General features: G+C 40.0%; 2 protein-coding genes and 2 long non-coding RNA genes across 7 annotated transcripts; 3 read left to right on the top strand and 1 right to left on the bottom strand.

The window, feature by feature from the left end:
- The first annotated feature begins 6,058 nt into the window (after positions 1-6,058).
- LOC116965687 lies at positions 6,059-7,424 on the top strand. Its single transcript, XR_004409563.2, has 2 exons — positions 6,059-6,098; positions 7,131-7,424. It is a non-coding gene; the product is annotated as an uncharacterized LOC116965687 (long non-coding RNA).
- A 22,239-nt stretch (positions 7,425-29,663) lies between these two features.
- LOC116965686 lies at positions 29,664-52,644 on the top strand. 2 transcript variants are annotated; one of them, XR_004409561.2, is made up of 3 exons: positions 29,664-29,801; positions 33,224-33,383; positions 50,344-52,644. It is a non-coding gene; the product is annotated as an uncharacterized LOC116965686 (long non-coding RNA). The 2 variants fall into 2 exon arrangements; XR_004409562.2 differs by having other exon boundaries at positions 51,224-52,644.
- TASL (TLR adaptor interacting with endolysosomal SLC15A4) lies at positions 31,314-40,561 on the bottom strand. Its single transcript, XM_009970022.3, has 2 exons — positions 40,376-40,561; positions 31,314-33,420 (listed from the first exon to the last, which is right to left on the bottom strand). Exon 2 carries the CDS (start codon positions 33,417-33,419, stop codon positions 32,544-32,546), a length of 876 nt encoding a protein of 291 aa, XP_009968324.2. The 5' UTR covers position 33,420; positions 40,376-40,561; the 3' UTR covers positions 31,314-32,543.
- A 10,982-nt stretch (positions 52,645-63,626) lies between the features above and the next one.
- On the top strand, positions 63,627-100,680 carry GK (glycerol kinase). 3 transcript variants are annotated; one of them, XM_033010105.2, is made up of 21 exons: positions 63,627-63,858; positions 71,572-71,645; positions 72,301-72,407; positions 72,974-73,051; positions 74,004-74,083; positions 75,104-75,241; positions 75,699-75,808; positions 76,409-76,475; positions 77,596-77,613; positions 78,623-78,658; positions 79,283-79,350; positions 80,904-80,946; positions 81,608-81,688; positions 83,136-83,214; positions 85,094-85,190; positions 86,864-86,948; positions 90,299-90,419; positions 92,188-92,331; positions 93,327-93,407; positions 94,939-95,025; positions 98,182-100,680. In XM_033010105.2, the coding sequence occupies exons 1-21, from the start codon at positions 63,781-63,783 to the stop codon at positions 98,193-98,195; spliced, it is 1,686 nt and encodes a 561-aa protein (XP_032865996.2). In that variant the 5' UTR covers positions 63,627-63,780; the 3' UTR covers positions 98,196-100,680. The 3 variants fall into 3 exon arrangements, with proteins under 3 accessions (XP_032865996.2, XP_032865998.2, XP_032865997.2); XM_033010107.2 differs by lacking the exon at positions 94,939-95,025 and having other exon boundaries at positions 63,654-63,858; XM_033010106.2 differs by lacking the exon at positions 77,596-77,613 and having other exon boundaries at positions 63,654-63,858.
- The last annotated feature ends 36,239 nt before the right edge of the window (positions 100,681-136,919 follow it).

Genomic DNA, 136,919 nt, shown 5'->3' on the forward strand with positions numbered 1-136,919 from the left:
AGCATTTATTTTCCTAAATTTTACTTAGCTTTACAATCAAACATTTTTGAACTTCAGAAATATCCAGGTATGGGTCTGAATATATGCTGTGCATGCGTGTATGCAGGAATTGAAACTAAGATGAAGAACATCTTACTAAAATAGGTATGACAAAGACTCCCTGGCTATACCTGAAGACAGTGATCCCTAAGGAAATGGAGAATTAAAGTTTCTCTTTTCATATTAAAAGGGAAAAATATAAGCTTGTTCTGTGCTCAACTGGAAGACCAGCCATGATATGATGATGCTTGAAAACACCAGAAGGAAGCATGAAACATCAGGCAATTCTTGCGTTTGCAAGTATTGGGCTGAATTATAGGGCTAAGACTATCATCAAGGTAGCGCTGAATTGGATAAATAGAAAATTTAAGAAAGGCTTTGGAAAGACACTACCTCAATGATTTGAGGTCCATAAAGATGTCCATTACAGAAAAAAGGAATGGTGTGATATTTAATGTGTTATGAAAAAACCTCTGGAAGCCTGTGTACTGTTTCTATGTAATTCACAGAAGGGAGCAAGCTCAGAAATTCTTTAACCATCTGCATACGGGAAATTTCTAAAAGGTTGTACATGTGTGCTGAAAAATTATTATAGGTCCACACACTGAAAAATGTTGAGCCATGGATTACTAGATTCTACAATGCTTACCCATGTAAAAGGAAGGAATAGTCCTTTCTTTTGCAGAAATGTCTTGTGGAGTGACAGAAAGAAAAATTCAGTTGTCATAGCGATCCATTCCACCTACTTTTTCAATCTGTTAGCCGTCATTTACTTTGTCAAAGTAGGATCAATAACTATTGTTATACCAAGTCTTCAACCATTTGTGGAATGTAGATAATTTTCATATGTCTCCAGAAATCAGATAACATTACAATTCTTTAATTTACGCGACTCATTAGAAATATCTTCAAGATTTTCCTGTCTTTACACACCATCTCCACATACTCTTATGAAGAATGGACTTTGGATATGTACACTGTCTTCCAGCATTGTTCCTATAGATGCTATTGTAAGTATTTTCTTCTACTCTTTTAGTATGTCCCTCTTTTGTCATCCAAATATAATGCTAGTCCTTTTTACCATTATTCTACATTAATTCTTTTAAGTATTGCTGCTTTCCAGGATAACCTCATAAACATTGTCCTATATTCTTTGCTTCTGTGCTCTAGCAGTACTAAGACGTTCCTTCTTTGGTCATGAGCAGCTTAAGCAATCCAGGCAGCTTTGTACGAATGATCTACCTCTACTTATTTAAGCACCACTTTCATCTTTGTGACATTGACAACCAATATCAGAAAAGGTTTATATTTTTTTCCTGATAAAAGCACAGAAGAACACAGGGACAAGCAGTCATCATAGTGGGAAGACTTGAGACAGACTGCTATTCTGTGATCATCTCCCGTGGACAAGGGCAGCTGGACAGCCAGGCATGGTTTGTTCCATTTCATGTGGACCCACACTGGTATTATGTGACATGATACCAAACTCTGTTCCTCACTTTGTAAAGATATTGTTTTCCTTCCCTTTCAGAAAGCAAGAAGCCTATTAAGCCCTACCTAATATTAGCTGGCTTGAGACAGAACATAAAATTGAACCGTAATGTAAGGCCAAGAAAAGCAGTATCTTTAAGGTCACATTACTGTGTATTATCTGTCTATATTGCAGCCTTATAACCTACCTGTCCAAATATTATGAAAAAAAATCTTTCTTATTGTACTTTTATGAAGTTGGGAATCTTTCATTAAGAAGGCTCATCTTAAGGCCATAACCCTTTGTTATATTACTTCCGCAGGTACCCTGCTACTGTGTCTAAAGGGAGGAATAATGTAGACATTGCTATAGTTATTGTAGTTACAATGTTATCCAATCCAAACACAACTGGAGTATTAAAATGTATGCTACTTGTGTGAAGGACAGTCTGTACCTTAGGATTTTTTTAAGAACTGGTAATAGTCAGGCTGTTTAAAAAAAAGATTAAAATTAAATGTGTATTTTTCTCTATTGTGCTGCATCTGTTTTCTGTCAGAATGAATCCTGCTGATCTTGGTTTCAAGGTTTCCATTCTGTGTGCTTTTAAACCAAGGTCAAGCAGTAGGCAGCAGAGAGACCTTGAAGGTGTCATTGGCTAGAAATACATAAGCTTTATAGCTACACCACTAATTATTTATCATTCATAGAAAGAAATACAGATGGGCAAAATGATATAGATACTGATACTTCTGTAGCTGTATGCACACCAGAATGACAAAAGACAGATGCTTATAATTATTTGGCAGTGCATGTAAGTATACATGTATGTTTATGAGTGAGTACAAATGTCTATATGGTGATATGTGTTCCTACCTCTTTTTCTATGTCCATCCTGAAATTGTTTTCAGTATGTGCTATATTGCTCACACATACAGTCTAAGAAGCCTGAGAAATCTATGAAGGGAAAAATCATTTAACAAAGCTGTCTGTCTAGTACGATTATATACTACTATGTGTTTTTTCAAGGCTAACCTTGAAGTGGTTTCTTTTCATTAAAAATAAAGCCCTTGGAATGAGGCCTTACACCTGAGAAGGCAGACTTTTTTTTGAGTGAAAAAGAGAAAATATTATTTTAGTAAATTGAGGCCTTCCCTGTATTCCGTGTTGTGTTTTTCCTTAATTTTGTGATTGCCTTGAAGAAGGTACAGCATTCTTATACACATTAACAGTAACTTATGGCTTTTCATACATTATCTGTTTAATTTGAATTTAAAGCAGACTTTATAGGAATGGTTAATGTATGTTCAGAACAGATACCCTATTTGTCTAAGGCATCTGTGACTTCTGAAAAGCAGTGGGCACAGAACTTTACATTTGTCAGACAGAAAGCATGCAGAATGACACATGGGACTCTCTGGAGAAAAATTTTCACATAAAGACAAACCTTCTGGCTCCAAATAACTCATCCTCTGTGTCTCCAACTCAGCATAGGAGCAGTTATTTCTCGTCACTGCAGCTGCACTTCTGGACAGGTGGTCTCTATTAGCATAGTATACCCCACCGTCTGGACTCCTGAGTTTTCCAACCCAGGTGCTTGCTCAGGTATACCACACTTCAGCCCCTGGCCGTGGGTCCAGATCTCCCTGCAACGCTGCACACTGAGGTCTCACCATGACACACAGACCAAACAGGACCAGGGTGGGCATCCAGAGCTGGGAACTGGGAAATGCACTTTAGCCCCATGGGTCAGATGTTCCCTCGAGCACACGGTGCTGGCACTTTTAAGCTATGTCTACATTAGCAAGTAAAGCAAACCATTGGGAGCAGATCTGCTGACTGAAGCTGTAGACACCAAGCACCTCGCATACGTACCCCAAGCAGTTCAGAGGGGGTTATGACAGACTAGCTTGACTCTGGCTTTGTGGATTAATTGCTCATTAGCAGCTGAAGTGCCTTATGTAGACACCTGGACAGTATCTGCCAGTTCACTTTCATCAAGGAATCTAGTTTGAGTTCTCCAAGACAATTCTCTGGTGTGAGGTACAATAAACAGAGACAAAAATGCAATCCTGGTTCAAACTAAAATACTGAAGTAGAAACATGGTCATTTCATGAGTGTGGCATGCTGATATACTGGATCTGTATGGCTTTCTGCATTTGCTGTAGTCAAAGTATGGAAAAGTATTCAGGCTTCACAGATATAGATACTTTTCATAAGAAAACCCCTCAGCATTTGAAAGAGAACATGAGTTTGATTCAGACAGTATATGGCTTTTTTATTCAAACTGACACAAAACATTGAATTTATGTCTACTAAGTAAAAGAGTTGGAGGAAAAATTCCTTTAGTACACTTCTTTTCCTTCTTTAATGTATGACTGAAAAGTTTTCAGTCCATCTATTAAAATAATCACTGAGCTTGGCAAATTCATATTTCATGGATTTGCCAGGGAACCATGACATTCCCTGATTAGGAAATAAAAATTCAGAAATACCCTTTCTTAAATAAAACAAACAAAAAAAAGATACCCAGTTTAGGCCACATTACAGCACAGTGCTTTTCATTCCTTTATTGCCTTGTCTCCTTTAAATAACTTTATGAGACAAAAGTCACCTTTCAGTGTTTTCCCTTCTGTAGGAGAAACACCTGCATCTGCATTTGCCCACCATTAGTGCTGTGTCATGCTTTAGTACCTTTCTCAGTTTCTCCAGGTTCTTCTCAGATGACCCTGACATGACATTTCCTCTCCACCCCTCCAACCCCCTCACCCTTTGTTTTCATGGTTACTTCCCATTTTTTTCTGCTTTACCTGTTTGCTTTCCTCCTGCTTTTCCAGAGCGGTGAGACCATGGAGTAGCGTTCCCATCGTTGATAAGGATAAAACCCCCTCATTACTGTTAAGATTGATATATGATGCCTGCCTGAAGGTGACAAAGGACACTTTTTTTGCAGACAGGTATGTTGCCACTTTGCCCTTTTTTTGTCACGAGCCCAAAGCTGTATCCTCTGTCACCTTCATGCATCCACCATTGTGGCAGTGACCCTTCCAGCAGGCAGGCTTGTTAGTTTAAGGGTGCTGGTGGACCTACTGTAGCCACACAGTTCCCAGATTACAGAGAGCATTTTCAGAGCACCTTTATGTCTACCTGTAGAAGGCCATGATGTGTTATCTGCAAAAACATAGGCATTAAAAGGCCCCATTATTTCTATTGCTAGCCTTTGAAGGGGTTTAAAACAGTTCATCACCAATACTATTTGTTCTTTCCTTTCTCTGTTTCATATCAGAGGTAAAAGGCAGAGTTTCCTGTCTTCCTTCAGCCTCTTTCTATTTCTCTAGTTACAAAGCAGTTCTGAAGTGCATCATCTTCTCTACCAGATAACAGGAGGCGGATATGGCAGAACAGCTATAATCAGTCCCAGTCCTGCCCAAATTTGAAGACTGCACATGAAGTGATGCTGTGCTCCCCACATCTTCTGTATCATGGGATTTGGAAAGAAGGAGCAGTTCTTGTCTAGTGTCATGGGAGGAAATTAATATTTCTTTACAGACACTACACAAGATAAAAGACAAGTTTTACCAGTCATACTGTCCTGCACTAGCCATGGCAAAGCAAATAGGACACTAGTTTCTGGTTGGAACTCTAAAAATAAAATACTTTAAATCATGGTAAAGAAATAAAGAATGGGAAAAAATTAGATTTGGGTGACCCTAAAGAAATATTTTTCAGTGTTATTCCTAAAGTAAGGAAGACTGTATTTGAGATGAAACATTTTCTTTCATTTTCAGGGTATTTACCTGGGGTGTATATGGCGGGGGTGGTGAGAGGGAAAGACCCACTTAATCTCAAAACATCATTTGACACGTAAAAGTTGGGAAGTCTTATTTAGCTTCTAGTTCCATGAGGACTGGAACTAATGAAATTTGGTTTCCAAAGGATTAATTCCTTATAGTTGAGTCTCTGATGACTAAGGTGATGAGGCATTAACTCCCCCTGAAATGCTTCCCTCCTTTGGGGTATACATCCTGTTTGTGTATGGAGCCTCAGATACTTTACACAAACTGAATATTTACTTCAACATTTTTTCAAAGTGAGCCTGTAGAGAATTTTCCTTCTCTTTCCCAGCTCCCTAATATGTTGCAGTATAACAACTGATATTTCCACAGCACAGTCAATCTGAAATCTGCAAACAGATAGAGGCTTATGGTGGCTGAAGAAACAGGTAAAAATAGGTTTAAAAAAATTACAATTTGGAGTACTATTTGGGGAGGAGGGGATGTGTGGAAGGCTAAACTACTTCTGAAATCCAGCACACTGTCCTGGTTGGGGCTGGCCTAGAGCTCCCGTTGGTCTGGCAGCGGGAGGAGCTGCAGCACCCTGAGACCCCAGGGGCTCCCCAGGTCCCAGTGCCCTCACCTGTGTGCGGGGGCGGGGGGAGCACAGCTGGAGGGCTGGGCCCGGATTGGCCGATAGTCCATGTCATGTGACATTGTGCTCACCATATAAAGGCAGGAGTGGGCCAGGAGGGGCTGCCATTTCTGGGAGTGTGGCTGTGGGGCCTTTGTGTTTGGGATCACCAGCTGGGAGCAGGTGGGTGTTGGTTGGTCGGTGGGTGGTGAGCAGCTGTATGGTACGTTACCTGTTGATATTGCTGTCAGTGTATTGTTCTGTTACTGTTATTAAACTGTTTTTATCTCCACCTGCGAGTCTCCCTTTGCCCCTCTGATTCCCTCCCCTTCCCAAGTGGGGGGAAGGTGGGTGAGCGGCTGTGTGGTGTTTAGCTGCTGACCAGACTCAGATGATGACACATGCATTGACAAATTATTTTGATTTATCTAAAGATACATTTTAAGAGAGTGATTTATTCATTTAAAAAATTCCACATAGCTCTATCTGAGATTGTTCAGTTTCCTGGGTGGACCTCGTACTTGGGCCTCTACCCAGCACTGCTGTAGCTTCTCTAAGTATGCCAAGTGTTGGGCACCACAGACCTTGTACCCTGTGACCAAACTGCAGCACAGTTTTGCATAAGATTCTTTACAAAGGAAAAATAACTCAAATAGCATATTTTATCAGAAATTAGTTTTGAGCACTCCCCAGGGTGCACGCCTAATTCGGAGTTTTCTCCACAAGCACTCTCCTTTTATGTAGCATCTGTAATGGAAATGAGACTCCTAAATTGCTACTCTTAGGTGGAGAAAATGGGAGGGGAGAATGAACCCACAAGGTCATTTCATTAGTCAAAAGGCAAATGGATGTATATAGTCTTTATAGAACTTTTTTAAAGTGATCAGTGAGCTTGTTAATGTCTTGTACTTCTAACTGGGAGTAGACATGACATCTGTGTTCTGGGAGTTTCTGATTATCAGTTCTACCATTGTTAACACTGCCAGCAAATTGTTACTGGCGTGAGGTCATCATAATCCTGGATATAAATGTCAATACTTCAGATTAATTGGATTTGTTGGGAATAGCACCACCTGGACAATCCTTCAAGTGGGCCTGTCCCCTGACAATCTTTAACTCACAAAAATTTATTTGGTTTTTCTTTGTTAATTTTTTCCCCTGACAATTAGAGTGAATGCATTCCTTTCTTTTATTGTCTTTCATATCATCCCACAGACTAGCAGCATGTCAAGGTTGCTGCGTCCTGCAAAGAGAGCAAGAAGTTAATCTATTTCTTGTCAGGAGAACTGTGGTAGCTGTGAGGGATCCCAGCTTCTATCCCCTTCGTGGGCACCAGTGCTGGCATTCCCGCTGGACTTCCCTCCTTCTTCCCTCCTGCAGACTCCTCTCTTCCTGGGGTCGCTTCCTCCCCCCTGCAGCAAGTACCTCCTTGTTCGCTCTGTTTCTCTACTGATAAATTAAATTATGCTTGTTGATTAAGTGTAAAATTAAATAGTGTGTAGTAAATAATTCCTCTGTTGCTATCTCATTTGTGGTTTTTTTTTTTCCCAGTCGTACTGAAATAAGTAGCAGTTTGGCCACTGAAATTGGTGAGGGCCCCTTACGTCTAGCTTTGTGTTATTATTTCTATTGCAGGAGCTGTAATTTCTGTAACATTTCACTCTATAAAGCAGATTTCTGGATTTTTCCAATACAGGGGAACCAATGAATGACTGAACTATGAACCACAGACCCAGCTAGGCTGGTATCTGACTGCTGCAGGTGTGTGTTGGAAAATTATTTCAGCTGAGTTGAGCCAGGCAAAGGTTCATATATTTTAGTCCATGGTGATTAAATAAATATTTTTCCAGTGACATTTTACATTGCACAGGCAATCTGGTCTATTCAAAGTTCCGAGAAACACTAATCATAAAGGGGCTGTAAGAGTCTTTATTAACAATTTAATTTCTCTAGGGTATTTAATTCAGAGCCCTTTAATACTGTCTTTGACCTTTCCTTTCCTTTCCTGCAAGTTATTTAGTACGGCTCCTAAAACTGATTTTTGGGACACTGCACTTTTAACCTTTTTTTTCTGACCATGAAAGGCAGTTTATTCTCATTCTTTGTTTCCAGAAGCCATCTTTGAGTTCACAGACAAGAGCCTCAAATCTTCAGAAGTAATTCTCTCCAGCTTACTAATGTATATACTTAAGCCCCAGTCTGCCCAGAGAAATATAGTCAGGGTGAACTAAAACACATAAATGAAATTACCTACCATTTGATATTCCCTTGCCTGGTGTTTAAATGAGGCCATGTGAAATTTAAGCTGTAGTAAAATGTCTATTTATATATCAAATAGACAAAAAATTACATTTCCTCCAGATTTATTTCCAATACATTTAATGTTTTTATAAAATCTTGCAAAAATTGTAGTTAAGCAGCAAAAACATATGCATTTTATACCACCCTGTGTTGATCTTAGTGCGAAGTATTGCTTTAGCAAATGAGCCTCTGTTTCCTCTTACATTATCACATACTGTTGTGAGGGGAAAAAAAAGAAAAAAAAAAAGTTAATATTTAAATAGACAGTGAAATGCTAAAAAAGTCTTTCAGTTTTCATATGTTAAATTGTGCTGTCACTATTTTACCCCACCTGTATTTTATCATGAGTTCTGCCCCCTGGTTCACTCTCCAGGCAAGTAAAAAGCTGGACACCCACAAATCCAGGACCAGGTCCCAAGCCAGGAGCCAGGTCAGGAGCTAAATCCAACAGCTTATCAGAGCATCGAGGCATCCCCTCCCACCCCCTGCTCCTCCCTATCCCTCCCCACCTCTAAAGTAAAGTGTGATCCCCTAGTCTTCTTTTGAAGCACAGTACTCCAGGGAGCCACAGCCTGACCTCTAGGGCAATCCCCAGCTTCCAGTTCTATTTTCTTTCTGCTGCACTGCTGTATCACACTCTGCAGGGCCTGGGTCCTTGAGGTCCAATTATTATTTCTTAACCCTTCAAGCAGCAAATCTCTGGAATCATCATAATTTCCAAATGCAGACAAGCATCTTTCTACTTATCTCCTTCCTTTCATACAGTGAAATGTATCCCTTTTATTACAAATAAATGCAAATATTTATTAGCAATGTATGCAGCCATTATTACCGTTCTCCTGATTACAGCTGTCTTGGAGGCAATGGCATGTGAAATATTGCTTATAGCATCCCCAAGTAGAAACAAAACAGCTCTTAAAATGTTCTTTGCAGAGTTTAATACAAAGAGTGAAAATAAATAATGTCAGGTCCTTGCCAGGATCTGCCCATTTTAAACTTTTCAATGGCACAAATCATCATTAATGAAGCACTTAACATTACACTCCTGACAGCACCATATAAAAATTACTGCAGTCATCCAAAGGATAAGAAGAAACATGGCAGATAACTTCTGGAGGGGAAAGATTTACACTCTTTTAATGAAATTTTATGGGTTCAAGTTTACATTAGAATAAAGGAGGGGGGAAATGTTTATCTCTTAAAAGCTTTTGGGGGAGACATTTGGAAGGAAATTGTATTTTTTTTTTTTTTTCCCCCAAATAAATGGAAGAAAGATCATAAAGCAAGGTCTCAGCAGTAGTGAAATCTGGTTTGCATCATCAGCTATTTTGATATAAAATACTGTGCCTGGAGTCATAGGACATAGAGATTTACATTATAATGCAGAGTAGAGTAAATTCTATAATGCAAGTCCCCTTGTTACATAGTTTTAGTCACACTTCGTTCCAAAAATAGCTGACAGTAAGCTCAACAGCTGGTATCTAATGCTTAATTTCTTTCCTGTTTATTTGTAAAAGCAGAATACTGTGCTCTATGTATTAAATTACACTTAGGAAGTAATCTCAAGTTCCTATGCCTGCAAGACATGGATCATAACAAAGATTCCTCTTTGTGATATAGGATATGAGAGTCTGGGTGAGACCCTGTGAGAAACCAGAGGTTTCAGCCATCTCTACCCAGACTTATGGCAGTATTTCTATGGAGTCGGGATGGCGGCTGAGCAATTCCTGGAGATGAAGTGGGATGTGCCTTGTGGCACCAGATACTCAGAGCCATAAAAGAAAAAAAAAAAAAAAAACAAACAAAAAAACACAAATCAAACCCATTCTTTGAAAATGCTTCACACTATTCAGTCCAGTGAATGCAGAAGCAGCTACCGTATCAGAAATGAGAAACGCTACAGAGGGCATTTGGTTGTGTTCTCCCATGGGAACCATTTTGAGGAAAACCAAAGCAATATACCATATAGAGAGAAGAGTTTTGCTCTCCTGAGCTTATAAAGAGAGCATCTATGCTCTAAAATTCAATTTGTCAGCTTATCAAGTGGAACATTTACTCCCCTCATCGAATCCAATAGATTGTGATTAACTCCTACTCAAAATGCGGTGGCATTGTCAAACGTATATTTTCTCAAGCTTGATCTACTTGACTGAAAATTTGGGGTTTTGTCTTGATTTATTAACCAAATTATTTCTAAATTTAGTCCTACTTTATTTTCTGTCCAGGCGCCTGATCTATTTAAACCCTGTTTGTTTTGTTTCACACTTCCTCAAGTTAGCATCATTCGCTAACATATTTAGCTTATCCTTTGCAAAGAACAGATTGTCTTTGGGGAAGGACCATAAGGATCTTAAAAAAATCTTCTCTGCTCTCTGTATTCTATACAGTAGTCCTCTAGAGCATCACAGATTCTCCCAAATGCTTCTGTGATGAAATAACAAGTAGCAGCAAGAAAAACAATAGAAAACTGTAAGGTATTCACATGTTGCTAAGCAAGGATAGTGTTAAAGAAAGCTGGCCTAAACTTAAATTCCTAACGTTCCTAGAACAATATTTTGCTGTTATCTGCACCATAGATTGTTTTAGCTGTCAAATTTTTAATCTTCATGACAATGTGCCAGTCAAGAAAATCAGAATTAGTTTGTGCATGTTTCAAGAAAATGCATCACTGAAATGCCTTGCAGAAGTGAAAGTACATGCTGCTTTCCTCTGACCCATTAATTTTGCTCTCTGTCCAAAATGGGTCAAATGTTCCTACAGTATGAATTTTTCTTTAAAATTAGAATAATTCAGAGGAATTGGTGTGTAAAACACATCCCATCTTAACAACTGTGCAGCCATCTTCCACAAATAAGACTATGGTACTTCTGCCTATTTTGCCATATAATGTTTTCATTTGACCCATTTTCTTCCAGGATTCCTGATGGTTGCTGTGGGAAACCAAGACAATCCTGAGATTCTGTTAAGTTGAAATGTGTCCCTGCGGTTATTAATTTTTTGAAATATCAGGCTATCATTTGTCAGTACAGAAGCTGGAAAAGACAGGGATTACTGGGTATGTGATAAATGCTGAGCATGAAGGACTGTTGGAAAAGTATTAGGTATCATGGGGGGGAGATTTTCTGAGGCAAAAATAGGAGTTAAGTGACTTTGAACATTAGTGAGAAGTTGGTTGATGAGCATCTGTATCCCTTTTGATTAACATAATGACAATGGGAAAGAATGAAAAAATAATCTGGTCACTAGACACCTGTTTTTTAAGTGGTCTTCTGTATCAGCCTCTTTATACTGAGATGAGTCATTCTAAGAGGTGACATCATTTTCTCTTTATATTTTCCACAGATTAAAATCATCCACTTGACTCACCTGGCCAGATAATCAATACAGTCCGGTTAGAGCTGCAAAAGCAGGTTAAACCTAGTAAGTGCAAAATTTTACTATTAGGGCAGTCCCCTCTAATCTCACTGACTTTCTCTTCCCTATGTTGAAGTTAACTTGTATTCCACCTGTTTCTGCATTCAGTGTACACACAGTGCACACAGCTCTCTTCTAATGTATTGCATGGTGCTGATGAAGGGAGTACCAAAACTGGGCAGGCTGACTGCCTCAATATTTCTGTCATGGTGTCACCGTGACTCATGTCAGCCCTTTCCATGTTCAGTGGTAATTATATATGGATACATATTTCAAGAGCAAGATCTGACTGAGCATTGAGTGTTGTCGTCATGTGCTACTGGGGGCAGCCGGTTTAGCCTGGAAGGACTCTGAAAAGACAAATAATACTTTGATATTTTGTCCCTCTCTTTGATGCATGACAGCTTGACTTTACTCAGTGAATCAACTGGATACCCACTGTGTAAAAAGCAAGCTATACAAACCAACTACATGATAACACACTGCCTGGAAGGTATTCAGGGACCAAGCTGCACCTCCATAAACAGCTCCTGATCAGCTACTGTAAATCTGGCAAATGCAAAAAGCCTTTATGAAATGAGGCTTGTCAAGCCCTGAAACGAATATGAGTGTTTCTTTGCCTTGATGCTCTGGATGCCAGAGAAATGTTTCCAGTGAAGCTGAGGCAGCACTTGGGCTCTTGGACTGTTCTCCCCAGGGTTGCAAAGAAGGGTCGTGCTGTGACCTTCATCCAGCAGCCGCCGGCGTCACCGGGAAGGGTGCGACTGTGCGGCTCTCTGAGGTCCCACGCCACAAATCCCCACCACGCTGCCACAGCCAGAGCTGCAAATGAGCCACCACTGCTGCATCCGCACTGGCACACGAGGAGCCAAAAGAGAAGGATGAAGTTTCACCTCTTCCTAGGCTGAACAAATAAAATGCACAGTAAAAGCTCCCAGTTTGGTAGGGTTTTACGTAATGGATGAGACAATATCTTTGTAACTATTACACGGCATTTTGAGCCCTTCTGTGGAAGGCAGTTTCCATCAGAAATGTTATTGCTATTTATTATTTTCCATTTGGTTTGAGGTGCAGTTTATACACAAAGCAAGCTAGCTATCTCATGGGACATAGATAGCCATGGCTTACATTTTGAGCTAAAAAGAGATCATTAACACAGTGACATTTGGGGAATCATTAGCAAAGGTGATAGGCACACTTGAAAGCCTGGGGAAAAGATTTTATACAGCTCATAAAGAACATATGTTACACTAACACAGTGACATTTGGGGAATCATTAGCAAAGGTGATAGGCACCCTTGACAGCCTGGGGAAAAGATTTTACACATCTCATAAAGATCCTACCTTACCTTCCCTCCCAGAGACATGAGTCATGCTCTGTCTGCCAGTACGAGATTTAACTATCGCTACTGTAAACACTGGTTTTGTGAAGACAGATTTTCAGTTTAAATACTTCAAATTAGACATACGTTGGCTAGCAAAACCTAATGAAAACAAAACTAAAAGCAGGGTGAAATAGGGAAACCTGCCTGAGAAGATGTGCACCCCTGTAAGCTGAAAGCAGGACTGGGTGAGACACCAGCACATAATGCAGTGGATGCCACACTGCTTGACACTGCTGCCAGCAAATGCTGCGTGACAGCACCTGCAAAAGCTGCTGGTAAGTGACATCGCATAGAGAAGTGTGGTTTGTTGTGTGTGTGAAAATCAAAGACAAAAAATATGTTTGGTACATTCACTGCTTAAAAGAGAAAAGCAGGAGACTTGGAGAGAAGAATCTGTGTGCTTTTTTACTATTGACTTTTTTAATATCAATACTGAATCACAGAAAGGATCCTCAGTAAGAGCTTAGCTATCTGGCTGCTCAGAAAAGGTATCTCTAACCAGTGCTAAAATTCACAAGAAAAGTTGAGGCAACAGTTGATATTTTCCTCTCCCTATGGCAATCCAACTGCTATCAAGTACATAGCCTAATGTCTTTGTATAACCCAGCAAACACTTGTGGATAAATTCCCTCTTTTCTATACTTGAATGCTCTTCAGACAGTGTCACTATTTATGCACAAAAAAAAGGCAATAATTTAGACAGCAATTTCCAGCAAGCTTTTCACATGCCATTCTGTCAGTAATCTTCATACCAGGATGAAGAAACATTTCCAATGGTTTTGAAGTTTTAGAAGCTCCACTGAAATTTCCAAGGCAGATTACAAAATGAAGGATCTACCCACCATCTTTAGCATCTATTTTCAGCTGACAGTGATATGATTTAATGCCTAGAATATCTGTTTCATTATTTTATTTTATTACAGCAATAGGTTGCTAGCTTTATGACCTATGGATACACATGGGATGGCTGTATCTGGCCGCCTTAACTCAGAGCTCATCATCTTTGGTCTCAACAGCAAATGCTTGTGTAATATACCAACAGGTTACTATTAACACATCAAAATCTCCTATTCAACCATATCGTATTAGGAAACTTAAATGTCTTCTTCAAGGTCATAAGTACCTGGGCTGAAAATCCCAAGCAGTATCTCCTCATCTGCTGCACAACATTCTTTGCTACATCTCTTTTCCCAGCGCTTATTCCAGCCTTGAAAGCAAATGCCACATCTCTCCTGCTGCATCTGTGAGCCAACTCGTCTTGCTCCCTCCTTTTCCCTCTCTCTTTCCCTAGCTTTTCTGAAGGTTTTTGCATAATGAACTCATTTTGAAATAGTGTTTCTGGCTGCCCTGAGCACAGAGAAAACGGCACAATGGCTGAGCAGCTCCCTTTCTGGTTCCCATTCAGAACAGAGGGGAAATCCTGGCTGAGCAGCCAGCTCCCAGCAGAGCATCAGACGAGCCCTGTAGAAGTGATGGATGCCCCCCCCCACACACACACCTCCCCGACTCCTCCCCAGGCTTTCTCTGAAAAAATTATCCATGTTTTTCCAAATATCTGGAAAACCTCTTGAATGGATAAATATTCTCGGGGTTTTATTTGGCTGAAGCAGTTGCAGAAAATATTGTAGTACTAATGCTCCAGCCCATTTGTTTCCTATATGTGCTTAACAGTAGAATTTCTTCTTTCCAGTATCCTACCTGATGTCTGCGTAACAGGCTCGGTGTCATACGAAGCGCTACATTAATAATACCAGTGCATCTGCACCGGCCCTGGTGTCCAGCAATCGGGGGGGCCCTCCCAGGGCCAGCAGCCAGGCCTGGGGTACGGCTGCTGGGAGCCTGGCCTTCACCTGGGGGGGACAGAAACCCAGGTTTGTCAAAATGCCACATGTCACCCTCCAAGCCATCAAAATAGAATTAAAATAAAATCCCCTTTGAGGTAAGGGGATCAAATGGCCTTTACACGGGGAAGGAAAAAACAAACCAGCCTGAAGATCTTGGAAGCTTGTTGGTACATTAATAGGTGTCAAGGAGATCTTTCTGATTTAGTCTTTGACAGGTTGCCATTTTCTACATTCCCCAAGCAGCTAAAAACTAGATAATTATCTGTGTATGTTTCCAAGTTCTTAAAACGCCAGGAGAAGGAATTTTTGCCTATTTTCCTGTACTGTGGATTTTAAAACTTTTGTTGGTAGAACAATGACACCTTGTGGCACAGAAGAGTAATCAAACCCATACAGCCACACGGTTTTAGATAGAGCTTTGCCAACAAACAGATTACATTCCCCAGAACTATTTTGAATTATTGATGAGCTAAGTTTTCAGCTACTAGTTTTTTCTTAGATCTTTAACATAAAATTGTTCTTGATGCTTACAACTTTTGTAAGCATTTTTCCAGTAATGGGAATAAGTTAGACAATCTTTCAGGAATATAGCAAATCTCCAAGTTAGTTCTGTAATTATTCTTGCAATGAAAAAAAAATAAATGTTTTCACTCACGTAATATATTCTATTATTGAAAAATCACACAGCATAATTGTTCATCTTTTCAATGTTTCTGACTACTTCAGGCAACCAGGTGCTTTAAGTTGCACTGGCAGGAGAAATATTATGCAGAATTGCTAACAGGAGATACGTGATGCCTGCTAGTTTTACACAGGTTAAAGGGAAGATTCCAGCTGTCCAGAGTTTTCTCAGCAAGGAGGTATTTCTATTGTAATTATTTTAAACAGGCATAACTAAATGGAACAGCTGTGGTGCAATGTCATATTAGAGCTCTGATCAGAATTTAGAAGGTTTGAAAACAGTGACTTTATATCAACTGTATTAACTTAAAAAGACTGAAGAGCTAATGAATGGAAGACAGCTCTTCCTTCAATTTGTGGATCTGTTCAAATCAGAAAGCATTAGCAAGTGTAAGAGGATAAGAATTCACAGGAACCAAAAAGACCCCAACGTTGTAGCAGCCTCTCATGTAAAATATTTCAAGTTTTATATAGTTCGTAATTACTGTCCCATCTACTGAGTGCCAGATTTCAGTACCAGCACTAATTGCTGACCTTATCAGTGTCTTCTCCGACTTCCATTTAGGCAAGGTATACTGTGAAACATTGTGATTTTGAGTGAATGATGATCTGATTAAGATGACTGGTGAGCTATTCCTGGTATTACATTATGCAACTAAAACCTTATGCCCGCATTCATATATTTTATAACTGTCTAAAAGTTAAAATCTTTTTGTCAGCATAATAACATTGCTGGGACAGCACTCCTTAGTTCCAAGGGTATTCTGGGGACAAGAATGAAACCCACAATGTTATATAAAAAGCAAATCATAGTCAAAGAAGTGATATACAGGAACAGGGTATATTTGGTGCCTCTGTCATTTATCACTAGGAAGTTTCAATTCTTGACACCCTTTTTGCATCAAGAGGTAATTTTTTTCCAATCTGATGGCAACAAACTGTATGTTATACATTGCTATAGTGAAAATTACAAAATAAATCTTAAATAGTATTCACCTCAAACATTAGACAACAAACAAGTCAAATATACCAGCAATGGCATATGACTAATAGCGCACTTATATAAAATATGATGCCAGGAAAATCACTTCTCTTGTAAAGGAGCCCATACTAGCCAATTATTGCAAAAATCTAATGATGCATTAAGTGATTGCTGCTGTGGGAGGTTCACATCCAAAAAAATCAGAGAGCTTGTCTAACACACATTAAACCAGAAATACCACCTTTGCAGAGTGCTCAAGACCACAGTAGAGGCCTTGGTATGTGCTCAGCCACGTCTCCCGCCTTTCAGACTTCGTAGCCTAATCAACAACAGGGGACCAGCAGGTAGAGTGTAGCTGGGAGATTTGTTGTCTGATAGAAGTGATACTGCTGGTCAGTGGGGCAAAGACGTGACAATTTACACCTCCCATTTTGAGTCCCTGTAGACTTGATCCACAGATAGAGACTAAACCAGTCCTCAGTTATATCTCTGCTTTGCTGGCTCTCATGTAGACGCAGAAGAGCCAAGGGTAAGTTCATCACAGCCAAGCCTCTTCTCACCTCCTTATTTACAGCCACTGTTGCCCCACCTGCATCCCAGCCTGCCCGGGTGCTGGAATATTTCTTGCATCCAGCAGTGCTACAAAGCTCAAAGGCAGGAGAGTTTTTCCACAACCATGGTACACGTATTTTATCACCATCTTGTAGCACTCTGTACCTTGGGTCTTTTAGTTGTGTATGTTCTGTATTCATCTTGGTTTATACCAGGTCACTGACTTCGGTGGAGATTTCTGGGTTTGCACTCACAGTAGAAATGACTGAACTCAACTGCCTGAATGCCTGTGTTTAAGAGAACACAATAATGCTAGAAAATGACAGAAAATAACAGTTATTATGCTTATGCACAGTAAAACATCCAGGCAACTCCAAAAAAAGAGATGTGTAATGTGTCTTTCTTACAATGGCATGGAGAGAGATTTATGTCCTGATCTGCAGAGCAAATGAGATGCTTTTACCTCCTTGCTGTCTCAGTGAGTCATTAGACAAAGTGAGTTGATGAACATTAATTTCTACATCAGAAAAAAACACAAGTGAGTCTTCCATTCTTCCTTTGTTCTCACCTTTTGTTTGTAAAATCCTAGGAATTAATAAAACCTGGCACTTTCACAGCTCACAAATGAGAATTAACCGTCCCTGTTGTGAGTTTGGAGATTAATTTAACCTCCCTTTGGCCCTGCTGTGAACTACATCTGTAGCATTTTTAATGTTTTACCATCTTAAAAACAAGAGCAAATAAATAAAACCTGAATCTGCTAAAACCCCTTAAATATATTTTTTCCCATTTCTGAGAAGTACAGAAATATCTCTGTTTCTTCTGACCTCTTACTTCCTTGGGTCCCTATATTTTGATTTGCAGACACTTTAGTCCTAAGGGTAGTGCTCCACCGCATAAACCGGGTGTTCAGGAAAGTCTGGTTTTGGAAATATCTGCAAGCTGCAAGCTTCAGGCATCAGTGAGACTATGTGTCATCTGCTCAGAAAGCCTCTAAAACCTGTCTGCCTAATAAAACCCCTTTGAGAAGTAACGGCATTTTAACATAAGCAATGTATGAACTGCGTGTCAGAATGATGATGTACCCTTTTACCTGCCTTTTAGAATTAATTTGCTACAGCTCCTGCCAAATGTGGAATCCTAAAGAAAAATAACGAGGTTTTTCCTCTCCGTGGGCTGCCTGGCACTAGCATTTGAACTAGAATTAAGAGCTGCTAGAACTCAGAAATCCTCACATCAAAATACAGCCAGAGAAAAAGCTCCAGAATGTTGTCCTGGGTGAAATTAGCATCTGGCATGTAACAAGATGGCATGGGCTCAGATTTCCCATCTTGAAGTGGAACAGAGAAATTGTCCAAAATATAATGAGTACTTTATTTTTCTCTTCCATTTCCATGCCTTTACATCCATCCTGTATCCCTGTTTACGCACTTGCCTTGCCTGCCGCACCAAGACCACAGAGCACGTGCAACCAGAGGAACACCCTTTTGCTGGTGGTGATATAAGCAGTGTTGTGAGTCACTCGGCCCTTGTCCAGGTGAAACCAGTAAGAAACGAAGGCGGGTACGCTGCTGAAGACATTGGAAATGTGAACTAGGGCAGCAGGCTGAACCCCCCACGTGGCATCTGCAGCATTAAAGCTGGGCTGGCTTCCCCATTTTGAAACAGCAACAGAGGAGATTTTGTTTTGCTGGCCTCTTTCTTCCTCTCTTTTTCTGTTCTACATATCAAAAACAAGTTTTGAAAATGGCTTACCCTTGGCAAGTTCAACACTGGCTTCTTTGCTCAGGGACGATGTTTCAGACTCTCTGCAACTGATAGCCATCTGTCTCAGATAGATAAGAAAATAAAGAAAATACTGGTTATGATCACAACCAGTTTGAAACTTTCCTTCTCAATCATTTTGCACAAAAAATTACTTTTTTCAATTAGCTAGCTGTAATTCTTGAATGGTCACATCAGAGGCTAAGACATGTTCATTTGTCTCTAGCTTTATGTTCATTTCAGCGACTCACTGCTCATTTTCAAACATCTGTTTTAGCCTCAGTCAAACTTGCACATTAATCGATAAATAAATCATAGCAGCATGCCCATTTCTGTACTTTACAAACTTGTGCATAATGAAAAGATATGTCAAATTCACGTGGCTCTTTGGGAGGACGAGAGGTTTGTTTTAAAACTGTGATCCATCTGAGACTAAGGCTCCCAAAGGAAATTGCTTTGAATCAGATCTTACAATTAGGATATATCTAAGCCAAGAAACATTTCATCTTTAAAACCATGTTATGCAGTGCGTTTCAATTACAGGAGCTGTGGACTAACATTACCACTGCACAGGTCAATTTAGTTAACATGTTCCTAAACGCATTATGGCTTAAACCTTATAAAAAGAATTTAAAACCAAATTGCTTGAACCATGAAAACTAATACAGTTTTAGCTTTGCATTGAGATATATTTTCACGACCCTAAAAATAACCACAATATTAAATCAGATTGTTAATGTGAGGAAGACTATTTACATATTTCCTAAGAATTAGTCATTTCACTCTCAAATTCAGTCGTGGCTGATGCATATATTAACGGTAAAATCCCTTAAATATATTTTTTCCATTTCTGAGAAGTACCCTGCTTCTTATTAATATCAATACCTTTTGTTCAAGGTGTTCACCAGGCACAAAAATTTAAAGATCAAATATAGAAATCCCCCAAACCTGAATAAAACCAAACTGTTTTACATACTCTGATTAAAAGACTTCATTTTGCTTTGCTCAGTCTTCAATCTATCACAGACTAAATGCTCACTATCTCTCCAGTTACTCTTAAAATTGAAAAGATTTGGTAGTTTTTCTGGAAAACAAGTTTTATGTTCCATGTTCAACAATTCCCATAGAAAGAACACAACTGGTATGATATGGGACACTGCTTAGGACAGTTTTGAAACCCCCGAAGCCTTGGATATTTAAATCGCACTCCATTTATCCCAGCCTTGCGTGCCTGTATCGCTGAAGATGTTGAGTAGGTTCACTCAGTTTAAGGTGCTGTTGAAGCTGGAGAGCCCAGAGAGGGAAGCATCTGCTCCTGGAGCAGCCCAGCCATGGCTACAGGGAATCCTTTCCTTCAGGTGGAAGGGGCAGGTGAAAATTAATCCTAAACTCTGCGTCCACCCAATAAATCCTGACTCTAATTTGTTTCTTTCTAGGAAAGATGCTTCACACAAGGCCTGTGTGGCCTGAAGAGGTTTTCTAAATTTGCTAAAAGTAGAAATTGTCTAAACTTGCCTAATCCAACCTAGCTGTCACCTCTTTCTGAGAGATTTGATGTCCTGGTGTCTTATGAAAAGCCTCTAATCAGGGCAAGGAATGGATGCTATCCGTCTGACTCCATTTATATGGCCAATCGCCATGCAGAGCTTGAATTTCCACTGAGTACTCACAGTGAGCTGTTCAGAGTCAATTCACAGAGGAATAAAAGGCCAAGAGGAATTAATTAAGATATATTTTCAAAGGAAGAAATGCGAGAAATTAACATTATCCTCCCTGGATTTTCTGCATGCATAAACAGAAACAGGAATAGTACAGTTAATTATTTATGGTAATTACAGGATACATTTTTGTTGGTTTGGGTACTGAATACTGTCAAAGAAAATGTGTCCATACTTCTCTAAAAACTCTTTACTCAAATAATACAATTTAAAGGTCTAATCTTCACGCATTATTTTACAGGCATTGCTTGTACACTTGCAGTAGAAATAAAATTCAGCTTCTGTCTCTCATTTCACTTGCAACATTTGTTTCAAAATTCACCTGGGTCTGAATCAAAAGCTATGGAAGGTATGCACACAACTTATTGTACAGACTCATCTGTGATTAAACAATTATAATCAAATAAAATATTTCTCATGCTTTCAAGCATCACTTACACATCAGCTTAACAATTAGTCTAGCTGTTAGTAAATAATGGTAGAGTCTATATTTTCCCTCTTAATAATGGAAAATAAATCCAACATGTAGGATTGGAAAGTTCAAGAGATTTTTTTGCTTCATCTTCTTGTGGAGAGGTTCTAATGGCAACTTGCTAGGGATTTTTTTCCAAATGTGTTTCCTTTGCATGACTTAAATATCATTCACTTTTAGTTTCATTTGAGAATTTGAGCCTGTTTTCATTTCTGTGATTAGGCACAAAAAATGCTTAGTGGTCATTGCCCACCCACAATCTTCACCCTATAATAATTTTTTCAGATTGTTGTTCCTCCAAGTCTTTTTATTCCCAAGGTGCTATGGATCAGTCTGAGTTCCCATTTGTTTCTATAGACACTCTAACAGTTCATCTGTTTCTAGAGAGTATTTTTGAACAGTTAACTCCACTTTGAAGAAACTAGAAGCTTTCCAGCTGACATTTTACATTCATCAAAATATGTCATGCTAGATGTGGTAGGCCTTTCTTCTGTTAATTTACAGACAAACCGAATGAGGATACAAAACTGATACAAATTATAAAAAACTGATACAAATTAATTCTAACAATGTGCATCAGAAAGACTTCAAAATTAAGCCTTAGGTCAAGACATGGAGAAGGAACAGTTCTAAATATGGCTTCAAAATACTATTGATATTATACAGCTTCGCTGGAGTTTATATAAAGATGTATCCAGCTACAAATTCAGATTAGGGAGAAAAAAAAAGGCAAGATTCAGTAACCTCTACATGTTTTCTGCCTATAGTGCTGCCTACCTATTATTTTCCTTTAGAGTTCATAGCCTAAAGGCAATGAACTATCTTGTTTTCCTGCCTCAGTATCTATATAAGGTATTTGTCAAGGTAGGGAGCAACCATGGCTTCTAGTTTTGTTAAAAATCAGAAGAACTCAGCAGAATATCTGTTCCCCTTACAAAACTTCCCATACAAGGAACACCAAAATTATGACCTTTCTTTCTGTCAAAGATACTGATCTTTATTTATCTAGTGCTGTGAAATCTCAAAATTAGGTTAATTCATCACTCAGTCTGAACAATGAAAGAATATAGTGTCAAAGAGTCTTCAGTTCTCTCCAGCTTACAAGCAAATTCAATTCTTCCTTTTGCAAATGGATCTGGACATAATTTTGCTGCCTCCAGACTGCATTGCCACAGCTGTCTATGATGTAGAAATTAAGATAAATACAAAATCTATGCTTTGAATAAATCTTGTTCCTTCAAAGGCTGTAAAACAGCATGCAGTCACAGTACGCTGTAAGGACCATGTGTGTGCTGGATCAGGTTCCATGAAATTGGATACCAAGGCCTCTGCAGTAGCATGTTTTAAGCAGGACAAGATGCTCTGAAGCATTTTGCTTGTTTGTTTGTTTGTTTGTTTGTTTCTCCATGTCTCACCCCCACAGCCAGCTGAAATGTAGAGGCTTGATTTTCAAAAGCATTCATATTTCTGGCTCCCACTACAGCAGATGCAAGCAATACTACAGCTGTGTTCTTGTGGGACAAGTCAGGTCAACCAGGCCAGAGTGAGATAATTGAGAAGCAGAGAAGTCAGGTGTGGTATGTAGTACACGTAAAAGAAATTTAACTAATTTCAAGTTGTTAAAAATAGTCTCCAGGGCATTCTGCCTAGGAAAAGCTTCCCCATCAGTGTGACTCCCCTTTTAAGTGCAAGTAAGGAATCAGAAATGACTAGCTATTTCTGTTCTCTTCTCCATCTTCGTTTTCAAAAGGAAGAGGAGAAGAGACCCAGGAAAAGAAGGCTGGCAGGAAAGTTTCTAGCTCTCCCTGTCCACAGGGGAGCTAGGAGTCAGCTATCAGGGCTAGGCACATTTCCATCACCAAACCATTGCTCAGATCCAAAAATCCATTTAGACTTTGCAGAAAATCCCCATCCCAGAATACCAAGTTTTTTCCACATAATATTAGTATACTTCTCAACTGCATTCCTTTCTCTTTATTAATATTTCACTCAGTGAAATAAGCTTATATTTCCTCACAGCCTAACCCCACCCCATCTAGAAAAAGCAAATTAAATAAATAAATTATTATTAATAATAACAACAACAGATGCACGGAAACACACTACCTACAAAATTATCAGATTTAGATGTATCATTCTGAGAACTTCAAAGTTAGTAGGAACACCTAAACACATAGATTCTCTCCAAGTTACTATCACATCACTGAAGTTACTGGTCATATATTTTGAAGAAATTTTCTTTCTTTGTCTATTAAAGGCTTGCATCTAATGCCCTTACTTAAACTCAATAATGCTTTGTTTCACAACTCAGTCCATTGAGCTAATCACTTGCAAAGTGCTATTTAATTGGAGTAAAGATGATTCAACTCGCCTATAACAAGACTTGTGTTTTAAATATTTTTTTTAAATTTATGTTTGAAAGATTACACATTATTTTTCCTCTTCTTTTGCTTTACTGTAATTTAAAATATGTTGGTCACAGCTAATAGACAAGGATCAGAGGCTGTATTACTTCATTAGATAAAAGAATATGTATCATGAATTTTTCCAATATTCTGTTGATCATGTTGTGAGCAGAATAAAGAAACAGGTCACCAATGAACTTCATTTCACAGTTTACAACAACTGGCATGCAAACTGAATGTAAACTGAAACTGGTTTATCTTCTTACAACTGTCTTTGATCTTTAAATGCAATAGAATATTTTGTATATATGAATGGTTCAATAACCCTTATAGTGTATGTAATGACAATTGACATCAGATTAATTCACTTTTACACAAGTACCTTAGATATACGATGAAATCATTAGGAAATAATTGTGTTCCTGCCTGAAAGGTAATGTAATATTTTACAAAAGGGTGAATCTATTATTTTAATCAATTCAAGTTGATTTAATGAATAAAATTTTAACAGGTACCATTCTCCTTCACTACAATCTTCAGAAGTATATTTATTACTAGACCTTCTGTCTTCCATATGGGTCCTCTGAACTATGTGTCCAGTCTGGAAATTTTTTTTTGCAATAGACCACAGGCTAACAGAAATAAAGAAACTTTATTTTACCATACTTATTCTAAGAACCGTATGTTGTTCTAATTGATTCACTTTTATTGGTTTTCCAATTACTAAATCTCTAGCTTCTTTTCAAAGTTTAACTGGTCAAGACCTGAATTAAAAGAAAGAAGAAGGAAAAAAAAGCTACCTTAGCGCTACTCAGTATATCATCATTGATTCGGTTGTCTAATGTACTTGTGATATCCTTATTTCAAAGAAGAGCACATTAAAAATTGCCAAGGCCAAAGCGGTATATCCAAAGGGCAAAGTAAAAGAAGAAAATGGCAAGACCGGAGGAAATAAAATTAAATTTAATAAGTGCTCACGGATCAAGGCTGCTAAGAGAAGTTGATAAATTAAATGTTTATTAAGAGCTGGTAGCCTCGCTGGATTTAAAAGGATAAACTTGTCGCTATGGGTTATAGAACATAGTCTGAAGCAAAACACAAGTAGTTGTTTGAATTAAAAATAACCTCCCCTATTTCTTTTTAATACCTCGCTAGCATTCCATCCAATCTTAGTGTCATAGCTCTCTGTTATGAACTGTGCAGCTTCATATGAAATTGAATGTCCAGCAATTTGAGTTGCATACTTCCAAATAATTTGCATATGGCATTGAGTGTACAGTTTTTGTGACGTCGGCTGGAATAGTCTGGATAAAATTTGGCTACTGTGAGACTGAAGCTGGGGAGGTCCATATTCACTGCAGAATCAAGGTGAAGCATTTCTGATACATGCATGAAGTAGCAAGGATAAGGGGATGTAGCAGTGATACGTGCAGTATTTGGTAAATGTGAGCTATGAATATTAGAGAGAAGTTGTCCTAAGACATGGTTATGTCAAGTAGGCAAATTTCTCCTTGAGTTTTGGAGATGCTCAGATGTCTAGAAGATGGATAAATGACATCGGGGATGAGGCACTGGAAGCAGGAATCTGGAATTTCACTAGGATCATGGACCTAATTATAAAGAAGAGGATTTGGGGACACTGGATGTCTATCCAAAAAACAGGATAGTAAGAGAGTCAGAATATGCTGGAGAGAATGTAGAAATAATGCTGATTAAGTCCACATGAGTTTTTCTCTCAACAGCTGTTTGCATCTGCTAGCTCATCCTGACTCTCAGCTGCTGCCGCCTGTTCCTTCCCTATTTATCATTAAACACATCTCTCCGTTTGGGAGCCACAGCCAACGAGTGTGACGACTCTTCTCAGGAACACACCATGAATCTTGTGGCAACTGACGTTGGTTTTTGTTTGGGCTGTTTTTGTTTGGTTTTTTTTTTTTTTTTTTTTTTTTTCAGAAAGGTTCAGGATTGCTGTGACTAAGAACCGCAGCCATCAGTATTTCCCAACAACCGGAACGGCTGAGGCGGCAAAGGGGGCTGTGTGCAGGGGCAGGGTAGCCAGGACTAAGGGCAGTGCATGGGGGAAGCATGCATGGAGCAAGGGGGTCTCCCTCCACGGGGACTTCCAGTGACACAGACAAGGGACGACACAGCATCTCAGGAGGCCTCTCTACTAGGTGTGCTTCAGTGAGCCAGGAGCACGGGGGCTCAGTACCAAAATCTGGCTGTGGCCTGTGAACACCAAAGGGATGTTAGCTGCCACACGCTGCCGTAAGAAGGAATCTTCGGTTCATTTCATAAAGCAGTTAGAAGTTAGGGATGGATGCTTCTAGATGTGCAGTTTAAATGTTTCTCATCTGTGAAGCAGCAAAAATTAATCTTTGAGGCACAGTAAGAGCTGTTAGCCCCTCCACCAGCTCCTGATTTGCTCTTCTTTCCCAAGGATGATTGCAAAAGCAGGGACCACTTTTGAAACTATGCTAAGTACATTCCGATTATAAACAATTAATTCACATTCATATGTGATTGCCTAGATCCTCTCAGATCAGTTGCTGGTCTTTTCTGGGCTGATATTTGGAAAATATCTTTTGATAGACTAGCCTTTCTCTAACTGTTAGATTATACTTCTTTAAAATAATAAATTCAAAGTGCATATAATCAAATAATCAATTTTCTGCTTGATTTCTCCAGACTTTAAAGAACATGGCTGTGCATTTTTAATCTGACCTTATTAATGAAAAAACTGACTTCTTAGTAGATTTTTTTTTTTAACCTCTCAGCTGTACCTCTTTAGTCAAACACTGTGCTTCTGAAGTGACACTTCAGACAGTGTTTGCTAAATAGGTCAGTAACACCTTGAGATTAACTGGTTTAAAGTGCTGGAAGCGACAACCTCTAACCTCTCTTTCTTAAAACTGGTGATCCTACTGCTGCTAAGCCTATCTATCTCTAACATGTTCAATATGTTTCTTTCCTTTGATAAATAGTTCCTATGTAGAAATGCATTGGAATTTGTCACCTGTGTTAGAATGGTGCTATTCAAATTATTACTGGTTTTTTTTTTTTTGTTCTACCGGTGCCCTTCAAGGAGGATCCACTTCTAGGCAAAGGAGTTTCCATGCAAAGTTGAAAACTGGAGAATTTCATTAATGAAAATGCCAAAATACCAAAGTCAACTCTGCCATCTATGATTTTATTCTCATAGTTCTAGCCCTGGTTACACAAAAATTAACCTGGGAAAAAGCCGCTGCGTGGCCTGGCTCTGTGCTTCATGCCTTTCCCATTCCCACTGTTTGCTCTTAAGCGAGCTCTCCTATTCCACTTAGTGGTTCGCAAGCAAAGTTCAGCAAAGGAGCGAAACGTGTGGGGGTCAGCGCTGAGCCAGGCAGCATGGGGGTCCAGAGGAGGGTTGTGGTGTGGCTGGGCAGCTGCTGCTCGGGCTGCGGTGGCGGCAGCTCCCCTGGCCACCGGTCCCTGCTGCCACCCCCGGGGAGCGGAGCCCGTGCGGGGCTGTCCGGTGCAGCTGGCAGGGCACAGGCCTGGCCATCCGTCCCTCGCGTCTCCCGGTCAGCTGTGGCTGCAGAGGGAGTGAATGAAACCCGGCATCGGATGCTTGCAGCTCTTTAAGCTTGAAAAATGCCATGGGTGGAGCTGGCAAGATGATTGCTGGCTTCTAAATACGGAGGTGCTCCTTCCAGCCAGGGAGTGGCTGGAAATGCTGACAGCCCTCAAACTTGTCTTCACCGGGGAAAATTGTGAAACCTCTTTCCTCAGCTCCCCACCGTCTCCCAGCACATTTCACAAGCCCTGCTCAACAAGGGCTTCCCTTGCCTCCACAGGGATCCCTTGCCTCTGCCACGGGAACTCTACAACCACCTCCAGCCTTCCTGAAGTCTCCCCACCACCCTGGCCCTTCGCCAGTGCTTCCCTCCAGATGCTCAGGATCTGGATGTGCCATCTTAGTGGTCCTTCCCCTGGTTGTCAGGGGAGCCAGGGTCATCTTCTACTGGGGGGATTACAAGGGCAAGGGAAGATTAGACAGCACAGGAGCAGACCAAGTGCAGTGTGTAAAACCACCAAACAGGGGGTACCATGGCAGGAGGAGGGAGGGAAACCTTGGGGGAGTCCTGGAGATTTTGAGATGGCAGAAGTGAAGGAGCCCAAAGTGACCAGCTTTCAGAAAAGATAAAGCAGGAGGGTAATACTGGGGGGGAAAGGCAGCATGGAGTTCAGTAATAATCATATGTTAACTCAAAATGAGGCACTGCTAATATTCCCTGAGGGGATTTGCACTTCAAGCAAGGTAGTTCATCCAACATTTGCATTGACAGAGATGTAAGAAGGTCTGAGAATGAGCCTCAGGAACATTGTTCCCTTCAGCCCTTAGAAAGCCTGCTTAATATTCTGAAAAGTCACCCTAATCCTGGCAGCATTAATGCAGGGGAGACAGCAAGCCAACTCTTCCCAGTACATTAGGGAAGCAGAAGTAACACTACAGTGCACTGAATAATTCTGTTTTGACCTAAAATTCTGTTCCTTTACATGTTATTCATTTTTTGCTCTACATTTCTAAACTGTAAATGGCCTTCTAAGACCGCGATGGTTTTACTCAGCACAACAGAGCTTGGGAGCCAGGTCTCGGTCCATGTTAGTTGCCATGGCTGCACTAACCAGACGCTAGCCCTGCTGATTTGCACAGGCAATACACTGATTTGAGCCACCTGTTGTGTCCATGCTGTGCGTAATTAATGCAGCTGGAGAAATTCCTGCCCCTTCTGTCCTATCAGTCTGCCAGAAACAGGTTGCCTCTGTGAACACAGAGACACCAAGGGGACATGCACCAGCTGTTATAGACATACAGGCTGCATTTAACTAGGTGTGTGGCAAGTTACTAACCTCATCGATTAGCAAAAGCGCAGCAGGCCTTGCATATCTCGATATTGGTTTAAAATCTGTAGTAAGTCATCACTCGAACGTGATCTCCCTAAATCGGTAATTATCCCTCCTGAATCTGGGAGAACAAGGGATGCTTTCCCTGTCTGAACCAGGAACAAAGATATTTTACAGCAATTCTGATAAACCCGGTAACAAAACCTGCAGTCCCTTTAACCCTCTCCTGCCCAAGCCATTTATGCTGGCAGCTGGTTACATTCTCAGCAGGTCCTATCTCTGAGAGAAACCCATGGTAGAAAGAAGCTTAGGGAAGGGACAGTCCTAAATAACTGCCCATTGCTCCATTGCTGTCCTTGAAAGGACAGTAGAAAGGGAATGAGCTGAACCTCAGGGTACTCCACCGAACCCACTGGTGCTGGGAGGCCCCAGCCTGCTCCTGCCCTGCAGCACCTTCCCCCAGGTAAAACCCCAGCAATATGCCTGGCTGGAGTCAGAGCTTCGTTGCATTCAGTTTTAGGTGCCTAGCTTTTTGTCTTCACCTGAACACAGCAACTGGAGCATGAAATGCTCACTTTCACATTCAGCACAAATCCCAGCCTGTGCTTTATACCCCTTTTCCTTCCTCCCACCACTTTTTGGTATAGGACAAGAAATTGGAGCCAGCAAAGGGTTAACCCAAATGCAGAAGCTACAGGTTGCAACCAATCTGGCAACCTCCTTTTCCCTCTCTTTTCTCCCCCCTGCCAAGGATTTTTCTGTCACACTGCACACCCAGCCTTCCTGGAGCCACGCAGGCAGTGTTCCTCTGCCACGGTGATGAGCTCGGACTCTTGGGGGCACAATCACACTACATACAAACAATAAAACTCCTAGCTGCTATAATCACGTTATCAGCAATGAGTGATATGTTCTGTAAAAAATGCCTAAGGAAGCTGTTAGAGTATGCTGCAGGTGGTTATAAACTATCCTTCTGAGATCAATTTCTTGACAGTTGGTGAAAATATCAACCAAACAGTTACTGAAATATTTATTACCATTTTCATTGCCTTGTTAGGTGATCTTAGTCACCTAAGAAATAGCCATATTATTAGGAAGTATTTTGAGGGCAGAATTCAGACTCTCCTCTCCAACACGCACTCCCCAGCCACCCGGGATTCCATCAGCATTTTGATAAGCTCGTGTCAAGAAACGCTGCGCCCCTGGCTAAAAATTAGTTATTTAACGGAGCTACTAGAAAAATGGGATCTCTCTCTTTAAAGGTTTGACCCTGAGGCAAAAGAGGAGGGAAGGGAAGGAGAGAGAAGATGATAATCGCTTTAGATAACAACCTGACTCATGGTAATAGCAGCCTAATTGCTATCCAAGTGCTTTTAGCAGGAAACAGCCACACCTAGAGAGGCACCTGTGCAGAGGAAGATTAGTTTCAAGCGGAGGAAGGACAGAGATGGAAATGCACTTTCAGCTGAGCACAGTGGAAAGTAAGAAATAGTTCTTTGTTTATGTAGAAACTGCCTTAAATCCAAGGGCTACTTCTACTGCTTCAGATAATGGGATGTGACTGGTGTGTAATTTATGTGAGAAGCACGTACACTGCAGGGCTCAAAATGAAAGGGGGATTTATATTTAGGCAGGGAAAGTAAAATAACCATATGTGGGGAAGAAGTGGTTGATGCTGTCTTTCCGGAATAAATCAGCTTCTGCAATGATTATGACTCTTCCATGAATAAAATTTGTGTTAATCTGACAATATAAAATAAGACCATTACTTGAAAGTAGGTATGATTATATTAAGTGATCTGCTGGGAAGAAAGCTGCACGAGAATAGAATGATTTGTAGTTGACTGATTAATCAAATGTAAGTATCAAATATGCCCTCTATATGCATGAGCAATGCTTTTGCACATTTAAGATCCGTCTGTCTTCTCTGCTGCTCTGCAGGGCACTGTTATACCAGCGCATCCCCCGAGGGCCAAGCCCCCCATTCCCCTTGCACCCCTCTGACACAGCACCCCTGGAGTTAGCCCAGAGAAATGGAGGACGTTTTCCGCGGGTTTGGGCGGGCTCTTGGCCCCCGTTCCCTGGCTGTCCTTGCTGTTTCCCTCTGGTTGTCCATCACAGCCCTGCCGGCTGCGGGAAAATCGAGATATGGGTTTCTGAGTAACGGACGATAAAGTGCTGTTTTGTTTCTGCAGGACATGGTCTGTGGAGTGGGTAAAGTTGACTGTAAGAATCGATTGTGATTTCTGATGAAGGTGACAGATCTTTCAGCAAGGGTATTGATTTATGCATTCAACTCTGCAAGCTGCTTTCTACTACATCTTTTGCTACTCAAATTCAGTGATGTGAATGTCAATAGGCATGAACAAAGCCCCCATGTTTTGAAAACCCTGAATCTGTATCTGTAGGACATAAAAAACACTGTATTTTCTCAATTTTGCTGTCCTCTGCAAGCCATTTTAATAGATTCTAGTGTATCCTTTTATTCTGGGAGGGTTTCAAGAGATTTGAGAGATCCATTGGTAATGGATTTTTCATGCAGAACACACAAGTGTACCTATGCATTACCATGAATGTTATTTTCTCTTAAAAATAGAATTTTTTTCTATTTGTAAATTGCATTTGATCACAGTCTAGAAATCCTGTATGCCAGAAATTATCTATCTTGAATTGCTGAATAATAGTATTTGTGTAGGCTGCTATGGCAACAGATGTACAATCTCTGGATTCACACATCAAAGGTTCTTATGGCAACTGCTTTTTGGATACCCCTTCATTGCACAAACAGGAAAATATGCTGAGCTATCCCAGCAATCTCTGGAAAGACAGCAGCAATAGAGTAAACTGACATGTTTACTACCTTATATTTGGTTTTGAAATATACATAAAGGCATGCCTTACATTTAAAAAAAAAAAAAAAAACAAAAAAACAACAAAAAAACACACAAAAACCCACAAAGTCCAAAATGACACAGTGGAACCAATAACATGAAAACATTTTACAAATATTTATTATAAATTAGTATTTATATTATACTGATACTTAGAAACTCAACCAGTGATGGATTGGCATTGACAATATGTTACACATTATACAGACTCAAAGTAGGTAACCATCCTTGCCACAAGGCAGCTCTTTTTTGTCTTAAGATTTGGTGAAATTTTACAAAAAAGGACCTTCCTATTAGAAATACATATCAGGTTCAAATGACCTTGACCTATGATACATAGATCGTAGCAAAAGAAGTGGTTAGCCATGCCACTGAGCGTTCCATTTCAGCTTTCCTTCTGCATTCAAATGAACTGTTTGCATTTATCATGGGCTTTGGATTAGCCCTTATTTTTCCATGTGCAATTCTCTCAGCAAAGGTGAATTCTTCCTCCTCTTGCCCCTTTATGATCCTCGCTGTCCCTACACGACCACCTCGCAGCTGCGGGTCTGTAAGTAGCTGGCAAAGGTGGTGTCTGTCTGTGCTCACGGATCACCAGCGTCCCTTGTAACAGTTCAGTTCAGTGCAAAGCACACGGGTACACACGCACGCTCCTACTGATGAAGTCTGTTTGGAAACAGAGTTTGTGCTTTGCAAGAAGGGGTGGTAAATTCTGAACAGGAAGACACCAATTAAATAATTAGGGTTAGTATAGAAGAAACCATAAAGTGTCTATCCCCTTAGTATCTTTAAGAATAAATTATAAAAGCTTCTGTGAGGGATGTCATATGTAAAGCCATGTGGAGCAGGCAGATGAACTAGCTGACATTCTCAATTCTGTGTTTCTGTGGCTCTGCCATCACTGTGCTGGCACTTGCGTGGGTGTAAGCCTTCACACAGACCCAGGGGTAGGATGGCAGACTCCAGACAGAGGAAAGTTGAAGTGATATGTCAAGCACGTGGGGAAGAAAGCAAACATGTGAGCACCGGGAAAAGTGTCATGGGCTCTTAGTCATTTTTCTGCAAAATGTTTTTAATGTCTGATGCTTACTAAAATAAGCCTGCAGGGAAAAACTTTTTTTTTTTAAAAAAAAAAAAACAACAAACACTAAATCATCTGGTCCACAATAGGGGCTACACAGTTCAGATATTTTTACTTATTTAATATGTACTGGAAGGCTTAATTCAAGTGGTAGATGGTAAATGCATTTTTATGAAGCAGAAAAATGTCTTAAGAAACTAAAAATTGACTTTGCAGAACATAAAAGTTTTCTAACAGCAGGCTTTCAAATACTATGCATTAGTGTGGCTGTATTGGGAAATATGCAGGCTGGGTGTGCTAATTTCTGAGGATATTTTTTCACTGGCTATTTGTAAGAAACGGCTAATGACAATGTCTTTGGCCTTGGTGGTCTCCATATTCCTCTCCCGTGATATCTGCATGCTGATTTGATCTACGTTAGTCATGATAAGCTCCGAGGCCAGGATCTGAGTGGGGGATGCCCTGTTTGCTGTGCTATCCATGATATATTGCTTATACAGTTCCACCAGCTTCTGTTCGAGGTAGTCGTTCAGGGCTGAGTCGGAGAGGGGCTGCTGGTGGGGCACTAAGCTCGCCAGCCGCCAGCATGAGGAGTAGCCTTGGGCCGGCTTACGGCTCGTGTCGCTGGAGGGGGGGACCCTCACGGACTCCATGGGGGGAGGAATCTCTGAGGACTCCAAGAAGGGCCCTATGCCGCTGTCGCAGGTAAAATCTGTCGTGACTGAGCTAATCGGCACCACGTAGTCCCCGGCTATATGCAAATCGTTGTAGTTCTTGCAAATGCTTTTGCAGGAAGATGGAACCAGGTAGGTGTCTTTTCTTGTCGGCCCTTCGCAGACATGCACAGCTGGAGATGGCTGCCCGGAGGGCACGGGGTGGTCTATAGGCTGTAGATTATCCTTCTGCTTTCTGCTGTGTTTGCTACCTCTAGGGCAGACTGAGGAAATGCACTTGCCAGAAGATCTGCACCTCTGAAGGAGACTTTTTCCTTGCCCTTCATCCATGGAAGAATAATTAATGGACCTCATTTCACACACCACTTCCTCAGCTGAACTCTTGCTGTAGAGCTCAGGGTTCAGGTCTTCACAAAGGTAGGCGATTCCATAAAGGTAACCTTCTGACAGCATCCTTCACCAAAGGAAGGGAACCACCAGCAGACAGAAAAAATGACAAGAAGAAACCATTAGTTCATTACAAAGTCACTGAGTGGTGATTACACTCACAAGTCTGTTACTAGCTATGGAGAGGTGTTTCTGATTTGGACATGAACAAGAGTGTCTCTGTCTTTCTAGAGGGCTTGAGCCATTGAGTAATTAGCTAGCCTCCCTGTTGGGCTGCTAATCACATCAAAGCATATTCTGTATAACATAATGTATGGCATGTCCAGTACATCCAATGACAAGTTAGTTGGGAAGAGAGGAACAAGAAGTGGTTTGTTGTGGTAATGGTTTCTGTAATAGCTTACACTTAAATGTGTGTATTTTTGCCTTTAGACTTCAAAGAAGCCAAGGGAGTTCCCCCTTTTTCTCATATCCTTTGAAGCAACATTTTTTGTGTGCGGCTTCTCACCTGCCTCTGAACTATGCTGATTTGAGATTCATATTGAGAGTATCACCCCTTCTGTTCCAGACTAATCAATGACTATAGATGTGGTTCCTTTCTCATTAAAATATCTCAGATCGTTAAACTAGCACTTTGCACTTCTGCATGCCAAGCAGGATGGAATTAACTGTCTCTAACTTTTAGACCAGAAAATGCCAGTGGCAAAAGCAAGGCTTTTTGGAGGCATGATTCATCTGGCCTGTTTTAGACACCTAAATCAAAATAAAATGAATTGTGCCCTGGATTTGCTTATCACTCTTTAGTTACTGTAAAAGGATCTTAAACTGACTACCTTAGATGTAGACATCTGAAGCGTACTTTTGAAGAGACGTATTTCAGTGCAATGCAGAGGAAAGTACACATTTCAGAAGTACCCCAGCTCCTTCAGTGTTGGATTATTCATGAATAGCACCAGCTCTGAAATCAGTTTCCATCGTGTTTCTACAAAGGCACAATCAGGTTCCAGCAGTCACTAACTCTCCCCACTCTCTGAGCAGGCAGCTCAGTCTCAAAAGCTGCATAGACATGTTAGTCATGAAAGACAGGACTCACACATGCATCTGCACCTCAGTAAATGTTCTGCCCAAGCTTTAGCAGCACCACTACCACAGAATTACTCTTAAGTCCACCTCTGTGTCTTTATTTTTAGCAGATGTCAAGGAGACAATGAATGGGAAAAACGTCCTAAAGAAATCGTGCGGTCCCGCAAGGAGAAAGTAAATCTTAAGTAAAAATAAATTTAAATTGTTTTTGTCTCTCCATAGTACAAAACAACATGTGAGATAGAGGAACAAATTACTTGTCTTTGTTTTAACAGCGAGTACTTTTCTTCATTTACTACTTAATGCTATTATATCATCCTAATCCTTAACGGATACTGTCTGTGCAGACATGAATGTATGTCCCAGTTATGTGACAGTTTGCCGGTCTATTTCAAAACACCCACTGTGACAGAGCACCAGAACGGGAACATCTTCCCACAAGCTGTGAATGGGGAGGTGGCATCTCTCTGGCACACGCTGCACTACCCCATGCTGCTGTTGACTTATCTTTTCCAAGAGTGAAAGGTCTCTCATTTCTTAGTGAAGTATTTAATGTTTCAGAGTTGATAGTGCAAAATGCTGCACTAATAAGAAATATTGGCTAAATTCTGTCTAAGCACAGGTATAGACTTGGCGTAGATGTTAGGAAGGAGACAGCATGAGAAAAGACTTTCCTCAGAGTGGGGGGAAATTACTTCCACACTATGAAGAAGGTTGGAGGGAAAATAAACTTCCTTCAGAAGGAAATTTCCGTTAAATTACTAGAAATTAAATGTGCCCAAACACTTGGTTTGGTGCCACTGGATTCTTTCGGCTGCTGCCAGTTGTGTGAGATTTCCCACAGGCAGGTAACATTTAATGAAAAGCAATCTATTTACACAAGACAGAAAAAAAAAAATCATATTTGAGGCTTGGCATTTCTTGCAGTATGCTGCTGTTGTCTTGCTTTATGTTTTAGCTGTGATAAAGGTGCCACCACAGATACCTTAGCCAAATGCTAGAGATGCTCAGTTTATCAACTCTTCCCACTCTCTCTTCTGCTTCTGTTCCCCCCGTCTGCAGTGCAAAGGCTGTTCCCTTCCCCCTATCACCCACAGCCCAGATGGCTTTGGTGTGAAGTTACCACTGACTTTGGCTATCATGAATCTGGAATTGTGATACTCTCATTTGTAATGTGGATTCTGAGAAATGAGTGGAAATATAACATATGGCCTGTTCACTGCTCTACCAATGTATGCAAAGCCAGTTGTGTTCAGGTAGCATGTGACACTTCTGTCTTTCCTCTTACCCAGATGTATCTTGTTTCTGTCATAAGGTGATGCATTAGGGAAATGAAACCAACGGTTTCATTTCTTTGCACTGCATTCTGTGATACTTATTTTAAGAGTTTTGGAGCACACTGTCTGAGACAGGCGTGGAAGCAAAAGAACTGGCAAATTAAAAAAGATTAGGCTCCTGTTGGGCTGGGGAGCTGTGTGTTTTGCTGAATGAGTTACAACCTTACCCTCTAAAGTTAGCAAGGGCTGTCACACTAATCTGACTATTCCCAGCTCTGCAAGGAAATCTGGCTGAAGTTTTGACAGGCAGTGTTGAGAGTCTGAATGCAAAAGAGAGGTGCATATATCTCTGGTCCTAGTAGTTAGTATAATACATAATCTTGTTGAGTTGCTACTCCATCACTACCAAGCTGGTCACACAGTTGTGTTACCTTTAATTCTTGCATTTTACATCTGATAAGGACGACATTTTTCATTAATTCTACTTTCTCATGCCCCTTCTCTTAATTCCATGACACAGATGCACGTATACACCAGGATTCCAAGTGCACAGGGATTATATCTAATGTCTTTCAATATTTTGGTTCATGCTCCTTAAATTCAGATTTCACTTCCTGCTTCCTGAAAATAACTGCATGCCTTCTGTTGCACAAGGAAAACCAGTCCCTTTTACAGTTCTGATCTGATGCATTTTGCATGTGAGGTGAACAAAGAGATTTTTCCATGTGTGGCTACTATCCTGGCAGTGGGAGCTGACTACATTCTATCTAAGCCTAGTGGAGACAGAGGGAGAACACTGGTGTATGCTGTCTTTTTTATCTGACATAGTCTTTACTACTGTCAGATGATCTTAAAAACTCATATGTCTTGCCTGGGGGTTTTGTGCAGTTCTTCAGCAGCAGAAAGGCCTAAAGGCAGGATGAATGTTTAAAGCCACGTGGAGAATCCAGTGGTATTTCCAGTATTTTCTGAGTGGCAGCAAATTTGCTGGGTTATAATGCTTGGAGACGGTGCCAATGTTTGTATAAATACCTTGGATTAAAGTCTGAGGACAGGCAAACAGAATGGGAGTTCTTGGCTCAGGAGAAGGAAAATGCTTAAGGAAAGCCTGAGAAGTGTACACAAAGAGATATGATAAATTGTGTCCTATATAAAAACCTGAGCAAGATGAAAAGTTGCTAGGGAGAACAGGAAGAATCTGGTGCCAGCTGGGATCACAGCTCAGTGGGGAAAGGGACATTCTTTTGCATTGCAAAAGGAGGGGATGGAAACTCATAGAAGAGACAAGCTTGTTTTGAATATGTCTGGCTTTCAGATCCCTGAGCAGGGCTCTGAATGGCACTAAAGTTGTGCTGCTGGTAGTTGGAGTCCAAGTTTTATCACAGTGTATGCCTTAAATTCTAGCTGACTTACTAGATGAGACCCCAGATGACAAAGTCTCCCTGTCTTGAGGGAACTCAAATCCTGTGGATCCACCTATAGTATTTTTTCCCCATTTTAAGAGACACTTTTCCAGGCTGTGAAGATACAGACAGATCCCTTCAGTGAGATTTGGGATCTACCTCAGACTGCAGGACATGCATGCAGGAGTTCACCTGGCAAGCAGGATAGGCTGGAGAGCAAGCCTGCACATGTTTCAGGACCCATATCTCACCTTCCACTGGGGCTGGTGTGAAACAGCTCCCAGAAAGCCTCAGTACAGCCAAATCAGGAGAGTGGAGAAGGTGGTATAATGAGCTATGCATATGGATGAGTATAGCCTTTCCTTAATGCCTGAAACACCCAGATCTTTGGTATCTGAATCTCATGTGATAAGGGCTATCTCCAGTGCTCAGGGCTGGCTGGGCAAAGGTAATGCTGATGACACTAAACTGCATGGTGAGGTGGACACATCAGAAGGGAGAGCCATCTTACAGAGAGACCTGGACAGGCTGGAAGAGTGGGCTAGCAATAACAGTATGAGGTTTAACAAAGACAAGTGCAAGGCTCTGCACCTGGGGCAACATAACCAAAGACCCCAGCACAGGCTAGGATCTGTGTGACTGAGGGGCAGCCTTGCTGAAAGGGATCTGGGGGTCCTGGTGGACAACAAGCTGAACACAGCTCAGCAGTGTACCACCACAGTGCCCTGGGCTGCATCTGCAGGGGCACTGCTAGCAGAGACAGAGATGTGATCATCCCACTCTACTCAGCAGTTCTTAAGCAACACCTGGAGTGCCCAGTTCTGGTCCTCACAATTTAAGATGTGGACAGACTAGAGGGTCCAATGGAGGGCCATGAAGTTGATCAAAGGGCTGGAGAACCTGCCCTGTGAGGAAAGACTGAAGGAGTTAGGACTCCTCTCCCCGGAAAAAGAAGGTGGGGGGATACCTCATGAAAGTATTCCAGTACTTAAAGGGCAGCTACAAAAAGTACATAGACTCTCTCTTCACAAGGAGCCACATGGAGAAGAGAAGGGGCAAGTTGCATCAGGAGAGGTTTCATCTCAACATAAGAAAGACAGTTTTTACAATGAGAACAATCAATGACTGGAACAACCTCCCCAGGGATGTGGTGGAGGTCCCTGGGTAGCTGGTGGTTTTCAAGATGTGACTGGACAGGGTGCTAGATAGTCTTACCTAGGCTCCCTTTCCCATGAAAGGTTGGACCAGATGATCTTTTGAGGTCCTTTCCAACCTGGGCTGTTATATGACTCTATGATAACAGTGGCTGCTATCTGAGGTAGGAGTTGGCCCACTTTGCCCATGGCAGAAGGGAAGAGGACTAGCTAAGAGGTGTTTTTGCACAAGCATCCGAATGCTACCCACTGCATATGTAACTTCCTCTCCCTGCTGCTGCCCTTGAAGGTCTGGGACCTGTGGGACTGTGCCGTGAGGCTCTTTCAGCAGCTGTCATGAGCCAAACCCCTCTTGTCCCCTCCCCACAGCTCTCTGCTCTGATCTGTTTGTCTTCCCACAGAAGGGAATATGAGCCCGGCTCATCTTGTTTATTCAAATGTCAGCAGTTCAAGAGATGCAGGAAAGCTAGGAGTACCTCTCCCACAGAGGACTATGGGCTGTCTTGGGGGGATCAAGTAGAGCAGGTTCGAGAGGATAATAATCCTACATTTCAAGAGTATGAGGGAATCTCCTTGAAGGACAGGCTGAAGGAAACAAGTGAGAAGAAGCATCTTCCCCAAGAACACATTATGCTTTTATATGTCTATTATACTGTTGAATATTCTTGTTATACAAGTGTCTACCCATTTTTAATCATTCTAAATGAAGCATCTGGTTTCTTTCATTTAAAAAAAAATAATGATTAGTGTATGTTTGAGTGCAGTTGTATCTTTAAGTGGACCTTGTGGGGACAGGTTTACATGAAAAATACAGTGAAAACTGTATGTGGGTAAATATAACTTCTTGACGTCTCAAATAATTTCCCATTCAAGTTTGTTTTATCAGTTTAAGTTCCTTGAAACTTCATCCAGAGCAAGCCTGGTTCATCTTCCACACTTTTCTTAAACACCTATGCCCATACAAAGACTTTTTTAGGACACCATCAGTCTGGTATCATAAGCATTTTACATCCCATACCCACAGCTGTAAGCAACATGAAATGTGAGGCATGAAAGGATCAGGCTCCACATTCATGAAGATGACTTGACTATGTAATATTTCTACATCATGCTTTTATGTCTTTCTGGGGTGAAAATAATTTCATGTTTCTGGATTTCTGTGTTTATTTTAATGAGTTGTTAGTTGTTGTCATGACTGAAATATATGGACTATATTCTGTATCTAAGCGTTTGAAGTAAAGGGGAAATAAATTCATGTGCGGTCTTATAGACAAGAATACACTTTCTAGAAGTTAAAAGAATAAATGGTAAAGCAAGAAAGACAGAAAAGGCTGAAGGGGTTTCCCAGGAGGAGTAGGGAAATGGTGAACCAACAAGCATTGAAACATTAGTCACAGCTGCTGTAGAGTATAAAAAAGAGAAGGGAGGTTGCATGTTGTCTGTGTACACCCATGTCAAGCTGTGAATTTGCAGTGAACCAGGAAATTTTCTGTGAATCAGGAAAATACAGTGATAAAGCATCTTTGTTTATATTTTTTAACATTATCCTGTTTTCAGAGAAGTCTCAGCTTTTTTTCTATGAACTTTTTGTTTAAATATGACGCCTATGTTTATCTATTATGATGCCTATTTTTTATTTCTAATCTACAAATAGAGTACTCCACTTCGAAGACATTACTTAGTATAGTAACATGCACAGAAAGATCAATAAAAATACCATAACTATGATAAAAGCAACACACCTAATAAGACTCCATTTAAAAGTATTCTGAAAAACATTTTTAGTATGATTTTATGAAAGACTTTAGAAATATCAGAGGAACAATTTTTTTGCATTTTGAAGTTGCACTGCAATCACAGTCAGCCATGGTTGTGAAGATGGCACTTTTTAAATGTTCTCATCACTTCTAAAGGCAGCAGAAACTGCTTGTGGGCAGTGGCTGAGACTGCAAACATGCACATGCAATCAAAACAGAAAAAGTACATCTTCATTTTACCAGCTACCAGCTGTGATCCCACACAAACAGAACTGAGCCACTCTGATAAGCAAGAGCAACATTTTCATACATTTATATATATAATGCATAGTATATTTTAATTCTTACCTCCGAAGTTACAGCAACTGACCAGGTAGAGAAAATTTGTTGTCTTCTAACCAGTTTAAAGCTTCCTGTGATTCTGTCCTACCCCAAAATGCAATGTTCTGTTTTTATTTCCTTTTTTAAATACACCTGTAAGATGACGTGTTTTATTTCTAATCATCTATAGCACACAAGTATAGAAAGAAAGTCCCCTAGGAAATGAGGGGGTTTTATAACTGACTGAACTGCAACACGCTGAACTTACTTCCTCTTTTATGTCTAAATGAAACTTCATTGTGAAACTGTACTGTTAAAATAGCTGATTGCAACACACTCAGTCCAGGCAGATGGACTTCTCTTTATTAACTGTTATACAAAAAGAAAAACCTGGTGAGTTGAACAGCTGGAACAATCTTAGATAAACTTCTCATTTGTTGGCAACTTAGAGCGTACCCCATTTCAACCGCTAGCTATCTGTTCTCCTTTTAATTGACACAGCAAGACATCTAGACATGTCAAGGCTGTCATGCCAAATAGGTAGGAAGAGTGAGATGCCAAAGCAGACATGCATTTCACAGGAGGTCTACTTCATTGTCTGCAGACCCTCGTATATCTCAGCTTCCACCAAGCAGCACAGCTCAGCTGGTTTATCAGGTTTTGCTGGGTATCTATCTGCAAAACCTGTCACCAGGGAAGTTAGACTCGAGGTACACTCAGTATCACAGTGCCTGCCATACCCAGGCAGGCAGCTTGTCTTAGCAGGGGCAGTATATGAAAATATGTTGGGCAAGCAGGAGCTCACCCGCCAAGCTTGAGGCATATGGTCAGTGAACACGGCTTTGAGATCGGTGTTGGAGTACTCCTTAAAGGACAGAAGGCAAGTACTGTTTGGAGGATGTAACTGGAATGTTTGAATTGATCCCAACAGGATGTACAGAATGTGCTTAAAAAGGCATCATCAGGCATCCATACATTGCAATAATAAATTTATTTTCATTCTCAGTGTATTTCAGCTTTATTATTGAGGACCTATTTTTTAATGTTTTCTTCTCAGAAGCCTCCGGTTCTGCCAGCTAGAAAACACATTGTAATACAATGCTGCTATTAACATAATTTTGCTAAATATTCACTGTGATATGATACATGATCAGGACTGGTATTCAAAGTCTTCTTAGCCATAGGCATGAAAAAAGTACCTATGCCAGTCTGGCCCTACCTACATATCACTAGCTAATTCATACAACAGTTTGATCAAATAATATTGTACCCAGTCATATGCTGTGCTAGGATCAACGACATCTAAAAAGCACAAAAATTGGACAAAATTGGCAATTAATGCAAATATCAACATATATCTTTGCTGTAAAAGTGTTCCCTGTGGAAACAAGGCTCCTGTAGTGACAACTCTTTTATGCTTAACACTAACATTAACTTTATTGTATTTTTTTTGTCTGATCCTTCATCAGTACTATGGACAATCTCAGGCCTTTCCAGATTTATATGGGTCCAACACTTTTTTGGGTTTCCATATCTGGTTGAAATAGTATTGAGGGGAGCTAGAAATAAATCAACAGGAAGGTTTGCCTCTTCTGTAGATCCAGAGATCTCTATATACAGAGGAGCTCAGTATTCCTAGTTAGACTGTTGGGAAACAACTTTGGCAGTATAAAAAAGCATTTCTGTAAAGGTCCTCAGAGAGTTTTCAAAATATATTTTAAATCATCTAAATCCATGTAAAACCAGCAGATATAAATGGACAGATATTTGGAAGTAAAAAGTGCTTCCACAGCTAGAAAGGCACAGCTATCCAGAACCACTGAAAAAACAATCTACTTTCATAGAGATACCTAAATATGGATTTAAGACGTACCTTCAGTCACCTAGATTTGGAATAAAAACAAGTCGCCTTTTCTCTTCCCAGTCATGCACATGTAATGTTTTTAGTGCTCTAGAGGAAGTCAAACACTGTCTGTATTTCTGCACGGTAGCTATGTGTGCCTATGGAAGGAAGATGCAGAGCTGTCATTTCTTGTCATATAAATTGCTTATTAACATCCTGACAGTCTAGGCTTTGGACACACTCATTTATTCTAGTGACCTTCTCCATGTTCACTCATGACCTTGGAAGGGCTATCCTCACCTAAGCAGCATTGTCCTGTATGAATTTTGACGCTGTGGTTTATCAACTGCTCCGAGTGTAGCACTCTGAGGGCCAGATTCAGAGCTGAATGAGTTGGGAGACTAATACAACATAGCGGCACCTGACTCCTTTTGCAAAGATCCCTGCATGTGCTGCCCCTCCTGCACCCAGTGAATAGTTGTGAGAGGGAAAGCTTCTGCACCCTAGGGAGTCATTCAGTCAGTCTCTTCATCTGTAAAAGTTGCTCAGATTGTCTGAGGACACACCAACTTATTTTTGTCAGTGTGCTTTGCTACAGCAAGTCCAATGCATCAAGAATGTGTTATCCCCACCCCCCAAAAAATAAAAGAAAAACTTTTCAAGTTGCACAATTCCCTGTTTCCTTCTCTACCACATTCTTTATAGTCCCAGGGAGTTTCCTCTAGGAAACTGCTTTAATTTTGACCCTATCTTAGCTTTTTATTGCAGTTCAAGAATTTATTTTCAAAACAAATCTGCCAGTTGTATGCCCTCACTGTGCTTTGCTTTGCCTCTTGAAGCATGCGAAGCAGAATCCTTTCAGATGAAACTCAGCAGGAGGACACACCAGAACCATACTTGAAATTTGCCATGGGCAAGTTTCCTCATGGGCTTTCATGGGACCACAACAGAGCTAGTCCAAAATAACCTCGCCAGAACACACATACCATGGAGGTCGGGTTTCAGCACCAGCTGTTTCTCTGTCCGCATCTGCTCCGAATGTGGTGCACTATTGGCTGATATAAGCAGAACAGAAAAATGCTGTCAAGAGACTCATCTATAGGATAGTACTAGACAGTTTATCATTTCTACACTGAATAACCCTTTCCCACCAATTCCATTCAGATGGCATGTCTCAGTATGTTGTAACTGATAACGCCACACTGCCATAAACATGACAGAAAGCTGAAGTTCCTTCTGTATAGCTATAGGCTCTACCACAAAGGTTCAGTATAAATAAATCTCTGCTTAGCCTTGGCCTGTTTTGTTAAAAAGCGCAAAGGCTGCTGCCTCTCACTTGTAGGTGATATGTTTGTATTCTAGAAATTATAAATTGAGAGCCTCCGAGAGGACCAATATTCCATAGCTTTTTGTTAAAATTAATAGTAGGAATAAGTGCAGAAAATAAATCAACTTTCCTGAACATATATTCAAGCAGGTATGTACACAGTAAGCTCTATCAGGGTATCAAACAATTTTAGATCTTTGGTATGTCTATACCATTAATTAGGAATTTTGAAATTCAGGTTAAAGATAACACCTTAAGATTATCACGTAGTTTATAATTACTTTGTGCAATATGAAAAAAGGGATATTTTGAATCTTTCTGGTCTTTGGAAGTGAAGAGGTTATTGGAAGGAGATAAGCACATTATCCAGTACTTCATCATAAAGAACAATCATGAATGATTTATGTTCCTTACAGCAGCAAAATCAGTTATATTTCAAGCTTCCCAGTGTGCCACACTTGATTAGAGCCTGAAACTCAGTTTCCAATGCATTAATTACACCAGTATAATCGATTATTTGAGTAAAACATCAGTCTTTAAACAGGGAAGAAGCCTTGATTGTACACAGTATTTTCCTCTTTCTTCTTCATTGCTGGTAGCAGAAAATAGATCAATATAATTTTCTAGGTAAAATGTGAGGATTCCCATCTTCCAGATGAGTGCCAGGTAAGTATGGGTTTGAGGTATCCCAGGCTGAAGTGAATCTCCTGGATAAATTACTCCAGCCCTCCACCAGTTATGTGGAAGAAAGGTGGTTGTAGCACCATCCTCCTCTTGGCCACACACTTCCGAGGAGACAAAAAAGGGGAATGGATGCACAGAGAGCCTTGCTGCTCTGGAAAAGGCAGGAGAGTTTTGGTGCCCACCTGTATTTACTGCTTCCAGCTACCCATGGCCAGTGCCAGCCCAGGCAGCACCAAGGAGTCTGGCTGTGCTTGGGGCCCAGAGCCTTACCTCCAGGAACCCACATCAGGGAGCACAGCACCTTCCACATGGCTAAATCAATCCAGTTTTGCACCCAGAGTTTGAGACTTCACAATGAAATAGTCATTTCATCATACAAATGACCACCAAATCTTTTGATTATCTACAGAGGCAAAGGCCATGAACTTCCTGGTTTCTTGTTGCATTACAATATGCTTTTTGTACTTCAAGTGACAATATACTAGGGAACATCTGCTGCCTTAAATGTTCCTTCTAGTCAGTAAAATTTACAGTTTATTCTTGTGTTAAATTTTGTTTCTTTTTTGTGGGTCACATAAATATTTTAGTTATATCCAGTCATCTCTACAGGTTCGATGTATGTGAAAATCAAGAAAAAAAAAAAGCAAGGCCTTTAATATAAGAAAATTATAAGCAAGACCACAGCACCCTCTGATAAAATCTCAAAGGCCAAGGGGAGTTTTCTATGAGAAAAGACAGCAGTATTGGACATGGCATGTTGAAGCTGTTTGCTGTTCTACACTACGTTCTCAGCATTAGTCTTTTCTAGTAATGAATAGTCAGTTAATGAAGTCTTTTCAGTTCATGTTCTTTTCTCCTCTCACTAGTTTACATGAACTAAGAGACTGGTCTTGTCACAGTTCAGAAATCTTTCCCTTCAATCTCAACCTCTCTTCATTCATAATCCTTTATTTACCTTTAGTGGTCACTGTTTGGCCCATCTTTTTTTTAATGAAGGTTATAAATAATGCTGCATCAATGTATTCTGAACAAAGAAACTTACTGTACAAGTGACCCTGTTGATGGCACAGAGTATATTGTGGTTTCCGTGCATAACCACATATGGGCACATAAGCGTATAAGCACGGTTATTTAGTCTGCAGTGCATGAATCACAAGTGGCCTGTAAAGCATCAGAAGGTAGTGTGCTGGCAGGACTGCCCTCCTTCCATTGTCAATGTCTGGCCAAAAGCCAATAAACTTTTACTTGTTCCTCTTGTTTCTTTTTGTTTGTTTGTTTGTTTTTTTAACTTGTAGCATATTAACTTAGAAATTGATGGTTTTAAACAAACAAACAAGCAAATCTAAATGCCACCTACTTTTTAACACCCCTCTAGCCTCAAAAATAATGAAGAGAAAAGGTGGTCCACAATGTATAGATGCACAGATATATGTATTTACTGAAATACCGATGTACACCACAAATACTGTGTAGAGCTTGCTCTCTGCTGCTGACTGAAATACTTCAGGGTATGATGCATTCCAGCCAGCAGCAGAATGGAGCTTGAAACTGCAGTAGGCAGGGTAGAGTGCAAACCACAACTACTCTTTAAACAATGAAGCATATTCTCCCCATCTCACCAGCCAGCTCGGCTAGAGGGTTTATCAAGCAGCTATAACCCTACTTATGTTTGCACCTTCTGGATCTTTTTAGGGAGTCTTCTGGGGTCATTTTTTAAGCTTTCCCGGATGCAAAAACATCAGTTCTCCTCCTTTCATAGAATTTGTGGTAGGCCTCATCCATTTCTTTAAAAGTTCATTTTCAAAGAGGAAATTCAACAGTGACTTTTTGTTTCTGGATTTTTCCTCAAGATGCATCATTCCTGTGTAAGTATCTAAACTTTCAAAACATGTATATATAATCTGAACAGTTGGTGGCTTCCCCCAATTTTAGTTTTATTTAATGCTTTTCATACATTGAAAACTTCTTTAAATGCTTGAAAATCATATAAATAATTTCAGCAACCAATGTGAAAAACAATTCTTAATTATTATTTTTTATTTGTAAACCTGCGTGTGCATAGCAAGTAAGAATGATCAAAGCTAGTCTCAGGTGGCAAACAAATAAAACAGCCATCCCAGATCCCTGCGTTTCAAAGCGTGTCCTCCAGATTAAAATCGTGCATGAGCCCCTATGTCAGATCACTCCCTGCAGCAGGAATCCCCCAGGGATGTTATACTGCATCCTTTGCTTCAGGAGTCTGAAATGATTACTGACATGCTTCACTTAATTAAGTAGCAGCTAATTACATTCTATGTACCAGATAGAAAAGCACATCACTGGATTAGTGATAAGACTAAACAGTAGGTCTGGGATGAAATATTTTTGCTGCTTGGAATGTAGTTCCACCTTTTATCGAAGGAGTCTTTCTACAGATGCATGTCTAGAGCAGAGTGCAGCTGCCCACAACACCATCCTTGGAAGAGGGCAGCAGAGCCTGAAGTTGTTTTACCAATGTTGCCAGCACGGGGTGTAGCCTACTTTTCTCTCCTCCCCTTGGCTTTCTTCCCCCAAGCACCTTTTTCTGCTTTTTTGCCTCTGGGTGAGCTCTGGATTCCCCTCTCAGCAGGTCTTCAGATTTAATCATTTCTAAGCCTGAACAAATCCCAGCTGATAAGAGGAGGAGCTGCTTGTTTCACCTGCATGCTTCTTGAGAACAAAGAAGAATATTCATCTCTGCAGGACTAGCTCAGTACAATATTGGCAGTTTTCTTCCTGGCTTTCTGTCAGATTCCCACTGGGGCTATACAGACTCTCTGGATAAATCAGGATTTTCCGTGTAATTCCAGAGGAGGAACTAGTTAATTATATTATAAAAGTTTCAAATTATATTTCCAAAGGCAACGCAGATAGGCTGGAACGCTGCCTACCTGCATAAAATCCTGTCATATGATGCACACTCTTAATTCCAATGCTTGCATTGAGTCTTTGTTAAAAATAAATCATGCGTCATGCTGCTAATATACTTCTTGGTTCAGTGACAACTAGCCACTAGTGGTGAGACTTTAAGATCAGGCAAAGAGCTTTTAACTGGAAAACGGGATTGAGCAATAGATGGGTTTTTCTTCCTTTTTATTTTTTTTTTTTTTTAATATACTTCAGTGTAACATAATAAAATCTGAGGCAGTAGGGCTACTAAGAAGGGATTTTTTTGATAGTGTATCAAAATACCACAAAAATTACAGAAACCCAAGAGGTATTGCAGAGGTCTGGTTACATCAGGTATATTGGCATATGTCTGTAATTTCCAGGTAGAGCCATCCAGGGATAACTGACTGGATTTCATGTATCCTTTTCTCGAGTACTGGCTCTTAGTTTGACTCTGATTTCCACATCCCCCACTTCTTATTCCCCCATCTTTCCAGCAACCAAGCTTTTCAGCTATCCCAATTTCTTGGCCAATAACAATCCATTGAAGATGATGTTTGAACTCAGACACTGCCTTCAGGAGGTTTACAATGGAGATGATCAGGGAAATCTGGAAGCAGCAACAGAAAAATCAGTTGATCTGCTGAGTATTTTTAACAAAGTAATAGTAGAAAACCCTCCTGCACTTTGGTCCACAAACCAGGTGACAGCAAACCACTGTCTGTGGTTTTGTTTGAGTGAGGTATTCCTGGGCAACCATAGCATGAACAAACAATATAAGCAAAAGCACCAGATGTGACAGGCTGGAACAATCGTGGGCAAGACATTGGTTCTGTCTGCTAACTAAGAAATGATGCTCATCGCAGTTTGCTGCTGAAGGCATCCAGGGGTATGAGACCTGGCATGAGACCCAGAGGGGTTGAGAGGGAGGAATAGTACCACGAACAAGTTTCGGAAAAGCAGACTGAAAGCTAATTGTTGCTGAGTTGATTTTTTGAGAGAGATGGTTTCTGGTAAGGGACAGAAAAATATTAAGTTGAGCAATTATAAAGGCATAGAGAGCTGAGGAAATTTTTTTCAGATGGTGGCTGAAACTGAGATTTTGCAAGGAAAACTGATAGCAAACAATTATTTAGTTACATAAATAAGAGGAAAACAATTTAAGAAAAATGGTTCCAGTGTGGTTTCTGAAAACAACAAATGTATTTTTTTTAATGTAGAACTCAGTGAGTTAACGAAAAGTGTATGTTTGATACGGTGCTTCGAGGATTTACTGAAGATACATATATATATTCAGAAAGACTGAGGCAGAAACAATATGAAGATTTAGGAATGAGGCAGAACACTTTGAATTAAAAAATTGAAATTGTGAGCCACCAATGTGTCCTTGTAGAAGGAAGGCCAGTATCACCTTGTGCTGCCTTAGGCAGAGCATTCCCAGCAGATTGAGAAAGCTGATCTTTGCCCTCTGCTCACCCCTGGTGAGACACATCTGAAGGGCTGGGTCCAGTGCTGGGCTCCCCACTATGAGACACGGAAATACTGGAGGAAGCCCAGTGCTGGGCCACAAAGGTGATTAGGGGACTGGAGTACCTGATGTAAGAGGAAAGGCAGAGAGAGCCGGGACTGCTCAGCCTGGAGAAGAGGAGGCTCAGGGGGATTTATCCATGTGCATAAAGACCTGATGGGAGGAGTAAAGACAGCAGAGCCAGACTCTTCCCAGTGACAGGACAAGAGGTAATGGACACAAACTGAAGTACAAGAAATTTCATGTAAACTTATGATGCTTTTTTTGCTGTGAAGGTGGTCCAACACAGTAACGGGTTGCTCAGAGAGGCTGTGGAGTCTCCATCCTTGAAGATACTCAAAAGCCAACACAGCTATGACCAACCTGCTCTCGCTGACTCTGCTCTAAGCAGATGTTTGGAGCAGATGATCTTCACAGGTGCCCTCCTGTCTCAGCTGGTCTGTGATTGTGGTGGAAAATATAGTATTCCGTACAAAATGCAAGCAAGTATTTCTCTGCGAATGTTTGTTGCTACTGCAATATAAATTAACAGTAATGTGTGAAAACACATTGATACGATACAATACACAAATATGTGTGACTGGAAGCACCACACTATAGAAAAAAGCGGGGTATGAAACTAGACACAGAGGTAACAGAATAACCACAAAGGAGGAAAATGGAGACTAAAGGTAAAGAAAGATTTTTGTGCTCAAAGCAACTTTTGATATTTGATAATTTGGGCTACATTGTCAACATTGCCAACATCCTCTATGTTTCTGAATGAGATCTGTAAATATTACATAACTACTTTTCTCAACTTGTAAAATCATTCAGTAAGCAAGTACTAGTTTAGATAACACTTTCAGGAAAATAAGACAATCTCGTGGATTTAATTACACAAAAGGGAAACAAATTCAAGTGATTTCAGTAACCAATAAGCAAAATTGGAAACTAAGAGAAAGCTAATCAAAGCAGCTGGTCACAGGCCAAGTGATTACATACCCATAGTAAAAGATATTACTGGAACAAGTCTGAATGCTGGCATCAAGAATTCCAAAATTGCAGTGAGATTTCTGAAAATCAACAGAAGGTAAGAAACTTACAGTTCAGGACAGTGTGGATGACAGGTTTTTGTTTGTTTTAAAAAGCAAATATGAAACCAGGAAGAGTAGGAATAACACATACTAAACTGAAAAGTTTAACTCCTAAATCAGTATTAAGGAATGTTTATATCTTTCTAGGCATACTAGAAATAATGAAAAAATATTTCCTGTGCTGTCAGGCAAAGTTGGTTATTTAATTTTTTTTTAATTATTTCATTTTATTGGTTTTATTTTGCTGCTTTTTTTTTCCTTTAAAATGTTTATCTTTTATTTTGTGTTAGGTAGTTGGCATCTTTAATGAATTGATAAAGATATTTATTGGGAAAGAACTAGATAAATCAGAAGTGAGAGGTGTTTAGTATTTGTGCCATTTCTACTTTTTGTCTCGTACCACAGCAAGCTGCACAAACATCATTACTTATATGACAGAAACTGTAACTTAAAATTTACAGTGACCCTACAGATATCTGTATCATCTTCAAACTGAGGAGCCATTCATACTGTCAGCCAAGGCAAAATAAAATAATAGATGTAAAATAATTATACACACCCAGATGCTGTGATAATGAACATTTAGCATCAGAGCATAACTCACATTCTGCTATGGATTTACTGTTACAGGTAACCAGGAAATGTTTCACAACATCCCTGACTCACCCATGTGTGATACACAATGGAATCTATGGTCACAGAAATTTGTACCTCGCCTTGTACCAGAACGCGGTATTTTAAACCCTGCACTGTGATGTCCAGGCAAAACTCAGGATTAAGGCTGCTCGCTGCCCTTAAAGCAGGTTGTTTGCTTCCACTCACAGACTCTGGACTGCAGAGAAAGGTGGTCATATTATAGATAATGACCTCTCATAGCCCTAAGGAGCTCTAGAATATGACTGCTAAGGTCAACTGTATGAACAGAAGACCTGTTTTTTTAAACTGAAGTGTTTGAATCAGCTACATCACTCTAAAGGAAAGACTGGGAGGGGGCCATATCTCTGTATCTCCCCAGTTACATCCCACAACTTCTCCACAGACCCAGCTGTATCTCCAGCATGAAGCACGAGCTCTCCTGAAGAGCAGAAGCTGCTTGATCACCACCTTGCTGCCCTCCAGCTGTGGCTAAGGAGAGGACAGAGAAGAGAGATCTTCAGCAATTCTGTTGCTGGCTTTCCTGACAAAGCAATGTGACCTCTGGGAAGAACTAAGCAGGTCTGACACAGCAATTGAAGGGCACTCCCCACCCAATATGCAGCTCTTAGAGCAGCCCGAGAAAGAAGAAAAACTACCAGCACCCTCATTCACAACCCTGTCAGCTACATATTGATACAATCTGTGGTGGTAGGCTACGGTCCTCATGAAATAACGTGGAAGATGGAGGAGAGGGAGAGGGGACTTTGTCCTGTCATCAAAATATGATTGTTATAAAACCATTTAGGAATTGAGAACTTTTTTTACCTGCAGATTGGAAGAAATCATCCTTTTGCAATTTTTCTCACTTCTCCAGCCCTCAGGCCCACAACCACAGATGATGATTGGACCCGCCTGCTGCAGGTAGCATGGCTCATGTTTAAAGGCACAAAGGTGAGAGGAACAGTTTAGACCTCTTGATATTTGCATTAGTGAGGTAAGACATATGTTCTAAGATTTGCTCAGGAATGGACACCTCACCCTTGAACTGCTTCTTCGGCAGAGCACATTCCAGTTCCTCATTGCCTCCTGAGGTAAATGAACTCAGCATTGCTCATAAAATTGTAGAATGAACTTTCCCATGACCAGTGAAATTTGTTATAAACAAGATAGTCTCTGAACTCCAGTCAACAAAAGAGAGGCAGAGCGACTGTAACAAATACAGTATCCACACACCAGCCTCTCTACATGCAGAAGGACACAATACATTCAGGGAAAACAGCTTCTCACCTTTCTTCCACAACAGCCTTTTCTTCAATGAGTGATTGTGTATCAGATTCCTTTGGGAGGCTGGCTGTTTAAAGTTTACCTGACAAGGGATTTTTGCACAGCCAAAAGATAGTGTGCAGGGTGTTTCTTTCAGGAGATATTTTCTGTATAACAATATAAATCTGATCTTCAAATTTTATGGGACTGGCCTTGAGAAAACCTAATATTCCAAGCCAAAAATAACTTATCCGAGTTAATCCATTTTAATAAAAAAATCTTTCCTTTATTTGCCAAAATATATAGCTCTGAACTGATTTTAAAGCATCTGAAATGTTCAGTGCTTAATTGTTATGCAATTCTTAAATCCTTCCTCTCCTCCCCAGCAAGCTGTCATGAGAAATACTCTTTGTTAGCTGGGATCACCTGTTTCACATACGCTGTCTCAGTTGTCAAAATGATAAAAAGTAAAACCTTCTGCTGACATGTATAAGGAAAACGTAGCATTTCAGCCACAGAATAGCTCTTTGTTTTATATCAGCCTTCTAATTATTACAAAATTTTAAGAGGAAGAGTTAAAAAGAAAATAAAAATCAGTCCTTCCAGGAGAAGATATGGAAAAAAATCCTTTTATTTGGATGTTATGTCCTCTGGGAGCTTAAGGAATAGCATAAGTGAATCACCAGGGGAAAAAAAAGGTGGGTTTACTTAATCTTAGAAGAGGGTAATGAGGTGACCTTCTGAGTTCCCACCCAACCTTAAATTATTCTGTGAAAATTAATGGCTTTAAACTCTTAGAAAACCAGTTATTACTTTATGCTATTTGATATATATTGTGGTATTATTTTAATTATAATATCTGGAAATATTGTATTATTACATTAAACTTTATGTGGTTTTATATTATATATAATCATACACCTAGTAAATCATGTATTTATATATATAATTAAGAATTACAATTACTTAATATAATTTATTTTCAAAGTTCACCTCATGCTCTAAAATATTGTTGTGAATTAATTAGAACTGTACTTCCCTACATTTCAAATGTATCTGAGATTTCTAATATTCTCTGTCCTCTTTTGTTTTAGCAGACTCACATGCTCCACCATTAATCATCTGAGAACTTTGTACAAAACACACCACAGAAGTAGTTTTTTCTGTTTACTCATTGCTTATCTTGTTTACAAAAGTACAGCAAGCAAAGATAGTAAGCAAAGATATCCAAGAGAAATTCATTTTGATGTTAAAATTTTAATCTAATTTATTTCTCAAGCAAGCAGTGACAAAGCAAAGCAAAGCAAACGCACACAAACATCAAACACATTTTAGGGCATCCACGGGAGAAATGCCTGTGTCCTTTCCTTCTTAAATTCACTGCAAAAGCTTCCATTGACTGCAGGGGGAGCAAGAATTTTCCTAAAGTATTTCTGAAATATTCAGCCGTGGTGCACTGGCTGTGCAGTGTCTTGGTCATTAGCCAGACAATTACTTCTGCATAGAACAGAAATAATAAAGTACATCTATAGCATATGAAATCAAACTGAGCAGTGTGTTGCCTCAGGCTGACTCCCTGTCCCAAACAATATGCTAGAAATTAATGTATAAAAGAGCCTACAGTTAGCAATTACATTTCTTTGTATTATTATACCAAAAATATAATCTCATACAGAATGAACAGTCAGCTATTAATTTATCTTAGAATAGGAACCTTATAATATTATTATAAAGGTATTTTTTCTACTTTTGTAATAAGTAGATTAATTTTACCCCTGCTACATTGTTAATCATCTGAATGTCTAGCCTTATTATTTTATCTATGCTCCTATTATCTTTTGTCCTGATAGCCTCAATAAGGAGTATATACAGATAAATCACTCTTTTGTAGTCATTAGAATATTAAATTGCATAGAAGAATCAGCACAGCTTCTAGAAGTTCACATGCTCACAGGAATGACTCACAAACAAGGCAGCTGGAGCAGTTTCCACCCTAGCTCTCAACTCTGCCCCTAAGGATCTGCTCCTGCAGAAGTGTGTTGTAACCTGGAAAGAACCAAATGCCTATGAGCAGGGTGTTCTGATAATGGACTAAGAGCATTACTGGAATTAGACAGAAGTTAATAACAAGTAGCTGCAATATGACTATGTAAGTACCTTTTGTTAACGAACCACTGCTGGGTAGACTGAAATGTCAAAGGCCCTGGAATATGAGGGAGTAACATGACTACGGTGTGCTGCACTTACCAGGAACTTACCTCGGGGAATCGTGAGCAGGAAACTATGTTTTGAGGTATATTAAAGAAAAACAAGAACCTGCTGTTGGAAAACCAGTCAGTGTGTAAGATTCACATAATGTGACCGTATGCAGAACTACATAATAACCTACTGAAATACCCATAACTGATTGCATAGATGCAGCCACCTTTACGTTGCATATATAAGCCTGTAACAAACACCTGCTGCTGCACAAATGCCTGTGCTTCAGAATCCAGTACACAGATCTGACTGCTCTGGGTGCCTGCAGCACTACGGATGTGTTGCCTCATGGTCACTCCAGGGAAAGACACCCCTTACATTTGCCTCTGGCCCCCCACCCTGCCCTTCCAGCTTGGCTGTAACCCAGCTGGCTCTGACAGAAGCAGGTATTTACACTCGTATTACCCTGGGTTTCCTGGACTGCAGCAGGCTGGTTCCTGTGCTGGGTCAGGACTGTGTGGTGAGCAGTTCATCCTCGCCTTCCAGCAGAGGAGTAAGAATAGCTGAACCAGTCACTCTTTCAGACAAGTGATTTTCTTTTTGTGGGTCGTACTCCTCCACTACTGCACCATGAGAAAGCACGTTCTTTCGTTTAGCTGTCCTAAATAATGCTTAAGATATGTAATCTCAGCAGATGCTCAGAAAGCACACAATAAATTATCAAAATGTCAAATTCAGTCTTTCAAGATCAGTCCCCATGTCCACTTCCTCTTTGGGTGACTAGGCTTCTTGCTCTAATGATATTTACTAGACATATTTCAACTTTCTTATGCTCTCCTCTGGATATTCTCCAGGTTTTTCTACCTCACAACCTCAGTTATTTGCTGCTGCTGAAGAGCACTTTTCTCTTGGGCAGCTTCGTTGACAGCTTCATCACTAGCTTGGTTAGCTTCCTCCCTGTCTTTTTCTTGCAGTTTATTTTAGCAGATTCCATCTGAGAGTTGATTCCCTTTCTAGAGCTGGGTGGTTGTTTTTTTTCCCCCATAAACACAGCTTTGAGGTTCTGCTTTGGCAATTTCCAAAAGAAATATATGGAGTATCTTCCACATTAATATAAAATCCAATTCAATTCCCAATTCAAAGACAGCAAGTTTGAAAAGTTTGGTGTCCCCAGGTTACATAGAAAATGATTTTTCTGACTCATGAAGAAATTTGTACATTATACATGTCTGTCTCTATTCCTTTGAACCTAGAAAACTCCAAAATAGAGAGTGCAAGCTTCAGGAATAGCTCCTGCAGGTGCATGCCATCACATCAGTGTCAGACTTTGGTGTCAAAAAGGATCCACTACTGTGGATTAGTCCTTCATACCCTGGTCCCTGGAAGCATTGGTCAAACAGAGACCTCCTGATCTGACATCTCCTTCCACAATTTCTCCCAACTCCTGACTGCTGACTGAAGATGTCAAAGAACCTTTGGTTTCTTAATATCCAGTTGCCAATTCAGAAGGTTTCAGGCTAGGCTTCAAAGCCCTTCACCAATAACGACAAGGCCTTGAAGAAGATGTAAAAGAAGAAAAGAAGGTTCAAGTGCTTGGCTTGATTCAGCCACCAGAACTGTTTACAGCTCCTGCCACATCAGCTAGTACTGATGAAAGAAAGAAAGATATATATAAAAAAAAAAAAAAAAAAAAAAAAAAAGGGTTACTAAGAAGAAAACCTTCTAGGTTTTCTGCAGGACACAGTCTCCAGGATTCTTTTAGAATCACACTTAAAACTTTACATCTCTCAGTCCAGCTTTTTAGGCACATACTGACACTGCTCCCATCAGAAAGGAAAGGCTATGGGGCAGGGCTTCTTCTGACACCAAGGCTAGGACTGTCCGGGGCTCTCCTCTTCCTAGAACTCCAGCAGAGCAGAGATGCTTCTCACGCAAGTTTTTCAGCCTCTTCTGTCCTGGTAGTGGCGCTGATCAGTCCTGGATTCTGCAAAGCCCAGTCCTCTTCTGCACTTCTGAACACTGCTTTTTTTCCTGAAAATGGACCATTTATCCCCAGTATCAGTCAGAAAGGAGTTCTCACCCTACATCCAGAACCCCTAAATTCACAACATAAATTCAGGGTACTTTCGTAAACTCTAGTGAAAGTTATTCCCAAATGTTATGGTACTGCTGGAGTCAGCAACACTAAACAAGGTTTATAGGACAATATCCAACATCCAATCTCTTCAGAATGTCTATACCTATCAGTCAGGCTCTGCTAGACTCTTCTTACCTACTCAGTGATCTTCTGCAGAAGTAGTGGACTGTAAATATCAAGTCCTTACTGGGAGTACAGAGTTTTTGTTTAAACACTCACCCTCTTCTTTCATTTAGGGAAATAGCTAGAAAACTCAAATATACATTAAAAGATTAGAGCCATAAAAACAGGGGAAAAGTTTTAATCTGGCAGCAATTCTTAAATCTGGGTTATCCAGTTACGACATCAAACTTTGCTCCTAGGTCTTCATTCCTTTATTTTGAATCACCTGTGTAGTTTATACATCTGTTTAATTATTAATCAAGTAGCAATTTCTACCCATTCCTCAGCTGTTAAAAACTGACACAAAAGTTAAAAACTCAAGCAAAGACATGTCCTATGCTCCTCTCCTGGCAAGAAAATACTTAACACTGTGATATCTGAGGTTGGGATATGCATTACTTCTGAGTCCTTGATGACCTGGATATGGAAGTAACCATCACAGTTAGCAGCAGTTCCACTTGCAATGTAGGTGACAGGTACTTACGGAAGATCATTCTAACAAGCCCATTTTTCTTCTTTCCCTTCACATACATACCATGCTTCTGTGTAAGAATGTAGCCAAATTTACTAGCACATTGCTTGAAATTGTATGCTTTCCTAGCCCTCCAATATCTAAAATGGAAGAATCACTGTACTCCTTGCATGTCCGTGGGGCTTTGCCTTTTTTTATTTCAAAACTTTCAGATGCTCTCCAGTATCGTTAGTCCCTATTGCTAACAGCCAGCACCACAGAGGTATTTTTGATTTGGCTATTTAGGGCAAAGGTGACATCAGTGACTGACCATCTCAGAATGATCTTGGGAATGTCTCCATCTACAAAATCTATAGCTTCTTCATTAAACTATTGTAGGCACTGAAGAACTACACAACTGCTAGAGCATTTGGAAACGGTGCAGGTAGTGGCAGCAGTCCTGAGGTCATTGTTTGCTTGAAGTACTTTTATTGTTTCAGATTCTGCTTGGAGACATGTCACATGGAAACTGGCATGATGTTCCTTTCCAAAGAGGTTGTTTAGCCGCAGCTTAAGTTTCTCGAGAACTGTAACCCACTAGTACACTAGCTTCATGCTCTCCTCTGTCTCTGTTTCATATTCCAACTTGTCTCTGTTTAGATTACAAATGGAGAGGAACTGAAAGCATGTGTCTGATGTCTACCTAGACACTTGTCATGGAGTCAAAGGGAACAGAGCTGGAGCATGGCTACAGGTACTCAGTACTGAGTGCTTGTTACACTCACCCACCCTCAAAAAAAGTCACAGAACCACAGAATCATGTGTGCTGGAAGGAACAACTGGTCCTACCTCCTGTTCAAAGCAGGCCCAGTTACAGCAGGTCGGTCAGGCCCTGCCCAGCTGCATTTTGAGTATCCCGAAGGATGGAGAATTTACAGCCTCCCCGTGCATCTGTTCCACTGTTTGACAACTCTTGCCTGTGTGGGGAAAAAAGTTTTTTTTTAAAATTGCTTATTTCTAGCTATCCCTTATAGCTAAACAGAATTACATGTGTTCCAACTGGTGTCTCTTCCCTCCAGTCCTGTCACCATGGACCTCTGAGAAGAGACTAGATCCATCTCCTCTATACCCTCCCACTAGGTAGCTACAGGTAGCAATAAGATTTCTCCTAGGCCTTCTCTTCTTATGTCTGAGCAAACGTGGCTCTCAGACACTCTTCATACATTATCTACCAGTTCCCAACAACTCCAGCTGCTGGTAACGAACATCATTTTGCCTTATGATATAAGCAGAGCATAAAGCATCTCTAGAAGACTTCCGTATAGCTGAGCTCTCCCATCAGTTTTATGAGAGATACACTAGTTTTGTCATGTAAAATTGGAAACAGCAATATATAAAAGTTATTCTCAAAACCAGACAGTACAGTTCAGTCTTTATGACAATAGTGTAGCTATTAATATCTCCAGAATTTCCCAACGGATAGCTAACATTTCACTTGATGATATGGAGGCTGAAGGTCTGTTAGCAGCTGAGGCAATCTAAGAGGTTGCAGTTGCTGAATATTTCATACTGTCCCTCATCTCCTCCACATCATCTCCTACTTATTCCTAACCTTTCCCATGCTCCTAGCTGTGGAAAGCTCTGCTTTTGCACCAGCTCTGGCACTCATTACCGTAAGTGAGTCAATTCAGCTTCTTGGCAGAAAACAATCTGCTTTTATTTTTGTCTGGGTATGTTTTCTGCCATGTTAATGAGCTCAGACAATTCAAGAAAGGACCCAATGAAAACCAGACCCATTGCACAACAAGCAGAAACTGTACACAGCCAGGATCAGGATGGCAGTGGTTAAAATACCATCTTTGAGGACCGATATGAGGCTAGATCAACCTACCCTGTGGAATCCTGCCTCTGAGGGTTATTATTAGATTATTCAGTCCTGCTCTCTCTGAGGTCAACAGGAACGCAGTTACTGATTCCCGAGAAAGGCAGTGGCTAAGGAATGCTGTGCCTGTGGACCTGGGAGGAAGCTGCCCTTCACCTCTGCTCTACTAAGGAGTTGTTACATGACCACGGCCAGCAATTTTGTTGCTCTGAGCCTTTCTCCATATCTGTAAAAAAATGATAGAAGCATTATACTTCTGCAAGACGTTTTGTAGAGATAATGCATCAAAAGCTTTTGACGTTCATAGACAAAGAAATGCATGGATCTTGGGGTCATCTAATTACCTAGAGTAAAAGACTAGAGAACTACATAATAATAATCAGTGCCAAATTCTCAGTGCCCTTCCTGAGGATGTTGCACAGCAATTCAGCATGCAATAACCAAACTGAAACAGAAAACCGAAAGTATGGGAATATATTTTCTTAAGTACATTAAACATGTATTTTCCTTAATATAGTCAAATATATTTCTATAAAATGAACATGTATTTGATGGTGTATTTTAATAAACACTATCCCTCTGTACTCTCTGTGGACATATGGCACCTCTCACTTGAAACTATTTTTTTTCTGCTTTGCTTCAGTTCTTCTGCATGATGTAAGAGCTCAGGTTAGTGCAGGATTAACAGAATTTGTTTAAATCCAGTGTAGTCTCAGGGTTCTCATACAATTCCACTGCTGCTTCTTCATTTTAGTACCTTCACCACATATGGAAACCAGAGCCTGGAGTGTGTATCAGTGAATTTTCAATCCTGATCTTGGAGACAGAAGTGTCAAATATCAATATTTAGAGCAATTCACCTTTTTTCTAATCCTGCTATCATACATAGCAATTTCACTTAAGCTTCTTTTTTGAAATATCCACTATCCTGTGCAAAAAAAAAAAAAAAAAGATACATGTGAAAAGATGCCCTGTATGAGCAGCAGTTGCCTTGCCTCTGATAAATTGAAAACTAAAGAACAGAATGAGCCTATGAGAATTGGTCCTGTCATCTGCTTATGGAGCACAAACTAGATTAACTCATTTGATAAAAATAAGTTAAAAAAAAAAAAAGCTTGCTAAATACAGCTGCTACAACAACAGTAGAAAACTAACTCAGTTTTAAGGCTTCCCTTCAATGCAGTGTACATTCTCCTTCAGGAGTAGATTTTGCAGTAAGTTGCCATATTTTTGTATGGAAGCTAGAAGACCAAGTATCTCAGAGTTAAGGATTTTGAAGCATGGAGTATCTACTGTACCACTAATGAATATTTGTTTTTCTCTGAATTACTCATTTTAATTCCCAGGAATGCTTACCTTTATCTATATAAAATTCTTGGGCTTTTTTTTCCAATTTTCCCATTTTGATTTGAATCATAATTGCATAATATAATAATAATGCATGTAAAGATTTATTTGCTTGTTAACTGCTTTTCAAAGTACTTAGTATTAGTTGTCTTTAAATTGTGAATTTATTTCACCTGTTTTTGTCCACCAGAAAGACAGCAAATGCAACAATTGCTCAGGGTTTGAACAGTGTGAGAATGATTCTAAATATAAAATGTCATTCAGGGAAAACTATTGTCTAATATCAGGTCAGAAGCAAAACATATCCTGTGAGACTTTCATTGCATCACCGCAGTCATGGCTTCACAATAAAACTGTTCTTGCCAAATGGTGAGAGAGTATCGCACGTGGACACCTTCCAAAATAAACCTAGGAGACAGAACGCAGAGTTGTTCGCTCTGAACCCCCTCCTCTGGATCTATGAAAAGGCTCCCTGCATACGGTGCTGCAGACAATCTATGTAAGCATAAGGGCATTGGTGCCCAAGGTCATGATCCATTTGTGTTTGCTCCCTGAGCCAGTCAGAGAGGCTGAATTTATCCATGTGTGCAGGCATATGCATTCTCACACATACCACTCATCTTCCCAGTAGGCAAAAGGGTGTACGTGGCAGCGTGACTTGTTCTCCTGGCACACTGTACACGTTATACCTACACCTGTTCCAAGCTAGTTCAAAATATTTGCCTCCAGTTCTTCCTGGAGGAACACAAAGATCAGGCATCAGTAAGGAAGAGCAGGATTTGACTGCCAAGCCCTGTCAGCCGCTAAGAGGCAGAAGGGAAAGACACGTGGACCTCTGGCATCCACTCTTTAATTCACGCTCTGTCACATGCTTGGAGTAGCCTGACACAGTCACATTTTATCCTTAACTTGAGGTCAATAAAAAAGAATCAGACAGAAAGAGCAGAATGTAATTACCAACATCCCTCCATTCTGGTGAGATATAAAAAAAAAAAAAAAAAAAAAACCCAAACAAACCAAAACAAAACCAGAACCATAACCAAACAAAACCCAATAAACCCAAACATAAAACCAAACTACTAGGTTTATTTGCTATTTAAAATAGTTCTTTAGGAACCAAATTACCTTGTCTCTGAAAAATGCATTGTATTTATGTGCTTAATGAATGTGTTTCAAATGTGTTCACTACCTTAAAATATCCAAAAAAACTGTGGGGCTTCAGAGGTGGAAAATATTTCCGTTCAAGTTCAGTCTGCAGAACAAGAGGTCAAAAGGCTGCATGTGTAACAAGAGCACCATTTGCAGGAAACCACACTGCACTGGCAGTTGAAAACAAGAACCATCTTCACAAATGTAATATTTTGGGGAACTGAATTCAACTTTTTTGTAATTAAGTTTTCCACAATCAATGGAAGCCTTCGTTATTTCTTCCAGGCTCAAAAATGTTATGGTAAGTATATCTACCTTCAAAAATCTCTCCCTTTGTCATGAATAATATAGCAAGGCTCCCAACTAGCACTTGCTGGATATGAGCTTGATTATTTTTTTTTCCCCTATTTTTTATGTTCTTCGGTAGGGGAGTAGAATACCTAACAATTTAAGATCTGAAATCCGAGCCAGAATCAGAAGAAATTAGTCCTCAGAGATAGCCATGCTCCTTCCTGTAAAGGAAGCTAATTCCTTTAAAAACTGTCAGCAGCGTGCAGCCTCATACCATCTTTCCATAAAGGTACGGCCAGAGCTCCACCCTTCCTTCCCCTGCAGGCGGCTTCCCTGGTACAGTGCCCACTACCTGCACTAAAAATTCTGCAAACAATAATGCTCATGCACTGTATAACAAATACCACAGGAAAAAAAATGTTCTCTTCAAACACTGAATAGAAATGTAAAAGAAGGGGGAGTGTGCTGCTGAATGAGCTAGGAAGAATAAAGTATTCTCCCTGACTGTATATTCTGGTTTCAGAGAAAATTCTTCCCCCTTCTGTCTGTATTACTTGCGTGTCTGTTGCAGGTTAAAGAAATGGCACAGGTTATCGTTGCCTCTCCTCCTCTTCCTGGTCTATGAAAATACACAGGTATTGCTAAAGAATATCCAAGAAAATGGTAGACCTGCACCTCCTAGAAAACTTGTGTTAGTGATCTTTGTAAATTTTACATAGATGCAGTAGTAGTATTTCATGTTTTGCATAAATCAGTCACAATATTGCTTCCTTCCTTTTTGGATCCTGAGACACCTCAACCTTTGCTGAAAATAATAATGTCTTATCTTGAGTTAAAATACATTTGAAACACCATACAGCGGGTTTTAAAAGAAACAAAATAACACAAAGCCCACACTTTTCCTAGTAATTATACTAATGAATTCAGACTTAAGTAAGATCCCATGAGCTTAATTCCTTGAATCACTAATATACATGGAGATGCTGAAGTCTTCCATAAGCTTTTCAACAGCAGTTGTTGCCTGCAGTACACGCCATGACAACTGAAGGAAGTAGATGGAAGGTCTCTTGCAAAGCCAGGAGTCATCATTATGACCTTCTAGCATGACCTGCTATGGTTCCTTCTCTACGGGTTGCTGCACCATCCCTGAGCAAACTGACCTCTGAACTACAGTTTAAGTTCTAAGAAAAAATACCAGCCTTGGTTATAAAATTTTGGAACAATAGAGAATCCTTCATAATATTTGCTAAGTGGTTCCAGTGTTTTGTTACTCTCACTCCTGAAAATACAGCTCTTATTACTAAACTCTGTTTGTCTCATTTCAGATTTTGTAATTATGGGCTGCAACTAAATCCCTTGCTATCTATTATACATTAACAGATAAGCACTCTTCATATCCCAACCAAGGCTCCTAGATGCTAGCTGAAGTACTAACAAACAAAAAAAGGGTATGTCAGAAGCATTGGGTAAGATGTCACGCAAAACATTACCAAGCAGCCAGCAATCAGATTTTGCTTATCAGGCAGCAGTGCTGACAAAATATCATGAGTTTGGACAACTATCACTAATGGGAAGTTACAACAAAGCAAATCTATTTAATGGCGACTGTGGGGGCTGACTTACTGGCAACATGTGTCGCTAGGTAACTTCCCATGTGCTTTAGTCAGCGTTATTAGCTTTTGCAATTCTATCACGGGTCTTGCAACACTAGCAGTTTTTCTTGCAGCACTAGTTACCAACACTTAGTGAGGAAGGAGGATCAAGATCCCCTTTTTTAAAGGAGTGCTGTTGCTTGACGCAGGGTAACGCACTGAAAGATGAAGGAAGGACCTTATGGGGCTGATAACATTTTTTCCAGCCGATGCCACGGCTATGGTGACTCAGTTCTGAACGCCTCCTCAGCAGCAACTGCTCTCAAGAGAAAATTTCCAGCGGACACATTCCACCGTGGAGCCTCCCGAGCGCTCACCCTCCGCGGCTGGATCCCGCCTTGGAGCGGCGGCGCCGCCGGCCGCACCGAGGTAGCCGGCCGCGCCCGCGGGGGGCTTACTTTCCGTTCTCCCCCGATTAGAAGCGAAAAACAGGTTTCGCCCCCGGGGAACGCCGCCGCGGCGCACAAACGACCCCAAACTGGGGCGCCGGGCCCTTGTTCCGCAGGCTCTCCTGGGACCCTCGCCAGGCGGCACCGGCCGCCCTCAGGGAACGCCGCCGGCTTCCCGCGCTGCCCCCGCGGCCAACGGCCGCCCCCCTCACGCCAACAGCTGCCGGGCTGCGTGCCGCCCGTCACGTGACATCCCCCCCCCCCGCCCCTTGGCCCACTTCCTGCGGTCGCCGTGCCCCGCCCCCCGCCGCGCCCCGCGCGTTGGTTGGCTGTGGCGCTACAATGCGCGCGGCAGCGCCCCCCGCCCCGCCCCCCCGCCGGCTTCAGCCGGGCCGCCACGCGCCGCTGGCCGCGAGCTGCCCGGGCGGCGTTGGCGCGGCCGTTGCCCGCGCGCCGAGGGGTCGCTGAGGGATCGCTGAGGGGACCCGGCGGGCGGCGGAGGGGGGCTCATGGCCGCGTCGGATCGGATGGCGCTGGGGCCGCTGGTGGGCTCCATCGACCAGGGCACCAGCTCCACTCGCTTCCTGGTGAGCACATCGTGAGGCTTGGGGCGGCCCCGGGCGCTGAGGCGTGCGGGGGCAGGCGGCGGCCCCGCGGCCTGGGGCAGCCGCCGCTTCCACTCCTTCCCCGCATCTTCGCGGGGTCCCTCCGGCCTCTGCCGTGTCCTTGGGGAAGGGCAAGGGGGAGCGAGCCGTGCCGGGCCGTGCTGCCGCTGCCCCGGCTTCCGTCACCTGCCCGGGGCCGGCATCCCTCTGCTCCCCGGCCGGCCGGGTCTGCCGCGCCGCGAGGAGAAACGGGTGCCGGTGGACACGGGGGTGGCGGAGCCGCCGGCCGGCGGTGTCCCCGGACGATCAGACAGCTGTCGCCTTCCCGCTGGGCTGGGAGGGCGAGCAGCGCTGCTCGTCCCGCAGAGAAGGGCGGGGAGCAGGCCGGACCGAGGTGCCGGCAGTGCCTGCCTGGCCCCGGAGCAAGCCGGAGGCCAGAATTATTGGCTGCTGCTTGAGCGGGCGGCAAAATCCTGCAGCTTCGAGCTGTCTGCGCTTTAAATCTGTCGGGTATTGCGTCCTGTATGCAATCAAATGGACGTGATGCTCAGGCACTGGAGAAGTAGACAACGCAATGACTCTGCTGTGTTCCTCTCTAAAACCTCCTTGGGCCTGTTGGGAGTGACTGCTGCAGTTTTGGATGCTACAGCCCTAGTGTCAATGCTTCCCGTGCACTGTGGGTATTCAGGTGATGGAACTTGTACACCTTAAGAAAGACGGCCCTCTTTAAACACTATAAGAAGGCAGTTTGTTTAAGGTTGGAATGATTAACATAGTAATCATATATAGATATATATAACCCTTTAAAGATCTAGTGATTTCCATATTATGCAATAAACAGTAGCTAATGTTGTTATTATATATGAAACTTACTATAAAAACTTCCTGCTTGCAAATCTCTACAAATGTCCTGTCACCTAGTCAGTAAGTCATGGTAACTTGAATTAGATCCCAGTGATAATTTCCACCGTGGAAGTGGAATAGAGAGAATGACTAGATACAGAATGTTGTCAAGTGTGCACGATGTTGAATTAGGAAGATTAATGTTTTGGCTTGCCCTTGATTTTTTTTTTTTTTTTTAATGCTTCCCTCGTGGAATTTTCTTTCATGAAGCATTAGACAAGAATATCTTGACCTCTGTTACCATTATTACTCAATATCACGACCTTCATGGGACTGTCAAATGACAAAACACAGATCTGGGGCTGGAGAGAAACTCCAAAATGACAAATGCCACCAGCGGGCTATCTTGAATACCAGTCAGAAGTCCTTTTTGGAAAAGAATTTGAAAAAGTTCCCTGTAACACCTGAGGATAAATTTGATCTGCTTTACATGTTCACTGAGTTAACATTTTTCTTAGCCTAAAAGGATAACATTAGTAGAACTAAAAGAGACACTGCAAGCTTTAAATTTATACTCAAGCTCTTTTTGTAAGTTTTTTTACAAGTTATTCTAACAAGGAATTTCTTACACTAGATGCATTTGTCAGTAGTTTATATACAGTCGCATGTTTTTTCTGTCTACATGAGGTATGTTTCCTCTGGGGATTCAAGCACTCACACCAATAAATACGAGGCCATAATTCTTCCCTTAATGTTTTAAAAAAGTGTGATTGTCACTCTTTTCAATTCTTCTTGTATCTATCTCAGTTAATTTCAAAATACGGCATTGTCTTAAATTTGGCAGTGTGATCAAACTATTATGATAATAAAGTTGTGTGGATATGAGCAAAAAAGATACATCATCACTGAATTAAATCAGAACATGGGGTAGTGGGGAAAAAGAGAGCAAAGTGTGCAGGGATCTGCTACAAGCTGCATCAGTCATTCAGATAATAACATATGTATCTGGAGAATTCTGTGGTGGAAAGAGATTACTACAGTTAGAAGAGAGACTTTGCTTTGAAATATTTTAAGCCAAAATGTAACGTGGTGTTCTTTCTGCCTGAATTATTTCCTTGGCTCTCATTATCTCTCAGTTTTTTACTGTATTAATTGTTTTGCCTGCATTTCTTACTGATCTCTACATTTTTTTTTTCTCTAGTGTTTCCAACAGTTTTCATTTTCACCAAGCCACCAGTCAAAATCAAATTGTTGGTTTCCTTGCACATGTCTATTCAGTAGTATAGTGCAACTGTTACCTAGTTTTTTAAGAGTGAAGACATATGATTTTGACCAGGTTAAAGATCTCTGGATGAAGAACTGGGCAGCCTTTTGGGGCCAAGGGGTTGTGTCAACAGTTCAGAGTCTAAATTTACAATTACAGGTGGCCAATTTACAAGTGGTGTTCCACAGCAGTCAGTAGCAAGGGCTGATGCCCCATATGATTTTCATCAGCAGCCTGAGGGGTGGGTTAGAATGTCCTCTCAAGTTTGCAGATGATCACAGACCAGAGGGAGGAGTTGACTGGAATTCCAGTTGGAGAAGGGGACTGGCAAAAGCTTCACAAAGTTCAACAAAGTTCAGCACTTGGGACAGAAAGCGAAGAAGCAGCTTGGTAAAAAGGACCCGGATTCCTGCTGCACAGCAAGTTGAATATAAATGATCAGTGTGTCCTTGTTGTGGTGAAGATTAACCACATTAAGAAAAGTGCAGACCACGGATCAAAGGAAGTAATTATTGCCATCTGTGTGGCACTTAGGAGGCAGCATCCAGATACTGTGTTTGGTTTTGGTCCCCCCAGAGGAAGACAGAGTCTGGAGAATTGGATTTTGTCCAGCAGAGGGTCACTAACATGATCACTGTGCTGATGCAGCACAGGGTATGCAAGGAGAGGTTGGGAGATCAGGGTTGGTTCATCACAGGGAAGTCCTGGGGGTTGTCTTCAGCTGTCTAACCACAGTCTGTAGAGGTGACAGAATCAGCTTTTTCTCAGATGTGCATGGAGAAAGACAACAGGCAGTGAACACAAGATGCAGCAAGGGAATTTCAAATAGATGCAAGGAAGAAATGTTTCACTATGAGGGTCTCTGGATCAGGGGCACAGAAGCTTGTGGAATTTGCATCCTTGCAGATACCAGACACCTAGAAAAGGCCCTGAACAACCTGGTCTAACTCTAAGTTTAAGCTTACCTGGGCAGTGGGTTGGGCTATGCTACCTCCAGAGATTCCTTCCCGAATTAGTTATTCTGTGTATGGACACAAGTTTTGAGAGATTCCTGCTTCTGTGAATGAGGCTGTATAAGCATAGATGATAAAGAAGCACCAGAACTTAGGATGCATTTCTGTTATTGTCACTCTATTTATCTGTGCCTTTCACACAAAAAACATGTGCACTTTTAGCTTATGCTGCAGTTTTACCCTCCAGGGACACCGTAATGTGCATCTTTTTATTGATAGGCTACCTGCTTTTGAAAAATAAACTAATTATTTTTTAGATCTCAGATTTTCTGTTAAGTTGGGTCAAACCTGGATAACAGAGTCAGAGTTACCAGGGAAAGCACAGTTCTTTGAGTACCAGTGCAATTGCTGAAGGCTCATTTTCTTAAAGATATCAAGCAGGAAGATAAACAGAGTAGGCTAAACAAGTGTACCCAGATAACTAAATTCTGGTCTAGGTGCTTTGCCAAATATTTTCATCAAATACATCCATCTCTCATGTTCCATTTTATTTTATTCAAGAATCATATAATAAAAATCCTCTGTAACTTCTTTTGCTAAACATCTTGGGATCAGGAGCTGATGGCCAGCTGAACACTGCCTCATCTCTTGAAAGGTGTTTCCTGGGTAAAGTCTTCTAGCATTTTATCCGGGAACAGCAAGAATTGAAATATTCAGTGAAGTGCATGCACAGTGAAGTACATATACAGTACAAGTTCTAGGTTTGTCAGTCAGCCACAGATGATCTTTTTTTCTACCTCAGTGGAATAATTATTTCTTCCTTTACTTTATTTCCAGAAGAAATAATGAAATAAATCTATAGCACACTGTAACCATCATTTTCAGTAAAAAAAAAACAAAACCCTGGGTTTATATAAGGAAAAACTTAGTACCCATTGAGCTTACCTTTCAAAGGGGAATCCATTTCACCATCTACTGAAGTAAGATGACCTTCTGAGAGAAAGCAAAACTTGATTGTGTAGCTAACAAGAAGGGTTAAAAATATTGCAAATACTTTATTTTTTTCCCTAACTCTTAGCTTTATCACTTAAAATACATTGTGGTTTTGCTTTTTATTTCCATAATCATAAGCAGCTCCCTGAGTGGGGGGGGTGTGGGTGCGTGTGTGTGTGTCTGTTCATCAGGAGCCTTCCAAGCAACACAGTGTCTAGGACACTTGTTAAACTGTGCTTATTCATAAATTCTGACTGCCTGATAATCCTGGTTAAATGCTAAAAGTGGGATTATTGTTCATCTGTCATCCTTCCCCCAGCTGGGTTGATTTCAGTGCAATTTCAGAACTCCAGCTCTGAGCTTGTTTGCCTGCAAAGCCATGGCTGTCCCAGCCTAACAGAAACTCATGAAGATACAGCACAGGCTAACAGAAGTAGCTTTTCTGCAGGCGGTTACATGACAAAACTTGAGAGTCATGAAAAGTTACTTGTAAAATCTGTTTTCACTATTGTCTTTTCATCTGTGCAGCTTGCAGCACTTCCATGAGCCTCGTGCTTCTGTTTGTCTCATATTTCTTTTCATTCTTTGAAAATTGTTACAAATGATTGATCTGAATTCTTTTCCACTAAGATGATAAAGACTCAGTGCCACTGTTTGCACCCTTTCATGTGATGTCATGTATTATATTAGAGGCCCTGTAAAGAACTTGAATTAAGTGATCAGCCCTTGTACTTGTCTGCTTGCTTACATACATCATAGCCAAGTAGGATTTTCTTCTCTCCTTCACTGTGAGGTTCAAGGCTCAAGCTATAATTCTTTGTATGGTAATTTGTTGGGAGTGGAAAGAGGGTGTTATTCCTTTAATCTCTCACCAGAGAATTCAGTATGTATCTGATGGTTTTCACGGTCTTTCATCAAATCATCTCTGTTCAAGATAGCTCTACATGTCCAAATAGCCTAAACAATTCTTTTGTGACTACTGCTGATACAGTTAGGGCAAAACTGACTTTGACTTCCAACCCCACCCCCCCACCCCACACACACAAAGTAAGAGATCAGTATCATAAACTGGAACCAGATCTTAACAAATATGAAGGGAAGGAAAGCAGTGACAGAAACACACTTCAGACCTGTTTCAACAGAAATGTATTGACTTACCTGAATTACTGAGTTATTGTCACCTGTTTCTCCTATGTCACCTATTGACCACTGTCATGCATAAGGACTGTTTGGGGGGTCTTTTGACAACAGGGTTGTTTTGGGGGGAGTGGAGCAGGGAAGGAGAGGAGGTCCCATTTGTAATGAATCATTTGTGTTTGGCATCCTTTTGTGTATGAGTATTCTATTTATCATTGTAGAACATGGTATTGTTCTCAGTGAAACTTTTTAATCCCTTGCCCTGAGGTACAGGGAGTGCCTGCTGCTTTTGTTGAGGATGTCAGAAGCTTGCGGTTTTGTGTGATGGATTAGGAGAATGTGTTTACCTAGTTCTTCTCTATGGGCATGAAAAATCTATGCATTTGTAGTGTTATTGCTTCTGTTAAGAATTTATTGATGTTAGAACAGCTTGCTTAGAAGGCAGCAAAAGGCCTTGCTGTGCTGGAGCTTCCTTCTTTAATATTGCGGGTCACACACTCCAGGTTCAATGAATGACCTTGTCTAATCGAATTTGTATTTATTTCCTGCTAACAGTAGTATTCCTTAAGCACTGCCTTCTGTTTCCAGGAATACTGAATGATTAATGGTGAATGATTACTGAATGATATTTAACATTGTTAGTAGGTCAGATTCATACAGGTTCAATAAAAAGTCTTCTTTCTTTCTATCTTTATTATAAAATCTTAGTAAATGTTACTGTGATTTTGGAAAAAGGGCAATTTCAAGTAAAACAATCTTGCTGCGTACATGCAAAACTTAATCTCTCCTGTTATCTGTGTTGCACAGTTGTTTAAGACCCATATCCCATTATACTAGTCCCTTCCAAACATGTAGTACTGGCAGAGCTTACCCTTTTATTAGGATAGCTTCATGTCAAGCCTGAGCTGGTAGGTGAAGTACAGATAAGTAAATATGGTAAAAAGAATACAGTGGTGCTTTTTCTATGAAATCTTTCAAATTGATAACAGAAAAGAATGAACATGTGTCTTTTTAAAACTTATTTTCTGGTCAGTGGTGGATGAAAATTAGCTTTTAGTGTTTTCCAGAGAGGTTGTGCTGTTTCTATCCTTGGAGGTTTTCAAGACCTACCTACCAAAAGTCCTTGAGCAACCTGGTCTAATCTCATAGCTGACTCTGCTTTGAGCAGGAGATTGTACTAGAGATCTCTCACGGTCCCTTTCAGCCTGAATTATTCTATGATTCTAATTTATAACTAGAATGTTTCAGTCTAAATATACACTTTACGGTTTCAAAGAAACTGGAGAATTTGCAATTCATCTGCTCTTTGTCAGAATTGTTTTAATAGTTTCAGAGTAAACTACACTATCTAAATGAAATCAAGAATTTATGGATTAAAAGCTTTAAGAGAAATTCTTAAAATTTGTGGAATGAGAAGAGGGCATTACCAAGGAAGTCTAGAAAAGATTCAGTTGTACCCTAGGGAGTAGATGGATATAATAACTGAATTGTGTACCTTTATTCTTGCCCTAACAAGATAGGATGGTGTCCTACTGGCATTTTCTGAAATTCACCTGAGTCTGCTGTTAGATTTTACTTTCTAGGTCCCTGAATGTTCTTCAGGTGAAAGGTTCTGCATGGTGCTGGTGAGAAAGAGCCATTTTCACAGGAATGTTATCACTGCCCAGTCACAGTTAGTTGGATGTTTTACTGGGTGTCATTTTAGCTTGGCCACAGTAGATTACTTTTGGAAACAGGCCACTGATGGTTAATGAAGGTCGTTGTGTATCCTACCTGAGCATCCACTGCAAGGCTAACTTGTGATTCCTTAAGAATAACCATTAGTATAGTCCTCAGGATTCTCTGCTCTGCTGTTTTTTGTTGTAGTATATTCAAAACCTTTTTTTTTTTTTTTTTTTAATTTATGCACTTTCTTATCTTTTTTAATGTATTGTGTTGCTGCAGTGACATTCCTGTCAGATTGTTCATGAGTTCTGTATTTGTAGTTTGTTTTGAAACAAATTGGGTTCTGCCTAGGTGCTTTTTCTTTCTTCACAGTTTGGTCCCTTCTGTGATTTCTAAACTACATGTGATTGTCTATCTGTTAAAATGACTCTTCCTAAAAGTGAGCTAACCCAAGAAAAGGCATAGCTCTGGAATTAGAGTATCATAGAAGGAACTAAAGAAATGTTATTATAACTAGCAGAGTGGGTATTTTACTGAGAGTTATGTTCTAAAACGCATCATTAGTTTAATTTCTGCAATCTCCACAAGAAAAAATGCGGTTCTTTCCCAATCCGTCAAGAAAAAAAAAGCAAATATAATTCACAACAAAGTTTACCAAAATATTATTTGCTTACCTTAATTACAAAAATACATATATCTGAACCCAGGTATGGGTATGTGAGTTGATGATAGAAAATTACCATTAATTATCAAGGCACTGTATTTGTTCACAAGAATAAATGTCAATTTATTGTTAACTCCTGTGTTCATGGAAAATCCCACTGTGTAATTTATTTGCAGGTTTTTAATGCAAAAACAGCAGAGCTCTTGAGTCACCATCAAGTTGAGATACAGCAGAAATTCCCTAAGGAAGGGTATGAATTTTCTGTGTTTTTTTTATTTGTGTACATTTTGTTAGAACTTATGTATTTTTATGTATGAATGATCAAAACTGAAGTTGATTAATAGTTATTAGGAACATCGTGTCTGCTATAACAGACTGTGTGGTAGGAAAAATGGCATTAAAAAACTTAACATTGGGTGTGCAGTATGTGTTCTGAGTTACATAAAGTAAAAATATTTAGTGTTTTGCTCTGAGCACTCATTAACGTATTGAAATTTTAAGCTTTAAAGTTTTAAAACTAAAGTTTGAAAGTCTCATTTAAAGTGGTAAAGCTGGTTATTTTTACAGTTTAATCATAGTCTTCAGCTTAGTGCACAGAAATTGCTTAGTTTGTTCTCTGAGGTGTTTTTTTTGTTTGTTTGTTCTTAACTGACCTACTATTTGCTGCCAAAGCCCTCTGTATAGAATAAAGCAAAACAAAATTATTTGTTTTCTGCAGATGGTTTTGTTGTGAAAATACGGCTAACTGTTTAAAAAGGATTTGAAATTCCTTACACTTTTTCTAGATATGTAAAACATACTTTGTAGTTATGACTGTGTCAAAATGCTGTTTTTTCAGTCTAGAATTTCTTCCCTAAATGTAATTTTTTGACTTGTTATTAACTGATGTTTACTGTTTGTTAAAGGTGGGTGGAACAAGATCCAAAGGAAATATTAAAGTCTGTCCATGAATGTGTGGAAAGGACCTGTGAAAAGCTGCAACAATTGAACATAGACATCACTAACATAAAAGGTATTCCTAGCACTTAAGGGTAACTGAGGACTTTAACATAAACATGGTTGAGCAAGTCAGATTCTCTAGTTTTAAAGTCAATAAATAGAAAGTTGGCAGCATGTGCTCAAAGAAAATGTTAAATTGGAATTGAGAGCAGTTAGTTTGGGAGGAATAATGAGAAAATAAGCCCTTTGTGTATATTAGCAATGCAGAATCTACAAAGTAGACTTAACCTAATCTTGCAAAATCACAGACACAAGTGATGAATGAAGAAATTAGGAAATTTAAATTAGGACTTATTGGGAAAAGCTAGTTTCCCTGTCTGTTGTTGCCGTTTCAGTTTGCAGAAAAAAAAAAAATATCTAGAGCACATAGGTTAAACAGCAAAAGTTGAATGATGAGTTATTATAAGTAATATTTCTAGATTATGACATGAAAAAGTTGGAAGCTTTTTATTTCCCATTTACTTTCCTTTTCTCCTTACCTGCTCCTCCCTCCTCTCCACCTATCCCTTCCGTCCCTCCCCCCAAAAAGGGGAAAACAAAACTTCTGAAAAGGATACTTCTTTCTATTTTGTCCTGAAGCCATTGGAGTCAGCAATCAGAGAGAAACAACAGTGGTTTGGGACAAGACAACTGGAGAACCTCTTTATAATGCTATTGGTAACTACTATACTTTCTGAATATGTAATATGTAATAAAATTAGTGTATTGTAAAAAAATGCTTTCCTAGTTTCCTGTGCGTATCTCATTGTGGCCTAGCCTACTAACTTCTTTGATTTTTTGATATGTGTCATGTATGTTTGTATACACCAGTATAATTAAAAAACTCTATTCAAATTTTTACATAATAAATCGCTTTATGGGCTTTTAACAGAAAACAGTGATCAAGAAGGGTTTTGTACATCACTGCCATGTAATGAAGCTCTGACTTATGCACAGTCACTTCCTTTTAAATTAAGGAGCTTACTCAATTTTCAAGGATGTTTTTGATTTAACTTTAAAGGAAAAATGTGTTAAGTAGGTTTAATGAATACTTATTGATTTGGGGCTGTATTTTTAATTCACATTAGCTTTTTAGATTATGCCAGCTAAGAAATGGTAATTGTCTAGATTTGTTCTTTCAGTCCATGTCAAGTGCCAGATTTAGTTTAGCATAGTATCACTGAAAAAACAGGACTCTTCTATTTTAAAATATGTGTTGTTAACAGCTTTATCTTGTGCCCAGCTGTACCTTGATAACTCTGATATAGCGCTTTAGTTCAAAGTTTTCATTGGAATAGTAAATAATGAACCTGCTATTTGTTTTAACCTCTTAGTTTAATGAGTCATCTGCTGTAAACAACATAGTATTAGTCATTTGCTTATGTTCTGATAAAGTGTATAACCTATTATGTGGAAAATCCTGTGTGATTTCTCATTATCTAATAATTTTTAATTTTTACAACAGTGCATTTAAAATACAACAGTAATACAATATACTTTCAGCTACATGAAAAGCTAAAATGAAAGACAGGAACTTACTGTCAAGAGCTCTAGTTTTGTAGAATAAACTCGTACATGTCACTTTTCATGTGTTAAATCAGTTATCGGTTAATTTTATTCATGTTTTTAGTGTGGCTTGACCTGAGAACCCAGTCAACAGTTGAACGGCTTCTTAAAAGAATTCCAGGAAAAAACAAATCCTTTTTTAAGGTAAAAGATATTCCAGAACATTTAAATAGCTATTGCTACACTATAATGTTTTGGAGATGTGTGCTTAAAATTCCCCAAAATAAAGTAAGTCAGCTGTAGCTTCTAGTCGCTTCTTAGCTTGTCAAATAATAAAAAATGTGCATAATACTGTACACTGATCTGAGACTGGAAAATGTTCATTTTCCTCAATATAAGTGGTTAACACTCCTTACATATCTCACTGGAGAAGTTAAATGAGTAGTCGCTAGTGAGACTTAATCATGTGCTACTGATCCAATGATCAGTATATATCACACGCAAAAATTAAGAGCAAGTAGAGAAAAACGGTATGGAAAATAATTTATTGATGTGAAATATATTATCCTTCCTCATCTTACGCCTTAATATTGAAATTAGTTGCAACCATGCTGAGAACTGGGAAGATAGTTTATAAAGAGCAGATTTTTATTTTTTTTTTTTAACATGGGTATATATATGTAACAGTTTGGAAAACAAATGACTGCAAAAAGTTGTCATAATTCTTTGATTTATACATTCCTTGATTGATTATATAAATATTATATATTTTGTATATTATATGCTTTACTCTAGGCATAAAATAGATGCCAAAAAGCATATAAACTTATTTGATTTTTAAGTTCTAGTAGAATACAAATTCCATCTTTCCTGTGTTGTGCAGTTCATTTTTGGTTGTCGTTACTTTCTGTCTAGTTATATGGAGTTATCCTAGATAAGACAGGACTTTTGCAAGCAATTATGCCCACGTAAATGATCTTTGAACTGTACTTAGATCAGTTTTGAACTTTGTCCATTAGTGCACTGGTCATTTGTTCTTGATATTTTCAGACTTGCATATTGTATGCTTAGTACTTATTTAAAAAGCAAGTTTGTGTAATTTCTCTCTGTTTTGTGTCTTCGTTTTTTCACTTACTATCACCATTTTTACATGTAACTACAATATTCATGGAAAATATGCTTTTATGGTATTGAAATTATTTTCTTTATTATTTAATTTTACAGTCTAAGACTGGTCTTCCACTTAGCACTTATTTTAGTGCAGTGAAACTTCGATGGCTTTTGGATAATGTGGAAGAGATTAGGCAAGCAGTAGATGATGAAAGAGCTTTGTTTGGGACTATTGATTCATGGCTTATATGGGTATGTATTTATGAGTTTATTAACACTTTTTAAAATGAATTTCCATATCATGCAAATTCCTATGCAAGGTGCTGTGACACATGATGCCCACTGATCACATAGTCATGTCAATACAAGCCACTAAAGAAATTACATTAAAGTTCTTACACGATGAACTTTTTTACTATATTACTTTGTAGATGCTTATGTGTAGTTTACCATTTATAGGTTGCTGTAATATTTTGCTTATGCTTTTTGAAAAATCTTGGACTTTAGAAAGGTGTATTAGCTACCTGTGCAATATAAGAATCCAGTTCCACTATTAACAGGTCTGCCTCTCCAGTTGTTGCAGAAATATCAGGGTTCCCAGCCCCAAGCTGAAGGCTTAGTGAATTTAGACAATTTTTTTGTGAATTGTTGAAGTAAACCTATATTTTCTCTTGGCAAACACTGACAATTTTTTTTTTTTTTTTTTCAGAGTTTGACAGGTGGAAAGAATGGAGGCGTTCACTGTACAGATGTAACCAATGCCAGTAGAACAATGTTGTTCAACATTCAGTCCTTGGAATGGGATCCTGAGCTCTGCCAGTAAGCTCAGTTTTTCAATAATACTGTTATTTAAATAGAATCTATAAGTGATGTGTGAAGAAACGCATTTAATAGTAAGAATTTCTTATCTAGACTAAGATCAGCATTTACTGTTGTATTTACTGTTAACATTCATAAATAAAACTCATTGTTCTCCAGATGTCCAAATTGCAAGTGTCTGGATTAATTAGATGTAGCAGATTTTTTCTGCAGGTTGAAGACTGGTTCATGTAAACAATGACATTTAATAGTTTCTGTATTCCTTAATCAAATTCGTAAGGCAGTTATAATAATACTGTCTCTATTTTAAATTTAAATTTATTAACAACAGTATTATAAAGAAATTGTTGGAAGAGGAATGACTTCCCACATGAAAGAATTGAATATGTCTTCAAAATAGTCAAATATATGCTGATTTATTCCATAATTCAGTGTCACATACTATAACAAGTAGAAAAGCACATAGTGAATGGGTTAAACCCTAGAAATCAAAGTTCCTTTTATAGTTTTTTTTTCTTTACAGCTTAAACTTATTCAAGTGCAAAATGTTTTCTGATTTAGAACTGAACATATATATAAATTATTTTGTATTGTGTTCAGGTTCTTTGATATTCCCATGAAAATACTGCCGAAAGTACGAAGCTCCTCTGAGATTTATGGCTTGATGGTATGTTTTTTTTTGTGTGTGTATGAAGTTAATCTAGTAAAAATATATCAATATATATTTGACAGAATTTCCATAAATTAAGACTAACAGCTTTTTCTAGACCAATATTGTTTGATTTATTAGTATGTCATTATCTACTACTGTATAATATTATATGAAGTTGACTATTTGTTTGAAAATTTATTGTTTATTTGTTTTAAGTGTGAAGTAGACAAAACAAGATGGGAGAGGTTTTTGATAAGGATAAATATTTGATTTTTTTATTACAGTTACTTATTGATTTAGAAACTACCCATCAGAATGCAAGGTATAATCAGTAGATTAAAAAAATTAGATTGCTGTTATTAGAGCACAATATTTTTACTTCTTGTACAATTGAAAAGAAGAGATGAAAGTCGCTATGGAAGTCTTCATGAGCTAAGAAGACTGGACAAGACATGTAATGTCTTATTTCCACATAACTGAAGGGAAGATTAGTCAGTTTCTGTGAACTGGAAAATTACAAGTGACTTAGATTGCCTTCTTTTTGAAAAAATAAAACTTCTCTTGCAGTGTATATTTACATAGCACTCAGTAAAAAAAGTATTTTGGAATATTGTGATGTCTTAATCACAATGCTTCCAGTGCAGCTGTGAATATTACTTAGGAGTAAATCATTAATTGTTGTCATGGGGCTGAGGTTTCAAGTTTACTTAATGCAGCACCAACTCTTCTGATACAGTGGCATCTAATTTATTAGCTTCAGAATCAGATAAATTGGATGTTGTGATTTTGCATTCTTTTTCCTGGTAGTTTGCCCTTTTATTTTACTAAGAACATACAGGCATTTTTTAATTAAGAGAAGTTATGAGATTTTTGTGTAAAATATAGCTCTGACTTGCCTGAAATGTAAGTATTTTTGCTAATCTGGTAATGAAGATTCCCCTAGAGATATTGCTGACTTTTATTAATGTGAAGGTTGGGTGAGAGTGAGTTGTATTGAGCTGAATGAGTGAGATAAATGGAAAAAGATACTACCTGGCAACTGAGACAGAATAGCTGGTCACTTTAAATGTGAACCTTTGTTTCTCTTCCCCTTTCCTTCCATTTTTTTTCTTTTCCTTCCTTTTGCTGACTGTAGAAAATCTGTCCTAGCCTGGTGAGTAGAGGCTTCCATTAGGCTGACCACCTATGTCTTATCCATTCTATTCAGATGCTGTGCATTTCCATTTGTTTAAGGATTAGTAAAAGCATACTTTCTAAAACAATAAATTTGGCAGATATTTCTAAATTTGAGATATTATGATTAGAGTTCATGCCAAAGTTGTTTCTGAAATGTAATCTTGATGTATGCATTTGGCTTAATTTGCAGGCTGTTGAGTATTGCTTTTTATATTGAAGTAAAACATATAGCTACTGGCTAATAAAAGTTGGCTGTCTCATTTCATAAATGAGAAAATCTGGCCATTCTGTTTACAAATATTCACTCTATTACAGTGAAACATCATATTCATGCAAGCTTTTTTAGTGCATTTATAAACTCAATTACCTTAAATCCAATTAATTAAAATGAGAATTCAAGAAAAAAAGATTCATACTGGAAACGCACTTGCATGGCTTCACTGAAAATGCATTTTCTCAATTGCACAAAGAAACTAAATTTAAAGAAATAAGTAAAAATTACCAGGGTATAAATTTCTTATGATACCTATTGCAAGAATGCAACTGAAAAACTACATGGTAGTGTTTGGAAGAAATTCTGTATGAGACTTAAAATGCTGTATCTTAAAATGAGACATCTGTCTTTGCTTAGTGTGTCATCACACTCATGTTTTTTTCTAGTCACTTTACCATTTTACACTTGACACTGACTTCACAGATTACACTGAACCTAATCTTCTGTACTCTATCATTTCAACAAAATTTATGGTAAGAACTGTTGAGATGACATAAAGTTATACTGAAAATTTTCTACTCTCTATTTTTTAGTGGTTTAGACATGAGCTGCACTGAGCTGAAGTTTAATGTACACCTGAACTGAAGCATGTTGCTTACGTGAACCTTCTTTGTTTCCTCTGAGCATTACAAGTTCAGCTTCTTTTTCATTGCCTTAAATTGTAGTAATGGAAAACTAATTTGAAGCTTTTCTTTCTCTTTTTGCAAACCAGAAATCTGGAGCTTTGACAGGTGTACCAATTTCCGGGGTAAGTCCTACTTCAACTCAGACTCTGGCATAAGAACCTGATACTGCATGAACACATCTTCACTGGAAAAAGCTTTAAGATGGGTGAATCCTGCTGCAAATTAGTTGATGGCTTTTTACTTCATGTTAAACACAAAGTAAACTTTTGAAGTTGAATTATGAATTGACTGGATTCTGCATTATTAAGTTAAGGTCTGGCTGTGGAAATACAGCTGACAGCTCTAATGCGTGTGTGTAGTGCTGTTGAAAACTTAGAGTCTTTAAGTAAATGAGTAACATTACAAAATGGAAACAAGCTCTGCATCATATATAAAAGGAGTTCAGTATATACATAATCCAGAAATGTTGGGCAGATTCTCAGCTTTTTCCAATAAAGCATGGAGAGATAGTAAATTTTAATTTTAATTTCTTTTAATTGTTCACCATAAGTAGCAGGACACATTTCATATGCACAAAGGGAAGAGTAATCAAAAGCACAGGTTGTCTCTACAGGTTTTTCCTCACTTTCAATTACCTGCGTTCTTTCTCCTAATAGATTGTAGTTAAATATATGTGTTCATGTTCCTTTTTCATGCATGTAATTCATGTGCAGAGATTTTCTAAAAAAAAATACCTCTCTTTTCAGTGCTTGGGTGACCAGTCTGCTGCTCTTGTTGGGCAAATGTGTTTTCAAGATGGGCAGGCCAAAAATACGTAAGTTACTATGAAAGTTGTAAGATAAACACGCTCTTTTGTTTTGAATTTAGTATTCTGTTCTCTTTCAAGCTAACTGCCAAATGCTTTTGTAGTTACCACATAATTACAGCTCTACCTTTTCACTGTGTTGACCTACAAAGTAAACAGTGTCCTGACTTTTATATAAAATAGTGAAGATACTGAAAGTACATGGCTTGTGAGATATATTTTGGAACAAAGTCACTGTAAGGAAATACCTCTGTATGACATGAGGTTTTTAATTTTAAAATTCTCCAAAACACAGATTAAAACAGTTGCAGTATCATTTAAACTGGGACCCTAAAGTTAAACAAATAGAGGCCTGTGAGAGTTAGATTGCATAGATCTGAATGACAGAAAACTCACAGCATTGCTGGATGGCAAAGGTTCATTTCAGTTGCAGTGCTTAGTTTTACTTCTGTATCTAGCGCAGTGTGGAGAATTTTACATTTTTTTCTATTTCTCAGTCTCTTAGTGTCACTTGTTTAAAATAGCTGATTAGTTAAATCAGGCAACTGGTGTAATCAAACATTCATTTGAGGAAAAGCTCTCTGCTTAAGTGACTTACTGTTCCATTTACAACCATGTGCTTAACTGAGCATATAGGTACAGTATGTGACTTTCACAATTTAATTGCACATTAATATATACTTGTTGCTAATTAACCTTCACTTTATCTTTTATATTTATACACAAATTTAATGACTAGTGGCCTTGTATTTTAATAAAAGAAACATGGTTCTAATTAATATTGTCACAAAGTACTTTTGTAAGAAATACTTCTATAACACAAGGGACATTTGGAAAAAAACCCAGCTAAAGCAAAAGGTAAAACTGAGATTCTTTAAACTTATTTGTGTTATTACTTTACCCTTTTTCTCTCCAAATATAACTGAAAACTATCTCCCTACCATTTTAAGCTATTAATTCTCAGGGTATTAAAAAGCTAGGAAACTCATAATGTCTTAGAATAAGTTAGAACAGATTATAAGTATTTTGTACTGCTTTTATTAAACTGTGTCCTTATATGTGTGTGTATGCACACATATATGTGATGTGGTCTCCAAATGAGAAACATGACATTTTTAGAAATTTTTGAACTGAATATATTTAAAGAAAACCCTTTTCTTTGTGACGGGAACAAAGTTTCTTAGATTTTCCCCCTTAAAAACTTGAATTTAATATTGTGAAATATTTATTTTATAAAGTAGTTTTCATAATTGGCCTAAATTGAAGTAGGTAAACACTGCCACCAAAGAGGAATTCACACTTAGTTTTTAGCTACATGTGCTCCTTGATCAAATATTATACAATAGCCAGAGAGAGAGGTGTGGGACTAGATTTTTCAGCTGCAGGCTGCATTTAAATCAACTTTTTGAGGATGGTTATATCCTCAGTTAATGGTAACATAACCTTCAAGGGGCAAAAAATTGTGTCTTGATTCTCCACAAGGGAGTCATGTATTCATGAATTACAGTAACAAGTTATCCTTTAAATAACCTGGTTTTAATTCTACTTTGCTTTCATGCTAGGTATGGAACAGGATGTTTCTTGCTGTGTAATACAGGTCAGAAGGTCAGTTACATTTTTCAGTTCTACATTTGTATTTTTACAATCTTCATTTAAGTTCTTGAGTACAACTATATATTAGCCTTTCTTAAACTTACTAACAACAATTATAGTGCTAGAGGTAAGAAAAACCACATACTGAAGTCGGAAAGAATAGAAAGTTCAAGGTGTTTCAGTAAGACTATTTCCTAACTCCTGAAGTTTCCAAAAAGAACTTTTCATAGCAAGTTCCCTGCTCTTTCCTTGTATATGTTTCTTAACTTCACCCAGGAATGCTGAGTGTTGTTACTTAGCCACGTCTTGTCTTGGCTGTTTTATTTCTTCCCTTTGTTTTCTCCCATTGTTTTTTTGTAGCTGTAGTTGAATAAATAATGCAAAATTTTGGCTTCCTTCTCATTCACATCTCCTTCTACAGAACCACAGTTCTTTGCTATAAGGAGGCTGGAAAGATCTGAGGCAGCTTGTGGAAATGAGAATTGCCACCAGTGATTTGAGGGTTCTATCTTAGGTGTTTATTTGGAGTGACTGATAATTTACTTTGTTTAAAATTTCTATATTTCATTTTTTTTCCAGTGAAGGTTTTGTCTCTTGTTTATTATAATTTGAATATTTTTGTTTAAATATTTTTTGTCTCTGTTCATGCTTTATATTTTCTTTCCCCATTTAGTCAGTGTTTTCTCAGCATGGTCTTCTCACCACAATAGCTTACAAACTGGGCAGAGACAAACCTGTTTGTTATGCACTAGAGGTAAGTCCAGTAATTTGTTCCTCTTTGTAGTGATACATGCTCTTTTTTACTTCTGTTTTCTAGTATCCTTATGTTATCTTCAGTTGCATGGAAATCAAAATAGCTTTGCGTTACAGTTTGTGTGCCTCAAAGCTCATGTGTGGTTTTGTTTATCCCTATCTCCAATCTATATCATGCCAGCTAATAAAAATATTTTTACATTGCATCATTTATATTTTCGGAGCATGATGGCTAAAACATTTTTTCTGTTACACAGTCTTTCAAATCTTTAATAAACATAATAAATAAATAAAACATTTTTTTTAATATTAAAATTGGGTTTTAAAAAGAGGGAAGAAAGTACTAGTGATTCAATTATCCTCTCCTAATAAAATGTCTTTGCTTTTTATTTAATTTTAATGGATTTTACTTCTAACTTTTAAAATTATGAATCAAATTTCTGGGACAGGAATAATCTAACAATAGAGCTTTTCTTACCTACTAAGACTTGGGTGCCTAATTCCAGAATTTGGTTCCTCAGTTCTCATACAACTCTGAGGGCATCCAGATTCTGCAGAAAATTGGATTTTACTTTACTTTTTTGCTTCTTCATCATCTCCAGATCTTTAATGATATTGTCTGAAGGAATGGCTTCAACAGAAGATATTAAGTGTCCTTTCTCCTATATTCGTGCTAGAATCATCTGCAGTCTGGTGGTTAAGACACTTTCCAGAGAGGCAAAAATGTAGATTCAGCCTCTGCTTTTAATCAAACCATATCTTCTAACTCTAATAGCCAGATGGTTAGAAAACATCCCCGCTGCTTCTAGCAATGGCTTTGAATGAAAATACAATGCTACTCCCATTTTCCTTGAAGCTTAGTCTAGTAGACTTGAGACTGTTGTGTAGAGAAGTCCATTTGGACTTTGGAGTGAGACAAGAGCCATATGATGGAGTCATTCAGGGATGTTTGCTGAGGCAACAGAACAATTTTGCTGGCAGACCCAAGTGCCTAAATTTTCTGTCTGTCTTGGCACTTGTATTTAGACTTTAGACATAATCAGTCATGGTTTTTTTCAAATCAAAGCATAAAAATCTTAATTTGTCAGAAAAACAAGTCTGAGGCTACTGAACCTCACACCTGTATATTCAGGAAAAGACCTAAATTAGAGAGACAAGAAGACTGCTTAGGAGATGTCATGGTAACTCCCCTCCATGGAAAAAATCATGCAATATGCACCTTTTCTACATGGAGCCTGTGCAACAGGCTGCCATTTTTACATGGCAGTCTCCAGCTGCCAAGTAACTTGTGGTTTGGTTGTGAGCGTTCTTGGGAGTGCTTTAAAAAGCTGTGACTGTAAGCTCGCAAGTTGGAGGCCACAGTTACTCATCCTCTCCAGTCTTGTAAAAAGGAACACAAAGCTACCAGTTGTTGTCTCCTACTGTTGTGGTGATTTTGTTTCCTTCAGGGATCTGTTGCAATAGCCGGTGCTGTTGTCCGTTGGCTGAGGGACAATCTAGGTATCGTTAAGACTGCACAGGAGGTTGGTGAGTATTCACAATTTGGAGCTGTTCAGTTTCTGCAAGTTTTCTTTTGCAATGTCTTGATGTCTCTAATGTTGAATGAAAGCTCAGAATACTCAAGAAAAGCTGGAAGCTGCATATATTTTGCTGTGTTTGAACAATTCGTTTTGCATCCATGAAATCACTGTTTATTGTTATTTATTTCATCCAGCATATCAATACAGTCATTGAAACCCTTTGCCAGCTTTTTTCTGTTGCAACCTGCACTTTTAATAGTTTCTCTAGCAAGCAGATGTTCAGGAAGATTCTATACTTACAGTGTATTTCCTGGTTTCATACAATATTGAATTTTCCAGGGTACTTAAATCTGTATTACAGAAGCCACAGCATATTTGATCCTAAACCTACATATTCATTCCTGTCATAAACATGAGAACCTGAGGCCCAGCATATGCAACAATTTATAAAGAAGACTTCATATACATTGACTTAGTTTGCAAAGCTGCCTCTTAAAAGAATTGTGGAGGATGGTAATTGTTTTGTCTAAGAATACAGTAGTCCTTTAGCATTTGGGTAGCTGATGTTTTCTGCTTGAGCTGAACTGAAACAAGCTAGTGTGGGACTTTAGAGAAACTAGGAACATATCTAGACTTTGAAAAAGGGAGAAATGTAGGAAGCACGCAAGTGTAACAGTTTGAAAGTGACTGATTTAATGAGATTTAGGATTAAAAAGCAACTCATTACGTATTTTTAAAGATTCGATATCTTATTCAAAGGTGGAAAAATGTACAATTCAGATTTTACATTAAAAAAACTTAAAATATTAAGCAAAAACTTACGATGTCAGTCTCTTTTTCTGCAAGAAAACCTTGCAAATCATACAAAAATATATAAACTACTGTCATTACTGTGAATTAGCCAAACACTACACTACCTCTTGGTCTCACAAATACTGTGAATTAGCCAAACACTACACTACCTCTTGGTTTCACAAGTTTGATTAGACCGTTGGAAGGTATGAGTTTCAAGAACTTTAATCTTATCAGTGTTGTTAAAATCATGTGGGACTTCATAATCTCTTCCTGTTTCCCTGGACATGCCCTTCCTTATTCCTTCACTCCTTTTTTAAGTGGAGTCTGTATGAAAGTACCGTTTAAAAAGGACTTTGAGTAAGTTTTCCTTCTTCTTTTCTTTATTGCTATGCTTCTCTGATCATAGCAAACAGAAGAAATTTACAAAAGCAGAAAAAAAATACATTATATGCTGTCTGTTATAGGAAGGAGCTGCACATTTTCATTACTTCTTTTGTAGTTCCAGATGTTTTAATATAATTTTTTAAATTACAAATATTTTAATATTGGAGAGTTCAGATATCCAAGCTTATTACTCAGGTATTAAGAAACTTCAGATTTCCTTGTAGCTGGCCTTGTGATTATATACGTAAGCTAAGAATTTAGAACTCTAAATCCATTTGAAATTAATGGGAATTTAGTTCTTAACTACCTTTCGTCTTGTTCCAATTTCACTTGCTTGCCTTGACTTAAATGCAAGGAAAGTGTGACCTTTTAGACTGCTTTGAATGTTGCATTCTTTACCCACAGGATACCCTTTGAAAATCTCACAGAATCTAGGTCAGAATATTGAGTACACAATTTTACATTTCCCACCACTCGCTGTGCCCTATCTTCTATTCATATTGTTGCAAAGGGACAACTAGTTAATGAGGAGCAGAGTGCCACAGTTAGTTGTGTTTTCTAACTGTATGTGAGTTGATTATTTTTGTAGCTACTTGACATACTCTGAATATGTTCCCTACTTAAATAATAACATCTTTAAGTGTCATATTTAAGCATTGGTACAGTTGTGAAAAGCTAAGTGAAGACTGTTTGTGTGTGTGCATTAGAAAAACTGGCTGCAGAAGTGGGGACTTCTTATGGCTGCTACTTTGTGCCAGCATTTTCAGGACTGTATGCACCATACTGGGAACCCAGTGCAAGGGGGTAAGGATCTGACTAAACACTGCATTTGCAGGGAGAGTTAATAATTTTACAGATACTATGACTGGTACTTCCAGGTATGTGAAATTGTTCTTTTTGTTCCTTAGTGTGTCTGGATACATCATTCTCTGTGGTATCGTCAAGCAACTACTGTGTTGCTCTTTTGTATTTAATCTGTTCAAAACAGCAGCTTGTAGTGGGAGAAAAAGAAGGATTAGCTAACTCAGCTACTCAACCTCCTCTCCCCATCCTGCTCCAAAAAAAAAAAAGGGGGCAGGGGGCAGGGAAAGCATTTGGGCTAGGTTGTGTGTTTCAGAGGACAAGTACAAAATAGTTCTATCATTCTTGCCACTAAGGGGGCCAGCTTTGTTTCTTCATGCATTTCTGGTTCTGAAAGGATTTTCATCTCACTGAAGGGAAAGAGGAGGTCTGCATACCTGTGAACTGTCAGGCAATAAAAGTAGAAAGTGGAGAATTTAGTGCTTAGATTTTTTGATCTCAGTTTCCCACGTCTGCTGCATTCACTATCTCAAATGATAAAGGCTACTTGATTTCCACTTCTCTCTCACCTTCCCCTTGTATTCATATTTCCAGTCTACTGAACACTATTCTCCTCTCCTTCCAGTCCCTTTCCTTGTTATTAAGGCTTAACTAGCTGTTACTAGTCAGAAGTACTAGTTCAAACAATAACCTTCTGTTTGTCTTTTCTACTATTGTGAGCTTGCCTGGTGTTGCTGGAATCACAGCATGCCACAGGAGTCACAGACACATAACACATTTAAATATAAAATAACTTTCCTAAAGTGAAAAAAGAAATATTAAATAATATCTAGCACTCAAGGTTTTAGGTAGTTGCTTCTTTAGAATGTAGATGCTTTTTGTGCCTAAGGAAAAAAAAAATCTTTGAGTTAGATTTTTTTACAGTTTTTCAATCACAGTGCTTAACTTTTTAATTGTTAAAAGCTGATCTTTCGAATGACTAAAAATGTCCTTTGAACTTTCTGGATATATATCCAGCACCAAATACAGCAGCATTTCTGTGTAGTGTGCTACTATTCCTCAGATGTTGAAATAGAATAAAAGGGTGATTATTTGATCTGCAGTTCAGAGTACATTGACAGAATTCAGCTTACTCATTGTTAGATGTAGCATAATTTCCATATCCAAAAATCTCTTTGAAGGTATAGAAGCAATTAATGATCAGAGTAGAGCTGAAAACAATTTTATGTGTTTAAGAGCACAGCACTGACACAACTGGGCTTTTTCTTAAGAACTGAAAGCACTAGAGAATCTCTTAAGATTTTGGTGATAGGTGATATTATTTTTTAAAGAAAAATCAGCCTCAATCTTACATTTCCTTTTCTTAAAAGAAGACTAGAATTTGTGTGTGTGTTTGTGTGTGTATGGGTGAATATGCACCCCTCTGCATGCAGATTGGCAATAAAATTGTAATGTATGATGATTGTATTGATTGAACACTGAAAGCATGTTTGCCATGAAAACAGGGATGAGAGAGTTTAGATTAAATAGAAACAAGCTTTTTAATATTAAAAAGTAGTCTTCATACAATGGAACTGCATGAGCTTTGAATTAGAAGGCCTAGCTCTGAAGTAACAGTATATGTCTGGTAAAGAAGTATGTTCTAATTGCTTGGGTTTTATTTTTCTCTTCAACAGTATTATCTGTGGCCTTACTCAGTTTACAAATAAAAATCACATCGCCTTTGCTGCACTAGAAGCTGTCTGCTTTCAAACACGAGAGGTAAAGGCAAATTGAGTCCTAAATTCATTGTAAATTAGTATGATAACAGGGACTGTAGCTCTTCAGGAAGAGAGAGGATTGAAAAGATTTAATGAAGATTAATCATATGCTTTGTATTTTACTTGGATGCTGTTTTTCTCTTTATGTGACAATAATGTTGAAAAACTGTTCATGTGGGTTTAGCTACAATGATGTGGTTGGGTGGTACATTATTTTGGGGTATTAATGCTGCTTTTTATCAGCTCTCAAAATAAGGTGGACATATTTTGTGAATATTTTGAGAGGAAGAACATAGAAACTTTAAAATGACAAGGCCAATGCCATAACTAAAAGGTTACATTAGTGTAGGAGACTACATTTTATATTGTCTGCTGTGGCAGAGGTGGATTATTTTGCTTCCAGTACACAAGAACAAAAATTAGTTAAAGCAAGACAGCAGAAAACACACCAAAGGCAATCTGGATTCCCTTTCTGCCCGTTATATCTTGTATTGCCTTAGCTGGTATTCTGCAACAGCAAACCTATATTCTCACATAAGAAATGAATCCTCCAACCAAATCAAAGGGGTTGATACCAGTATTTTCTGAGCACTAGAATCTTTATATCACCATCTACTATCGATTTACACTCTGTGTTCCATAAAAATACAGGAGAAAATGAAATCCCAATTTGATTGCATGTTTTTAAGCTGCTTTGCTATTTAAGCATACTGAGTTTTAAGCTAACACACAGCTAAAACTGTGTGACAGGAGGAAAGCAGCTTGCTGTTTCTGTAGTGACAAAGAATAGAGTAAAAAGTAATCATGTGGAAAAAGCCAGAAATTCCACCTGGACGTCTGCTCGTGAAGCTGTGCTAACAGCCTCTGTGTCCTCAGAAAGTCATGAAGGAGCTTGGAAGTAGCATGTATCTCTAATTCTGGTACTGGAAGTCAGGGTAAAGTTATGGGGAACTGAACTGATAGTCTAGTTTGTTGTCTGCTCCTCTCTTTCCTTGTGCCTCCTCTCATCCACTCCCTCTCATGTGACAGCTCAATGAACTTTCCAGCAGAAAATTATCCCTCTTTTTGCTGGGCTATTTTTCCGCTGGATTAATCACCTCAGCTGCCTCACAGAGTGTAGCAAATGTCAGAACAAGAGACAGGGCATGTGGCTGGGAGTAGGGGAGAGAAGAATAAAATTCTCAGACTGAGCGAGGGTGAAGTTAACTGTTTGAACAGATCTAATACTTCCTCATACTTCAGTCAGCGTGCTTTTGTCACGATGACAGACATGCCTGATTCAGTCTCTGGACGTGCTTAAATTAACAGATTAAGTCCTGGTGACACAGATAAAATATGTGTACATTTTTCAGAGATACATGGTTAGTTCTGTCCTGTCAGACACAAAGTTCTTTTGTTTTAATTCCGCTTAAAATGGAAGTGTATTATATCCTTCAGGAAACCGCTGAAATTTCATGTTCATTGGAGTTTTCGCTTGTTTTATGGTGACATCCAATCCTTCTAAGTCTCTGTTCCTTGTTATCCAAAGAGCTTCTTCCTTGTGCAGACAGATGACACTTGTTATATTTTCTTCTTCCAGAAGCAATTTTTCAGTCCTAAGAGTGTACAATGCTGTCGTTAGACAAACCCTGCATGCTTGCATACCTTGCTCTTTGTGCAACCTCAGTACAATAGAGACAACAGCAGCATGATCATGAATTGTTTTGTTCTTTCCCCTCTTCCTGATTTCTAGCATTCTTCCCATTTTTTTTAATCTCTACTTGAGTGCATAGTATGATCCAACCTGCTCTTGCACAGTGACAAAGCCCAGAGCCTCCAGCAGTATGTGTATGTAACACTGAGATTATGAGGCACTGCTGAAGTTCTGAACGGTAAAAACAGCATGTGAAATCAGTGTAGAAAATGTGAGATGATAAACAGATGTGAGATGTGGAGGAAATAAATGGTGGGGAGCAGAACTGGCTTAGTACTGCCAGCAAACTTTGCTGCTGTGCTATGAATCCTCCTTTCCAGGTTATTTCTAATGTATTGAACAGTGCAGGCCCATCGACAGATGCTGCCACCATGAAAACTGGCCTTTTACCTTCTCATTTTTAACCATTATTTATCCTGTGTCAGTTCTTTTAGTTCCTTTAAAAATTTTCTGGTAAAGGACCTTGCTGGCTTACTTTCTGGGAATGGGTAGGTTCTACTGGACTAGTCATCTCTATGTAATTTTTACTATGTTACAAACCTACAATTTTTTTGTTCTTTTTTAGAAAATATGTTGACTTTTCCCAGTAAAGATTGTATAACTGGGTACTTTGTGAACTACAGGACAGCACAGAATGCATTGTAGTTTTATTCTTTTTTGTGGTCTATGTTGTTCTTCATTTATTCAAATAAATTAAAAAATTACAGAGAGGAAATCATTCAAATCATAACATTGTCAATTTTATTGACAAAGTTAATGCCAAACTTTGTCAATTAAAATTGTGCACTAACCTTACAAAATGTAAATGAGACATTCAATTGACTGCTTTTACAAAACCCTAGAAAACCCACTATTCTGCATATAATAGGTGCTTGTAGGATAATGCTGTGGTGTTACCAGTAGCTAAGGTTTGAGGCAAATCTTACATTTTTAGGAAAAGCATTAAAAATCATATTGATAGGTATCAGTGAATTAAATACTCCATTCTTAGTTAATTATCCTTTGCAAACACTTTAACACTTTTCATTTCTTTCAGCTATCCACTGTGCCCAAAAGAGGGAAACATAATCTTACAAAAAGTTACACTAGCAGTTCATTTTTGCAGTCTATCTTATGTAATGTAAAATTCACAGTTTTCAACAACTAATTGAAAATATTTCAAGAGGCTGCTCTTTCAAAACAATTCAACATTCAGCAGTTCCTATTAAAGTGTCTTCCAGATTACCGGTTCTGATGTTTTTAATTTTTCAATTCTTTAATGTATCAAATAAGAGAAGGTATCTAGACAAACTGTAACCAGCTAAAGGACTCCATTTAATATTACTTCTTCCTTTGTTAGCTTGGATAAATGTTGTAGTTCTCATCAGCTTTTCTTCAAAATTCTTCTCAGATTACATAAGCAACACATAGGCTAGACATAGAGCATCAGAGGAGAAACATCTCCTACATTAGGATTTCTGTAATAAAAAGAATGCATTTGCTGAATATTAAACAAAACTGTATTGTCACTACCTCTGTTTTGCCCTCTTGATCTATAGGGTGGGGGAATTACCTACTTAACACCCTTCAGCAAATGCTGAATTATCAGTATTTTACACTCAGACCGTATCATGGATTTCTCTGCAATTGAATCACAACATATATTACTCTTACTTAAGATTTTAGATGCCATGAACAAAGACTGTGGGATACCACTAAATCAGTTACAGGTAGACGGAGGAATGACCAATAACAAAGTCCTCATGCAACTCCAGTCAGACATTCTCTGCATTCCAGTAGGTAAGATGAAATTACAACTCCTATTTTCTTCTTAAAGCTGAAAACAACATTGGTTTCTAATAGATAACAAGGACAAAGTGGATGGCTTGCTTTGTTGCTGGTCTTTTCTGACTGCCTAAGAATGTTGAGGTTTTTTCCAGAAAAAGTTTTTGGATCTTGCACTCAGTTTTTAGATTCATTTTCATAGAGAATCACTGACTTATTTCTTGTGTTGAAATATTACAACACTATGATGGAACTGAACTTTAAAGTTGCTATATGAATTTCTAAACATCAAACAATTTAAAAATCAGTGAACTTAACGCTCTCGTGCAACATGTTGGCCCTGAGAATCTTGCTCAGAGATAAATCAGAACTTTGCACCTCCACTGCTGATGTTTTGTTCTTGCATTTCAGCAAATATCAAATACCCTTTTTTCTGTTCCCTTTGCCTGCACAAACCTTTGATTTCGTTTACAACGTAAAAGAAGATCCACAAAACACATTGTCCATTCTGTTTCCTCCCACAGCAGCAACAAAGAAGGGAATAGAGTTTACAACAAAAATGGGAATCTTGCAACCAGTTTTCCTGGCATGCATAATACAAAATAGAATACAAACCCAAATGGGGGTTGTTCCTCTCTGAGGCAAATGAAAGTTTACAATAGCATTATTCTGATCCAACAGCAATGCAGCTATTTTAGAAATTACCATATAACACTTCTTTCACAGAAGCCCCCTAGAACAATAAAAAGGTTTTTTAGCTTTTTATGGATGTGTTTCAATACACTAAAGCTGTTGAAAGACCTCATGAAACCTGGAGCATTTCAGCATCAGTGAAAAGGGTGCATCTTTCTGAAGACAGCGGATCCCAGGTTGCTGAGTGTTGCAAACTATACATTAGCATTCTTAAGGATGCAGTGTGTCACTGAGTTACATCAGGATATTATACATCTTCATCTATACTGAAGACTGATAATTTTCTGAATAAATGTAATAATCTTGCCTAATATGCAGCTTCTAAGAAATCATTTAGTAAAGCATTGTGTTGCTTCTCATGCATGTGAGAAACTGGAGTGGAAATTTTTTAACTCCTGAGCTGTTATATCTTGCCTTTAATAATGCATAATACACAAGGCTCATACAATCAATGCAGGTGCATAGTTAGCAGATGAAGGGCTATGGTCAATGAAATCGGATTTTAAAGGATCCTCTGCCTGAAGCAGAGAAGCAGGCAGTTCTAGAGTTAATGGAACAGATTTACCATTGTCATCTTGGGGTTGGGATGGTTTTCTATAGCATCTGTGGAAGGCAAACCATCAAGTACACGTGTATCCTCTTTTAAGATGCCTTTTCTAAATAGAAATGCTTTTAATAACACAGTATCTAGAGCATGGGAACAAGACTGATAACTTAGCCAGTGATCACTGCTTTGAGGAGGGAGAAGACAGAAATATAGTATATTACTAACCGGAGTACTCTAAGAAAACTGATGGTTGAGGTCATCAGCTCTGCACGTGGTATGAAAATGGGCAGTTGCATGGTTCAGTCCTGAAGCAGATAGTGCTCTGAGATATTTCAAAGATTTGGACAACTTATGGGTGAAGTTAGCCTCATAACCGTGTGAATGGCAATAAAATGACGTTTGTAGTTGGTAAACTTAAAGGAAGCATATAGCAGTTGTAGAAAATGTATATCATTCTAGATATATATGTAAATCTTGAGTTCTGATGTCATCAAGGTGACTTTCATTAAAAATCATCATGGTCTTCTCTGTGATTTACTTCAGTAAAACCATCAATGCCTGAAACAACAGCTCTAGGAGCTGCTATGGCAGCAGGAGCTGCAGAAGGAGTTGGAATTTGGAGTCTGAATCCTGGAGATTTGACAGCAGTGACATGTGAACGATTTGAACCACAGATCAACCCAGAGGGTAAAACCCTTTCATATTATCTAAGGAGTTGCAAACTTAATATTTTATGTCCAACAAATTGGGTTTTTTCTTTGTTGCAGTCCAACGTACCGATATAAAACCAGCTATATATGAACATCCTCACAAATGTTGAAGATCACCTTTGTAGTGTTTGGTTTAGAGAAAAGTGCATTTCACTTGCTGTTTTGTCCATTTATTTTCTAGTAAGATTGGAAAATGGTTAAAACAGCGTAAGTCCACAGGGGAATGTGTTGGGTTTTTTTTCTTTCTTCTTTTTAAAAGCAGCTTGGCACTGGGCATTGCGGTTAGTAGCTTTGGATTTATAGCAAGTAAAATCGAAGAAATCGTGAAAGGTCTTTACCGAGAAAGGTGCCTCCTAAAGCTCCTGTGCATTTGTGAGTTTTCACAGATGTAGAAAGGACAGACTGACTGGTTTTGGGAGACTTTTATTTTGGCTTTAAAAAGCCTACATTAATCATTGGTTTTTAGCTGACTATCTTTTTCATCAGCTCTTAAGTGCTTCTAGAGAGGGAAAGCATGTACTTGACTTAATTAATCCATGTGCAAGAGAAATGCATTTTTGTCTTTTAAATTATTTCTTAATTTTTGGTACAGATTTTTGTCTTACCATTTTGATTATAATTGCTGTAATCCCTACTTCAAGACAGTATTTTCAGCACTGAAGGGATTCTACATGAATAGCAATTGCTTCATTTTGTCCTACTCATAAAACTTCTTTTTTTTGTAAAAACAAATTGGTTTTAAGGTTTATTTCTCTTTACTGTACTTAACTGTAGGATTTTGGGTTGTTTTGTTTGGGTTTGTTTGGGTTTTTTTGTATTCAAAACAACATTTTATAATACTTGTTCTGAGCAAACAAACTATACTGTGCAAAAGAGTGAAAAGCTAATATTGTAGTCTTTGCTTCTTAAATACTTGTAGTTGTATTCATATGCACTGAGAGTCTTTTCTGTTTGCTGATTTCTCAATTTCAGAAAGTGAATTTCGCTATGCCAGGTGGAAGAAAGCTGTGATGAAATCTATGGGCTGGGAGACATCTGAAGCTCCTTCAAATGGTAAACCAGAAATTAATGCAATTCAAGTATTATTAATTAGCCAGTTAGCCTAGGTAGTTAATCTTGAGTTTTGTGACCTTTTCTGTTCATACCATCTCTGGACTTTTCCAGTTATTTTAAAATTATTACTTATAACCACTGCGGAAACAAATCAGGAAAATAGATGGATAGGACTTCATCTTAAAAGGAGAGCGCAAGGAGTATCTTGTAAGGCTCTAGTAGCAGAGGATGTGAGATCAAGACTAGCTGCAGGTTTTGCAGAGTAGCACTGGTTTTCAAAAGAAAAAAATCTTACCTAAAAGAAGAGATACAGCACAATTCAAAGACAGTGAAGGGATTTTCATAAACTTTCTTATACCATAGTCTCGTGTTGCAAAGGAAAAAAGTTACATCCTGTGATTTTTCTTGCTATATCTTGCCTTTATTATTTGCTGTATAGGGAGGAGGAATTGATAGCCACATCAAAATCTGTTTGACCCACGAGGGCTAAGAGCAAGAAGTTACCATGAAGTGAAGAATTGCATAGACCTATTGCTCACACAAAGAGAATATACAGACACTTTTGAGGGACAGAACAAGGTCTTTCATTTGAAGTAGAGGGCTTTTTCATCTGTCAGGTTTGAATTAAACAAAACCTGAAGTCTTCTGTGAACTATAATTCGAATTTATATTTCTGCACAATTTCAGGATAAGTTTTAGTCCTGAATCATCCTACAACACATCATTTATGAGCTTTATCTTAATTCCATTTCGCTTTTGTTGGAAAAACTATTAGAATGAAAAGTATTAAGTAAAGAATCCTCAAAATGTAAACTCTCACCACAATCCGCAGTTGCAGCCCTCAAACTGCATGGTCTCTTACTTTATTCTTGAAAGCTAAAGTTAAAATTTTCTTTTGCCATCCCATATGTTGGTTTAAGTATTTTATTTAACACCATGATTATACAAAGAATTATGTCAAGGCTGTTTGGAACAGAAATAGGAAACTTAGCATGTGTTGTCTTATGATTTATTAGCCTTACATCTAAACTCTCTGTTATGTATCCTAAAATCTCAAGTGCTTGATGTCTTACTTAGATATCTTTATTTCCATTTAAAAGATAGAAAATTCTGCCTTACAGAAAATAAAACTAGATCTTCAGCTCATGTGAAAACAGATATGTTTATCAAAACTTACCCTCAGTGATTGTCTTATTTAACACTGGGGAGGGGGGAAATGTAATTTTCCTTAGCTCTTGCTTTGAAACTTTGTCTTCTGCCTGCTAGGAATATTTAAGATTGAAGAATACTATGAGTGGGCTCAACCTAGATTGTGCTAACAGTGGAATTTGGACTTAAACTCTTAATACTGAGAGCCTGTTTTGAACTGTTGTGGGGGTTATGCATAAGCTTTTTTAGTTTTTCTGCAAATGTCACTACATTTGTTACTTTTTGCTGTTCATATGATTTTTAACACATTATTGCAATTTATATATATATATTTCTCTTTTGATTTGCTTGACTGGAAACACCCTCCCCTGGATGACATCAGGTGACACTAGTATCTTCTGTAGTCTGCCTTTGGGTTTTTTTATTATGAGTAGCATGATAATGTTAATCGGAGCAAAGTACGTCTCAGGTTAGTTATTATTTGAACTAGATCACTTTAAAATTATCTACACTAGTTTAAGTGTTGGGGTTTTTTTATATTCCATCTGTTTAGCAAAAATGACTGATGCTTTTTGTTGTTCATGCACACGAGTGTATGAGGGTGTGAATTAGGCATGTGGTACCTAAGGGAACCAAGTGAATGCCGTCTCGAATTCATCCTCGTGCCATGAAATTCATGGCTGTTCGATGCACTTGAAACCTTGAACTCTCCCCTCCCTTTGTCTAGCTATGCAGACTCTACAGGGTTTGTGAAAGGATATAGGTTGGAGCAGCCTAGCAGAGTTTTGCATTGCCTGTGTTGCAGTGTGCATTGCAGTTAGAATAAGGTTCCATCCTTTATCCTGTATTTCTTCTCAACATTTAAAATTATTTTGAGGATCTTGTTTAAATAAAGTGAAGACTTTTCTTCTGTCCCTGAAAGGCTTCATGCACCCCTTTTTCTTTCCTGGTCCCCTTGGAACTATTTGTACAGTTAGAAATCTTCATCTACCAAATCTATAGAATATTCTTTTTGCACTTTGCTCTCGATGGATAAGTGAATTCATTTTGTGAAAAGAGAAGAGGCCCTAAAAGTTAGCCTATCTGCAGAATGGGGGAAGGGACTGTGTGCATATGCAATGAATATGCATCTTCAATCTATTAATATATGTTTTATTTTAAAAGAAAGTTCTTAATATGGATGACGGTGTTAGTTACTTATGCCAGAAGTAAGACATTTCATTAAGATATTCTTATGGTAAGAAAAAGAAGTTTATATGGTGCTGCCATTTGTTCTTTGTTGTTGTGCTTCATAATTTAATTCCAAAGAAAATATTTTACAGTATAGCCATTGTTGCTGCTTAGTAAGCTTATTGGGGGTGGTTGTTTAGTTTTCTTTCTTTGTTTTGGTTTTGGCGGGATGGGCGAGGGAGTGTTAATTAAACAGACAATTGAGGACTCTAGCATGCTCCTGTGATGTGATGATGTGTTTGTATTTTGTTGCTACTCATTCAGCCTGAATTAACTATTCAATTGTAATTTTTCTTGCATGGAAGAGACTGTCTGAGCTTGTAGGAGAACTAAAATCAGACTAAACAAATGCTAAGCAAAAATCAAACTGAACAAATGGATTTATATCAATTTACTAACTCTGGAACGTATCTGTGAATGAGAACAATCTTGATTATGAAAAATAAAATAAAACCAGCTGTGAATAAGTGGATAAATTTTTAACAAGCTGAACTAAGCAACTTAAATATTAATTCCAGGTCAGGTTCTTCACCACATGAAGGGTACCTAAAATAATACAAAGATCAATGTTAAGTGGGCAGATAAGCAACTTAAATTCTGGGTCTGTTGCTTTTTGAAAACAACTAATCAGTAACCTGCATATAAATATCTAAACTTGTACTGCTAGAACGCATAAAAAAGATATTTTTTTCCTCCCGTCCCAAAGCTTTTCAGTCCCTTTCTGACCCACAGGTGGAAAACATATTCATCTCAACTCACTTGGATCTTCAGAACCCATTGTTTCCCTTGCTTTCAGAGAGCAGTAACTATTGATATAGTTATATATGCTATATATACTGTATATATAGTTACTATATGTACCAACATAGTTACTTTATATACCAATCTAGTGGTATATTATTTGCATGGCAAGCTTGAGAATAGGAAACGTTCAAGAAATTTCCAGCTCTTGTTTTTAAAAAGATAATGTCTAAAAGGAATAGCATCAGTGATGATATGTACAGGTTGTAGTTTTGCTCAGCTGGGTGCTAGGGCAGACCGTGATATATAGAATTTGTGTTGCTGGTTGGAGCAGGGCTGCTTCCCCATGAGACATTTGCTCTGGTAAATACCCTTTTGCTTTTGGAAGCTGCAGCCAGTTGACTAGACTTCCCTTCTAATTCAGTACAGGAACTCCATTAGTTAATTTGTTACATTTTATCTTTTAACAAAACACTGGAACTCCAACACAGTCATCAGTATAGTAGGTTTGAGGATTGAATCTACTGAGGATCTAATTCATCCTTATGTGCTGAAATAGCAGTAAGTCTTGCATGGCAACAGTGCTGTTGTTGAACATGTCTCTGAAGGGCAGGGCCATGATTTTACAACTACTGAAATGCAAAGGGAAAATCTGCTGTGGCAGACTAGAGAACACTAACATGGCAATAAAACATTTACAGAACTGCTAAACTGCCTTTTCATGCAGCACCTGATGACTGAATATGAAGAACAATACTGTATTTCGTTATATCATTTCATAATTTCATCAAAATCAGGTCGATTACTTGTACCTTATGTTATGATCTTCATTCTTCTTCTCTTCCAGAGGATAAGGGAACAATATTTTGTTGTATTTCATTATTGGAACAAATTGTGTATAGCAAATGGAGTCCTTGTGCTAAGATTCTTTGAAGTTTTTTACACTAGTTTTGGAAGTGGACATCTGAGAGACTTCAGCATATGCTGTAGCGGTATTTTTAGTGGGAAGTTAACTGAAAGTGTTACTGTATTTTAGTAGACTCAAATTTAAAGAAATGCGTTTGCAATTAGTGCCTCAAACAAAGTATACATGGGGATTTTCTATATACAGGATCTTAAGTGACTTCTGGGGTATAAAGTTCTTTGACTTTATTCTCACAGATTAAGGTGTCAGTGCTGATACTGATACTATATTCTTCCTGCTTAAATACCCCTTGGTTTTGTTTTTTCTTAAAAATTCTGTTCTTACTTTTTTCTTGTGTTATGATAGTTACTGCCAAATTGAATTCTAATTTACATATAGGGATCTCTATGTAGTTCTGCAAGTTAGTTTCAATAATATTTCCCAAATTTCTGAAAGCTGAGCTCATATTCAGAAAAAAATAACCTTAGAGTACGTTCCTTCAATTCTTCTACTTGTTAAAAATTTACCCATCTTAATAGTGTGGTCTCTTCTCTCCTGCTACATGCACATCCCACACACTGAAGTGCTGGCTTACCTGGCGTCACAAGATACATCTCATTTATAATAGCATTAATTGAAAACAAAAGATGGTTATACTGAATTCCTTTTATAGCTTAGCTGTGTTATAGAGTGTTATTAATGTTTTAGAGTAAATTCAATGTTCCTAATGCATATTCTTTCTTATTTAAGGTACTGGTAAATGAGACTACTTAGTGGACTCCGGATGCAGCTGATTCTTTTTTTGTTTTGTTCTGTTTTGTTGCCTGAAGAGATTCCACCACCAATGTGATTATACTGCTTGTGTGACTAAATTCATTCATGAATCCATCTGTTGCCAGTCCCTGAGTAACCTCCCAGTGGTACACTGAAACTTGAGTCTTCAGCCCTTCATTACTCTGCACCCTTCCCCATCAACTCCAACTGCACTGGAAGCCTTAGTGTGGAGTGTATCACATCATCCTCTAAAACTTCACAAGCCCTAGCTTTGTTTGAGAAAGTTGGTATAACAAAACCCTGGAACTTACGAGGCAACATCAGATGCTTAGCTATCGTTTTTCAGGGTTTTGGTATTTTATACAACACACTACAGATGCAGTATAGAAGCAGTATAGAACTTTGTAAACATCTTACAATTCTTGCAGCTGCTGTGAATTACCTTTTGTATGTCTATGGTTGCCAAAGATGTTTTATTGTAGTAGCCACCGGTCTGAAACACCTTCAACGGTACAAACCTTTTAAGCACTAGCTCAGAATGTGTTATCAGTAGCCCACGTCGCCACTGGTTTGGCAATGAAGAGGTTGCTGATGCGGCACAGGGTACTGTTGAAATCATCAGTTACAAAGTTCAAAAGTTTGGTTTGGCTTCTGGCTATGTAGTCAGTTTGCCCATTATAAGTATTTAAGACACTAAGTCCTGTAGCTGTAAGGGCTAAGAGTTTTGGTTAAGAGATAGATGTTTTGGTTAAGGCCATGTTTCATGTTCTTGTGTTTTTGTGTTAGTTTGGAAAGACAAATTTGATACAGCATGCTGTTGACAGGACAGTTTATCGGTCTTCAGCAACTGATAGCTCTTAAAACTACTCTGTACAATGCACTTTTCTTGACCAGTACTTCATATATTCTGTCATCCTGCTTAAGGATATTTTAGTGACTGTTTGTTAAACTTCTGGAAGTTGAAGTTAACTTAGTTTTCCTTAGAGAGGGTCCACTCCAAATTAAGTATCAGTGCTTTAGTTCTTGATCTCATTTAGTATATCTCAGGGACCAAAATCTCCCTTTCAGTTTCCATGTCCATAGTTTTAACAGCAAACTATTGCAAAATATGCTGGGACAACCCCAAACTCTGGCTTGGAAGAGTAAGCACTTGACACCTGACGTGGGCCACTGGAATTCACAGCCAACGTGTGTGACAACTGAGTTGCGTCCACTTTGAAACCTTTTGTTACCACAGGCAGAGGAGCGAGGCAATAATCTTATCTTCAGCTTTCCTGGTCGTACCAACAGCGTGACAAATGCTAGCCTTATTGCTTAGGTCAGAGAAAATGTGTTCTTGTATAGTGTCACTAGATCAGTAGAGAATGATAGCGAGGTTCAATGTGGGAACAACATGGAGAATTTCAAAGATGTGTTTAAATGCACTAGGAGTTAAAGGGAGCGGGTTTCTTTGCGCATTCTTAAATATTTTTTTTAAAAAAAAAAACAGACTTTAACAAAGTTTGCTTTTCTTTGTTAAACTATGATTAGAGGCTTAGTTTATAAAAAAATGTTAAATATGTGTGTGTCTGAAGTAACGGACTGCGCAGAAGTTCAGGTCTGTACCATACGTTTAATATCTTACATATTCCCTTTTTATTATAAAGTGCAATGATGACCTTTGAAAATGTGACTTTTAGTTATAATAAGTTAAGAGAGGGAACATTTTTCATCCTGTGGTTGCGTATATAAATGCAACAGAAGAGATTCTTGTGCACAGGTGAAAATCATCATGCAAGTGATGATACAACGTCATTCAAATCCCGTATCTCCTATAAATACTCAGATGTGTGAGGTGTGACAACTAAAATTCCTGGGGTTTTTGGTTTGTACCAGAGAGGTGAAGAAAGAGTGAAAAACGAACATGAGTCCATAGAGAAATCTTCATACTCCTTATCTGTGCTGGGAGCCACTGCTGGTGCTGCCTGCCCCGAGGCACAGGAGTAACGGCTGCCACTGGAGCGCGCAGGGCAGGGGCAGCACACACCTCACACACGGGACTTCCGAGTATGATTTCTTGCCAAAAACACTGAAGCACTGAACCTGGGAACGATTAATGTTGAAGTGTTGCCTTTGCCAATGCTGTATGTGGCGGGGGGGAAAAGTAGCACATAATAAGTAGGAGAGGGATTTTTTTGCTGCTTTTCTGACATCTTTTACTAGGAAACACAATTCCTATTACTTTTTCACTGAGTAAAAATCATTATTTTATTTTCAATTGCTGTTGCAAGTATTTTTTAAGAATTTCACACCACTGTTAACTTTCTACCAACATAGTTGAAATATATTGTAAACTACATGTTGGGGGGGAGGGGGCAAACTGTTGAAAGTTGGCTTTTTGTGAAGCTGTGATTTATTTTTTTCTATAAATTATCAGATTTATAAATTCTTACTTGAGAAATGCGTTAACGTGGTATTAAAATACCATAAATAAATTGGTGTAAGCTGTCAGTTTATTCTTGTGCATTATCTTTCAGACACATTTTCATTAATGACTTTTACATGAGGCATTAGTATCCACTGCTGCATCTTAAACAAGAGAGCACTCGCTTTAAGGATCACAGACACCTGTTTTAACTGGCTCAGAAATACGGATCAAATACCTACAGTGCTCCGTTCTGCTTTGCAGCAGTATATTCAGTTTCAAGGACTGGATTAGAAACTACGTTTCCTCTGGTCCCTCCACATTCAGGAAAAAAGCAGGAAAGCGTAAGTAAAATGACAAAAAGAAGCACAGTCATAATACAGGTTTGATCCGAAGATTTCGAACAACTTTGCTTGATGGGGCCAGCAGGCCAAACAGTTTTTGCTCTTATACTGTGGTCTGGTAATTTCTACAGATTAAAAATCCATCATGAGTTGGGGGAAGAAGTGTTCACGGAATGGAAAACTGCTGGGGGCACTAGTGAGGAGCGTACGATATTTTAAGAAGGAAGGACGGGGGGTGGGGGGGTGTATGGAGTGTGCCTGCCAGGTTCCTGTTTGATCTGTCTCTGCAGCTCCCAGCTGCGTCAGCACATCTAGTGCTGCATAATTACACCAAGGATTTAGCCTTCATCCGCAGTCTTTACAAAGTCTTTAGTCCTCTGTATCAAAATCAGTTGTGTGAGTTAGAAAAAACACACCCCCAGCCCCATCCCCCCAAAAAGGGCATTTAAATATATCAGGACAGAAACCTTAGGTAACCTGTTATTATAACTCAATATCAGACTTCTCCCTCTGCTTGTGAGACTCCAGTGTCTTCCTTTCACATGGCAAAATGACAGCCTTGCCCTTAGCTGCACTGCACAAGAGCATACTCAAACTGCATGGGTCATCAAGCTGGAGTATTATGAGATCAGAACTTTATTAATGTAATTAGTACCACAAATCTATAAAGAATTTTTATTCAACAAAAGCTAATACAACACCTAGTCTATTACTGGAACTCTGTACAATCAAGCTTCTTAATACCCCTATCAGCATCCCAGCCATAATCTTTCCATCTAAAGAAGCTTGGGTCTGTAGCTCTGGGAGTGCCGTCCCACCACAAGCTGTAGCACAGGCCCAGTATGATTTTTTTTTAAATCTTATTATACTTAACCAACATTTATGGAAGTAGTACTCATCAGTCCCGGAGATAAGGCCAGGCAAATGAGTAGCAGCCCTTTAAAGCTCGGAAACAGCACCAGAACGTTGCTGGAATTATTTTCCTATGCCGTCCAGAGGGACCTCGGCAGGCTGGAGCACTGGACTTCAACAAGGGGAAGTGCCAAGTCCTGCCCCGGGCACTGGGACATGCTGGGGGCCAACCTGCTGGGAAGCAGCTTTGCAGAAAAGGTCCTGGGGGTCCTGGTGGACACACCAAGGTGAGCGTGAGGCAGCAGTTGGAACAAAGGGCTGCGGCAGGCAGAGCATCACCAGCAGGGCCAGGGAGGCAGTCCTTCCTCTCTTACCAGCCCCGGTGAGACACGTCTGGAGGGCTGGGTCCAGCTCTGGGGTCGCCAGTATGAGAGAGACACGGACTTAGCAGAGGCAGACCTGTGGTAGGCCGCAAAGGTGGATAAAGGATTGGAGCCCCTGTAGTAGGGGAGAAGCTGGGAGATTTGGGACTGTGCAGCTTGGAGAAACCTCGGATACCGATACCTGATACTGGGGGTAAAGGCCATGGAGCCTGACCCTTCTCAGACAAGAGGCAACGGGCACAAACTGAAACACGAGAAGTTCCATTCAAACAAAAGGAAACCATTTTTCACTCTGAAGGTGGTCACACACAGGAGCATGTTGCTCAGGAAGGTTCTGGAGTCTCTGTCCTTCGAGCTACTCAAAACCCAGTGGGACATGGCCCTGCTCTTTCTGACTCTGCTCCGAGTAGGGGGATGAAGCAGAGGATCAGAGGTGCCCTCCTGCCTCAGCCAGTCCCTGAACCTGTGATTAGGTCAGCCACGGCTCTTCTCCGTCAGAGGCAGAAGGCTTCAGACAGCTAATAATAAAGGCCAGGGAAAAGGACATGTTAGTTTATTTGGACAAAATCAGTTAGTTCAATTTGTGTGAATCTGGTTTTACCCACTGTTGTATTTCAGCATTATTCAACTGGCATTTTTATTATGCTACCCTATGTATGTATTTGCTATGGAAGAGTCAGCCCTATTGTGCGGGATTATTATCTTACTTGGTTTAGTTTTGAGAGAGAATCTTTCAAGCAGTTGCAGTGGGAGTTTGAGTAGAATGGCTTTTTCAGATTCCTGATTGCTTTAGTCTAATACCCCATTCTTCATAGGCAATGATACCATCAGGTGCTTCAAAGCAGCCCAAAAAGCAAGCATGGGATAATGTGCTTCCAGAGAGATCACAGTTAAATTGTAGTTAGCAAAACCTAAAGATAATGGGTTCCTTAAATTTTTGCAATGGGAAGACATTGGTTTGGAAGTAATTTCTTTTTGTCTGTAGTGGGGCTGCTGGTCTGGGGTTTCCTTCTCTGACTGTCCTTGAAAGCACATTCACTTCAGTTGGAAGGATCTCCTGCATTGTTACTTTTCAGTTCTGCAGGGATGAAGCACTGCAGATCCCACAGATCAAGCTTCCTGATCACCTGATATGTTTCTTGGGTCTTGTGCAACCAGAAAAGAGCTTGCAGACAGGCTGGTATTGGTGATCAGTTGTTGCTGTTTAGAACAAGTGATTTCCCTCCCACCTCTAAAGCTGTTGGAGTTGTCTTCTATTTGTTTTGGCAAGAGGATGGGTTAGCCAGCGTGCTCAAGAGCACCCACATTTCCTATGCTACTTCATAAACAGCTTCAGGAGTTTTGAGTATATCACTTAGCTACTAATTTTTTGCTAAGTTTTCTGACTACATCAGACCCATCCATCTTTCTTGCATATGTTGTCCTGAAGATGAACAGATTACTGAAAACCTGCCACAGAGCTTGTTGTTTGATAGGGAGGGACTCAAGATTCATAAACTGTTTGTCATCGGCTTTTATGAGCACAGAAATCCCTGCTGCAGTACCACTCCATGTCCAACAACAGGATTCAGCCTACAGTTGAGAGGATGCATAGCACAAATATTAATGCCCCCCCCCCCCCATGACGTTTTAGTATCAACATCACTTTCTTCCACAAATCCTGCCCCGTTTGAAGGAAGGCTACTTGAAAAACTATGTAAATGGCTTTAATCTCTGTCTGCTTATAACTAGAATCTAACTCCCAAATCTTTTGTGGACTGCAGTTCCTGGAAAAAAATGTGCCAGTGGTGCTTGTCAACCTTGATTTTCCAGGGAGAATTGTTTCTTCAGTTGTTCAGTTCTGAAGAACTGACTCTTCAGCAGAAGAAATTACTAACAGGGAGAAAAGCTTCTAGAGCTCTCACACTACAAATACTGACATCATCAGATATTCTCCAAGTGTTTTGGTTTTAAGGAAGAAGGGCAAAAGGGGGGATAGTGACCTATTTGGACCATGCAAGAACCTTGTCCTCATCATGAAGCAAAATGCAAGATGATAACTTTAATATTGTTCTTTAAATAACGATTGTGTCTCAGTTGAACTTCAAGATACATATTATTAAGTCTCCTTAAGACACTCCCTTGCAGAAAATAGGTTTGTATTACCAATGCCAGCTATTTTTATTTGGACTCTAGTTAGTTTTCAACAAGGGGCAAACCACTCCACGTGCAACATGATGCCTCTGTTCTGTGACCCTCTAATACATAAGTAAACAAATTGTACCTTATCTTGGTTTGAGTTTCAGTTAATTGATGAACTCTCAACTCAAGACCTGTCAAGGGCTGTCATACCCAGCAACAGATTGCAGATCATGTCATCATTTCTTTGATTGATATCAGTCTTTCACTGCTAGCTTTACACCAACAAACAAGCGTATACAACACAAGGTTTGTCAAACTTCTAAATATTAAGTAATGTTAAGTAAAATTCATAATAATCAATTAAATTAAACATAATCATGCTGAAAGATTTTATTTGCTATTCTTGAAGTAGGTTATTTGTTTATTCATGAGTATGTGAAATACCGAGTCCCAGTTGATGTGCAAATGAGACATGTTGTATACTGGGATATACAGGTACGGTTTTATTATTTGATGTGTGAGATAAGCACTTAAGAAAGGTAGAAAAGAACCACATCAGAATCTAGCGGTTCAGAACCCAGTATAGCACAGCAGTAGATCAATGTAACAAGCAACAGGATGCTTAAAGGTCATAACGATAGGCTAATACCAGTTTACAGACTATCCTTGAATATCTGAAATTGTTGGAAGATTTTGTTATAGCTTCATTTAAAAAAAAAGAATCAGTTATTCCCACTTGCCTTTCAAAGTAGCATCTATTAAAGCTATCACAGCAGCATTTGGCACAGTATTCTCATAATGAAAATTTTGAAATCATAATTTAAATATTTTTGCAAAAACATGAGTCACAACTGTACTACCTTACAATAGAAGCAGTGATAACATCAGCATATGAGCAGTTAATTTACATGCTGTAGATCAGTACTGCCAAACTAGTTTGCAGTAAATGTGTAGTACTAAACACATATGAGGAAAGACAGCAAGTTATTTCATAAGAAAATAAAAAACAAGAGGTGTGGCAATTCTTGTTTACAAAAAAAACACAAACATTTTATATCCTGTCAGAAGGCTGATAACAGCTGTTGGTTTATTATTTTGAGTTTGCTTATCTACTCCATCGCTTAGAGTCTGGACTTAGTATTGGTAAAAGCATTCCCATTTCAGTACAGGAACAAGAAGCTCAGGTTTCTCCATCTGTCCCCTTACCCTGCTTCTGTAGTGAGATAATTTCTGACAGTCTGAGGACATAGGTAATCATGCATCTGGATGCCAGACAGCATCATACTTTACAGATACTCTTTTCAGAGCATATATTCCTTATTCACCTTTATAGAACTAATCCTTCTTCTTGCACCTTGACAGGCATCCATGTAGCTACAGTCAAAAGAAACACTACACAGAGGGATGATCTAAGCAAGAGTTATGCTGAAGTCCACGCATTGGGTGTTTGTTAGGATTCAGGGTAGTATATGACAGGGTTGTTATGGATCTGGCTTACACCATGACAAGAACAGAGTACTGCTTCTGGAAAACGGCGCTCAGGAGAGGAAAAAAAAAATCATAAAAGGAGTATTCGATGCACTATATACCTGTATTTCTATAAATTCACATACTCTCTCTCCATCCGAACTTCAGTGCTGAAGTCAGGCCCGCACTGTAACCCTTTGCCAGCACAGCTGTGCCACCCGTGGGTATAAAGATACTTTACTTGGTTGCTATCTTAGTGCCCATGTACATCAGACATAGTGGCTATGCCGTGCTTTTACTGGCTTCATTGGCTTTTTAGGTGGGGACTGGTCTAACATCTCTGTATTACCACAGCAAAATTGCTTTACTTCTGTCTTATTTCTCTGCATTAAGAAATCCTCCTGCAGAAATAGCCTCGGCGTCTTGGGCTTGAACTAAACCAGACTGTTATCAGAGCAATTTTAATAGCTCGTTTTTCAGGCCAAGTCACATAATGCTTCTAATTTAAACAAAGTAGAATAAAAATAGTCTATTCAAAAGTAATATTTCTTCAATGAAGACAAAGAATATGAGAAAGGAACTAATGGTAAGAGTTTTTACAGAAGCCCTCAGGTGACCATATCGCTTCATTTACATATGTGCACAGGTAAGACAAATTGGTTCCTTCACTCGCCTTTGTTTCTTAGATTGATCTCTGCTAGCAGCCCATATGGTGGAAATTTTCCAAAGAACAAAAAAACAGATTTGTCACCACTGTCATTTTCCTACCAGAGCAGATGCTAAGGAAATGTGGTCTTAACTGTAAAAATAAAACTCCTATTTGATCAGCCAAGTAACTAAACATTGCTGGCCTTATGCATGGGAATTATTATTTAAGCAAGGCATGTTTTGTACTCAAAAGCCGTTTGCACAGATATTTATTATGTTCATTTTCAACAAACATTTATTTGTTTTCCTGCTTTGACGTTTTCATCATTTGCTAGTGCCACCTAGGTTAGCATTAATTTAATGCCACAAGTGACCTGAGAGAAAATTGTAAAAGATTATGTAGTTTATAAACAACTGCAATATAAACAAACTTCTATATGATTATGGTAAGTTCTGCTTTAAATCTGAAGCTTTTTCTCGATTAAAAGTTTAAAGCATAAATTGTTTTTCTTAGCAAAGTACCAGAGAATTGTGTTAGCTTTCTTAACCACATTTTGCCTTTGCTAAAAAGCACCAGCTGTTTAACATTTTTAAAAAAAGGCACTTGTTGACTGCATTAATTTCTCAGAAAAGCTAATTTCTTTTCTAATTAAAGGTGCTCAGTTGGCCCTATGACAAACAGAAGCCCTTTGTTTATTCACAAAACAAACTGTGCACAGGCAGCAGACTAAGTCTTACGCTCTTACCCTCATGCATCACTGTCCTGGTTGTGGCTGGGATAGAGTTAATTTTCTTCCTAGTAGCTGGTACAGTGCTGTGGTTTGGATTTAGGATGAGAATAATGTTGATAACACACTGATGTTTTAGTTGTTGCTGAGTAGGTCTTACATTAAGTCAGTCAAGGACTTTTCAGCTTCTCATGCTGCCCTGGCAGCAAGGAGCCTGGGGGTGCACAAGGAGCTGGGAGCAGACACAGCCGGGGCAGCTGACCCCACCCAACCAAAGGGATATCCCGTACTATATAATGTCATGCTGAACAATAAACTGGGGGAGTTGGCCGGGGGGTGGGGGGTGGCAGCCCGCTGCTCGGGGAGTGACTGGGCATCAGTCAGTGGATGGTGAGCAATTGCATCGTACATCATTACTTTTGTATATTCTTTTATCGTTATTATTACTTTCCCTTTCCTTTTGGTCCTATTAAACTGTCTTTATCTCAACCCACAATGATTATCTTTTCCAGTTCTCTCCCCCATCTCACTGAGGGGAAGTGAGTGAGTGGTGGCGTGGTGTTCAGCTGCCTGCAGGGTTAAGCCACAACAGTTCTTTTTGGTGTCCAGTGTGGGGCATGAAGGATTGAGATAATGACAAGTCTGACCATAATGTGTTAAAACAAATTAGTTATAAGTATTCATTATATTAGTTTAATAGTCGCTGGTCACAATGTTGATTTTTTGGCTCCCAGAGTAGTTGTGTTTGTTCTCAGAGTTGTGTTCTGTGGCACCTTACTTGCTGAGTGTGTTGCCTGTTGTGCTGTTTATCACCTCTGGGGGCTGGATTAAGGTTATCATTTTGCTGTACTGTGTAACACTGGCTTATGATGTGATAAAATTACTGGCTATGAGACTAATCTGGTATTTGTACTCAGCATTGCTATCATCTCCATACTTTCAGAACCATCTCTTGGAAACTATCAATAATTACACTTTTTTATCTTTTCTCCTCGGGCAGCCAATCTATGGGGGAGGGAAGGGGGGACACTTTCCCCCACTCCTTCACCTTCCCCTCCTCCTCCAGGATAGTTACAATAGTTCTTGAGAATTCTGAATATCATTGGGATGTTCAAACCAGCACGTTCCTGTTGCTATGTCTCTTGAATGTGTTTCAGGTCTTGTTTAAGGTTAAGCAACTATTGAAGAATACCACCCAGAGATCTGCCCCAAGGCTGGATAGTTGTGAGTGGCAGGGTGCGTAGGACAGTGGGCACCTCCAATGTTTTGGAACTTCGCCCCTGAACAAGGCAGAAACTTGAAAACTAGTGAAATATTTGGAATAAGTATGCTGTCACCCTGACAATTCCAGAGAGACACAAATCACAGCAGCGTGCTGGGGCCTGCCCATGCCTGCTGAGCTCCCCTTCAGTACCCTCAAGGGGAAGAGAAGGTCTCTGGATCTGATGACAAAATGACAAGCACTGCAGCTACTCCAACTCCAGTGACAGGCACTGTGGCTGAAGCAGAGGACAAGCACATGTTGGTATCAGTCGCTCCTATACACAAAAAGAAATATTGGATGCAAAAGCCAGATCGTTTAGTAAGGGAAGAAACTCCTACTAAGAAGGGAAAGGAGGAAGAAGTGGACAAGGGAGGGCCTTCACAAAAAGAGAAGGAAGAAGAGACAGAACTCATAAATGAGGTGGTACCCACCCAATCCCTATCCCTGAGCGAGCTGTGAGATATGCGAAAAGATTCCAGCCATTCTCCGGGCGAGCACATAGTCACCTGGCTGCTCCGATACTGGGATAATGGGGCCAGCAGCCTGGAAATAGAGGTTAGGGAAGCCAAGCAGCTAGGATCCCTTTCTAGGGAAGGGGACGTTGACAAGGAAATTGGACAAGTGGCACAAGCCCTCAGCCTCTGCAGTCAACTCCTGTCAGGTGTGAAGGAAAGATACCCCTTCAAGGAAGATGTTATATGTCACCCAGGCAAGTGGAATCATGGAGAGAGGTATCCAGTACCTGAGGGAATTAACTATGCTGGACGTGATTTATGATGACCTGGACAACAAGCAGATATCCAAAGATCCAGATGAAGTCCCGTGCACACAAGCCATGCTGTGGATGTTTGTACGGAGTGCATCATTGTCATATGCCAAGTCTTTGGCAGTAATGACATGGAAAGAAGGTGAGGGACAAACAGTAGAATAATTGGCTGACCAACTCCAGCAATATGTAGAAAGTCTCTCTTCCTCCCTATGGGCCTGTGCCTTGGCTGTGGAAGAACTGTCAAAGGACTTCCAGCAATTCAAAGGGGTTCTACTCCCCATCTGTACAAAACAGTATTTCAGCTATTAGGAGTAAGCGTTCCTCTGCTCGAAAGAGGATATAGTGGGTTCAGACCATGGGCCACTGTGCTTTCACCTGCCTGACCGCAGAGAGGACATGAGAAGTGGGATGGAAAATCTGCCTTGACTCTAGACTCATGGGTACGTGAGTTACAAGGAAAAACAAACACAAAACAGGGATCTTTCAGTAAAATTGCTGCTCCAGTTTCCAGTGGGCGGTTCCCCAGACAGAGGAGCTGATCTTACTTCTGATCTTAATAAAGGGATTTCTGATTTGTATTTACAAGAAGTGAGTAATGAATAACCTGACCAGGACTGGAGGGATCCTGAGTAAAGCCAGGTGGAGGAAGGAGACAACTGGGTTTATTGGATGGTGTGTATTCAATGGCCTGGCATGTCAGATTCACAGGAGTATAAGGCTCTAGAGGACACCAGTGCACAGTGTATCCTAGTGCCATCAAGATATAAAGGGGCAAAACCCATCTGTATTTCTGGAGTGACAGGGGGATCCCAACAACTAACTGTATTGGAGGCTAAGTGAGCTTAACTGGGAATGAATGGCAAAAGCACCTAATTTTGACTGCCCCAGAGGCCCTGTGCATTCTTGGCATAGGATATTTCAAGGACCCAAAAAGGCACCAGTGGATTTTTGGTGTAGCTACCTTAGAGATGGAGGAAATTAAACAGTTGCCTACTTTTCCAGGTCTCTTGGCGGACCCTTCTGTTGTGGAGATGCTAACTGTCAGAGGACAATGGGTGCAAATTGCTACCACAACAGTGCACCAGCGGCAATATCACACAAACCAAGACTCACAGAATCATAGAACCATAGAATGGTTTGGGTTGGAAGGGACCTTAGAGACCATCTAGTTCCAACCCCCCTGCCACAGGCAGGGACACCTCCCACTAGACCAGGTTGCTCAAAATCCCATCCAGCTCCTTCCAGGGGGCAGCCTCAGCTTCTCTGGGCAATCTGTGCCAGTGCCTCACCACCCTCACAGTGAAGAACTTCTTTCTTACATCTAATCTAAATCAACCCTCTTTCAGTTTAAAGCCATTACCCCTTGTTCGATCACTACATGCCCTTGTAAAAAGTCCCTCCTCATCTTTCCCGTAGGCCCCCTTTAAGTACTGGAAAGGCCTCTACAAAGTCTCCCTGGAGCCTTCTCTTCTCCAGGCTGAACAACTCCAACTCTCTCAGCCTTTCTTCATAGGAGAGGTGTTCCAGCCCCCTGATCATCTTCGTGACCCTCCTCTGGACTTGCTCCAACAAGTCCATGTCCTTCTGACGTTGGAGGCCCTAGAGCTGAACACAGTACTGCAAGTGGGGTCTACACAAGCGCAGAGTAGAGAGAGACAATCACTTCCCTTGACCTGCTGTTCACTCTTCTTTTCATGCAGCCCAGGATATGGCTGGATTTCTGGACTGTAAATGCACATCACTGGGTCATGCTGAGCTTCTCATCAACAAACAGCCACCCAAGTCCTTCTCCACAGGGCTGCTCTCAATTCACTTATTGCCCAGCCTGTATTTGTGCTTGGGATTGCTCCGACCCATGTGTAGGACCTTGCATTTGACCTTGTTGAACTTTATGAGGCTGGCACAGGTGCACCTTTCAAGGCTGTCAAGGTCCCTCTGGATGGCATCCCTTCCCTCCAGCGTGTCGACCGCACCAGCTTGGTGTCATTGGCAAACTTGCTGAGAGTGCGCTCGGTCTCACTGTCCATGTCGCCGACAAAGATGTTAAACAGTGCTGGTCCCAACACCGACATCTGAGGAACACCACTCGTCACCACCCTCCACACTGAGATCATTCCCTGATTCCCATCCATAAGCTGATTTGTCAGCTGGAGAGCCAAGGGGTGATCAGCAAGACTCACTCACCCTTAACAGCCCCATATGGCCAGTGCAAAAGTCTAATGGAGAGTGGAGACTGACAGCAGACTATCATGGCCTGAATGAAGTCACGGTGCCACTGAGTGTTGCTGTGCTGGACATGCTAGAGCTTCAGTATGAACTGGAGTCAAAGGCAGCCAAGTGGTACAGCACAGCTGATATCACTAATGAATTTTTCTCAGTCCCTTTGGCAGCAGAGGGCCGGCCACAGTTTGCTTTCACTTGGAGGAGCATCCAGCACACCTGAAATCCACTGCCCCAGGGGTGGAAACCCAGCCCCACCATTAGCCATGGGCTGATCCAGACTGCAATGGGACAGGGTGAAGCTCTGGAACACCTGCAATACATTGATGACATCATCATATGGGGCAACACAGCAGAAAAGATTTTTGAGAAAGGGAAGAAAATAGTCTAAATCCTTCTGAAAGCAGATTTGGCCATAAAACAAAGTAAGGTCAAGGGACCTGCACAGGAGATCCAGCTTTTAGAAATAAAATGGCAAGATGGATGTTGTCAGATCCCAATGGATATGTTCAACAGAATAACAGCTATGTCCCCACCAACTAGCAAAAGGGAAACACAATCTTTCTTAGGCGTTGTGGGTTTTTGGAGAATGCAAAACAACCACCAAGGACACCGGTCTTCTGTCATTAACCTGTGGCCGAACCAGGCAGGTAACAATCTAGCATTCTGGATCTCATTCAATTATCTCCTTTCTGATATTTTTCTTCTATTTATTCATTGGCTGTTTTGGTGTGGACACCCCCTGTGTGTTCAGATTACTCAAAGTAAGACTTAAATCCAACTAACCATTTCTTAACACTCATGCTAGATGATTGCAGTGTGGTAAACATCACTCAGTTATTCATTATTCTGCTGTATTTCAGTTTTTAAAATACCATGCTGTGTATCCTCGTAAAGATGAAAAAGGGCAGAGTCCCTTAATCCTGGTTAATTACAGTTGTAATTAGCCCGTTTGTGATGTCTACAGTTGTACAGAGATTTAAACCTCATTCTTAACCCATCAAGGCCAATAAGCCTCCTGGGCTTCATCCCGTCACTCCTGGGGGGTGGCCTGGAAGTCCCCTGGGAGGTCAGAGGCAGCCCTGGGAGACAAAATCGTGCTTCCCCCTGTGCGGTGGCACAACAAGCTGCACGCGCCAGCCCCACTAACCCCCTCCAACAGTGAGGCAGTAAAAAGATCCTTACCTCGGTTATTTATTATGCCTAACAGTACGGTGTTGTCCTTGCTTTCCCTGAAAACCAAGCGCATGAGCTGAAGCCACTAATAGCCGTTCAGGCTATGAGTGCCCCTCGCTTTTGCATCAGCTGAAATCTGACCTTGCGGAGAGCGGCGGGAGGAGGCAGATGCCGTGGGAAGCAGCCGGCAGGCAGGCTAAGAACTGCCCCCCACCCCTCCGTCTTTGGGCATCACGGCATGACCAGCAGCTTGCCCTGAACTCATGCCCAACGTGCAGCACAAGTGGTACTTTTGGGGGGACTTCAGGGACTTTGGGGCTTAACTTTGGACCTTTTAACACAGTGAGGCACCATGGTCCCGATAGGACTAGAAGTAACTCACCCAGGATCGCACCAGGAGCCTGGGATGCTTTTGCTCAGGGCCATCATGCTCAAACAACAGGACCTAGACATATACATGTAGTTTGCTCAAAGACAGAGTCTTTAACCAGGATGGCAGCCAAGGGCAGGTCCCTTTTAACCATTCACTTCATGTCATCTTTTTGCAGGTGACATTTAAAAACCTGTTAGGATTGTTGACAAAAATAAAACAAATTAAAAAATCCAGAGTACTGTAACTGCAGGTGTTTATCAAATTTATCAAGTAAATTGTGCAAAGGAAGTTAACTTAAAATACAACAAAAGTTTTAATTAAAATTTATTTCAGTATGTGAAAGGAGTCTAACAAGTTTTATAATTAAATCTTGGCAAAAGGATTTTAATGGAAAATGCCAGTGTGTAAGTAGCATTAATTTCTGTAATGTTACTCAGCATGGCTTTCTCTGCTGATTTACTAATGGAGTAAGAAGAAGAATAAAAATACCATGCTGGAACTTCTCTGCACAAGAGTGGATATTAGTCACTTCAAACTCTTTCCTGTCTAATAGAATGCATTACCTTAACTTTCAGAGGGTGGAAAGCAATATTCTCAATGGTGAAAAACAGCATGGATATCATTAACAGCTTGAAAGTGGAGGTGGTGCTTTCATCACTTCCACTTTCCCTTCCCTCTCTCCTCCCTTCTTCGTCCTTCAGATCCGTAGCTTCATTTTCCCTGTTCTCACTTAACTGACCCAAAATTACAGCTTTCTGGCAAAATGAAGCTGGATTTTCTGAGGTTTCCTTCTATATTTTGTCAAGCAAAGTGCTGGTGGGTAACATTCAACAAATTTTCTTTTCCTTTAGATTATGTTTCCTTCTGTTGTCTGAACCACCTGTGCAAAAACATGAGAGTGAGAGAAGCCCTCCTACATCGTGTGTGCTCGAAAGCCCTTTCTCCTGGCTCTTCCACAACTGGAGCTATAACTTTTACATCAAAAGGACTTCCATCTTCTTTTGTGTTCCCGCCTTATTCCACACACAGTACTTGGTTCTGCAACTGTGTCTGCAGCCCTCTGTGCATTCCGCTCTGGAGAACTCCTCTTCTCCCCATGATCTGCCCCAAAAGCCACAGCTGCAGCAAAGGGCAGGCTGTGTGCTGGCCTGGCTCTGTGACATTGAAGCTGTTAAAGCTGCATAATTTGCAAAATAATGTGATCCTTAGGGTAAGCTACAAGAAGTTGGTGGTGGCCAAGCACACTAAAATGTCACAAAAGACTTGTTTTTCTGCAAGTGATCTCTGACTTCAACTCAGACTAAATACCAATGATAACTCATTGCAGGTTTAGCCATTGGTCACGTCCCTTTCCATGACATGTCAGAGGTTGTCTGACACTGCTCCAGGAAGCACGCGTGCTGCCACATAACCAAGGGCTTGCCATACATATTTATTAGGTTTAAAACCCTCCTGGTCTGTGGTATGTCACTGGTGGAGCCGGCAGAAGCTGGCGAGCAGGGGCAGTGGTGTCCTGGCCACAGCCCGCCCTCGTGACAGCTCCTCTCACACTCACGAGGTCACAGATACAGTGCTGCACCTGGTTTCTTTCCATACATTATCTATTTCTAGGCAAAGAGCCTAACTTCATGCAGGACGCTCTGCGTTGGAGTAATGTACCATCCGTCTCTCCCCCGGCGGTGTGGGGGCAGAGGGTGGCCACCCCCACCCAGTTGCAGCGAGAACCGTGGGGGTGGCCGAGCTCGGGGGCTCCAGTCTGCCTACGGGCACCGTGAGCTGCCCTCCAGCCCAGAGCCAGCTCTTCCCTGCAGGCAGCTTTTTTTCATACAATCTCAAGCATGTTCAAAAAAAAAACCCGCAGCAAATCCAAGGGGATATTTTCCACCTCTTTTCCAAATCTGTCTTCCCTCCTGTGCTCTGTTGGCAGGAGGAAGGACAAATAGAAGTGGTTTTCATGTGATCTCGCCTTTCTCCCTACTGTATTTCTGTGTTTGTCTTTGCAGATAAAGAAAGTTTGATGGTTTCCGAGAAAAAATGGGGGGAAAAAAAAAAAAAAAAAAAATAAGGGCTCTGCCTTTTGCAACAGCTGCTGTTTGTTGCTCTCCCCAGGAAAGAGATGCTGTCAGGCAAAGAGGGATTTATTTTGGGCAGTCCAATATATGAAGATCAGATTTTGCAGGATTAGCTCCAGTCAGAGCCAAAGTGCCATTACAGAGGATAAAGTCTGGAAAAGGTCACAAAACTTGAAGAGAAGAATTGTCAGCTTGCTTCTTTTTGTTCCCCCATGTAGTCAGGATCCAGTATTATCTGGATATTACTGTATCCAGCATTAAATGAAAGGTGAACTTTGCTGTTATGCCGTATACCTTCACCCAATGCACATGCTTTTCCACCAATTACTGCTCATCCGTTTGGCAATACAAGACTCCACTGCTCTTTATTCATGAATTAGGAAAAGCCCTGGGGGCACTCCTAGATGGTCAATAAATAAGTTACAGCCAGGGGCATTTAATTATTCACAGCTATATCCAAAACTGGTTTCAGCGATACTGCTGTGATTCTGGGGTGGAAGTTAAAGCTCTTCATTAGGAAATTATTCATCCCGGCGGGGTGGGGGTGGATGTTTTTCACTGCCATCAGCCTCTCTGTTGCTATTAGCCTTTTAACTGGTAAGGAAAGTCATGATATCTCATTGCTACCCCAGGGACAGTATATTTACCAAACGGACGTGGGTGTATACCCTAAAGGGCATGGGGAATATACAGGATTTATTCCCTTCCTCCAGGGGACTATAGCTGGTTTTCTGGCCATCAGTTCTCTTTTTTTCCATCTTCTCCCTCCCTAGGGATCACTTTTCCACCTAATGGGATTGCCATTGTTAACTTCAATTATTTTAACACATGTTTCACAGTACTTAGAGTTCTGGATTAAAATTATTACTTGCAGGCATGGTTTTATATATATGCATATTTTAAAGCTTCTAGTTTTCACCTTTCCTCAGGCTCAAAAAGAAGATAAAAATAATTCTGTTTCTCAAATCATGCACTTTTTGAGTTGTTGGACTTGGCATCATACTTTTGTCCTCTAATTGGACTTTGGAAAACAGCTCTTAGAAGGCCTGCGTACTAGAGCTTATCTTCTCTTTATTTCTATGTGCTTTTTATTTTATTCTGGGATGTAGTGTGGGTACATCAGGATTATTCTGCTTGAAGTTAATTATTTTTCCATTACTTCCCCTTGTGAAGTGTTAAAAGAGAAACTTACATTATAGTGCTTCATACAGTCATAGTATGTCAAATAGCTGATTTTTCTTTTCTTGACTCCCTATTTTTAAGTAAATGGTATTTTCTGCTTTTTAGGATTTAATCTATAACATGATGATTAATTGTCTTAATTGTAGTTTGATTTTTTTTTTTTTTTTTTTTCTGGCTGGGAGACAGAACAGTGAGTAAGTCAATTAATTATTAGAATGCAAGAAGTTCACAGACTAATTATCTTGGTTTGAGCCTGGTCAGCAGCCAAACACCATGCAGCTACTCTCGCCCCCTTCTCTTCTGACAATAAGAAGGGACAGAGAGCCAGGCTTGGGATTCGAGATAGGACTGGGATGGGGAAATATCACCCTTTATGGGCACAAGCAAAAGGCAGACTCCTTAGGGGAAGAAAAAAAGAACATACATTTATTACAGACACTAACAACACATAACAGAGTAGGACAGTGAGAAGCATTGCCACATCTTGAGAACAACTTCCCCCCACCCCTCCCTTCTTCCCGGGCTCAGCTCTGCTCCCGATATCTCTACCTCCTCCCCCAGTGGTGCAGGGGCAGGGAATGGGGGGTGCAGTCAGCGCTGCCACATCTCCCATCTTCGATGGGGGGAGTTTCTGGAATTTCTTGCCCCTGCTCCATCGTGGTCCCCCTCTCACAGGAGACAGTCCTCTACAAACTTTCTCCAACATGAGTTCCTCTCATGGGCCGCAGCATTCCCCACACTGCTCCGTCATGGGTCACTAACTTCCTCCGACTGGATTCCCTCCCACGGCTGCAGCCCCTCCCGAGCTGCTCCGGCGTGGGACTCCCCCGCACGCTGCAATCCTCCCAGCGCTGAATTACAGCAGCGGGGCTACCTTTTCCCACAAGACCCCGGCCTTCTTCAGGCACAGCACCTTGATCATCCAGGTGAAATGAAACACACACAGGCCATAAATCAGTGTCTGCTCCACCGTAGATCTTCATGAGTGGCGGGAGGGGGCCGCCCTGCCATCTCACCACAGGATACAGGGGGGTCTCTGCTCCGGCACACCTCCTCCCTCCTTTCTTCCTCCGTTCCTCCACTGACCTTGGTGTCCACACGGCTGCAGAAACTCTTCCTCACAAGTCCCTTCTTAAATACATTATCGCAGAGGCACAGCTGATTGGCTTGGCTTTGGTGCAGAGGTGGGGCCAACTTGAAGCTGGAGGAGCTTTGAGAAGCTTCTCACAGGGGGCCATCCCTACAGCCCCCTCCCCTGCTACCAAAAAACCCCACCACTCACTCAAACCCTGGACACTATTCCAAAATCAAAATGTGAGTAGGTGGATGAATACATAAAATCCTTGTAATTGTTGTGCTTTCTAGACTGCATGGTGGGACTTATATTATTTATATTGTATCACAGATTTATGAAATATGAACTGTGATGACTCATCATCTCAAGATTAAGTTTTGAACCAGAGTGCTTGTTTTCTTGCATGATCATTTTAGTTTCAAAATAACCTTTATTCTCTTTCAGCTGTTCCTGATCAGGCTAATGGTCAGCGCTTATGTGAAATACCCCAAAGGCAGTTAAAAACCTAGAACTTAATTGCTGGTAAGGAACATTTTTTGATGAGAACATTGCTATTCCAAGCCATGATTTGTCATTTAAAATCAGCCAAGTGATGTTTACGTAGCTCCTCCAGCATAAATACTATGTAGTGGGCTGTTGATTGAGTCTCTAAATGACTTTGGGGTCTGATCAGGTCTTGCTTGCACATTAATAACATTTTCAAACACTTAAACTTCATCAGAGAGAGCATAAATAGGTGAAGAAGGTTTAGGGATGTGGGCACGTGCCTACCTGTTGACTGGACTGTGAATACAGCTGAAGAGGTGGTTTACTCCAGCAGTTACCAAGTCTATGAATTGGGATCAAGAAAAGACAGAATGCTTTCTCCTTATTTTCGTCAGTAGAAGAAGCAGCTTAGCAGTGCCCAAGGATATCTTTTTATCCTTCCTATAATTAAATAATAGACAATTAAGTGCAAATAGTGGGAATAAAAATGACTTGACTGTCCACTAGGGTTTTTAATAGCTCAAGAGAAGCTGTTGGCAGAAAATCCGGTGCAGTGGCTGCTGGCACAAGACTTGCTGTGTGGTTTGCCCAGCGCAGGGGTCGCACCTGGGCTCACCACAGCTGAAGCTGGAGGCACTTCCCACCACCCGCCCACATCTTCCCAGTTGTCCTACAGAGTTCATTAGGCTGAGGAGAGCAGGTTGTGTGGGTGTTACTGGTGTGCACACCCCGTTTCACCATTTGCTTTACAGGTGTTGGTGGAACAGAGTTGAGGGCTGCTGGTGAGAGGACAAAGACAATTTGATGACTCTGAAATGAAGAAGCATTCAGTTTCTTGCTCTAGTCACCCCTTCTGCCTGATATAGAACACAACAGCAGTGCACACATGATTTACCCTGTTCCTTCCCAAGCACAAGCCTCAAACAAATTGCTATAAATTCTGCTCATATCAGGCAATATTTCTGTTCTTATATTAATTCGCAGAGGGGGAAATCTTTGACCCATCTTAGAGCAGCATTTGTTTCAATGCTTGCTATATACTTAGTAAATGCAATCGGGAAGGATTTGCACGTTGATTTTAAGAAAAGGAAATCTATCACCTTTAAATTCTGTAAGATATGTAAACATTTTCCAGACAATTTGGAAGCTCCTTTCACCCAGCACTGAAACTGTGTCTTGTCCGTGGAATGAAGCTGGAGTTTAAAACACATGCATTAATTTGCTGGTATCTGCTACCGCATCTCAGTTTAAAATTGCATGGAGCATACAGCTCAGTGCATTGGTCTATAGGTAAATGAGGTACCTCAATTTGAAATTGGTACGGATCTGTGACACTATTTCTTATAAACCCCAAAATGACTATGTGAACTGCAAAGCATAGCCTGTGCTCTAAGTGGTTTTTTGTCTACTTAAGCTGATTTTTGCGTAAGTATTTAAAAGGTGAAGTTTAAAAATTGGAGCAGATGTCATAAGTCTCTATGAGTTCTGAATACATAGCATCTTGATTTTTCAACTACACTATCAGTGCATGTTGCCATTTGATAGCTATAGAACCTCATACAAAAAATCAATGAAGGAATAATTTATTACTATTTTATTTATAATTGAAACATGATTTAAGATGAATAAGTATCTGTAAATCAAAGATGTCTTGTCATTACTTTTGTTGTATCTCCTCTTGTGCTTTTTCCATCTTTTAGTTGAAAGACAAGAAGGGATTTTGGTTTCCTCTGATGGTGGATTTCTTCTTTGTCTTTTCAGAACAGGCAAATGTAAAAAAAAAAAAAAAAAAAAAAATACCCAGGACAAACTGCTAGTTGTAATAGCTCTGATCCAGAGAAATGTCCCCATTCAGAAAAGGTGTTTAACCGTAATTTAATGTTTAACCATCTTCAGTGAGGAAGAAGTAGGTGTGTGTTTCCAGAATAAGAAATGAACTTTGAACAGTTTGCATGCTTAATGCTTCTCCCCAGTAGGGGCAGGAGATCTGGGTTCCTTGATGAATGAGGACAACTATGCAGAGCCAGTACAGCAGTCTGCTAAATGATTGTCCTTTTAGGAGACTTAGTAAAATAGATAGAATGAGTTTAAGTAGGGAAAATCTCAGTGTGTATCTCACACCACAGACTCATTGAAATATAGAGTGCATGAAGCAAAGTGAAATCAGTAAATGTAAGGATAGCATGACAAAACTGCAGTAAGAATTTTTCAGGGGAAAAAAAATAATTGAAAAAGTAATAAATGATTCATTGCCTGAAATTCTAAAAATACTTTAATCAATAATGGAAAAGGTACCAAAAATTCCTGTAACTCAGTAATGATTTTTATGTTATATTTATCATTTGAAAGGCACTAGCAGGTCGTTACTGAATTAGATAGAAGAACCCTGAAAAGGACTTTTACCACCCTCAAAAGCTACGTATTTGTTACTCAAGGTCACAGCGATTGTTTATTTTTGGAAAATCATTAGTTCCACATAGTATGTAAGGAAGAACAGTTCCAGCTGCCAGACAACAAACCTGAAGTTTCTATTACCGTCTGTGAGGGCTCATAGATAGTCCTTTATGTTTGAAAATAAAGGTTTGTGGGTTTGTTTTCTACCCTAAAATGATCATTTATTAAGTTCTATTATTTCAGCTTTTCAGTTAATCAGTACCCAACATTGCATCATTAGCTGATTTATGACCCTCATTATTACAATTTTATGTTAAAGCCATGGAATTTACATGTTGGACTCCCATATAAAGAAGTGCTGGACAAACTGAAGACGCTGTAAAAGAAAACATGTTGATCAAATACTGGCCTGATGGCTAAAAATTTCCCCTTCCCCTGAGGAAACTTCATAACCTCTGCATTTGTGTGAGTGCTTCCAGGGCTTGGACCACGCACTGTTTCTCGCCGGTTGTAGCAGTAGCTGCGTGGTTAAACTCTGTGAGACTGATGGTTCTGCACTAGGTATTGAATCCTGCTGGTTTCCTTCTCCAAACGAGGATGTTCCTGGATGCGGGTATCATGTTCTCTAACTAAAACATACTAAAAGGTCTTCAAGCTGCAGGGTGGAAAGTATTTTCTTTTGCAGCTATGTCATGCTCCTCGTTTAGGTACTCTGAAGTCTCACAGCTCTGACCCTGTTGCACTGGGCCCTGTTTGTATCCAGCACAGAAAGTCACCACTGAAGCTTGGGAGATCCAAATTAGCACCTGGACTTGCCCCACACTCCCCTGCAGAAGGACAACAGGGTTAGCAAATGGAGATGGACCACGAGGCTGCTTAGTTAGGTGGACACCAAAGTGTCTAAGTGAGGTGGAATTACTGTGCATACTCTTGAAGTTTACTTTATCTTTCCTTTTTTTTCTTTAAAAATCTCTTTTTAAAAAGCCTTTTTTTTTTTTTTTATTTTTTTACTTGAGTTTCCTCATTGCTCCAAGTCATGAAAATATTTAACATAATTAATTTAGGACTTCTGGAAAACACAGACAGGACTATAATATAATATCAGATCTTTAGCTAGGAAAGAAGTGTGGTAGATGATTAGGCTAGTCTCTGGAAGCACAAGAGTCTAAGTAACTTTATTGCTAGCAGTATTGACAATTCAGATATATCTTAATTTCTGGTGATGTTGAGAGTTGGGACATAATGCCTTCATTTCAACCATGGGCTTGGCTAAGCCAAAACACTTTACTATCGTGCAATGCTTATTTCATATCTTATCTATATTAGATTGCCAGACAGCCTTCTGTTTAATTACACTTCAAATTTAAATTCATGCTTTTTTATTCAGAAAAAAAAAAAAAAAACAAACAAAAAAAAAAAAAAAAAAACCAAACCAAACCTCTATCCTTTTTTCTCTTTCAATAGCTCATGTTCATGTCAGTGCTCATTTTTCATTTCCCCCTCTGCTTCCCGACTACACTTTTTCTTATAGTTATGGGTTTTTTTCTTCTATCACTTCATGGGGAAGAACGTATCTTCTTTGAATATTAAACATACAGTAGGACATAAAGAATGAGGAAATCCCCAAATTAAGCCTTCTATGTTGTTCTGCTTTACAACTTCATTTCAGTTTTTCCTTTAATAGCCTACTGACATCATGATAAATTGCTCCAGATAACCATTTTTCCTCAGTAGACATTAAATGCTTGTGCCAGTGGACAAAAAGAATTGTTTAGGGAATTTCACACGTAAGCTTTGACATTTCATATTAAATTTTCTAGAATACTGACTCCATGGATGAGATTAAGAGGAATGTGCTAGGAAGGGCAGTGCAGCGTTGCAGTGGGCCAGATCCCTGACATTGCTTGGGTGTCCCTGATAAGGTACCAGTAAATAGCTCCACTCAGATGCTGTGAATAAAGCAAGACTAAATTGGTTAAATTAATTCTGTGTTATTTTGGGGAATTGTGAAAATTAGACCAAAAAAAAAAAAAAAAATCTGCCACCAGTGTTTTACTCCTTATCGATTCTTCTATTTTACCAGGTAAAAGATGATAGCATGATATCTATAATTTATTCAGTTGTTTTTATTTCAGGTTTTGGTGCCCCAGTTAATAGAAATGTAATATGGTGTAGAGGCTTTATTTCATGAAAAATAATTTCAAATTTTCCCTGCAGATAGAGAATTATGAAAAGAGCTTTGTGATGAGTGTCTGCTTTAATAATTCTATAAACTGCAATAAAAAGTTACAGCAAACCTGAAACTCAAACACATAATCTTTTATATTCTTCCAGTGTCTGTATTTTGCATAGAATCTGCTGTGGGGATTTTTTCTACTTTCTCTTTTGGGAAAAAATACACTGCTTCTGCTCATTTAGTCAGAGAATTAGTTTTTTGCTGTATCTTACATGATTGACAGTCTTTGCCAGATGAAATGGGGAAAATTTAATTTGTACAGATTCATTTCTTGTCAGTTTTGAAGGATGTGACTGTTTCTGTTGATCTTTTCTACAGATTATAGGTCTCCAGGTAGGGATCTTTAAACAGTAATTATTTCTGATATAAATAAAGGACAAATAAATAGACTTATAAGCATTTGGTATTTACTTCAATTATATTCAGCATTGTTTTAAATTCCTTGTCATTATGTTTATGAGATAAAGTAACCTCTGTGTTTTGACACCACATTGTGCTATACATTTTCTGGTTTGCCTTGACTTGTATCTACAGTACCTTTCTCAATGTGTACAGTCTGAGCTGTCAAGACAAAGAGCAAATAGATTGAAAAGGATGCATTGATATCTGTGGAAGGTCATAGAATCATGGAATGGTTTGGATTGGAAGGGACCTTAAAGATCACCTAGTTCCAACGCCCCTGCTATGGGCAAGGACACCTTCCACTAGACCAAGCGTGGACAAAAAATAAATATTTTTCTTACTGAAAGGATAATTGAGCACATGAACACCAAAGAGACTTTTTCCATTAATACTCTTCACTGAGTTTCCATTATTGCAAAGGTGTTTTAGTGCCAGAAATAAGAAATTGCACTAGTGTTAGAGATGATTTATTAATCTTTTTCCTGTAAAATAGAATTGGCTTCTATAAATAGATAAAACTGTATGTTCCAGCCTAATACCTTTTTACATTACATTGTAATCTCTGTGAGTACTGTAATTCACATGTTTCAAGAATGCACATTGAACATTAAATACTGGGCACCATGGTTACTGCGTTCTCAGAAATACTCCTGTGAAGTATGGTAAGAATTGTCAGACATCCAAATTAGTACTAGGTAGTTCCTGGTAAATGTTTTATTTGTGTTATGTGTACCCATATTGTTTTAGGCAGAGTTAGGGGAATATGATAAATTCAGATATCTTCGGACATCTTACAAAAACAGTGTGAAAAGAGCAGTGAAAAAAGAAGGATGTCTAAACCAGCTCGGTTGCCCTGCTACAGGCTGCTTCCCCGCGTTGTGTTTGTTAGTGGGTCACCTCGTATCAGCCAGCCCAGCTCTGTGAGGCGCTGGGCTTCCCAGCTGCTGCCGCATTCGCTGGGAGGAGGAAAGGGGTGCCTGCACCTTACAGGATCAAACGCACAGACAAAAACGAATAGCAGTGTGTGCTCTGACGCCTACCGCTGAACGCTTATGTTCCGTGAACTGTAAAAGTGTCAATTAAAATACAGCCAGGCGCCAGCTTCCTCCCGTACTAATTCGGGGGCAGCTCCTCGAACACGTCGGGCAACTCAAGCTCAATCCCTGGCTGCCTGGCCGGGCACGGCTGGCAGAGCCCCGGCCGGCGGCGGGGCTGCGTCCAGGCGAGCTGCGGGTGGATCTCCGCTCGCCCTGGCCACGACCCAACGGGCAGACGCGTCGGTGCGTCCCTGGATGGAGGCTGGTAGCACCTCGGCCCCCCCGAGAGCAAGGAGAGGCCCTGGAGCTGGCTCCTCCGGTGGCACCTGGAGCGCAGGTCTTAGTTTTAGGTCCGGGGTTGGCGTTTTTTTTCGATGCAGATCTTGTTTTCTGTTTTAAACGGTTGTAGGAAAAGCGTAGGCTATAACATTTGAGGCCCATTTTCATTAGGAATTCGTGATCTAGACCTCACAGTTTCATAAGCAGATGACATGAGGTTGCTGTTTATTTTCCCGGGTGCTCTAATGTGGGGCAGTAACGCAGAGGGCGTGCCTGTGACAAACTGGATTTGGTAGAAGTTTTGGAGGAAGGGAGCTCTTTTTTTTCCTTTGTAGCTGGGTTTTGAAACATTCTCCGCATACCTTACCCTAAGAATTTTTACTGAAATCAATTCTGTCCAAGAGGCTTTTTTCAGTGTGAAAAATGCCATTGCAGGCTTGATAGTTAAGTCATGATTTTTTGTGAGCATAAACTCATGCACCAAACTGTAATGAAATGATAGTTCTGTTGCACCTGCTTTACACAAGCTCAGTCCCAGCAAAGTCAGTTATTTTTAGCTCAGTTGATGCATATCCAATGGTGGGGGATAACTCGCTTTTAATGGACCAAAGGCAAACATCTTTTACATTGATCTTCTGTACTTTTTAAGACTTTTCATTTGCCTATTTTAATTTCGTTAAAACTGCTAAGGACCAACTAATGCATATTGTGTCTGTCCACAGGGAGGGGTTTATTTTCTTTTACCATGGTACAACATTAATAATGTTATGTTTTCTTCGTTTCTAATTTTGATGTCGCAAAAGGTGTTTTCCTTAATTTCCAAGGATTTTGTTACCTGTAGTGAACCTTTTCTTTAAGAAGTTAACACATGTAAATCATAAAGTAGTTAATTCATAATATACAGGCTTTCAGTAAAGTAGATTTTCCTAATAGTACCTAGAAAGTTGATGCAGGTTTTTTTAATCAATCCTATGACTTGTTCACAATTACTTCCTTCAGCAGTTGTCTAATAACTGGTACTAAGATGAAGATAGCATAGCATTAATTTTGCTTTATGGGACTGATTAAGAAAACAGTGATCAGACATTTTCTTGCATGGTGCCTCTGACGTCAGGGCTGGCATTACATCACGTGCACAGGAGGCACGGATAGCGCCCAGCTGCACCACCTGTACGCTGTGCAACTGTGGAGCAGCCTGATGTTTGCATAACAGCCTAAAGACTGGGTAAGAGAGGATACAGAAACTACACTTTTCTCCTTGTGCAGCTTGCTCTAATTGCAGAGAAACCAACATTTTATCTCCTTGAAATTGACTTGTTCTTGTAATGTCTATAGTGTTTGTGTTCTTGGTATCTGAGACTTCAGCAGGTATTAATCTATCAGCCATGACCGGCTAACGCTAAGACTGTTGCAAATACACTCTTGTAACACTGAAGTTGCTGCTCAACAAAAGCTTTCCATTCCAAATCCTGACAAAACCAAATATAAAGGGGTTAAATTGATGGAATATGACATAATGCATCTTGATCATGTCATTGCATAAAAGAAATTCAGATTCACGGGCAGGCAACAGATCTAGCAGTTACAGCAAATGAGGAATCTCAGGCTGACATCCCTGTCTTTCTAGTGGTGCAGCAGTCAGTTTTATGTATGCTTCATCAAGATCCATGTGCCACACTCCTATGCTGAGCAGACATGCTGAAATCATCAGTCCTTTGCTAGGTGCAGCAAAATTACCAAGTACAAACATGCTTAGTAACCCTCTCTTGAGGTCAACACTGCGCTGCCGAGTCTCTTGGTAAAGCTGAGACAAGCTGTAAGCCAAAGGACTGCCAGGAAAGCTTTTCTTTCCCCTTCTCACAACCAAGCCTACCAGACTCATCAAACAGCTTCATTAATCCTGAGCTGGGGTAATGAAATAACTACTTTTTTAACAAAACAAGAGAAAATAATATTTTTGAGAAGTTAAGCAGCTGGCCACCAAGAGAACAGCGTTGAAGTCAACACTTGCCTACAATATTCTCCGCCAGCAGCAAAGCGTTGTGGCTCTCACCGCTTCAAGGGGCGAACCACAGAAGCAAACATTGCAACAATGATCAACTCATCAGGTTTCTCTAGGCACGTACACCATCTTCTACCTACCTTTCCAGAGCAGTCTATTTTTTTAGGAGGTAGGAGCATGTATCTGGGCATCTGTAGAAGAGCTGATTGGCTTTCGACACCTTCAGAAGCAGAGTGATGCTGCAGAGCAGATCGTATGAATTACTCTTGGGGCTTCAGTACCTTCAATCACTTTAAATGACTTTGACCAAGTAAATCTCTGGACCTCTTGCAAGCCCTTTCCAGTTTAATAAATCTTTACCAATAGTTACTTAGGTCCTGCAGTTCACTACGGACAGTGACAGGAAAATAGTTCAAAGCTGTGCCAGGGGAGGTTTAGACTGGACATTAGGAAGCATTTCTTTGCCAAGAGGGTGGTCAAACCCTGGAAGGCTTCCTAGAGAGGTGGTCGATGCCCCAGCTCTGTTAATGTTTAAGAGACATTTGGAAAATGCCTTTAATAAAATGCTTTAACTTTTGGTCAGCCCTAAATTTGTCAGACAGTTGGACTAGATGATAATTGTAGGTCCCTTCCAACTGAGATTCTATTCTATTCTATTCTATTCTATTCTATTCTATTCTATTCTATTCTATTCTATTCTATTCTATTCTATTCTATTCTATTCTATTCTAGTCCAGTCCAGTCCAGTCCAGTCCAGTCCATTCTATTCATCAGCAAAAGGAAGTGGCACTGGCTGTTCAAGGAGAAGGGAGCCAAGGGTTGCACTTTTGCATTCAGAGTGTAGAAGAAGCTCTTAGCCCAAATCCAGACCGCCTTCCTTCGCTCAGAAGGATCCTTTCCCCAGAAGGATCCTTTCCCCAGGGACCTTGTTTGCTCATGAGACTCTAAATCTTGAATTTACCCAAATATTAAAATATAGAAGAACTCAAGCTGCGGGTTCTCCCTGGTAGCTTAGTATGTTACTGGTGTCATCTCCCTGCCTTGTCTGCCTGGCAATACAGGAATAAACATAAATACCTGTTGTTTGATCGCAAGGAAAGGCGGGGGGGTGAGGGGGGGAAAGGCAAGCCTGACCCTGCTTCTGTTTGTTTCTTATTTGAAGTGAGCAGTGGAAGGGCTGGAAGGAAGGAAAAGCCTGAGGGACACCCTGCTGCCAGCTGGACTGGGGTGAGCAGGGAGAGGGAGGGTGCCTGGGTGAGCTGGGATGAGGCAACAGCAGCACGTCCCCGCAGAGAACTGACAGCAGCTCAGGAAGAAAATGAAGCTTTCTGGGGTTTAACCAAATTGTGAACCACAAACTAGTGATAACTATGGTTTTAGAAATGCTGTTGTCAAGCCAAGGCTGACAGCTTCATGGATGGTCTCAGATTACAAATGCGGGAGAGGACACGGGATGTCACTTCCAGATCCATAGGGTCAGGAAAACCAGGGTTTTACTGAGTAGCAAAAGAGACCATTACAAAGAATATGTACGACTTGTTTCTGATTTTATGTTGGATTCCCTTTCACTGCTCAGGCAGTGGGGTAGAGCCTTAATACTGATTTTTTTTAATATTTTTCCAGCCTCTTGGAACTGCGCTATGTGATCTTTCAAAGCTGGCCAAGTATGAAAGACGCTGTAACATCGTAATTCCAGAGTTTTCACAGGGCAATATTCCTGCTATTTTCACGCATCTCTTCTGTCAGGTTTCACCTCTGTTTTAGGATCAGAGCATCACCTCCAAAAAGCCCCTTTTGTACCTCGCTGGCTGGAGCAGACAGGGGCTGGAGCTGCGCACTGCCTGCAGCCGCTCTTGCCGACGCGACGCCCGTGGTCTGCTCTCTCCTTCCACGCTGTGGAGGGACGAGCCGCGGGGGTTTTGGGAGGCAGCGACAGCTCGGGCCCCTGCTTGGCACCCGGGAGGAGGAAGGGGCCCGAGCTGCCACCGCGCTGATGCCCTCGGAGCTGGTCAGAGCCTCGCAGGGAGGGCGGCGGGTGCTGCCGGGGGTGCCGGGGCACCGGCCGAGTGACGGGAGCAGTGAAAGGAAAATGAAAGCAGCAGCTGCTAAAGTGAGATAGGGATTTTTTTATTATTATTATTTTTTTTTTTTTTTTTTGCTTTTAAACCAAAATGCAGCCGTTGTAGACAAACAGTAATAAAGGGAGCCTTCCTAATGTCAGCTTCTTTAAAATAAGCCTTCCCACTGCAAGTTGTGCTGTGGTGTGTGTGTGATTATGTGCCAACACCTGGGATATCTTGCAGCTAACATCTAAGTGCTGTGCACACTGTCTTCCTGAAATATAATTTTTAAAAATTGATTTATTTAGCAGGCATTACCTTCAGGACATTTTTGATTCAATAAAATATCTACAGTAATTTCATTTGGTGTGTTTCTCTTCTCTTTATGCCTGCCTCATGTTGGTTAAACAGCTTGCTTCTAACTGTTATCTCTCCTATTTACATTTAGTTTGGAGGGGTTTAAGACATTAATCACAATGCAGCAAGTTACATAGCTTTAAAATTTACCTTACCTGCAATCTTAAAGGAAAAAGAAAATAGGAATAATTATTAAGCATATTTATTATTTGTTTCATTCAAAAAGAGAGAAACCTATACAGATTAGTATATTTAGTCAGAAGTACTAAACTAGACCAAGAATTATCTGGCTATAATGTGATTTTTTTACTACACCTGTTGGTATGTTTTCTATTGTTTCAACACCATAATGTATTTCTTATTAATTCAGGAATTCAACGCATATGAGTGTAGAGCTCTGCTGGAACCACCTACAAGCTGTCAGAAAACTGGATTGTCTGTTACATTTGTGTACATGCACACACACACATCTACATCACCAAGTAGCCTGTTTACAGGGCAGGTGAACACCAGGTAAAACTATCAATATGTTCCTATCAGATGAAAATAAACCCAGAACATATGACTACCCATCTTGCGGTTCGTATCACGGGTACTCCCTTTGTAAGTAGTTTTCCTTTGCTAACTTCAGTGATCTAACTGCAGCTGTACAACAACACAGCAATTGCAGAACTCCATAAACTGGAAGGTGAGAAACAATAGCAAAACATTACGTGTTATAAGACCAATACAATTTGAGATTAATTTGTATTGTTGTTGCTTTCAAAGTCTGTCATTGTGATAAAACTGATGGATAGGTAGCAGGTTGGTTCTGACTGCTCCCCTGTCCACAGAACTTGTGCTTTTGGCTCTTTTTCCTCCCCTTTCTCCTCCTGGAAGACACAGGCCACTGTTTCAGTGCTCAGATAATACAGTTGTTCTTTGTAGGGAATGACTGAAAGCTTTGAAAAGGGCTTTGGGATTAAATTGTTAAAAATTCTGTACTACTGCAGTGTGGGAATAAACGTAGTTTGACAACTAAGAGGTGCATTTTAAAGGAATATCCGGGGTTTTACCAGCATGTTATCCTGCTGAATCTGATGGGTAAAACTAAATCTTTTAGATTTAGTGCTATTAGTGCACCTTTATGCAGTGTTTAGAATTAGTGCAGCATGTTGGGCCACCTTACTGTTTTTTAAACCGTGAATCTAAAAAGAAGGAGAAAAAAAAAATTGTAATGGGGATTTCAGTGATAGTGTGACATTTAGAGTCTTGATCAAGATTATATCTCTTCCCACAACATATGAAGGGTCTTAATCTGCTGCATCCTTCTAATTTCTGATTTTTCAAATGGTGGCAAAACAAAGATAATACACTACAATACATTAAACCAACAAAGCACAGCCACTCTCTTCCCACCGTGAGCTGAGCTTGGCTCCTGTGTCTGGCCTTAGCCATAGGACACCTAAAACGCTTACGGCTCCAAAGCATTTTTCCTGTTTGCAGGTGATGGCTCAGTAAGTGTTTATTCTGTTGAGTGACAGTTCCCTGGGCCTTGTGTAGCTGGGATGTTTCAGCACATTAGCTATTGACACTCTGTCATACTAGTCAAATTTTTTTTTTTTTTTTAGTATTTTGCAATACATGGACTTTAGAAAATTCTAGTGAAATCAGGTGGGTTTTTCAATTCCATTTCCCTAAACAGGTGCCAAAGTCACCAGAGGACATAGCTGTACCTCTGCCGATGCCACAGGGCAGGAGCTCGGCACCGCAGCCACAAGCACAGCACTGACTCCCTGCCGAGACACATATCCCATACTGGTCTGACTGGCTCAGGGGGACCTTCATGCTTTTCTGATCAACACAGGCAAGGCCATTTACACAACCCACTGGACCACTCAACTGATAAAGCCATTTCTCTACAACAGAGGCCACCCTCTGGTCGTCTTGGTGTTGGGATGAGTTCATCTTCCTTTATGACAGCCGTGGTCACACCCTAGATTCCTCCCTGAACTTCAAGAGCACATCATCCTTGGCCATCTCCTCTGAGCCTTCTTCCACTGTAAGGGTGTGTTGGCCAGTCATGCAAACCTGGGACACTGGAGAGAAATGTTTCAGGAGCAAATAGTCTGAGCTCTTCATCCAACAGATGGCAACATTAGGAAATAATGAGATAAAAATACTCTTTATCTGTCAAGCTGAAGTTAGCACTGAAATTGGTCTATGGTACAAACACTTGGAACAGCCATGTAACTGTACCAGACAGAAAACATGAGAAAATAAGAAGTAAACAAGTAAGTGGGGGAAAAAAATTAAAAAAAAAAAAAAAAAAAAAAAAAAAAAAAAAGGAGAACTAAACTTCAAGAGAAGTGTAATATCAAGAACAAAAGACAAGCTAAATATTCCTAGAAACTAATATTGTTTCCTCAGTAGTAAATGCTATAACGTCAATTGAATATTTTCATTTTTAGAAAGCAAAGAGTGTCAATGAGGACAGCTTCCAATCATGTCCCTCTTGTCTGCCGTCCATCTTTAACAGTGTAGCTGCAAATTAGTACCAAGTGATGATTTTTATAGGCACTTGTTTGTTCTTTTCTACAATACGATACATTCACAACTTTGCTCTTTTTATCAAGATGTGTTTAACTAACGAACAGAAGGTAGGGGGGAAAAAAAGGAAAGAAACCTGAGAGACTGCTGAATAGCACACTGGCAAAAAATATGGTTGCTATTTCTATCTTTGATGCTCCCCCACCACCACCCCCACATTCTTGCTATGAGGTTTTGTGGGAGAGCATCAAATGAAAGGAAACACGACTTTGCAGGAGTCCTTGTGCTCTTGCATTTGGGGACCCCCCTGGACAGGACAGCTGGGGTCCAGGAAACACCCCGGGTGAAAGGCCAAAGCACGCCGGCTTTTGCACACCTCTGGCATAGCCAGTGACGGCAGCCTGGGGACATGCTGACTACCTGGTTTCTCTTTGCCTCTCTCCTTGGTCTCCCAGGAGCAGTGCACTTCTCTCTTCTGAGGAAGGTCTTTCTTGGCTGGTAGAACTAGAGGACCCGCTTACCTGTATTCTGACCCATTTTCATCAACTTTGGGAAGAGTTAGAGATGTGAATAAAGGCACTGTTGCCACTGTGACAATAAAGGACAACCACTAGTCACAGAACTTGCCCTGGCACTAAGGAAAAGCCCAGCTTTAGCTAGATTTCTGTATACTTCCTAAGATGCAGGATTCTCAATATAACTACTGAAAGATATGCTAATGTTCAATAATTTTGAAGCTCATCAATAAAAAAGAAAACAAACTAGCTTATTTGAGAAAACTAGAAAGCTAAAAACTGAATGTGTTAAATCTTGTTTAGACCTTCCAAATAAGCAAGTAAGAAAATCTATTTATAGCTGTGGTCGCATATAACTGTTGTGCATGATCACTATTGCATGTCTATAAAGTTTTCAGGTTAAGAGGAAGATGCTCTTCTCTCTAATTTCCCCACTGTCTTTTGAGTGGTGTGTTTTCAATCATGAAGAGTAACCTCTACCAATAAAAAGTTAATCACATTGCCTTGAATACAGTATTTAATTTAAATAACTCTTCTCACACCTGAATACTGAGTATCATGAATCAAAATAGCAACTGGCTGTAGCTTCTCACACATTCTGTTACTAAAAATCTTAATCTGTCAAAACATGCATACTAAATCAGATACTCTCTCCTTCAGCAGGACCCACACACACAGTCATAGAACTGAGCTCTAAAATACTCTCTTCTGGACAGGCACAGTAAAAAGGCAAAAGTCAGTTATAAGGCATTACATGGGCACTATCAGATGTTCAGATGTCTTTAATGACAATATATTGCATTCAGGTCTGAATGGTTTCAGAATGGGTAATTTTGACTGGTTGCCCCAAAATCAGACACGGAGGAGCCAAAGCTCTGAGCAGTGACCAAGACCATGAAAGAAACCAGTGCCTGAGGTGGTACTGGGATTTCTGAATCCTAATGGAACACCACAAGTAGTGACCTCTTCCTGTAAGAAACTGGCATTACATATTTAATAAACCTATCTAGATTACACACGTATGTGTATCTGTCACAGTAGGTCTTCAGCATCACACCAGTAGCCTGCAGGAGGCCAGCAAGGCCTTTATTTGCAACTGGCAAAGGCAGGTGAAAAAACATTGCAGCTGAAGAATGGCATGATGTGATAAAGATCTGCGTATCTGCAGAAGTTAGAAAAACCCAGACAAGACAAAATTCTTGGGGAGAGAGTGAGTTATTCTTTTCAAAACGGTTTCTCTCATAGAACAAATTTGATGTCAGCAGAATTTGTGAGCTGGAAAAAGAGCAAAGTGGTTATCTTTCACTTCGTTTTAAGGAACAGCTTTGAAAACTACTGGGAAACATTTACACACTCTGCATTTATTGCTGTAACATACTTGCTTTCATTTTCAAAGCCAGGCATCACCATGTGGGAATTTCACACACTTGATGATTTTTATAGTTCATGAAAACATCCATATTTCCCTCCTTGGTGGGTAGATGACTCGTGTTGCACCCAGCATACACTTAAATAGCTTAGCCATATTTAGCGTAGCATCCTGTTATTACTCTGTTGTCACTGGTATGATTATGTCTCTTTCCTGGGCTCTGTGGGCTACAACTGCACCTTCCCAAGTGCATTTCTACGGCCACATACTGCCAGCGGTGGAGTTGGCAAACCCTGCAGCCTGATGGAGACAAGGCTGCAGCTGCCCCGTGCCCCCAGGTCAGACCAGCAGCAGGGCTGAGCGCACGTTCCCCGCAGGCACACGTACATGCACGGGTGCAATATGCAGGTGTGGCTACGTATGGCCGGGCACATGGACCCACTCAGCACTTACCTGAACACAAACGGCACCAGCTGTCTCACCCCGAGCCCCCCTCCGGCAGATCAGGATGGGGGGCTGTCAGGGGGAGTGCCCAACGTGGATCCCCAGCAGCTGGGCTCAGACACGGGGGCTCACGGGGGGCTGCCCTGGCCCCTCGCCCTCCCCAGCTGCTGGCGCCTGGCACACGAGAGCCATGGTGCACGCTTCCATTTTCCTCCAAAGGCTTCTCAGTCTCCTTGCCCGAGACAGTGTATCCACTCACCCTGATCTACAAGGACTGAAGGTGTATAGCTTGGATCCTAATCTTATTTTCCATAACCCGGTAGTGCAGACACCCTGTCAATACAGTAAGCCAATTCCATTTGATCCCAGTGAGGGAGAGTGTATTTGAAGAGGGCACCAGGACACGGCAGTGCTCTGAAATTAGTTACCTGGGTGACTGCAGGGAGTCTCAGCATTGCCATTGCTCCAGGTAGATCAGAAAGATAAGGAGAAGAAAACATCGTTGTTGCCCCTCAGTTCTAGACATCTAGATAACATATAGCTGGAATTTGAAATAGTCAACCTCTCACAAGAACAGAATTCCTGCCAAAGATTTAATAGAAAAAAATAGACACTGTAAAAAATCACAAATGGTAGGGCTTTGCACCTCAGTCCCAGTGGAGGGGGGGAGGAAATATCCAAAATTAGGGATTAACTAGGAACCTAGGGGAAAGAGCCAGTCAAAAAAGCACATTGACACACCTGATCCATTCTCTGCTTTTCTAAAAGATTAAACTGTAAGGGAGGAATCACTTGAAGTTCTACATGAACAGCAGCTCTTGCACTGGGGTACAAATTGCATCAGCCACTATTCCAGATGGAATAACAACTGAAAATAAAATTTCAATAATGAAGATTAGTTTTCATGACAGATCCAGCATGCACACAGCTGTTCAACACTCACAGAGTTGTCTTTAAAAGTTCATATTAATCTAGTTGGACTTTTTCACTTCTCAGAGTCTGCTTCATTTACAGAAGCGTTGCTGGAGAGAAGGCAATGCTCACAAGGTGAACATCTGCACCAAGAACTGTTACAGACCTGAAAGTTAGTAATTTGGAAGAAACTTGCTATCCATGAGTCAACCTCAGTTAAGGAACCATCAAGTACTTGGGGAACCTCCTTGGCCAAAGCAGGGTATATTTCATCTTGGCCTAGAATTGGAAAGCAATCAACCAGGAAAACATGATAGAACACTTAAAGGGCGTATCGTGTCATGTTTGGTAAGTTTAATATTGCTGTCATTGAAAATAAAAAGGATCTTGTTATCACTCCCTTGAAAAATCTGATTGATAGTACTCAGTTTTAGTACTGTAATACATGGACTACTAGAGAATGTTTTGCTTGCAAATCACTCAGCTTTTTATTTAATCAATTGTGTGATAAGTAAGGCCAACATACATATTTCAAAAAAATACCCCAGACTTATTTCAGATATCTCACTTCAGTTATACAAAATAAGATACGCAGATTTTGTCTGGCACTTGCTGTTTTTCTGGAGATAACAATTCTTACTAGCAGTATTGGCTTGAGTTTCTTAAAAGGGCTACGGGATCAAATGAGACAGTCTGCTGCTCAGTTTCATTAAACAGTAATACTAAAGCCTGAAGAAAGTTTCAAAATTACATGTATTTTTTAAAAATTTGCTTTATGAAGTATTTATGTAGTTCTGTGTGGTACAACACTAACTGGAGGTATCAGTATTGTGAAGAATGTGAATGTACACAAAACTTGTTACCTACTCACCGTAGCTTTGAATTTTTCAGAGTTTGAAAAGAAAATGATCAGCCACAGATACACGGTCCTATATCATTATCAGTTAAAAAAAGAAAAAAAAGAGAAAAGAATGTCTGTTTGGCTTATGAACAATTGTTTGAGACAAACATGGGGTCAAAAAAACCCAAACAAACAAAAAAAGAAGTTACCTAGAACAGCAGCCAAGCCGATCCATTAGGCTTCAGCATCTGCAGTGATGAAAGATGACCAAGATTTTTCACCACCACAGCTGTTCATCAGGAAGAAGGAGCAGTGAATACAGAAATCTAATTAGGGGAAAGGACTTGCAAATCATCATAAAGACACAAGTAATTCTCTGCAGTTTTCTCAGACCCTGCTTACTCCAAACTCACGTACCTGTCCGGAAAGTGTATCTGACTATTATTCTCCCCATCCTTGGGGGAAGGGTAAGAGATACTTCACGTGGATCCGGACCCCAGGCACAGTCACACTAGGCGTTCCCCAGCGCCCAGGGTACTCCGCAGAGACCCGGCTACATTGCCAACAGCAACTTCAGCTTTGCCAAGTCATTAATCAGTAGGCGCAAAATTAGCAAAGAAAAATTTCAGGTGAAATATAATCCCCAGTGTCAGGAATTTAGAAGGCTAGTTCAGGGTACCCGAGAACAAACCAGCCAGGAGCCCTTGAGAGCTTGTGACGAATATTCACTGAGCTGCGACTTACATCTTCGATTTGGGTCAGGGAAGGCCCAACTTTGGCCGACCCAAATCCGCGACTCCCAGGTGGCCCCTGAACCACCTCTTCCGTAAGGGTGGGGGAAGGTTTGCTCCTGCTTTTTCGTTCTTTCCCGAAAGGCCAACGTACCTTCCCCGCCGCGGTGACACCGACGGTAGCCAGGCCCCGTGCGGCGCCCGCCCGCGGGGCAGGCCTCGTGGGCGGCTGTGGCCTCGTGGGCGGCTGTGGCCTCGTGGGCGGCTGTGGCCGCCCCGTCCCGCGGCACCAGGGGCGCGCGTGGCCCGGCACCGGCCCCCAGGTTCGGCCCCGAAACGCTTCCAGAAGGCGCCGCACGTGCCGCCGCAGCCCGGCCGCCCGCCGATCCAGGCACGCTGCTACGGCGCCCCGACTCCGTTACCAACGCCACAGTTGGGTACCGGCTGCTATACAACATACTGATGAGCCTGTCATCGACCCAGAGGCTTTTTTGGTTTTGTTTCTAAAGCACCAAGAATTTACTGATTTTTTTCTTAAGCAAACCTAGCAAGGGAGCCTTTGTTAACTTCGACAAGATCACTATGCTTTGGGAGTAAGGGACAACTAATTTGTCAAAAACTTCAAAACAGAACTTGTAAAAAAATCAGCAAACATGCAAGGTTTTAAGTCTTGCCTAGCTGTAAATAAATTATCTGCAGAGTTTTTATGTATGTATTTTATTTATTTATATTTTTTACAAAAATCAAAACATTGCTGTTTTCTAGAGAAAGAAGAGTATTTTGTAAAATAAAGTGTCACTCCTGCAAGAGGCTTTTATGGGTCTGGGCAGGCTTTTACTGTCAAACTAGAACAGATCACGATCACAGAGCCTCTAGCTAAAAATTAACATAGCCCCTCCTCTAACAATTTTACAGTGCTTCCACAAAACATCAGGCAAGCAATTTAATATGTAATCATTTGAGCCCAGCTGTTGGGTGAAATTAGTTATCTAAGTCACCTCCTTCCAAGAAGTGCATTTACAATCAGAGAGAGTGCAATTAG

The sequence above is a fragment of the Tyto alba genome, unplaced genomic scaffold (genome assembly GCF_018691265.1).
Source record: "Tyto alba isolate M040663 unplaced genomic scaffold, T.alba_DEE_v4.0 Super-Scaffold_14, whole genome shotgun sequence".
In the NCBI taxonomy this organism is placed as follows: Eukaryota; Metazoa; Chordata; class Aves; order Strigiformes; family Tytonidae; genus Tyto; species Tyto alba.

Coding starts and splice junctions, on each gene's coding strand:
- TASL (XM_009970022.3), bottom strand. CDS start 33,419: ATGCTGTCAGAAGGTTACCTTTATGGAATCGCCTACCTTTGTGAAGAC.
- GK (XM_033010105.2), top strand. CDS start 63,781: ATGGCCGCGTCGGATCGGATGGCGCTGGGGCCGCTGGTGGGCTCCATC. Junction 86,949..90,298: donor TCTGCTTTCAAACACGAGAG/GTAAAGGCAAAT, acceptor CTCTTACTTAAG/ATTTTAGATGCCATGAACAA. Junction 92,332..93,326: donor ACCACAGATCAACCCAGAGG/GTAAAACCCTTT, acceptor TCTCAATTTCAG/AAAGTGAATTTCGCTATGCC.